Source organism: Simochromis diagramma, unplaced genomic scaffold (assembly GCF_900408965.1).
Source record: "Simochromis diagramma unplaced genomic scaffold, fSimDia1.1 OVJJ01000680.1, whole genome shotgun sequence".
Lineage (NCBI taxonomy): Eukaryota > Metazoa > Chordata > Actinopteri > Cichliformes > Cichlidae > Simochromis > Simochromis diagramma.
In genome coordinates this window covers 242,531-364,426 of record NW_024387470.1, presented here as the reverse complement: position 1 = coordinate 364,426, position 121,896 = coordinate 242,531, and the positions used below count along the sequence as shown (strand labels likewise).

Below are 121,896 nucleotides of genomic sequence, written 5' to 3'. Positions count from 1 at the left end.
CTTCACTGCTCTAAATGCTAAAAAACTGTTGTGCTAAAACAGTTCAGCTAACAAGTTTAGGGGTTTATCTTGGATGTTTATCTTGGATCCATCTTGGATGACTCTGAGCAGTCATTTTACTCATCCAAGTGGTTTGAAAGTCTTCTTTTGAACAGCATGCCCCTTGTTTTCTTCTGTTTCGTGATGGGATTCTTTCCAGAGTCTCTGAGGATGAGCAGGAATGCTGACCTCTGCTCTTCTTCATTTGGGTTTCCTCCTCCCTTGCTTTCCAATGAGTTTCCAGTAAAAACACAGGCTTTTTAATCCTCGCTGAATTTGGAGAGCTTCAAGCAGTAGAGATTTTAATCTGTCATGCTCCATATACTGTTATTGCAGCTGAGGGAGTAACATCAGCCACGGAGAAATAAACTGGAGCAATGTAACCAAGAGAACAAAGACACCAAAATGATTGCGATAGTGTCTTTGACCTTCAGTTCTTGGGATAATACGAGGGTTTTCAGTGCTATTTATCATTCTCTTCAGTGGAAGCTCACTATCAAAGGACATACAATATGGACATTTAGACCATCAGAGCAAGGCCTCAGGTCAGACCTCCTGTCTGACAGGGAGCCACGCCAAATTAGACGTCTCTGAAACAAAACGAATGTAAATGTTTGGAGAAGATAAAAAGGTTACTTCTCCATTTTTAGACTTTATTACAATGATTTACAGGGTTCCACTTACCTTTCCTGCTTCTTCAAACTTTTAAAGGGCTGATTTGATTTCGAGCAAACCAGCACTTTAATGAAGTGGTCCCTTAGGAACAATAACGGAGATGTCAGATAAAACAAAGGGCCTGAGAGGCTCATAAAAGTAAGTCACTCATCAGTAAAGGTTTAGGCTGAAATGTTTCTCATACAGTGTTTTCAGCAAACACTGTTCACCACTATAATACTATAATACTCTACAGAAACTATGACTCTATTTAACATTTAAGCAAAACTACAAAATTTCCATAACCTTAACTAGGCTTCCAATGTTCCTGCTGACTGAGTCTAACCAAACAGTGGCCATCAAAGTGTTGCTTTAATTAAAAAGAGCTGTTATTGAATCCCCAGCTGGCAGATGGCCCCGCCCCTCCCTGAGCCTGGTTCTGCCAGAGGTTTCTTCCTGTTAAAAGGAAGTTTTTCCTTCCCACTGTCGCCAAAGTGCTTGCTCATACGGGGTCATATGACTCTTACAAAATAAAGCACCTTGAGGCGACTGTTGTTGTGATTTGGTGCTTATAAATAAAATTGAATTAAATTGAATATAATCCACTTAGCAGTTGAGAAGTAATAATAAATATCTGGAATAGTACTGAAATATCAGAGGACATTAAAATTTAGGAATAACAGTATAACAACATTGCTAACACCACCTTACATCTTGGTTCAGCTGCAGGACATAGTACAGAAACACAGGAGCAGATTTTCGGCAGGACACAATAGCTTATTAATGTGTATTCTTTCACATAAACAAAGACATTACCACCATAAATCGATACAGAAAAAATAGAAAAATAGTGCATAAAAATTCACCAGAATGCTGAAAACAAAAATGCTTATGAATTTCACTGTGCTACATCTCACTCTATGCTCCATGCTCAACAAAAATAGTGCTCAAGTTTAGAATAACAGTGTTCTTTCACAGCAGGCTATATAAACATACATAAGTTCTCTTAATCGCTTATTGGAGCTTGCAGGGGTTGCACAGGGTGAAAGGCAGGCTAAACCCTGGACAGGATGATAGTAGTCTATAAATATACTGGTTGAATATAAACTTACATTTAGTCATCACAATGTTAGCTTTGGTTATCTAATACATATTTTTTGAGCAAGCAAATGATTTTTTGTTGGTCTCCACAAAACACTGTTTAAGGACTGACTGAAATTATGCTGCAAAATAAAGGCACAAAGGAAGCAAAAAAAAGCAGCCTCCCTGTATACGTGGGAGCAGTAAAAGTTCACTTAACAGATCTTGGACCGCATCCCTCTCCCACACATTCTTAAATCACTATGCTGTTTGGGACGATGACCCCACAGTGATTTCTGTAACACAAGGACATGACATGGACATGCATAAGTAAAGACAACATGCATGTACTCACGCTGTGGGTCTCCCTCAGTGCATTGACATGCCAATGTGATGACAACTTGGTTTATGAAGGGAGTAAAGATCCCAGAATTAGTCAAAGGTAGACAGTCCCAGGGCTTTGTAAGTGGCCTAAAAGGATTTGGAATTGGCTAATTGAGTGACGTGGGAAAAACTTTAAACTCTGAATACAGGTGTGATATGGTGGTCTCGCCAGTGGATCCTTGGGTGTGAAATAAGTGCAATGTCACAACTGTGTCTCAGCTCTGCGTCAAATCAAAACTGAGAAACCTGTAAGATACAGGGCCAAAATGTAATTAGGCTGGATGAGCTGAATGTCTCAGAGAGCAGGAGAGTCAGTATATCAACAGCGAAACTCTCAAGTCATTGCTTCAGTAGCTGAAGTGCAAGTGACCTCAGCACACTTTGGGGTTGAACTGTTGTCCCACTGAAGAGAAGTTGAGTAATTTCCGAAAAGCATTGCCATTAATCCATGCTTGACGTTCAGGCCGCGCTGTCTTTGATTGGCTTTGTTTGTAAGTTCTGCAAAAGATCCAGGAAGTCTGCGTAGAGTCAGCCTTTGACTGCTGATGTCTCCTAGGATCACTTTACAGACGTCACTTCAAATCTTGATTTGTTTAAAGGACTGAAAAAATCAGCCTTTAAAAATATTGTTGGCTATATTTGTATAATTTTTGGGAAGAAGTTTTTGGGGTTTTTTTTGCTATATTTTCATTGATGGAAAGGGAGAGAAAACATCTTCATCATCATTTAAAAACCCCAAATATGATTTAAACAGCTAAAGAAAATAGAGCTGGAATACTCACCAGTACTACAGAGCCTTTGTAGTGACACTGAGAGCGAAGTGAGGACAGATAGCTGTATTTTATTGGGGAATATCACCTATCTCGCAGAACAGTTGCATGGTGGTTAGCAGTGTTGCCTCACAGCAATAATATCCCGCAAGGTTAGCTTCCCACAGCAAGAAGCTAATACATGTGCATATGAATTTAAACAACAAATTTATAAATACTTGTATTATTATTATAATTAGTATAATTGTTTTGTTTTTTATATAAATACTATTTATATGACTACTTTTATTTCAGGTGTCTATAATATCTAAGGCAGCTCATAAAAATGTCAAGAATTATGGCTAACATGGAGCTAACAGCTGGAATCTTGGGGCTTTCAATTCATTGTAATTACTTTTTCTACCCTAGCAAACAGGATACACAGCACTTGGTTAACGTATAGACTGAGATATGTAGACTATGTAGATTGAGCTAGCTACTCAATACAGTAGCTGCATCACCTGTTGCATGCACAAGTTTTACTGATTATAAACGGTCATGTGCAGTAGAGGAGCTTTGCAGGTGACTGTGCTGTCTCCATTTCTGTTCATCGTGTAAATCTCACTTTCAGTCATTACCTACACTAATACCCTAATGATTCTGCAGTGCTTTGATGTATCAATGATGGGCAACAGGAAGAGTACAGAGCACTAATGATGATGTTGCGGGGTGTTCTGGAAGGACTCACCAACTCCTGAATGTGAATAATATCAGAGCGATAGTGCTTAACTTGAGAAGGAAGAGGAAAGCTGCGTGACCCATGTTTATCCTGGAACAGGATGTTGATGTGATGGAGGAGAAGTACCTGATTGTCCACATCATCAACAGGCTTAAGTGGAAGACCAGCACAGAGACTATATACAGAAAGGATGAGTGTGCTCTATTTCCTTTGGAAAATGAGATCCTTCAATGTGGAAAGCAAAATGTCAGAGATTTTCTATCAGTTGTGAAGGTCACTAAACAAACTGTTATCAATCACAGATAATGCTGACCACCCTCTACGTCTACGTTCTCTAATATTCAGCTCCACTGCCCAAGGACAGATACAGTCAATATTTCACACCTTGTATAATAAGGAGCTTGGAAAGAAAAGCATCTGGACCTCTTTAAGTTAAGAGTGACGTGGACCCCCTATTGATCCTCTACCTTGGCTGATTGTGACCTACACCCATTTTCACACCTTGGCTTGTGTGATTAGGTAGAGGATCAATAGGGGGTCCATGTCCCTCTTGGGGGACACTCCCATAGGGCTTAAATCTGGGACTCCACCATTTGACCTTTGTTCTGAAGAAGCTTCTCGGATGAGAGGTGAAACGTCTTCAAGCAACTTAAAGAAGTCCAGATGCTTTTCCTACCAAGCTCCTTAGACTACATCTGTTCTCCCATTAACAAATATTTCAAACCTGCACTCAGTAATTAACAAACACTAAGACATTTTATTGAACTGTCCTCTTCCCACTGTTATACTGGCCCACTTTAATTTGTCTGTATGTGTCGGCCCTGTGATGGACTGGTAACCAATGTGTACCTTGACTCACAGCCTATGACAGCTGGGACTGGTTCCAAGCCTCTGCAATCTAAGGTTGGATAAGCATGGATAAATTTAAACCTAATGTAACTCTCAACTATTAATTGTCTCAAAATTCCATCAGACTGGATCTCCTAATCAAATAAAACAGCTCCCAGATTCCCCTGGAGTTGAACTTGGGATGTGTTACCAATTCTAGGCATGCCTGAGCACTTGCTGAAAGGCAACAAAAAAAATACTGCTCATGGATGGCGATGTTTTTCTTCTCTGGTCGAGACAAAGAATAGGGGGGGGGATCAAATATTCTGTATTAGGGTGTTCCTTCTGAAAATCTTTGTGAAAAGCTTTAGAGAGCAGCTGCCAGCCAGACTTTCTTCTCTGTGCAACTGACAAACACTTCTTTTGCTTCCCTGTTCTGAACTCAAACACACACACGCGCGCGCACACGCACACACACATACACATAATAGAACTTTTGTCAGCTAATCCAGTGGGTGCTAAAAGGTGTTGTATTGTGTGGCTGCCAAGTGCTGGAGAAAGCAGAGCATTTCTTTGAGTTGGAGCACGGATGATATTTTACCTCTTAACCAATTCATGCATTTTTGTATTTCCTGACAGTATTCGGCACATTGTTACCATAGATCAGTGGTTCCCAAACTTTTTTTGCTGGGCCCCCCTTTGTTTTACAAGAAAAATGTTCGCGCCCTCCGCGTGCACGCGCACGCACGCGCACGCACACATCCTCCAACCACACACACCCATATTTTGCTCCATTGCGGTTTATTTCACACCTCAAACATTTAGTAAACAATTAAGCAAATACAAGTAATCTGCAATAAATTACAGGTAGTAAGAAAATAAACTACTAACTCTTTTACGTGTGGACGAGGAATACAGAGTTCGTCACGCAACGTCAAATTTATGTGCCTTTTTTCACGTCACGCTGTGCACCACGTTATTGTTTACATGAGATGAATTGCAGAATGGCAGATAGAGACGAAATACTGTTACTGTTAATCTGACTATCTTCAGGTTTTACACGCTTACATATACACATGCAGTTACTGTCCCTCCATTTACAAAGACAGAGGCATCACGATGTGATTATTTTACGTGTAGTTGTTTTTTTTCCTGTGTAATAATATTCAACATTGCTATCAATACATTTTTCAAAAAATGCCTCTCTGTGCAAAATGGGTTTAAAAACATAAACAGCTGTGGGATACTGTTTGTCCGGGATTTGAACAGGGGGAACAAATCGTGGTAGGATCAGCCTGATATTATTTGTATCCCGCTGTAACTTTACTGTATAAAGTATAGTATAGTATGTATATTTCCAAAATGTCAGGAGTAGTTAGTCATTACAAGAAGTGTTTGTGAGGGAAAACCAATCCTGCAGGGGAGACCTACCTCGGTACTTGTGCAGGTGAAGCCAAAGGGAAGATATGCTTCACCATATTTTCTAGCCTTTGGCTTAGAATGAAGTTGGTTTGGAAACATATTCAGCGATGCTTCATCTCCTGCTTTGCGTTTCTGTAGGCGGCCGTGCTAGCAGTGTCCAAGCGTTTTGGGTTTTTTTTCCCCCTTTTCATCCCGCGCCCCCCCCCTGCCATGGCTCTGCGCCCCCCTCCCCTCCCCCCCACCCCCCACCCCCCAGGGGGCAGGCCCCACACTTTGGGAAGGTCTGCCATAGATCATCTACCCCTTGTCTAAAACTGAACATTGGATGAGTTTGACTCTGAGTACCCGGAGAACGTAAACTCCACACAGATGGGCACCAGACTGGATTTAAGGGAACTTCTTGCTGTGAGCTGACTGCACAATCATGCTGCCCAGTCAGCAGGCTATCCAGTAATAAATAGGGATGGCAGCCAGCATTATTGAGCCCTCTGATATAACCGAGACATGTGAAAACCAGATGAAACAGAACCATTTCAAGTCTTATTTTCCTGAGGGCAGGTCATTTTTTATGGCTGCATCAGCTGATAGATGTTTGGAGATTGTGTTTCTGTACTTGTAATCCCCTTTTTGCCATCAACACAAGGGTTGCATAAGAAAGGGCATCAAGCCTAAAAGTCTGCCAACTCAAACATGGGGCTCCATCTGCTGAGGTGATCCCGTATGAAAAAGAAGCTTCCTCTACTTTGTACGGAAATCTGCGTCCACAAGTATTTACCCTTATTGAATCATTAATACCAACATTATATTCATCTTTGAATTCCCCATTCATCATTATATATCAATGCCAATACAAAAAGTGTGGTGGGCTATTAGATTTATAATATTTAAAATCATTTGGTCAGAGAAGCGAATCATTAACACCACAAATGGACATTTTGGCCAACAAGTGGAGGATTTATTTTATCCATTTAACCATTAAGACAAATATCATTATGATATAAATCACAATTGTATCTATTGACATTTTCTGTCAGCTGTTTGAAATTAAAGTCTTAAACCTGTATTTCGTTTTGAAAACATGAAGCATGAAGCACCGCATGAGTGATTATCTGCAGCTGAATTCCTGAAAGGAAACCTCCCAGAAAGGTCTGCTTTGAAAAACTGCAGTGCACATTACAAATTTGTTTCGGCCCCAGAACTCTTTAACCATGTTACAGAGATGCTATCACAACTCAAAATAACAACTGTTAAACTAATGTACTACAAAATGTGAAAAATGACCACCCACACTGTATTTGTAACATTACAGGAATAAAAATGCATCAAGTTCTGGAAAGGTGAGAGAGGACTTATGCAAAGCTGAGTTACCGTCTGCCGTATTGTCTCTATTTCTTTGTTTTTCTCTCTATTACTCACCAGACGCTCACACAAAAACACCAGATTTCCTCCTCTTCTCCTCTAAGGCCAGTTACTGTGTTTCTCTTCCCAGAATTGTGTGACACACTCAATAAAAGCTCTTAGATATCTCTCTCTCTCTCTTTCACACACACACACACACACACACACACACACAATCATATTCATGAGACTAGAGGGGCAGGCACAATCAGATTATGAATGGTGTCAATCACAACAGGTCATCAAAACAATTTAATATTGAAATTTAGAATCTGTGAATTTGTGTTTTTCTTAATTTATTTCATACCTTCTCAGGTAATCACTTCCTTGGTAATTATTGATGGATTAAAAAAAAAAAAAAACTAAAAGTTGAATCTAGTAAGGTCTGGTACACTCTTTGTTTTTAATCTTTTAACAAATACTAGTGGTCAAAATAAGCATGAGTATGTGAGTATGAGGTAAAGGATAAATATCTCACATCAAACCTTCTTGGTCAATGACTGCCATGGTAAAAACTGTCATTATTAACAACAACAAAAAATCACTAAAACTTAAATTAAACCTGGTGGTGCTACAGGAACACTTTTACTTAACTAGAAAGGCTTTTTTTTAAATCACAGAAAGCATATTTATAGATCATGTTTCTTTCAACTTAGTTTATTTTTATATAGTTAATTTTTAAAAACTTACAAAATAAGAGCATGGACTGATGTATTATAAAATATATGGTGAATCCACAACTATTTCAGAAGCGCACCTTACTGTAGTTAAACATATTCCCCATTGCTGTGTAAGCTATTGTTGTTAATCTAAATGACATTAAGCAATGCCCGCACGGACTGCAGGGGCCTGGCTAGCTACATGGTTATTTTCAATGGTGTGGAGCTGAGACTCCTGTCACAGTCTGGCTGAAGATGACTGTGTGGAGGGAGCAGGAGGACCCAAGTGCAGACACTCAAAACAAAACTTTGATTTAAATAAGGATGAGCCATTTATTTAAGGCTGACTCCATTAAAGCAAGTACCGAGCAGGCTGCCACAGGGAATGTGAAATTCACAGAGAAACCCAGACACTGACATGACCGCTGCGGCACCAGGCAAACATCCACCTGCTCCACTCCTGCTACACAGGTGAAGATAGATTTAAGAGCGACAGGACTTAGTGCCGCTGAATCTTTGATTTTATTTGTTTGTTTCGTTTTACTTGCATCTATTTGAAAGAGTGAATGTAAACACAAAACATTATTTTATTTTAAATGCTGGAATATGCAGAAAATATGTATAAATGTTAAAGAATTTCTTCAAGTCAAAGACTGTTCTATATAATTTAATTTTTGCTTGATGCAATGTGCATAAAGTTAAAAGATTAAGAGACTTTTTCATTTGATTCAATTTTATATGATGGATTATGCAATAGAACTGGGCTGAAATATCTATTCCTTTATTACCCATTCAGGTTGTGTATCATGTTTTTAAAAAGTAACTAACTAACCAAGTAACTAGGTAACTAATTACTTTTGAAAATAAGTAATCAGTAAAGTAACTGGATTACTTTTTTGGAGAAGTAATTAATTACTAATTACTTTTTTCAAGTAACTTGACCAACACTGGTGACAAACTTAGCCGAAAAGCGTTGGTGAGACAGTTGTTGCTGCCATGCTGCTGGTGCAATTAGGAGCTAAGCTAGGCTAATAGTCACATTAAAGTAGCATGTCACTTTAGACCCCGTGAGTGAATACTATAAACAGCAGAAAGTGTGATTCTAATAAAGCACTTATAGGTTACACCAACAGAATAAATAATACTGCAGAAGTTAGTCATTAATTGCTACACAAATTAAGCAGGAATGAAAATATGACAGGTATGACAGTACTACAGTGAGAGCTAGTATAAATACATACAGCTGGCTTTGACTATCAGATATTATACTGAACATTTAATATGCAAACTCCAAGAATGTGACTTACGAGAAATACCACAACAGGAGCCTCTATCATTCTTACTTGAAGTCATTCAGTCTTCTGGTCTGTCAGCATTTTCTCTAATGCCATCTAAAGACAGTAATTTACTCTCAGGGCTTATGAAAAAATCGATACGTACTTACCATGCTTTTACTGCTCAGCTGAAGCTGTGGCTTTTTGTGAAGACCACTGTTTTTGTACAGTGTTGTCACAAGTTTCGATACACTGGTAGGCATAAAATTCTATGTGTTATCTCTATGTGATTGGGAGCTATTTAGGTGAATATGGTTATTTTATTGAGAGGCTGCTTTTTTAAAGAATTGGTGTCATGTTCTGCTCATCCACAAGCTTTGTTCCTCTCAAAAGAATCATCCATTCAATTAAAGGTTGTGGGGAAGCTGGAGCCTGTTATGGTGAAGTACACCTATGGCCAATTTAGAATCACATAGCGTTTCTTTAGACAAAAGCTGGAGTACTCAGATAGAACCCACACAGACACAGGGAGAACATGCCAATTCCACACAGAAAGGCATCAGGCTAAATTTGAACCCTTCTAACTGTGAAGTGATAGTGCTGACCACTGCGCCACCATATACCACCCCACCATATACCACCCCACCATATATAAAATTCAATTAAACAAACATCTTAATTACCACCAATCACATTACTTTCTCTATTTTACATAGATCGACACACTCTGTTTTCCATGCACGTCCCAGGCATCAGCTGGTCTAGTGGTCTCTGTCCAGCTTGTTTTTGATGGTATGGCATTAACCACAAAGTAAACCACTAATTAGGCCATTTCCATGCACATAATCTTCATTAGAAAAAACTCTTGCATGAGCGTATCCATGGTCATAATGTAGCAGCCAAATCTATCTTCACATTCTCTCTATTGCACACACACATACAAGCGTAAAAGTAATTGCAGATAACAATAATTAATAACATCAATAGCATCATTCTAGATTTCTATCTGCATTATGACTAATGCAGTCGACGGCAGGGTTAATGGACACATTTATCTAAGCTAATGCTACAAACTCACATCATCGTCTTCAAATATGCTACCAGCTTGCTGCAGTCTACATGGAGGTTTTCACCTTTCCACACTCATTCCTGGCTGAAGAATTGTAAAAGAACCATAAAATATCATTACTTGGGAAAGTGCCCAAAAATAAGTGTGTCAAGCTTGTTGCAAAATACTCACACTGAAAAGTGCTTCAGCAAAATACTGAGCAAAGGCTGTTGATACTTATGTATATATTATATTTTTGTTGTTGTTTTTTTAATTTAATTTAAACATTTTTACTTTGTCATTATGAGGTATTGGTGTAGAGTTTTGAAACTATGTAAAAGAAAAAAAAAGGGGGGGGGGTCAATTACAATAAATTAAAAACAAAAAAATCTGTCATGTTCTGGGTATTTGACCGAGCTTCTTGAGTTTCTTGTGTTTTTTATGATTGTTATGTATTATGATTATGATTTTGATTTGATAAAGACGTGAACACCATGTCTTTATCCTGTTTCATGTCTTTATCATGTCTTCCTTCTCTCACCCCAACCGGTCACAGCAGATGGCCCCGCCCCTCCCTGAGCCTGGTTCTGCCGGAGGTTTCTTCCTGTTAAAAGGGAGTTTTTCCTTCCCACTGTTGCCAAAGTGCTTGCTCATAGGGGATCATATGATTGTTGGGTTTTTCTCTGTATGTATTATTGTAGGATCTACCTTACAATATAAAGCTCCTTGAGGCGACTATTGTTGTGATTTGGCAATATATAAATAAAATTGAATTGAATTGATTGGGGCAGCACGGTGGTATGGTGGTTAGCACTGTTGCCACACAGCAAGAAGGTCCTGAGTTTAATTCCACCATCAGGCTGGGGTCTTTCTGTGTGGGGTTTGCATGTTCTCCCCGTGTGGGTTCCCTCTACCTACTCCGGCTTCCTCCCACCGTCCAAAGACATGCCGTTTGTGGGGATAGGTTAACTGATTAATCCAAACTGCCCATAAGTGTGAATGCGGGATTGAATAATAATAATAATAATGAATTGCATTTATATAGCACTTTTTGGGGCATTCACACAAATGCAAATGGATTTCTGTCTCTGTGTGTTAGCCCTGCGACAGACTGGCGACCTGTCCAGGGTGTACCCCGCCTCTCGCCCTATGACAGCTGGGATAGTCTCCAGTGACACCCCCCCAACCCTGATAAGCGAATGGATGGATGAATTGAATTGAATTTAAGGTTCTCCTTGTGTCTTGGTCTCTCCTCTGTGTTGCTGGTATGTGTCTGTCATGTCATCTGTGTTTGTGTCTCTTGTGTCCTGGTCATGTCTGTGTGTCTTGTCTCCCGTAACTGTTTCCGTGTTCCCTTCTTTGTATCTTCTCCCGTTGTCTCCCCAGTCCGTCTAGTTTCCCTGAGTGTCCCTTCTCCCAGCTCACGTGTCAAGCTGTGTGAGTTGGTCTGCATTTTTATGTTTCCTGTTTTACTTTGACAGTCCTGTGTCCAGTGTCTTCAGTTTTACTTCCCCATATGACTACATTTATTGGTTCCAGCTTTTTCCCCATGTGTTTCCACTCTCCGTAATCACACCTCGTCAGGTCTCACGTTTCCATCTTTCCTGTGTGTTAGTTTGAGGTTTAGTCTGCTCAGTTTATTTTATTTAGTCAATTCTCATTTTGCATTTTGTTTTGTGCCTTTAATAAATGGCTCACCTTTTGTTTAATATTACTTTTTTCTGCAAGTGTCTGCTTTTGGGTCCATTCTACACTCTACACGGTCTGCCAGCTCAGACTGTGACAAAATCAGTTGAATGAAAAGACGTGAGTAGTGTGTGGCACGGTTAACTGTCAAAATCTACAGGGGAGATTCAAAATATTATTGAAAAATGAAAGTGGAGTGTTGCCAGAGCAGATGGTTAAAGTTAATACATTCAGGTATTCTAGTGAGCTCTCATGCTAATCTCAGATGCTAATCTGAAAGTTCTTCTGAGCTTGCATTTGGTCAACCTTTATAGAAAAAGTCAGAGTTGCTGTCCCCTCTCTATCATTGTCAGTGCTTTCATTGATCATGTATTAACAACTTTTTTTTACCCTCTGACTTCTTCTTCTACTGACTTCTCTACAAGGTGGTCAGTGTTGGGGAGTAACGGAATACATGTACCACCGTTACGTATTTAAAATACAAAATATGAGTAACTGTATTCCGTTACAGTTACAGTTTAAAAAGGTGGTATTTAGAATACAGTTACTTTGTTGAAATAAATGGATTACACGGCGGTATTTTCCTGTTTCATATTGTCGCGGGTCAGGCGGTTGCCATGGTTACATGGTGACGCTCTCTCTGCGTGTTTACTGGGTGAGAGACCGCCTTTTTGTTGTTGTTGTGCTAAACTAATAGACAGAATGCTACAGGTATAGCTCTAAAGAATGTAGCATAGGCAGTGTAGTCCGTGCTGCAGGGAGAATGGACTGCCATACCCGTTATGTGTCTGTGAGCGAGGGAGGGAGAAAAAGGAAAAGTACGAGCTGTCATCGAGCAAAAACGGGAGCTGGAAGCATGTAAATATAATAATAACCACTGCAGCCAAGAAGAGTGCCTGACGAGCCCAGTTGTAAGTAAGCTATTAAGACTCGACTGTACACTGTGTTCGTGTTTTCCTCCGAAAACAATAAGTTTCGTTGGAGCAGCCTTTCAACGCCTCTCTCTGTCTCTCGCAAGCAAAGTTGACCCAGACAACAAAGTAAAGCTATTTTTCGGCTACGAGCCGACAGGGACCCCGCCGTATTAGTCAGAGGTCCCTTTACTACAGTTCGGAGTCGTGGACCTTCAGTAACAGTAATAAATCACAGCAATAGTACATTCACGTAGTTGTAAACAGCATGATAATATATTAAGTAATCCAAAGTATTCAGAATACGTTACTGTCATTGAGTAACGTAACGGAATACGTTACAGAATACATTTTGGGGCATGTATTCTGTATTCTGTAATGGAATACATTTTAAAAGTAACCTTCCCAACACTGAAGGTGGTTAGCAAGAGGAAACTCCTCTGTTACTATGATAAATCCCTAAAGCCTGTTTACTTGCTAAGCTTGCATGTGGTGGTTCCACAGAAAGAGCAGATCGTAACTGATCTCACAGCAGTTAAAGCAAAGCCAGCAGCAGCTTGCCTTGCATGCTGGTCTCACATCAATTTAGAGTCAGTGACTAGATGTCAATCCACAATGTGCATGCATTAACCGCCCGAAGAAAGCTGCTGGCCTCTCAGCTTACCCAGCTCAAGTCACTGTTCATGGGAGACAGACACATCCATAAAAAGCCACTACAGACACCACTACACTTTCCTATGAGAATGAAATGAGTGTAGCTTTCAGCAACAACAGCCAACTGGAGCTGGCAGCAACGTAAAAATTGTAAACAAGCACTGCCTGCCTTGCTTGTCCTCAATGAGACACCACTTGCTCAAATCCAGATTCCTAGCAGTATACTAATTATGCTCTCTTCACCACCTTTTTTCTTTGCTTTGCTTGCTAAAGATAATTTAAAATGCTGCTGAACCGACTAACCAGTTTTAGAAAATTGTTGCATAGTTGATGCCGTCAGGTTTCCGGGCATTTTGGACAAATCAGAAACCAAGGTCAGGAAGTACAAGTAATTTATTTCACTGAATGGCCCACTGCCATAAAAACTGTTCAGAAAAGCTTCCTATTTTAGTCAATAGAGTATAAAATGACTGTGTAAATATTTGCAGACCTAAATTATTTGTTAAGATGAATGATCTGTTTTATTATGAGAGCTAAGCCAAGGAGCTTAGTGGTGGGAAAGTCTGTTCTTTTATAGGACAAAAATAGAATTTTACTTCAAAAGAATAAAAATAGTGCTTAACATGCACTATTAAATTATATTCTCAACAAAGCTTCTCTGAGTTGTCTACAGAGTTAGTCTGCAGAGACAGAAAGAGAACTCACACCTTTATTCAACAGTCATGACTGCGTCAGTGTAATAGACAAAATAAATAACTCAACTCATTATGTCATTAGTCCGAATTTACTAAAATTGACTCAACAGGGTTACCACGCCATTCTGTCAGTCTTTTTATGCCTTGGCTTAAAGATTGGAAATGGTGGTAGGTGTTTTCCAGGGTGACATGTGTCACCAGTGACATTGCAACAAATCTTAGTAATGTTCAATGGAGTTTAAAATAGAAAAGAACACATACAACACTGATGCATACCTTTGTCATTCCCCAAGAGAGAAAAAAGAATTTCCTTGGAAAACTCATGATAAACATACTAAGTCACATTATTTGGAATTTCAGTTTATGGTGTGTAATAAAATCGTTCTCAACAGTCAATTTTATAGGTCTGCACAAAAAGATAGATTACAGAATGAAAATACAAATTTAAATCACAGCCATTCAATAGCCGCACCCTGAAGCAGGGGAACCATAGGACAATTTAAACCCAAGAAAACAGTTCTGCTAAGCAGCTGTAACAAAAATACACCCTGGCTCGTTCCTTCGCCCCTGAGGACCCAGGATCTGGCAGATATTCCTGTATTTATTGGAAACAAATCCAAAACAGAACAGAGGAAAAATACGTGTATGCCAAAGAAAAGTTGCCTTGTAACATCTTTCAGTCTGACCTGACTGTAAGACAAACCATCACTGCATTAAATATGATAATACGTGAGATTAGCACGTGTTAAATGGGTCATGAGGATGACTTTAGGGGGTTGCAACATGAACAATGAACCAGGAAGGAGACACATTTTCTTAAGGCTTTGGGGTATGGTATGCCAACATAAAAATGTCTTTCACCTCCCTTGGATGCGTCTTTGTGGACAACAACCAGACCGCATATAAAGCTCTGCTTGCCCTGGTTCCAGTTGAAAACTGTAGTTTGACTCCATTTAATGGATGTGTATGAGTACTTGGACCTCTGAGTCCTTGATTGGAGTCTTCTCATCTCCCTTGGTCCCAGGACCAGTTTTCTTCATAGCAAAGATAAAACTTGGAGCCTTGCAATTGTGGCCACAAGTAAGCAATGCACACTAATCATGCCATAGATATATAGCAGTAAAGAAATTTGAAGTGCATTTTTAAAAGGTAAGCTGTTTTTCTTTAAAAACAAAACAAAACAAGAATGTATGTCATCAGCACACATGAGTCAAACTCACCTCTTTAGTAAAACATGTCGGCATATTCATGAATAAATTAGTAGATTTTTGATAGGCTAACTGATGCCTGGTGATGCTAGCAAACACATAATGAGAACCAGGAAAAAATAATTAATTGTAAATTATTTTATCTTGTGCTTTTTCATCCAACAACATTTTGGTTGGTTGACTGAGTGAAATTTCAAATAAAATATAACATTATGGCATGTGGTTTTGTGGTCTATTTAAACAGGTTTATTTGCTTAACCAATACATCTGTGAAATATGGCTATAAATAAGGCAGAGAGCACATTTAAGAAGTCTTGTAAATAGTTTTTCCAGGCTTTGCTGTCCTTTTGACCGTGACTGTCTGACGAGGTGGAAAACTCAAATGAGACTGAAAATACTGAAAATAGACATTTAAAATAAGCCACCAGTTGAAAAAAAGTAATTGTGTAAGGCTAACTAGCCAATTATACCAAATAAAGTAAACTAAATAAATGACCACACCTCATCTCCTATTGCATTTACCTGCCCAAGACTACGGGTTTTTTTTTTCCTCCTTTCTGTCTCAGCCTGAGGACTTTCTGCACTGAGACAGCTCCCTGACACTACCAAGCTTTACCTGCTACTTATTTTCAATAAACTAAGTGCTACACTTCCCAATGGACTGATTTTTGAAAGAAAAAAAATTATATGATATGTTTACATTTTTTATTTGTTATAGTTTTAATCCATATCTAAGATTAATTTTTTTTAAATTAAGCTATTTTTCACTTCATGGTGTCAGTTGGATGACTGTACAGCCATGCTTTTAGCTCTGAGTGACTGGAGCATCCCCATGCAGCACTGCACACAGTGGAGACTGCAACAACAACCCTGGGGCAAGGACACACAATAATTGTGTCACATGCTGTTCATTTTTCTTAGTTTATTATAGATTTGCATAATGAATTGTGCTAAAAATAAATAAGCATACATATCTGAACACATGATGGAAATAATATGTGTTTTAATGCAACCTGAAATCTGTGTCCTAATTGAATAGCAGATTATGTAGAACAGAGAAATTCCTGCCTCTGCCAGCAATAAGGGGACAATTGCATTTCTTAAACAAATACATGTGTCCTAAGTCTGACAGAGAACAATTATTTTTTTACTATTTCATCAAAATATTTAAAAAATAATAATTTTTGGTAATACAGTAGATATTTATTTAACTGCATAAGTAATAATATATTACAGTTTTTCACACAGGAAAGAGTACAGCAAGCTGCAGGAGGCTGTCGTGTATTTAAAAGAATAAAAGACAGGCAGTACAGAACAGTATGTTTTAATGTGGTACAAGTTGTGTCTGTGTTTGCCTTTCTGTAAAACCGCATGCCACAGAAAGAAGCTGTCTTTGGTTCCAGTTCAGTCCCTTATTTGTGATAAAGGCTTTAATGTCATCCAGTGATAACGTTGCAGTAATAAAGATTTACTGATTATCACGACTGAGCTTGGGGAGGGGTGATGCGCGTCATCTTGTAGATATGCAGTGTGGTTTTGGCAATGGGATCTTTGTCTGTGAGAACACAGATTATCTGACCTCCCGTAGGAGTTTTTTGTGCAATTATGGTTGAGATTTAGATACACACAAACTTGGGAGTATATATTCCCAGCCAGATAAACTTTACTCACACACACACAGGAAAATATACAATCACAGATAACACATCCTATTTCCAACAGACAAGATTAAGCTTATAAAAAGCATCCTCCTCTCTCTTCTTCTGTATTTCTCCGTCTCTATCATTGGATTTTTTCTTTGGCTTTTTACATGCTTACATCTGTCTGTCACTATGCCATAGACTACACATAGCATGTCCTGCACTTGTAAACAAGCGCAAATAGCTGGAACCACAGGCTGTGGTCGATGTTATGCAAACCAGAAAAATACTTTGAAGCAACAGCACATGAAATTAGCCATTTTTTCCTTTACAACTATGGCCTGCTTTTACTCAAAGTACTGTATGGTGATGTGAGCATAAAAAAAACATGACTTCTTTTAAGTACTACCAAGAGAACAAACAAACACGCAGGCAACATAGAAATGTGGTCTGTGTGTGTGTTTTTAATTTCCACAAATGTAATGATACACACAGTCTGGGGACGCTAATGTCATCACTCGCGTGTGACACGGGGCTGTGTGATTAGACCATAATCTAGTTATATACCTGAAATATGCACGGCCATTTCCTTTTTGAGTGATTATGCTGAGTCACTGTGCCATACAAAGCTCAAATGTAATTCAGGGAAGTGATACAGACTTCAGATTGGTTTCAAACCTGGTCATCACTGAGTGCTCTACAAAATGAAACCGTCCTCTAACATTTAAAACTCTCGTACATGTCCCTCCTGATTAAATATGAAAGAGGCAGAGGATTTTTTTTAAATGTTCTAAAGCTAACATTATTCAGGCATGTGTGTGTCTGTTGTTTCTTTCTTTTATTTGTTTCTTCAGCATGCGGCCTCTACATATTCACAAAGTATGAATCTTAAGTATGAGCGCACAACTAATGATTTGGAACAACTAAAAGGGAAAAAAGGGGAGGAGATCTAGTAGATCTAGTAGGTCGACGTTTTTCATTGTGAGATGTTGTTTTGTTTTTATTTTAAGTCTTTCTTTTTGGTCGTTTTCCAAGAAATCATAATCTTGAATGATTAACAGTTCATTTATTTTTTTAGTGTTCTTAGAAAAGAACAGGCACCTTTAGATAAAATGACCTGCTGATGCTTTAAACACAACATCAGCATGGGGAAGAAAAGTGATTTAAGTGAACATAGCATAGTTGTTGGTGTCAAATGGGCTGCTCTCGGTATTTCAGAAACGACAGATCTCCTGGGATTTTCCTGCAAAAACATCTCAAGGTTTTACAGGGAATTGTCCAAAAAAGAGAAAATATCTGGTGAGCCTCATTTAAACACCACAGCCTAGCTAAATATTGTTGCTAACCATGTCCATCCCTTTATCACCGCAGTGTACACATATTCTGATGGCTGTCTCCAGCAGGTTAATGTGCTCAAATGACCTCCACAATCACCAGATCATAATCAAATAGAGCATCTTTGGGATGTGATGGAACAAGAGATTTGCATCATAGATGTGTAGCCAACAAATCATTAACTACGTGATGCTTTCGTGTCAGTATGGACCAAAATCTGATGTTGAATCTGTTGAATCGATGCCATGAAGAATTAAGGCAATGCTGAAGGCCAAAGAAGGTCAAATCTAAATAACTTTTTTCTCTCACTGATTGATCTTTAATTTCTTTTTTGTACTTGTTGAATGGGCGGCTGTAGCTCAGGAGGTAGAGTAGGTCATCTACTGAGCCGAAGGTTAGTAGATGCCTGGCTCCTCCAGTCTGCATCCCAAGTATCCTTAGCATAGCTGTCTTACTAACTCAGTAACCTTCCCAAAGGAGTGTGAATGTTAGCTAGGAAGCACCGCGCATAGAAGAAAGTGCTTGTGTCAATGGGTGAATGTGGCATGTTGTACAAAGCACTTTGAGTGCTCCGGGAGAGTAGAAAAATGCTAAGAATCAGTCTGATGTCTTTCTAGTACATTTGTGAACTGTGAAACTGAAGGCTGAATAAAATAACAACAAATCCAAATTGTACTGATTTTAAATATCTTGGCCAATACTAATATTGTCTTTTCAACTAACAATTCAGCTGTGTTCATTTGTTTATCATGCCAAAGTTGAACAAGCACACGATCACTCATACAAATATGTGGAACTGGATCCATATGTAAGGATGGAAAAAAAAAAAAAACTCAAAGGAAATGAAAGAATTAACTCACTTTTGAACAGCAAGCATTTTCCTGGATTACATTCTGTGACAATAGGAAAAACATAGAAAAAAATCTAAAACCACAGAACACTGGAAACCGTCACAAATTTGTTTTCTCTATCATTTGCACGATATGCATCACATATTTGTACTGTCACGTTCCTGTTTAAATACTCTCCAAATTCTGTACAGTAAAAAGGAAACAAAGAGATATAAAACAAAGCGCCTCATCAGTCCCGTCAGCAGCTTTTAACACTAGCAGGGATTTTTCTGATGGTGCAATTCTCCTTGAATTATATATGACACATTTCAATCCAGGTCACTCTCTCACCATCATAAATAACACATAAATAACGCAAGTGTTAATGTTTTCATTTAACTCGAGTCAGAGGGGAGAATGTGTCATTGATTGGACTTTTAATCCCAATTTCCATGGAAGCATTTCCACAGCAGGAATCAGACCCTTAACCCATCTTATCATACATCATCTTTTCCCTCACAGTACCACTAAAAAAGACAGGCGCCCACATTTCAAGATTCCACAAACACTCAAAGGGAGAGTCGAACTTGACCTATGGAGCAATATCTGTATTGATTGTTTCCATGCCAGGTTGGAGCATTGCTCCGACCTGGCATGACCTCTGTATTGGAAAAGCAGTAACGAAACCACATGTGAAGCCCATTACCAGAGACATACTATAAACACGCTATACTGGCTTCTATAAACATCCAATAATTTATAGCGATTTATTTTCAAGTGATTAAAATCAAGCTGGACTTAATTATTCAGTCATTATTCCTGATTGGATATATGTATACATATATATGTATGTACGTATACATATATATGTATACATACATACAGACGGACAGACAAAAAGACAGACAGACAGATCCAGACATCCTACCAGTAGCTGGACAAAGCTGGACTGAAAGACAGCACAGAGGCACTAATCACAGCAGCACAGGAACAAGCTCCATAGAGGCTGGGGTCTAACACAGCAGGCAAGACCCCAGGTGCAGGCTGTGTAAAGATGCCCCTGATCCAGCACATAACAGCAGGGTGCAAGATGCTAGCAGACAGGGCATACATGGAAGGCCATAAACAAGTGGCCAACAGAGTATACAGAAACATATGTGGCCTGGAAGTCCCGAGGTCAAAATGGGAGACACCCTCTAGGGTGGTTGAGAATGACCGAGCTAAGATCCTGTGGGACTTTCAGATACAGACAGACAAAATGGTGGTGGCTAACCAACCGGACATAGATGTGGTAGACAAGCGGAAGAAGACGGCCATAGTGATAGACGTAGCAATACCGAATGGCTTGAACATCAGGAAGAAGGAACACGAGAAGCTCGAGAAATACCAAGGGCTCGGAGAAGAGCTCCAGGGGCTCCAGCAGATCCCAGGAACAACATCTGAGATCTTTGTGCAGAAGAACGCACTCCTAGGAACAGCTAAGATGCTACGCAGGACCCTCAAGCTCCCAGGCCTCTGGTAGAGGACCCGAGCTTGAAGGATAGACCACCTCTGAAGTGCTGGGTCGAATCCTGGGGGGTGGAGAAGCAAGACACTGGGAAAGGCAGTGATTGGCTGAAAGGGGATGGCATTGCCCGGTTGAACGGCACAGAGATCGATCCATTCGCCGCAGTCAACCACACTCATCTCAACTTCGGTGAAGTCTGACTCTTAATGTCAGTGAGAGCAAATCATCTGATGATAAGTAACACTTGATTACGCTGTAACATATACGTTACACTGTGACTCAGCTGGTCAGTTCTTTGCTTTCTTTCTGAAAAATAAATTTGTCAGAATGACACATGCAGTAGTTTTCTGTGCTCATCTGTTGCTTTAATTAACATGTCTCAATTTAAATTTTAACAGTTTGCTAAAATAAAAGGAAGAGCTATCTTAAGCAATAAACACAGCATCCCCTACTTTATGCCCCTCAAGTTTTTCACAATTGCTAAGCAAACCTTTCGAGCAGAAGCAGAAGAGCACCACTGTAAGGCTGCTCTGTGCTACTGCACCGTGAAAGTTGTCAGACGTCAGTTGGGTAACTGAGCATCAAATTAATCTAGCGGTCATCTATGAATCTAATTCACTGATCATATCCGTGTTCTGCTATAGAAAATGATCCTTATTAGCACTAACTATTCGAGAGACGTAAAAATCTGCAGTATAAAGAGCATAAAAATATACCAGTCAAAGGCAACATTGTTAAAAAGAGCACAAGAGACGAATCATTCAGTTTGTCACAGATCAAATCGGTGTTATCTGCATTTCCATCAGCGTAAAAGACTCAGCATCTGATTAGAATCAAGTATAATAACATTTATACATTTAATAAATCACTAAATTAATACATGCATGTTCCCATGACAATAGTACTACACTGTTTGCTCTTCATTCACTGATGAGTACAGCAAGCTTTGCACATATATTCCCAGACCATATCATCACTTAAAAGATGCTATAAATAAAAGACTGAATGAAAACTGGACTCATGTGGACTTTCCAAGGACAAACTGGTAACTGTGCACAGCTATGCTGAAGTAAAAATGCTATTACTAAAACACACATACTGTATTATGTTAGAAGGTGGTTCCCTTCTTACCTGCTGACCTATTGGTTTTCCTCTCATGGTTTGTTTTAATACTGGTTTTGAGTTGATTTGCAGTCAGTTGTTAAGAGTGATGGGAATAACGCCGTTACAAGTAACGGAGTTACTGACGCTGTTACTTTTTTCAATAATGAGTAATCTAACTAATTACTATTCCTATCGTTACAACGCCGTTACCGTTACTAAGAAGAAAATGTGGTGTAGTCGTGTTACTATTTATCAACAAACAGACGGTTGAAGCTGTGTTCAGCTTAACGCATCTTATATCAGTTGCACAGAAGTAGCTGTAAGTAATCTGGGCGTTACAGCTTAAAGCAGCTGCGCGCGCTCCCGCGGGCGGCAATCACTTCCTGCCGGACGATTACTTTTTGGCACAACAGCTGGAGCTAGGGGGGGCAAAACAATCGCATGAGTGCTGCTGTTTGGCTGAGGAACAATAAAGTAGTGGTAAGCCAATCACATGACCATTTCAAAATGACAAAGCAACAAGGTGATATATACCACTTTTTAAATTGTGTTGATGGGCCACGTAAAACCAGAGTCATGATAAACAATATATCCAAGTGTTTTTTCCTCAATAGTTTCTTCACATTTACTTTCTAAAACAAAAAAAAGCCCGTTGGTGTTGGTGGAAGAATGCACCATGTCGACCAATCAAAAAATGATATGGCAACATGACATTTGGTTGTTTAGGAAGAGGGGGAAGTTTTAGGAGTGACAACGAGAAAGCGAGAGAGAGAAAGAAAGACAGCAGAAAAAGAGAGAGAGCGAGTTTTGAGATGTGAGAGATTTGTGACGTTTAACGTGTTTGTAGTTAATGTGTTGTCTTATGTAGTTAGTGTGTAGTTGAGGATAGTTTTGTGTTGTGTGTCAGAACAATGAGGCGACTGCTGTCTCCAGGTAGAAACAGGAGTGATGCACCTGCTGCTGTCAGACCTGCAGGTATCAGGCTGTGATGTTCTCCTTTATACTGGACAGAAATTTTTGGAGTGGCACAAATAATTTGTGTGGCATCTTATTGAAAAAGGGGTGAAAGGTAAATGGCTGCAAAAAACTTTGTGGTTTGCAAAACTCGTGCATATGATTTTAAAATTGACCATTTATATTTGCATTTAAAGTTATGAAACATGATTCATTAAACATGTTTGTGGTTGAAACAGTAAAAAATATAACATTTTCTAATCGGATTTAATGTTTTTTTGTCTGATTTTAGATTAATACAGTGTGTCAAAATGAAAACATAACTGTACATAACATAACCAGAGGGTTAAACTTTTTTTTTTTTAAAGTAAGGCAATAGTTATTTTTCAAGTAATTAATTACTTTTAGAATCTTGTAACTCAGTTACTAACTTAGTTACTTTTTTGAAGAAGTAACTAGTAAATATAATTAATTACTTTTTCAAGGTAACTTGCCCAGCACTGGTTGTTAAGCTGTAATCAGCTTCACTGATTACTTCATTGGAGTGCTCTGGGATCTGTATGAGCCAATCCCAGGGACCGTGCACTGAAGTTTTAGGTAAAATAAACTAAGCCAAAACCATTAAATGTCTAACCAGCCAGTTCCAGGGATATGTGTCAGCTGATCCCTGCGACCGAGCACTGAAGTTCACATCAAATAAACTAAGCCGAAACCATTAAATACCTAACCAGCCTGTGCCAGGGATCTGTGTCAGCTGATCACTAGGACCATGCACTGAAGTTTTAGATAAAATAAACTAAGCTGAAACCATTAAATACCTAGCCAATATGTAAGCTTTAAATCTGCAGTTTATCAGGCATCACTGAGTAATCCTTTAAATCTAACCTCTCTTGTTCCTGTCCTGTCTTTTCTTACATCTCTGAGTGAAGTTCTCACACTCTGTTCTGTCCCTGGGAAATACAGCAGCTGAAGCTTTAGCTAGTAGAAACAGTGTGACAAACTGCACACAGAGTTTGTGTGTTTGCTGGTGTTTGTTGAGCTGATAGAAATGCTGAATTTGAAATTAGCTGCAACTAAATAAACATCACTGTCTTCACGCTTCCTCCTCGAGCTAGATTCTGACACCTGCACTCCTTCAGGCCCACTTTAATTCCTCAGTATAAACACTACAAATTAAACTGCTGAACCTAATGTAACGAGTCTGTTTTGAAAACGTATGTTGTCGAAAGTACAGATATTTGTTTCACCAAGTAGACGATATGACACGATGATAACACATAAGACTGGTTTTTGAGTTAATGAATGGAATGAACACATTTTTATGAATGCGTTCATAAAAATAGTTAAACACACTTTTTGTTTTCCAAAGGTTTATGAGTTACAACGAAATTAAGGGACAGTTTACTGACTGACACATAATTAGTTCAGTTAACTGGCACATGAGCAGCTTTAAAAACAAAACCAAACAAAAACAGCCAATCAGATGCATCTACAAAGTTAAAAGAGTCACAAAATCACAGCAGTAAGAAATCAGACAATGAAACAGTCTCAATAAAATAAATCCAAAAATAACATCCAGGAACAACTGAAAGGTTTAATAGGCAGCATGTCACATTAAAACACAATGGCAAAAATATTATTATTACTATTATTACATTATTATAATAATCTCTCATTAAATACTCAGTAACCCAACATTTAAGCTGTATATTATTAATAGAAAAGAAAACTTAAACAAAGAAACAGACAAATCAGATCAGCAGTGTTCTTTCCATCTGATGTTCAGAGTTCAGAGTGAGCGTGACGATTGTCACCTGTCATGTCCTCTACCACTACATGTTCTTTCACATTAACCTCTTCCTCCTCCTCCTTAGGAGTTTGCTGCTGGGCAGAGTCAGGTTCCTGCATGTCCATAATTTTCAAGAAGTCATAGAACTCAAAAGCAGGTGGCCAGCTATCCTCATCCAGCAAACCTACAGAACAAAAATATTTAATTATAATGTGAAGTTTCATACAGAATTAAAATGAATCATATTGTTAAAAGCATATTTGTCTTAAGATTAGAAAGTAAAACACAGGAATTTTCACAGGAATGTTGATACCTGGTGTCAGAGTGCTGTAACATCAATTTCGTTTGTGTCTTCTTTACTCATCAGTCATTTTAAATGCCAATAACAATATATCAGCAAATAGCTAATATTGGCCGATATATCAGTCGGGCTTATCTTCTCCAGTCTTCTTGAGTTTATTCTATATAGCCCAGGTTGTCCTGTTTTAGCTCCTTGGTTATTAGGTTTCCCTTGTGTCTTTGTCCTCTGTGTCCCTCTCTGTGTGTCTCTGTTTATGTGTGTGTCCTTGTGTCTTCTTTCCCTTTTCTCTTCCCATGTTCTCCTCCTTATGTCTCATTTCATCCCTCCCCTGCCTGTCATTTTTATCCCATGTTTCCCCAGACCGTCATGTCTCTCCTCTCGCTCTCTCACTCTCTGTGTCTCGTCTCCATTATCTGTTCCTGCGTCCCCCTCGTTATCTCCTCCGTTATCTCCCTAATCCATCTTGTTTCCTTGTGTGTCCTTTCCTCTCAGTTCCCGTGTCATGCTATGAGTTAGTCTGTGTCTTAGTGTTTCCTGGTTTATTTTGATAGTCTTGCGTTCCATGGTCAGTGTGTTTAGTTTTGCTTCTATTTAATTTCTATAAATAAATTAAATCAAATTTTATTTATTTATAGACCATTTTTGTTCCTGAAGTTCAATTTATAATCGTCACAACAACTTTTTTCACTTTTATAAAATGACTTCAAATAATAATTTTAGGACTCACTCATATATGACAACCATCGCTACCTGTAAACTAAATGCGAGTCTGCAAACATAATACAGGTTTAACAGCATTTCCAAATCGATGAATAGTAAAAATGAATACATTGCAATCCAGCAGAAGAGTTTTGGTTAAAACTAGATTACAGCAAGTCAAAAACAGAACCTTAAGTCCTGCTGCATTAGTAAAAAGGTTGTTAGTCTGCAGTTTGTGTGCAGAGAATCAATTAAACGTTGTGCATTTCAGTGATGGAGACCAGCATCTTATCTCGGCTCTTGCCTTTATACACTCCAGAGCTAAAAGAGGACTCCAGATAGTTCGGGTTTCATATCTGAACTACGTTCAACAGTTATATTAACAGTTCTCTCACTGATAGAGAAGACTGCTGAATGTGTAGTCAGTCTTTATGGTGGGAATGTGCTGACCACAGGTATTATTTCCATTTAGAAATATCACCAGTACAAGTAATTTCTCAGACTAACTGTTGTATGTAGAAAGGCAAATGTAAATAGACAGAAGGACAGCCTCTTGATCGCAAAGGTCAGTCAACAATCACACACAATGTCTGCTTTTTTCGTTGCATCCAGTCTCATTTGATGACTTTGTGCGAGATTTTCAAAATGTGCTTGTAACTCAAATAAATTCCAGGTGACTAGAATCTACAAACTGCTAAAGGTAAATCTGAGGCATAGTTGAATTGTTTCTTATTGATTTTTTATTGACTGGAAATTCCATCCAGACTAAGGTGACCTGAACATTACCTTAACGATTTCAATCTTTAAGGTAATCTTGCACATTTCTACTCTCAATTCTGCTTTTAAGAGTGACCGGTTCATTAACTGTCTGTAATAAGGCAGAATTATAGCTGTATAGCATAGCTGTCTTGGAATTTATGGGATTGTAAACTCAGCTTTAAGCTTTCTGTTCTCTCCTCCTTACCTGTTGGTGACTCAGTACCATCCTCGACCCTTTGCAGCCAGTGAAGGACTGAGGAGGCCACTATGGGGGTGTTGGGTGGGTACTGGTATATTTGGTCCCCAGAGGGCAAGTGTGTGAGGACTAGTGCAGGAAGAGGGGGCATAGAGCCTACGTATGACCCCAGGACGGACATACCAGCTGGAGTGCGTCCACTGAAACAAAATATATATTAAAAAAAAAAAAGTATAAATAAAAAAGTGGGGATTTTGGATTGTGTACATGATGGAAAAATAGAGCAGCAAATAAGCAGAAACAGAAACGTACAGATGGATCCAGCAGGCCAAATATCGCTCCATCGTTTCCCCTTCCGACTCTACTGCTGTTCTCATCTCCTTCACCAGCGCCTGGTTCTGCCTCCGCCCAATCTTGTCCTCATCCTCTCCCACAAACAGAAGGAGTAGGGCTTTGCCCAGCAAGAGGAAGGATGGCAGATTTTCTACAGTCAGCTCAGGCTGGGGATAGAAATCATGAAAAGAGGACGAAGAAGTGCCAAATAACACAAAGACTTCAAATATCTGCATTTTCACAAACTCAGTCATCACACTACAAACCAGATAAAACACAGGCCAGTGAAATGAACAACATCCCAAATGAAAAAGAGAAGGTTTGACTTTGACACAATCAGCACAAATCTTGAGTTTCGGCTAATTACCCAAAGTTTACACATCACTGGTTTTTGCTGCACCTGCAACATCCTGCAGAAAACCTGCTTACAAAGGTCAGCACCAAGCATGTTAGAAGCAGCTGTTTACTTCCTGTGAAGAAAACTGCAGGTGGAATTTTAAGAGGGTCTGTCAATTAAATAGTGAGATGGCTGAGCCAATATTAAGTGATAAAGATTTACTAAGCAGAGCACGAGTACAAGGCTGCGACTGCAAAATAAACGTATCCATGAGAGTGGACGGTACTGCGAGTCATCTGCTGACAATGCACAAATCTGATTTAATGCTGACCTGTACAATCTACTATAACTGACACAAATTACTGTCACATTTCTGTTTAAATACTCTCCAAATTCTGTACAGTTAAAAGGAAACAAAGAGATATAAAACAAAGCGCCTCATCAGTCCCGTCAGCAGTTTTTAACACTAGCAGGGATTTTTCTGAGGGTGCAATTCTCCTTGAATTATATATGACACATTTCAGTCCAGGTCACTCTCTCACCATCATAAATAACACAGAAGCAAGTGTTAATGTCTCCATTTAACTCGTTTTATCGAGTCATATTCTGTGATTGATTGGTGTGAGGTCATCAGCACAGCCAGAGGGGAGAATGTGTCATTGACTGGACTTTTGATCCCAAGCTCCATGGAAGCATTTCCACAGCAGGAATCAGACCCTTAACCCATCTTATCATCCATCAAGGATTACCGAAGCATTACTCTGACCTGGCATGACCTCTGTATTTGGAAAGCCATAACTAAACCACATGTGAAGCCCATTACCTGAGACTATGATACTATGAACACGCCATAGTGGCTTTTATAAACATCCAAGAATTGTATATTGTATTGTAATGTATTTTCAAGTGGGATTAAGGAGGTCCTCAAAGGCCAAGAAAAGGGTGGAGTGCTCACTCTGGGTCAGGGACGAGTTCCTGCCCCAAGTGGAGGAGTTTAAGCATCTCGGGTACTTGCTCACGAGTGATGGGAGAAGGGAGCGGGAGATCGACAGACGGATTGGTGCGGCTGCAGTGATGCGGACACTGTACTGATTTGTCGTGGTGAAGAGAGAGCTGAGTGTAAAAGCAAAGCTCTCACTTTACTGGCCGATCGACGTCCCTACCCTCACCTATGGTCACGAGCTGTGGGTAGTGATCGAAAGAACGAGATCGCGGATAGAAGCAGTGGAAATGAGCTTCCTCCGAAGGGTGGCTGGCTTCTCCCTTAGAGATGGGGTGAGAAGTTCAGCCACCCAGAAGGGCCCCAGAGTAGAGCCGCTGCTCCTCCATGAGCAACATGAGCGCTTCCTGGGTGAGGTGTTTTGGGCATCTCCCATTGGGACGAGGCCCCGGGGCAGACCCAGGACACACTGGAGAGATTATATCTCTCGGAAGGCCCCAGGCCAAGCTGGAAGAGGTGGCCGTGGAGAGGGAGGTCTGGGCTTCTCTGCTTAAGTTGCTGTCCCCACGACCCGGCCCCAGATAAGAGGAAGAAGACGGACGGATTATAGTGATTAAAATCAAGCTGGACTTAGTTATTCACTCACTATTCCTGACTGGATGATTGCATTGAAACAAGTCATCCAACTTGAATTTGTGACTAATTTTGCAAAAAATGATAAAGACAAGTGTACATACACACACACACACACACACACACACACACACACACACACACACACACACACAGTATGGTTTACCATTGGGTGGAGCAGCGCAGTGTTAATGTGTGTGAGCAGCTCTTCAGCAGACGAGGAGGCAGGCAGTGTGAAAGGATGAGTGTGTGTCCTCCAAGATGGAAACACTAACACTGCGGGAAGGTCTACAGTGTGGTCTGCAGCCCTGCATAGTCACCATGCACGCACGCACGCACGCACGCACAATATAAGTAAAACTAATAAACAATATTTTAAATGGTTAAAGTTCAAATATTAAACATTAGAATCACAGCTAAGTTTTTAATGACAGGTATGTCTAAGCCTTTACAAAATGTAACTACAACATTGATTAAAGTGTCTTTCCAAAGCCAGGTTGGATTATAGTAGGTACGTGTAGGATTTCCACCCCTCAAAAACAAACTGCTTAACTGTCCATCTCCTAAAGCCTTTAAAAGCAATTGGAAATCCTACATTTCAAAGTTAAGAAAAACAGACAACTCATGGAAATATATTGTGCTTTTCAAACTTCAGCTACAGTGTGTTCTTCAAAACTTCCAGTAATTTAGGACTTTAAACTCGAAGAAGCAGTTTACTATTTCAAGGTTGAGGCAATTTGGCAGAGCTCGTACCATTTCTCTGCCAGTTCATCTGTCAGCAGTCCAGTCAGTGCTTCTCCTCTCAGGGACTTTGCTGCTTCGGTAAACGCTGCTAAACAAGGCAATAAAGAAAAATTTGGAAAGAAAGAGTAAGTAATACAGGATACTGGAAACACACCGTCTATTTAAAATAACAAAGAGGAAAAGACTAAAATCAACAATGAGCAGAATCTGAAGTGATTCGTTTGTGTTGTCCAGAACTGAATGAAAGCACAACAACGAGCTGCATTGTTAGATTAGGTGATATATTTCCACGTTACCATGAACACTCACACTGCAATTTATTTTGACCGATCGCTCAACTGTCGCAGTGGATGCACCAAGCAAGCAGCCTCAGTGATATCAATGTGAAAATCCTGGGCGACTTCCTGCTGGAAGATTATCTTGTTAATAATTTTACCTCCTCGTTACGTACGACTCTCAATACTGTAGCTCCTATGAAAAAGAGAGCTTCCCTTCATTGGTTCCAGTATCTAGTATATTTTCTCTGTATCTATTATTGTAGGGTCTACCTTACAATATAAAGCACCGTGAGATGACTGATGTTGTGATTTGGTGCTATATAAATGAAATTGAATTTATTGTGACAAAGCAGACAGACAGCTACTTTCCCATTCGATTGTTTACCACTCCCATTCATATAGTGATCATGTGTAGTGACCCTTATTTATCACCCCCACTTTCCAAACACCAAGATAGCAATAGTAAAAACACTCATCTCATCGCTTTAAAACAAGAGTTCACAAACCAACAGAGGTCACAGTAGCTAAATGTATCTTTTATATATTAGCCAGAGTAAGTATTAGCTGATTACACCTACTCTGTTACTGTAAACACAATGCTAACATTGAGATAGCTTTGAATGTGAATGAGTACAGACAAAAGTGTTAATTAACAGCTACAAAACACCTCCAAGTATTTCTCCCCCACTCCCTTAAAAGTTCTTGTTTTGATTGCAGCTACTGGGAGATCTTCCTAAGTAGTATAACCATAACTAATAGAAGTTTAGCATTTGCACTGAGGCTTCCCTTGCAACAACAATGCACAATAACAACATCTTACCTGTTTGTGTCTGGGCCTCAAACAATCCCACAACTCTGTCAAGCTGGTACCCTGCTAGCTCAGGATGAGGCACTTCCAGAAGGAATGATTGCGCTTCCTCTAGAGTGGACAGACGAACAGGAGAAGCTACATGGCTTCTGGTTAAAAAAATCAAGTCCACACAAACACACGTGTACATGTAAGTAGACTGACATTAAAAAGACAGCGCTACAAAACTAAACACACCTCCATTTCTATTTCAGGTTAAAGGGAAAGGATTGTACAAGTACACTAACTGCTATTTCACCAGTCCTTGATTTGGACCCAATTGAGGTTAAAGGCTTATATATGACTTCAAAGTTATATTCATGTTTTCTCACATCATGATGAAGCGATGTAGTGACTCACTACCCAGCATTCCTCTGAAGTGCTGGGCCGGATGCTGGGGGTGAAGAAACAAGACACTGGGAAAGGCAGTGATTGGCTGGAAGGGGACAGCACTGCCTGGCTGAGCGGCGCAGAGGTCAGTCCATTCGCTGCAGTCGACCACACTCATCTGAACTTCGTTGACCTCTGAGTCTTACGGTCAGTGAGAGCAAATCATGTGTTGATGAGTGAATTTTCTATCCATTGTTGCTATTAATCAAGTTTTGAAATGTGCAAATGAGGCCTGAATATTACATCTGCCTAGATAACAATCCTTTGTGGTTAAGGCAAAAGGGCAATTCATTCAGTACATGGATTTAGACGACTGTATGTTGGTTCACAAGGGGGTTTCATCTTTTGTAAATTTAGACAAACTGTAAAGCACAATAATAGGAGTCATAACTGACGTGGTACTGCCATCCAAACACTCTTCTGTTCAAATACAGATCTCTGTTTTGACGTCTGCTAAAATAAACAGTGGAAACATAGCCCCCCCCCCAAAAAACTGCTTGTTTACCTGCAAGTCTCTCTGCAACTTCAATGAAAGAGCTGAGAAAAGCCATTGAAACAGCATCCCCTGGTGGGAGAAAACAGAAACTGCAATTTACTTGCATTTCATGTTCAAGAGGAAAACTTTTTTTTTTTTAAACATAAAGTATGCCTGGTTCATATAAGAGACATTATATGAAAGAGATGAATTCCAAAACAGTAAATATGGTGGTAGAAGTATAACTTCCATGGGGAGGAAAAAGGCTTCATAAAGACTGTTAGAAGTACCGTAATTGTCGAGCTATAAGCCGCTACTTTTTGCACAAGCTTTGAACCCTGCGGCTTTTAGTCAGGTGCGGCTTTTCTACGGATTGTCCATGATTTTTGTGATATCGTAAGAGGATTTGTTTTGTTTGTTCCGCTGTTGTACGGCACTACGTTGCCTGGCGGAAGGGCATGTGATCAGACACACAGTATCGGGGTTCAAGAGTGGTATGTTGGTCACATGTCCATCCGCCAGGCAACATAGTGCCGTACAAGTAGCGCGAAAAACAAACTTCAAAGTAGTGCTACGCGTTCAGCAGGAAGCGTGGATGACGAGCGGCAATAAACTTGCGAAAAGCAAGTTATGCTCAACTCCACCGGTGGAATCTGACAGCGTGGAAAAGTGTGAAAACATCCAGGATCACCAACGGATTTCGAAGGGCTGGACTGCTGCATGATGGAGGGGAGGACACCGCCACGGCCCTTCAAAGGGTGTTCGACTCCGACACTGACAACGAGGATTTGTTTGGTTTTGAAAGTGACAACGAAGGAAAGAAGCTGAGAGTGGATGACGTAGCCATCCTGAGCCTGTTCGTATCCGACACTGGAGAAGAGGACTTTGGTGGTTTTAGAGCGCAGGAAGAAGAGAAAGATGGTGGTGAATGACTGACTTTTCTTCTTGTTAAAGCCGTTTCGCTGCACCTGAGCCTAAAAGGTAGTCCGAATCTATTTTTCTGGTGTGCTGTAGGTTATTGTTATGTACTACATTTGTTACTCATGAAGAGAGTTACTTATGAAGCACAGTACATGTTTCGTACTTGTAATTACCGCTACTTGTACATATACCTAAAAAGTTATGCAAATATGTACCCATAACTTGTTTTTCAAAATATTAATAAAAGTGATGTGTCTCCAAACAGCCATCTCTTTCCTGACAATTCCCTTTGTGCATATTCTCTTACATATGATAAGTCAACATTGAAACACCTGCGGCTTTTAGTCAGGTGCAGCTAATGTATGTACAAAACAGGATTTTCCCCTGATTTTAGCTTGTGCGGCTAATATTCAGGTGCGCTTTGTAGTCCGGGAAATACGGTAAATGAGCAACATTGTTAGAGTTTTATATCAGATTTGTCTGATGATTCTATACATGTAGTTTCTCTTTCCTGGTAAATACTGAATTTGTTGTATTAACTGCCTAAAGTGCCAAGACGCCTCTAAAGCAGCGACTCTGTCTTACATTTGAGGTAGAAGAGCACCACTGTGAGGCCACTCTGTGCTACTGCACTGTGAAAGTTGTCAGACGTCAGTTGGGTAACTGAATCCATGTCCGATAAGGTGCCTCTGTTTTCAAAAACTGCCGCTGCGATTTCATCGTCCAGCTTGCCTGGAGACAGATGCAGACACAAAAAAGTTAAACTCCTGTTCTCATTCTTCCTTTTCTTCACACTTCTTTCACTCTTGAGTCCCTTTACCAAAATGTGAATCTTCCTCATCGTCATCCACACCTTCATTGTCTTCTTCATCATCCTCCTCCTCCTCCTCCTCTTCATCTTTTTCTTGATCTGCGAACAGCACCAACACCTCATCGAGGCTGTTTAAGGTCAAATACTTTACTTCTAAACTCTGGAGGTGCACACACACAAACAAAAACGTGGGTAAGAATAACAAGTACTCTCATTCTGTGTATTATCTCGTGCCATGTTAGTGTCACACCTTCTCAGGCAGCCTGTAAGCAGCATTGTACTCATCAGGGGTTTTCACTGCAGGGCTCTGCCTGGAAACACACAAACCCATAAAAGAAATGATCTTAATGTCTTCATATCCATGCTCGTACACGTAGCTGGAGCTGTTGCACACCTGTGTACAAGCAGCAGCAGGGCGAGGCCTCGCAGCCTCCAGGCCAGCGTGGTGGCCGTATCGAGGTCCAGGTGCTCGGTTGCGGGATGAGAGAAGAGGAAGACCTGGGGAGTCTGCTGGTAGGGGAACTGGGGGGGCTGGACTGAGGAGGGGTCGTCGTACACCTCGGTCTGGTAAGGAAGAGACACAAAGTGTTAAAGAGATTCTACTCCTGGTGGTAGGGTGGCTCTTTTGTGCACAACATGATCATGGTTACTTTTTTTTTGTAAATTTGGTAAGTTGTACGTTGCTTTTTTCTAAAGGTCTACTTACAAAACACAGCTGCAATGACAGCACAATAACCACATGATCTAATATGCTGTGTTCCTGTTAAAAGGGTGTTTTTTCTTCCCGCTGACGCCAAGTGCTTGCTCATAGGTGGTGATCTGATCGTTGGGGTTTTCTCAGTATTACTGGAGGATCTTTAGCTTACAATATAAAGCATTTGTTATGATTTGACACTATAAAACTAAATAAAACTAAATTGACTTGACTTGTGAACTGTGAAGAAGCTTGTGTAGTGAGTCTTATATTGTTATTAAAGCTGCTTTTACAGGAAGCATCGAGTAAGTCTAACTTTTATTCACACCTCAGAAACGTTAGCCTAAAGGTAACTGAAAGAAACGTCACGATATGTGACTACTATACACAAAGAGAACAGGAGGCTGTGTTCTCCTTTTTCTCAGCAACATCTCCACTTAGAGACACATCAGTAGTTTTGTCTCTTGCATTATTTCATACACTCTTGTTGCTTCTTAATGACTGAACTCCTGAATTTCTTTTTGATCTTGCTCTTTTGTTTTGGACCGCTGAGTTTAACAGGTTAAGAAGCTAAAATAAGGTCAAAGTTTAGTTGTCAGTGTCATGAAGGTTGGTCTATTTTACCCTTGCTAAATCACTGTGGTAACTTATGCTGAAGCCCAGCTTCTCACCGAATCTTTCACTTAAAATATATTTTAGAGCAGGGATGCCTACTGTGAGGCCCGGGGGCTAGAAATGACCTGCCAAAGTGTCCAATCCGGTCAACTGGAAAATGTACTATGGTGGGGACATCCCTGCTTTAGAGCTATAAAGATTCAGTGCTGAAGAAATACACTTTATACATGAAAGTTGTTAAGCCGTACCTTACTAATGCCACTGATTGAAGCCCAGCCAAAGAGTTACAGCAGCTGGAATTGCACCTAACAGAGATCAGATTAGAAAAGTGATCAGTTACATCTGTTGGCCACTTCTTGCCAATAATCTTCATTTATTAAAATAAATTTCACTTTGACCTGGCAACAAAATAAAGCGTTCTCAATTTTTCCTCTATGAGCTTGTGGGAGAGTGAACACACTGACTAAATATTTTAATGTATCTGAGGTGTCAGAGCGCTGATGTGCAGCTGTCACATCAGTAACAAACAGCAGGAATGAGAGGGCACTGAGAAATAAAACACTTAAACAACTCAAGACAGTATTCTGTTTTTTTTGGAATGTTTGTGAAGATCAGAAATTGAGAAGATTAACAACCAACTGCAGCACCGCTGTCTTGTCTTATTTGCGTAGATCTGTATCACCAAATGAGCACAGACACTGAGCCTAAAGCAGAAAGAACACTGATGACAACCCTTATCTCTGACTGGGGTTTTGTCAAGTCAGCTAACGCAAAGAAAACTGAACCATGAACTTCACTCTGTTCGCACAACGCCAACAGCTCGATGACATTTTATACGCCAAATAACCTGATAAATTTTGCATGAATTTACAAAGTAATCCTGTACCAGCTTACAACTAGTGGAGCCTCCATGAGCTGCAGGAAGGAGTGGAGGCTTAAGGTGGATAGGGGTTTCCTCATGCGGGTCAAAGGGCAGCGCTCAGAGGTCATTGGGGTCATGAACCCACTGTGAACTCTGCAGTGGAGGAACCACACTCGAGACGAAGGAGACGATTCGTTTACACTGAAAGACACACAGAGACAACTTCCTGAAAACACAGACTAACATCAAACACATTCATACTGCCGGGTCTTTAGTTTATAACATGAGAAATTACATGAATCCTTTTCTTTGTATCCACACTTGTGTGTTTGTCTATGCATTTCCAGCAGGATGTCAGACTTTTCATATTTTCTCCTAAGTATTTGGAGTCAGACCAGAAAAGCAAAAATTATCCTGGGTATGTTAAAAGCCTGTTTCGAATGACAGTCCCTTTGGTTTTCACAGCCATGTGAGTTTAAGGTTTTGAGCATGTATCTCTGAGGTCACAAGGCCACAGCAGACACATCAGCTGTCATCTTAAACTTTCAGTAAATATCACACGAACTGCTGTAGCTGGAACTACATTTGCTGCACAGCTGTAGGACACTTTGCAAAGAGCCTCAATCTCAGCTTCTTCTTTTCTATGTTGTGTCTTACGTAATACTCAAAGCGCTTCACTTGTTCCACATTTTGTCATGTTACAGCCTTATCCCCAGCTGGATTCAATTCATTTATCACCTGAAAAATTCTACTCACAATACCCGATAATGACAAGGTGAAAAACATTTGATTTATATTTTTGCAAATGCATTAAAAATTAAAAGCAAAACTAAATGTACACAATTTTTCACAGCCTTTGCTCAATACTTTGCTGAAGCACCTTTGGCAAAATTACAGCCTCAAGTACTTTTGAGTATGATGCAACAAGAAACACTTTTTGGGGGGAGTTTCTCCTCTCAGGCAGGATGGGGAGCATTGGTGCACAGCCATCGGGTTAATCGGGTTAAGTCTGAGCTCTGGCCGGCCCCTCAAAGGTATTCACAGAGAGGTCCTGAAGCCACTTCTTTGTTATCTTGACTGTGTGTTTAGGTTGTTGTCCTGTTGGATGATAACTCAGCAGGTTATCATTAAGGATGTCTCTGTACATAGCTGGTCCCCCAGTTCGTGCTCCAAAAAACCATTCCCACAGCATGATACTGCCACCACCATGCTTCACCGTAGGGATGGTATTGGCGTGGTGACGAGTGGTGCCTGGTTTCCTTCAGACACGGCCCACAGCATTCAGGCCAAACCAAAGTTAGTCCTTGTTTCATCAGACCAGAGAATTTTGTTTCAGGTGCCTTTTGGCAAACTACACATAAGCTGTCATGTGTCTCTTACTGAGCAGTGGCTTACATCTTGCCACTTTACCACACGGGCCTGATTACTGAAGTGCTGCATAAGTGGTTGTCCTTCTGGAAGGTTCTCCTGGAGCTCTGTCAGAGCAACTATTGTGTTCTTTGTTACGTCCCTGACTAAGGCTACGTCCACACTAGCCCGGATAGATTTGAAAACAGTGTTTTCGTCTGAAAAACGCTCCGCGTCCACACTAGTGTTTTCAGTCGTTTTCACAGAGTTCTGCGTCCACATTGAAACGTCCGAAAACGCTTATGTTCCAGTCCTGTGCATGCGGGAAAAGCAAGACGATTCGACCTGCCTCTTTTTTGTCTGCCGTTTATTTACTTTCCAGCTCTTTGAAACGTCGCAAATGTTGAGGAAAAGCACTGAGTTTTTGAAATGGACTAACAATGAGGTGGAGTTGTTGCTGTGAGTAACACAAAAGTACAAAGTTGCAAAAGCGAGTGAGAATTAAAGATGCGTTTTCAAAGCGCATTAGTGTGGACATAGCCTAAGGCCCTTCTACCCTGAACCCTCTGTGCTCATTGGGACTTTCCCCAGATCTGTGCCTTTATACAATCCTGCACCAGAGGTCTACAGACAGTTCCTTGAACTTTGCGGCTTGGTTTGTGCTTGGTGTGTCTTCTAAATGACATCCAAATGAATTTACTACAGGTGGACTCCAATCAAGTTGTAAAAATACTTATGTACATGTTATATTTGTGTGTGTTTTTAAAATACATTTACAAGAAATTCAAGCGAACTAATGTCACTTTGTCATTATGGGGTATTGTGTGTAGAATGTTTTAGTTGAAAACTGAATTTAATCTAACTTGAAAGAAGGCTGTATCATGACAAGATGCTGAACAAGTGAAGCGCTGTGAATACTTCCCAGGTACAAGTGTTGTCATTGACGCCTGCTCTGTACACAAAGAAAGGCCAAAAAGAACATACCCTAGGTGCTTCAACACGGGTCCTCCTGTTATGAGAATAAACTGATATTTGGATCCATACACATAGGCCGTCTCCATAATCGATCTGTGCTCTTAAGAAAAAAACAAACAAAGATGATACATTTAATCAATCAATGGGACAATGTGTGTCTTACAAAGTACGATCAAACCTATGAGTAGCTACTAAAAAGTTTACCATCTTTAATTTAGGACTTGGTGATATGACCTCAAATTAACATCATGATTTTGAATTTTGATCGATGAATGATTATGCATACACATACACAGGCTGGTGACCTGTCGCAGGGCTAACACAGAGAGACGGACAACACTCGCACCTGTGGGCAATGTAGAATCACCATCTGCTGGAGTTTTACAGTCGGCTCACTATTCGAATTACGCTCTGAGTCATGTGACAACACAAACGGTATGTTTTATAGTTTATATAAGTACTAACAGAAATGAAAAACAAAGAAACAAAAATAACAGACACGGGCAAGATTGTGATTGTCAGTTTTGATTCCTTTTGAATTAACTGCCCAGCCTTACATTAATTACTATCCTTCCTGTCCTTCTTCCCATACCTTGTGTTCCCAGACTGCAAACATAACCAAGCACAATGTCTTTCTTCCCTCTGGCTGCCTTTTCCATTGCGAGGAGGTCAGCGTCTGTGTGGACATACTTTATCTCATCACGTAGAATGGCGCTGGAAGAGAAAAGCCGTCTTCAGTTAAATGCCAGACGTACACGTTTGGCGCCCTTCTTTCATTTTTTTCCCCAACAAAGCTCACCAAAAGACAAAAAATAATGTGTGACTTTGGTTCTGGTTCAATCTCAGTGGATCATCTGAATGTATGTGATCCTAAAGGGTTCAAAAGTTAAAGTTTCACAAAGGTCTCTACAACACAGAGCATAAGCCTTACTTACAACAAGACTTCGGAGACTATCGAGTTGACGTCAAAGATAGTGTCCAAATCAAAACTCAAGAACTCCTTACCGCCTCTAGCAACAGAAAGACAAGGGCAGATTCAACGAGATTGCAACCATGCAGACACAAAAACCCTCATGAAGGTTATAATGTTCAGTTTTTATTCTCACTGCTGTTGAAAGTCATTGATGAAACTTTATGGACACTGAATGTTTTTTTACAGTTACAAATTCTAGTTTTAAAGGGAAGCTGTTAAGAAGTTTACTGCATTACATTTCAGTTTCCATAATACTTTGTCCACTTCATTACTATATATTAGGGGAGTAGGTAAAAAGGTTGATACAGTAGCATTAATAGTGTATCTCAGTGATGATAGCCGGGATAATACCTTTTGTGTTGACTGTTAGAAATACAATGAGAGTAAAGTTTTCATTAATATGAGCAGTAGCCCTTCCAACATGTAGTTAGAACTTCCTCTGGACTCTGATGCAGAGCATTTAGGGTGGATGCCAACAGGTGGCAGCAGATATTTTCATACTGAGGAGCAACAGAAATTGAAGTGGGGGAGAGACCAGTTAGATATAGTTTGGTGGAATAACTTTGCCTGTTTAACACAGCCAACAGAGTTGGGATCTGATTGCTCATGGAGTCAGGAATCGGGTTGAAGGGAAGCTACGTCTTTTCTTTCTTGATGAGTCAGAGATCAAATTCAAACACAGAGCTAAATTACACCAATTTTTACATTAAATGTGAACATCACTTCCCAGTGTGAACAAATGGCAGTGAATTAAGTTGGAAATCACAGAGAAAGAGACAATCAGCAGATTTATTATCCTTATTTACAGACTTGAATTGTTATTCTTCCATTCTGTTACTGTAGCTTAGCATGATTCACACTTTAAAATAACAGTCACTTATTGTGCTTTGGCTGCTGTAGGTCCCACTTCACCCATGCTCAGAAACAAGCTATTTTAGTTCACTTTGCCCATCCTTTAAAACATCTTTCTTCTGATTGGCTGCCCCTCCATGTTCTGGTCATTTTAGAATGAACACATACTGAGACTTTACAACCCACCTGAACAAAAAAGCAGTGTGCAGCAGCTGTTCCTCTGCGCAGTACGTGTAAACCAGCTCTTTGTTACAGTTCACCTAAAAAGCAACGGCAAAAAAGTGATTCAACATCAACTTCAATGACTGATGAAGCGCAGTGCTCACAGGGGTCTACACTTACCTTACCAACTAGTACTCCATAATCCTGAAGAGCTTCAGCAGACTTCTCCAACTCCACCAGGAACAGAGAGATGGTCGGAGAGACTGGAAACAGAGGAGGTGACAAAGAGAAATGCCTTTCAGACACGGACTGCTTTCCATTAATCTGAATCCACACGTTTTAATGTATGATGAATTTTCTCTTACTCATCTTATGCTACACATTCACATGTATTAAAGATTTAATTTTTTTTATTAAACTGAACTTTTAAAAAACTAAACCTTAAAAAAAATGTTGTTTGACATCATTTAATGACTGAATCTCAATCTGTGAACACATTTCAACATTAAATGTGTTTGGATTACAATCAGACTGTCTGTAGCTGCTTTGAAAACGTCACTCTAAATACATTTGATTCAGTTTAGAGTCTTAAAGTCATTTCAGCTTCAGTTTCACTCAAATGTACACATCATTTGCAAGATCCAGCTGTGACAGACAGTTTTCCATTAGTTTGACCAATTACAGCACGACTAATAATTGATCATTGATCAGTGTGTAACATACAGTAAATGTTTGCAGTACTGTCCACACACACAGTGTTAGAGTTGTGGACTCTACAGAATTGATTGTGAGCTGGTTATGAATAAACGTGATCGCTGTCTCTGTCCTTATATATTGATGACTCAATAACTGGGAAAGTGTTCGTGTTAAGTACACAAAACAGCAAACTCCCGTAAAACTGGTATTTCCGTGTCTGTAAAAACATAACATGAGCTTTGACAGCAACTTTATTACCTTGGAATGGAATCAAAGCGTCAGTCACCTGGTTCAGGAGGGGAGGAGTCAGAGAGAAACTGTCTCTGTGAACTAAGCCTGCCAGCAGGTCTAGTTCACAGAGTCTGTTACCCTGGCAACTGACTCAGAATTTAATTTAATCGTCTTTCTGGAACAGAAAGCGAGAGTTTCCCTTATTTATGGTGAAAGCAAACCCAGAGATGTTAGCTAATCCTGCTTCCTGGAATAGGGCCCTAGCAGACAGAATGTCACTCACTATTTATGCACAGCCAGAAACAACACATTGATGTTCTGGTAGTCATTTTGGTCTTTTTAACCCTCCAACATCATCTAGAATCTCTGAAAAGCTCTTCTTCATCTCTTCATGTAGAAGAGATGGCTCTCCTGCAAAAATGCCGCACAGCTCCTTATTTCAGTAAACTGACGTCACGTCAGCATGGCTGCTAATTTCATTAGCATGTTGAACTCATCAAAATACACTTGTTCAGCACGCTTGCATGTTTCACATCACAAGCCTGATAATGAGGAGTGTGGGACCTATGACAAATATACAGCAGCACAGCTGAGATAGCATGAGCAGTGAGCGGCCTACCTTGATGCTCAAAATAGATGAACATCATCTTCCCAGAATGCAATTTCTCATAAAAGTCCGCAGCTGTGTATTCAATCAGGTCTGAAGTGTTGGCCTTGTCTGTGCACCGTCCCGACCTCATCCACAGCAGGAAGACAGTAACACACATCCACATCATGGCTGAGGTGTGTTCTTTGGAAGAAACAATACTGTTAAAGGAGCACAGTTTTATATATATATATATATATATATATATAGTTTGTAATAATCTCAGCTTCTGAAATTTCCAAACTGCGCAGGGGAGCTGTCATATTTGAGTCCTAAACAAGAAAAGGGGACGATTAAGGCTCGTTATTGTTTTATGTGACCCATACCATCTGCTATAACTGGTTAATATTTCTTGTTCGGCTCAATCAAATGAACAGCAGCACACAAGAAGTGACAAAAAAGCATGCTATCTGTTACCTGAAGAAGCAGACTGCAGGAAAACCTTAAGGCTTAACTTGTTTCTTTCCAAGAGGTAAAAACCACAGCTAAAGCATTGTTGGAGGGAGAAACATTACAACGATAATTATGAGCAAAAAACTATCTTACAAATATAAAACGTCCAAAAAGTCCAAAAACACCGCTTTAAGATTTTCTTAAAAGCTAATTCTTTAGCTAGGCTTGTTAGCTGCCTATTGATGGATATTCGTGCTAAGGGCTTTAAATAGCTAACAATTAGCTGATATTAGTTTTAAATTTAGAATATGCATGTCGCTATATGTCCGCGGGGAATCTAGGCCCAAACCAAAACTGTTTCCAATGTTATTTTTCGCCTTGATACACAATGAAATCTAAGAAAATAGTTCAAGATGTGACTCTCCAATCTTAGCAAAACACTGTTAAATGCTCAGAGTTACGACGGCACTTCCGGGAAGCGTTTCAAAAATAAAACCACAATAATATTTTTTTTTAATTTATTTATACGTGCAAGCAAACATGAAAATATAGCATATAAGCCAAAAACAAGGACTGTACAGTTATAAAGAGCTTGAAAGTCAATATCATGTATCACCAGCTATATTCTTCATCACAGCCTCTATTTCTTCTAATTTTTTAAGCAGTCCTCAGGAATGGTTCCCCAAGCTTCTCGAATGACATTTTAAGCTCTTTCTTGGGATGTTGGCTGTCTTTTGTTCTGCTTTCTGTCAATATTATCCAGCACTGCTTCAATAATATCGAGGCTCAGACTCTGGAGACGAAAACAATCAATGACTGTTTAGGTTTTTCTATCCAGGTATACTTTTATTGCCTTGGCAGTGTGTTTGGGCTCAGTGTGATGATGGAAAATTAAGCTGCTGCCAATCAGATGCGTTCCTGTTTGTATTGCATGGCGGACCAGAATCTAACGGTACTTTTCTGCGTTTATAATTCAATCAATTTTGATAAGATACCCAACACCACTGGTTGAAATGCACCCCTAAACCTTGGCTGTTGTACCGCTCTTCTAATGACCTCTGTACAAATTGGTGATATTGATTAATATTCCTCTGGAAATGGTCAGGGACAAGGACAGGAGTGAAAATAAATGATAATTCAATTTATTTATAAAGCGCTAAATCACAACACAGTCGCCTGAATGCACTTTATAAAAGAAAAGAAAAGAAAAGGAGCTGTGACTTCTTGAAAACAAAATAGAAAAACAATTACAGGCTGCTCTCTCTTTTTTTTATAGTTAACGTAAAGCTAGCATGTGCGTTTATATTGAAACCACAGACGTTTTGGTGCCTCTGACTTTTTCCTTTACCCAACTTTCAGCCAACAGTATCTATCTGTTATCTATCTATCTGCTTGCGAGAGACACCCACTGGCATCCCTGAACCAAACACATTGTGGAAGGGTTTTGACTTGAGCAAATCACCAATCACACGCGCGCAGGGGGCGGAAACTTCCGCAGCTGACATCATCGTCACTCAATGAAGAAAGGAAGTTCTGGAGGTTGGGCGGCCTGATGAGCCAATGAAGCGGTGTTCTGATAAGGTGGGCGTGCCACTGACGTTCACTTATGGGTGTTCGGAAACCAGCTACAACCTCCGGCTCAGGAGTCAGATGTTTTCCAATAAAACGAGGCTGGTGAGGAGCCAAGATGGCGGCCTGCGAAGAGCCAGTTTCTCTGTTAATTGGGACCGAGGGGGCGGGTCTATATAACTGCATCACAGCTGATCTGGAGGTTTCCCCCCCCCCTCAAGTTGTTTTTTTGCAGAGAGCAGCTTTGCAGAGAATCACAAGGGGACCTCTCTCTTGTTTTCTTTCTCCTCTGTCTTGTTATTTTAACCTGGCGCTTTAAAAAAACTAAATCCAGCCTTTTTTTTCGTTTTCAGACCCGTAGCGAATTTAAAGCACAGCGCAGTTCCACAATGCCACTTCTTTTCAGAATAAACTGCTTTTCTCGCAATTTTTCACCCGCACCCCCTCGTCTTTTTTGTCACCCACAGTGAATTTAGCCCAGGTCTGACCCACTTTGAAGTGTGTTCGCCTTCACTGCACCTCATGTGTTAGTGCGAGCCGCCGGCGGAGATGTTTTCGGCAGGAGAGGAGGTTCATTCCCAGTTGTTTACCTCACTGAAGGAGTCCTCCGGAGCTGCAGTCTCCCCAGCACTGGAGCTCAGTCTAACTGCCGTCTACACCGTCCTCTACTCCCTCCTGTTTGTTTTCGTCTACCTGCAGCTCTGGCTCATTTTGCACTACGGACACAAGCGTTTCAGCTATCAGAGCGTGTTTCTGTTTCTGTGCCTGCTGTGGGCAGCGCTGCGGACGACGCTCTTCTCTTTCTACTTTAAAAATGTGGTGCAGGCCAACCAGCTGCAGCCTCTGGCCTACTGGCTGCTCTACTGCTGCCCCGTCTGCCTGCAGTTCTTCACCCTCTGCCTGCTCAACCTTTACTTCACACAGGTAAGTGTGTGTGTGTGTGTGTGTGTGTGTGTGTGTGTGTGTGTGTGTGTGTGTGTGAGATGTACAGGGTTTGTATGAGATACCAGATTTCATAAAACTGCTGACACTGCAGTTTTCCCTTCTTTTGGCCCTAAATGCAAGCATAAGCACTTACAGTTGGTCAGGGATGCCTTTATCCACCTGTCTAGTGCAAATGTCAGTCACAGGGGACTGGAAAAACACATCATCAGTGAAGGATCCAGTGCTCTTAAGGTCTTGTGCTGCCAGTTTGAAAAGTTTTAATGACAGACTATATGGATGTTGCCACTATGATGTCACTAAATCCTGTCTTTGAAGGCTTGAGCTGAAGGACATTGGCATGCTAACTTTTTAAACCACATGTTACAAACACAGGGTGTATATGACAGAGACACTGAGAGGAACTGGACAGTCAAACGGTAGGTAGGCCCAACCTAAAGAGAGCCTTCTGGACTCTAAAGAGGAGCAAAATACATAAAATGAGCATTATGTTGGATTTTCTAAACTAGATATTAACGCCGCATACTCATCCAGAAAAGCCTATTAGGAGTAGCTTGAAGTTCTTTTCTGAACTGAGCGGTTGCTGTTATATTTTAGGCCTGCATATAGAACAAAATGACTGTTTGCACCAGAAATTAGTGAGGGTGGTCTCTACGCTTGGAAAAACCCAGAAACCATTCAAATGGTCATCAAAACAAGTCTTTATTGATATATTCTGAAGTGTCGAAACTGGTCATTGAGAGTACAGTGGAGGTCGTCAAATGTCGTCTCTATGGGGGGAAAGAGGTATAACTGTGCTGCAGGTTTAATAGGGTGATTGGACAGCCTAGAAAGAGATTGGGTTTGCCTAAAGACGGAGAGACTTACCAGGTGAACCAGAAAGCACAGATCACAAGACACACCTGTAGAAAGTAAGAGCTACATAGAGGGACAGGCACAAGGTTAATGGTATATCAAAGGTTTTACAGATAATACATCTTCTGTGTGTCATGAATTCAGAGCTGCATGATAGTTTATCAGATTCAGTAGCTCAGTGTTTGCTTTGTATTTCAATAAACAAGTATCACGTGTTTCACATAGACATACTTGTACATTTTGAATACTTTTTAGCGGACCATGCATCAAAGGTGTAGGCAGCATTAATTCACCTTCAGAGATTCATTGAATGCACGATAAAACGTGCTGGACTCTTGATGTTTTATATTGCACTCATCTGCCACTTTATTAGGTGCACCTTACTAGTTCCAGTTTGAATCTTCTTTTGACATTCAGAACTGCCTTAATTCTTTGTGGCGTAGACTCAGCAAAGTGCTGAAAACATTTCTCAGATTGGCATGATTGCATCACAAAGTTGCTGAAGATTTTGTCTGCTGCAAAGTCATGAGATTCTCTTGTTCTACCGCATCTGAATGGTGCTCCATTGCACTGAGATCTGGTGACGAAGACACAAGTTTAAGAGTATTTCAGCTTTGTCACATAGTTGTCCTATTACAAAGCTTAAATCGTTGTTATTCTGGTGGAAGCAGACATCAGAAGATGCGGACGGTGTGGTCATAAAGGAATGGACATGGTCAGCAACAATACCCAAGTTGGTTGTAGCATTTTTAACAACGCTCCATTGGTATTATGGGGACTAAAGAGTGCCAAGAAAATATCCCCACATCATTAAAACCCCATCACCAGCATGAATAAGGTAGGATTGAGCCATGTTTTCATGTTGTCTACATCAAATTCAGACCCTGTTATCTTAAAGTTGGGGTAAAGACTGGAGTGGCACTCGGTGTTTGTGCTGGAAAGTCCCAGCAGATCAGCAGCTTCTGAAATATTCAGACCAGCCTATATGGAAACCAAGAATCATGCAGCATTTAAAGTCACTTTCTTTCCCATTCTTGGATACATCCTCACGTTTACACTTTAGTACAAGGGTGGAGAACTCCAGACCTCAAGGGCCGGTGTCCTGCAGGTTTTAGATATCACCCTGGATCAACACACCTGAATCAAACGACTAGTTCATTACCAGGTCTCTGGAGAACTTCAAGACATGTTCAGGAGGTCGTTTCGCTATTTAGATCAGCTGTTTGGATCAAGGACACATCTAAAACCTGCAGGACACCGGCCCTTGAGGCCTGGAGTTGGACACCCCTGCTTTAGTAGGTCGTCTCGATCGTCATGCACGCCTGTATGTAGTGAGCTGTTGCCATGTGACTGGCGGATGAGAGCAGGTATTCTTATTAAAGTGGCTAATTAGTGTAAGTGGTCATTCTCAGATGTAAGAACATTTCTGATTGCCGAAACCTTACATGCGGAAAATACATGTTCTTGTATATTTGGTTTATTAAGTTTTCTAAATTGTTTTTGTTACTTTTGGAGAACCTAAGCCTTGCAGTTTTAGTTGTTATGCTAATAAGCCTAAACACACTTTATGCTGAGCTAAGCTAATCAGCTGCTAATTGTAATGTCATACTTGGCCAATACTATTACTGCTACTACTAAAAATAGTAATAGTGGTATTCCATCAATACTTAATGGATGGATATAAAAGTGTCTTCAATCTTATTATTGAAATATTTGTCATAAAGTGACAGTATCAAAGCTATCACTTTGATATAGCCAGTTTTTCATTACGCGGTGTCTAAATTAGCAGGGGTTCCCTCTAAAAATGTATGCGCAGCTAAATAAATATGGCCAGTGTTATCACCATTGGCCTAAATGTTCTGGGCGGACTGGTTTGAAGCAGTTTGGGTTGGTTTTGAAAGCTTTGCAAATAGACTCTGTTCATGTCCTGGGGTGAGAGAAGGTGGATTGCATTTGCTTCTAACCTCCATTAGTGTTTCCTGTGCAGTAAGTGGATTGGACTCAAGAAAATGTCCCTGTTTGCTGTCACGGACGCAGTTGTTTAACACCTGCCCGTGCCAAATGCATCTACGCATGTTGGGATTGTCACATGACTGGCCAGCCCAGTGAACAAACATTTCCAGCTTGTGGTTTGACGTCTGGTCAGAAGCACCTCCACACTCTCTGCTGGTTCACTAATGTCTCATTTACATACAGGGAGAGTAAAAAGGAAGCCCATCCAACTGGCTAAGTGGAGGTTTGGTAATGAAACCAATGACTGCTGATTAGTCATTGTTGCTTATGTGTAAATGCACACAAACTATGCTCCTTTTTAATATGAATAAAATTAGCTTTACATTTCCTTGTGTTGAAATAACAAAAATGAATCATGTCACATATAGTTTTGTTTTACTTTGTTGTTACTATAGATTTAAATCTAAATTTAAATATACCCATGTTGGACTATCATGTGACAGGCCAGCCCAGTGAATGAACATTTCCATGTCTGGCCAGATTTGAGTAATATATCTGAATCATATGTTCTTATAGTGTATACAGCTCAAACTGAAAGCTCTCTCTGCAGTAAACTATTGCAGGCTCAGTAATAGCAGAAAACACTTTTTGCTCACTTCTTCTGTTTGACCATCATTGTTATCTCTACGCCAGCGGTGGCTCAGCTGGCCTGCATGTAAGCAAAGTTACTCACAGCAATGAAGCATCAAAGAACTCAACTGTGCTTTGTAAAGAATTGAATAATTTTACAAACTTTCAGCTTTATTTGTCACCTTGCTTGTTACAAAAAATAAAACTGTTAGCTGGTAAGAATTGGAATTTGTGGGTTGCGATTGCTTATTGCTTGTTTTCTGCATTAAACTACCTTGTGACAATTTGCATGAATGGATATCAGAAATATGGCTTTGGTTAATATTAACTCCCAGACAAATATTGTCTTGTGTAAATGGGACAAAAGCCAAAAATGCTGGAAATCAATGGCAGACACTTACTGACACTTACTCAGGGTTAACTGGAAGCGTCTTCACTAACCATGTGATAGTGACTCATAAAGGGTCATTTTGCTGACTATCAAAACCCACAAAACTATATCGTTTACTGTAAAAACTGTTAAGAAAACTCCATACTTAAAAACATGAAACAAAATCTTATTGTTATTGAAAAATGACCAAACTGATAAATGTCTTGTCAAAAATAATGAAATTTATTATTCTTTGAGTCCAGGTATGGACCTCTTAGGGTTGTGACAAATGCCCTAGGGCTACTGTAACATTTGTAATTGAAATATTTAGCATTTTATAGATTTTAAAACTTAAACCTGCTAATATATAATATTCTTATGAAATTATGTAGCATAATAGGAGGAATTCAGATCATCTCGCCATTAAAATAAGGTCCAAATTAAGAATTCTGATCCAGTGATATGTTTATATCCCAGCATAGTGAATATTTTAACTTTAGGTATTTTAATTATGTTTTGATGCTAATACTTGTGTATTTCTACTTTTGCAGAGTCATTGCTTTTATTTAATAGTCTAAATACTACTTCTCCATCTTGCAAAGCTGTTCTTAAACATAAAGCAGTATTTAAAAATGTATGTTGTGTCGCTTTTCATGTTAGAACTCCTGTACGAGAGCACAGAGCTGCACGCGAGCCTAAAAACTGTACCCAGTATTTTCTATGCCGATAGACTGGCATTCATTTCTCAGCAAATACTCTGACTTAACTTGACTTCGTTTCTGAAAATGCATTAAAAAGAGCTTCATAGTATCATCACAGACCTTTAGATCTGCAGGGCTTTGCTATTGAAACACATGACCGATTCTTTCAAACAGTATTCAATGATTTTTTTTTTTTTTTTCCACCTCACTGTTTAATGTTCACTTGCCTCTTTAGCTGAGGTCTGATATATTATCATGCAACTGCTGTGTGACATGCATGTGTGGAAATAGTGTCTTTCTGATGAGTTAGCTGTGACTCCTGGCATGTGATGTACTTCCCATTATTATACATATTTTTTTCTGCTTCCTACAAAAAGTATAATGTAGTGATGAGTTTCCTATGCTGAGAGAAAACACAGTAACAAATTGAACTAATCTCATTGTCTACTTATTAATAAAGACAAAGTATTGATAAGTGGACATTTTATATAGATAGTTTTTTATTTTTTAATTCCATAACATACATGCAGAAACATAGTGCACATAAAGTACACACCCTGGTAGTCATCTGTTGCCTTGATGCTTCATTTCTAGGTTACCAATTACCTCCTCCTGGCCTACATTCTCACACAAAAGGCTCACTGATAATGTGTGTACGTGTCCATGTGTGTGTTTAAACTCATCGTTGACTGGGTCAGTGTCCTGTGTGTCCAGTGCAAATGTAACATATAGTAATGTCAGAAATGGATGATGATTTCATTTAACGTTGCTCAAAGGCAAATGTTGGCGTTTCCCTGTTTGTACCTCATAATCGCTGAATAAAGACTGTTTTGCTAAATATCTATGAAAAGGGACTCATTCCAAGGAGCGAGTGAACTTGATCAGTGGATGTCGGTGTTCCAGCTTTTGTACCTTTAAGCTGGACTTGGGCACAGGTTAATGTTTTTTAGGCAGCTACTGATAAGATGTTGGCAACAAGGCGGCTGAGAGTCAATAGCTTGTGTAGTGCAGGTCTCAGCAGTTTATTAGCTCGTTTTTGTGCTGTGTGCAGCAGTTAGCATAGTATAGCATAGCATTGCATAGCAGCTAACATTATTTTATTTCATTTTTAGCTGTTTTACTGTTTAAAGAATATTCCAAATTTTTATGATGTTACAAAAATATGATTGTCACAGGTGATGAAGTATTTTAACGGGTTCCTATGTTTAAAAATTATTTAAAATTAGCTTATAAAATTAGCCAGAGCTGTAAAAGTCAAAGACATGTAGGGGTGGGGGGGGCTCTTTAACTTTCTGTTGTTGTAGAGAGTAATCGATTAAAGTTAAGCTGGGGCTGGGTCATACTGTCATGCAGTACCAATTTGAACCATAAGAGTTAAACAGGCTAATAATTGGGAGCACATTATGTGCACTGGTGGCACATAAATGTAAGTAGAGAACTATGAAATATTAAAAGTTAGAAGAAAAACAGCACACATCACCCTTAGTGGTGAAAATGTTATTAACCCGTGCACACGGTAACTGAAAAAAATACCTTTAAAGACCAACCTGAAGAACTTGTCTATGTTTCGTGTTGCTACTCTCTAAATTATATGATCAGTGTGTTCTGTTGTGTCAATGAAAGAGAAAAAAAAAAAAAAAAAAAAGATAGCTATAGACATATTTTTCATTTACTCATCTGCGTACAGCAGAGCAGTTAGTTGTTGTTATTAGCATTTAGTTTCTGGCTAACATCTAGTTCGCCTTTACAATATGAATGTTGCAATTTGATAATATTTAAAGCAACATGACAGTCTTGCCAACCAGTAGAGGTTTTGCAAGTGCAGCTGTAATGGCTCTGCTTGTGTCAGAGAACAGTTTTATTGCTCCATAGGGACAGTCTGTGATAATCAGTGAGTCATAAAATGCCCAAACATACAGAAATGTAATTTCTAAAATCAACAATATATAAAAGAAAAGCACACAATGTGATCCTGTCTAACCTTCAGCTAGAAAGTCCAAATTATGTCTTACTAGAAAAGCTAACAGTGCATGGATTAAAAGACTTGCCATATGTCCATATATCTGTTAGTGGTTTCTGTGGAAGTAACATCTTTGCCCCTATGATGTTTTTCTTTATCTTTGGCTCAGCCAAAAGGTGTCACTATAACTGCTCTAAACTCTGTTTTAGACAGATTACTTTTTTCTTGGCTCTATATAATATAATTGACAGTGGGTATCCCTAATATGGCTGGGTCAGGCATAGATGTCTAGCTGTGAACACCGAAGCCCCACCTACCTGTTGTTTAAATCATTTATTTGCGATCATTGGGGCAGCCAATGAGAAGAAAGTCAGCTTGAGGGGCTAAACTGAGACATTGGCTGAACTGAGGGGGCTACAGCATGCAAAGCTATTATACTAAATGTCAATGATAACAGTATGGACTGGAAGTACACTGTTAATGTACAGTATCTGCCCTATAATTGTAATAAAAGTGATATCATTGTCTCTTTCTCAGGTGATGTTTAAAGCTAAAGCAAAGTATTCACCAGAGCTCACAAAGTACAAGTAAGTCTCTTTTTAATCTGTAATATTTCTGTTTTTAAGTAAACTGCATTTAGTTATGCAGTATTCCCTTTAACCTTGATTATTTAAGACAGAATTCAGAATAAGTCATAAGATCCTTCTTCTGCTTATGGCTAGAGTCTCTCTTTTGTCTTTCTTATTCTTTATACACACACACACACACACACACACACACACACACACACACACACACACACACACACGTGTGCGCGCGCGCAGATGGATTGCAGCTTCAACACTATGAATATTAATAAGTTGTGTGTGAATAACGTCACATTTTTGGCCATCCTTTTACTGCCTGTCTGTATTTGTCTGTTTCCCTCTCCAGGGTTCCCCTACGTTTGTTCTTCCTGTGTCTCAGTATATTTTTCCTGGTGGTGAATTTGACTTGTGCACTGTTAGTGCAAGGAGCTCTTGAACACTCTGAATCCCCGAGGTACACAAAAACCTTTAATCAAAACAAAACAGTCAATTGAATGTTTTCTACTTACTTGAAAATAACGGAGAAAACATTCATTCATAGCACAGTTTTAATTCTGAATTTTATCCCAGTATTTAAAGACATTAGCATAACCTCTGTGTTTCCAGTGATGGGAGTGTCAGACATGCAGTCTTGGCCCGGGTCCTGATCAACGACAGTCTGTTTGTGCTGTGTGCCATATCTCTGGCTGTGTGCATCTTCAAGATCGCCAAGATGTCATCTGCCAACGTTTATCTCGAGTCCAAGGTAGAAGGAAAAGAAAAGAAAAAAGCATGAATTGTTCAGCTGCTTTTTCTTTAGATACACTGATATTACTTTCTTCTAATCAATAAATACAGTTAATACTCAACAATGTGAGATATTAGGAATTAATAATTTTGATGCTGATCATTCAGTGTCTTCAGATCATCCACTTTCCAACAGCACTGTTTGGGAAGTGAAGAAAACTGTAACCTGCATATTTTCGTCCCATCTGCAGGAGTCTACCATTGTTTTTATGATATAAACTGTCTTTATAACGTAAAAAAACAATTTATCAGGGAAAAAAAAAAAGATCAGCTATTCTGCAACCAGCCTCATGGGGGCGATTGAGATATTTTATCCTCCTTTCCCAAAAGTCCCAAAATTTGAAATGATTTTACACTACCAAAGTATAAAAACTATAAAGTAACCTTTACACAGGGAATAGTGAATGAATGAACAAGGTGCTTCTCTGGACACAACCTTAGAAACCCAATGAGAAAATATCATATCTCTCCTATAGTTCAATCTTTGGCTGTAGTCAGACATTTCTGTCACGCTAAAGCATCTGTTGTACTGGTGGATCACATCGGTGGCCCACATCTGACAATACATTACAGGAAAGCTGGCCGGCTGATGCGTGAGCTTGTAATAAGCACAGAAATTCTTCCTTTAGGGTACATCCGTGTGCCAAGCGACAGCCATCGGTGCCATGGTGATTCTCCTCTTCATGTCCAGAGCCTGTTATAATCTGGTGGTGGTGGCCCTGACCCCACAGGACCGATTCAGTCCCTTTAATTATGGCTGGTACAGTGTTTCTGATCAGGTACTGTATCATGTGTGTTAAGTTATAGATATATCGTGTGTGTGTGTGTGTGGGGGGGGGGGACAGTCCATCTAAGGAGATTTGGTAAGATGATACTTAATGGGGTAAAGGGCTTTGTTTGCTATAAATAACTATGTGTCTGTGTGAACTGACCTACATCTGAGTTCAGGCTTTGAGATGGACAGAGCTTTTTAAATCATTCCATTGTGGGCAGGTACTGCACACAACAAACAGTAACAGATCTCTAACAGGAGTGTAATCTGATATTATTTCCTTAATCTGGCAGTCTGATATTCTTCTATCCCTTTGTGTAGCGTCTGAGCACTTTCAGTTTACATCACGAGAAGATATACGCATACACATAACAGACAACAATTGTGTGAATGTTATTATTATTATTATTATTATTATTATTAATGATAATAATATGTATTATTTGGTATTTCTGTCTATGAAGATTATTTGCCACTAAATTACTAGGCAAACTATTCAATAAGTGTGTACTAAGTATAGCCCACCTGATATAAACCAATCCAGTACTTGTTTCAGCTATTGTTTTCTCATTAGTTTTAAACATGTGCATTGCTGTCAATGATGATCAAGGTTGCCCTCTGGTGGATACAGCATGGAACATCAACAGTCAAAACATGGTTGAAGGGTTTTGGTTTGGATTGGGGTTTTTCTTGTGGGGTGGTGGTGGTTCACCTCCTTTTCTTTTGTCTGTGAAGGTTCTCAGTCATCCAGGTCATCGTAGTCAAAGGAGCTTGCAAAGAAAAGCGTCTGGACTTCTTTAAGTTGCTTGAAGACGTTTCACCTCTCATCCGAGAAGCTTCTTCAGTTCTAAGGTTAAATGGTTGAGAGTCCCAGATATAAACCTAGTGGGAGTAACCCCCCCACAGAGGGACAAAAGGACCCCCTGATGATCCTCTAATCGCCTGAGCCAAGGTGTGAAACTGGGTGTGGGTCCCACAGGACAAGACTCAGCAGTCCATCTGCATCTTAAGGATAAAGGACACTCTTTCGAGGATGCCAATGTTCACATTTTGGACAGGGAGGACAGATGGTTTGAAAGAGGAGTGAAAGAAGCCATCTATGTCCACTGTGAGCGACCATCTTTGAACAGAGGTGGTGGTTTACGACACCAACTCTCTGCCATCTATAATCCAGTTTTGAGATCCCTTCCCAGACGCCTTAACGCCCACTCACATCCTGGGCCATCTGATCTCAGGAATTTGCATGATAAGGTGGGGCCAGGTTTCACAATGAACTCACCCGAAACTCTGGCTGACTGGGACCCACACCCAGTTTCACACCTTGGCTCAGGCGATTAGAGGATCATCAGGGGGTCCTTTTGTCCCTCTGTGGGGGGTTACACCCACTAAGTTTATATCTGGGACTCTCCACCATTTAACCTTAGAACTGAAGAAGCTTCTCGGATGACGGGTGAAACGTCTTCAAGCAACTTAAAGAAGTCCTTTTCTTTCCCCCCCCCCCCCCCCCCTTTTTTTTTTTTTTTTTTTTTTTTTTTTTTCTTTTAATATTATAAATGCTGATAATGATAGATTAGCATGCACCTAATCTTGGCCGACAATATCATTCCATATTGGGTGCTAGAGGCTTTGCATGATTCATGAGTGATATTTGTCTGATAGAAATATGCTGTTTTAACCTCTCTCTTTAAGTTCCATGAGACCCCACCCATCTGTTCTAATATTACGTAAACAAGGAATTTTTTTTTTTTTTAAACGTATGTTTATGAGATAATTAATAAAATTAAAACCTATTATTTTAGCTTGAGCTAGGAATTGATTAGCTTAGCATACAAACTGAAAGGAATAGAAACTTGGTAAATATTTTTAACTGTTTCTTTTGTTTTGTTTTTTTTGTCTACAAAAAAGGTACATGTGTAAATTTGTAGGTAGTTGGAAGCCATATTTTTAAATATATAAAGGCTAGCAGTTTCTCCGTGCTCCCAGTATTTAGGCTAAGCTGCGATAATTGCTACATGGCGCTAGCTACAAACTGGAACTTTGATATCAGAGTGGTATCCATCGCTTCTCAGCCTTCTTTATTATTTCGATATTTTAAGGTTTTTTTTTTTTTTTTTTTTTTTTTTAATTATTATTATTTTTAATTTTTTTTCCAGTTATTTACTGCCTTCAATATGTTATAGGTCAAAGAAAATATCTGTAATACAGCGTGTTCTTGTTAAAGGCTGACGTACAGGAGATCAGCGGTGAAGCCTACATTGTGTTTGGGATCATTCTGTTCTTCTGGGAGTTGCTGCCTACCAGCTTAGTGGTGGTTTTCTTTAGAGTCCAGAGACCCAACCAAAACCTGGTAAACTAAGAAGTTAAAAATACTGTCTCATGTGAACTTTTTCAAAAGTTGTACATTTGAGACAAAACTTAAATATGTCTGCATCTCTCAGGCTCCAGGAGGCATGATCAACAGCCATAGTTTCAGCTCCAGGGCTTATTTCTTTGACAATCCCCGGCGGTACGACAGCGATGACGACCTGTCCAGAAGCATCAATAACAGGACTGATCGGGCCAGGTGGGTATGAACATTTGAAGTTAAAAATCACCATTTTTAAATCATGTTAAGCTCGTCGTTTAAAAAAGATGTGTTCTCTCCCATCCTCAGTCTCCTGTCCACCACACCCCAACCAGGAGCATCTAGTTGGTATGGCTCCATCCAATGTAATGCGCCTTTAGCAGCAGGGGTGTCATCTGCCCAGCAGCCACCATCTTCCACTGCGCCGCTCCTTTTTGCCTATGGAAACATCCAGAGTCACCATCACCACCATCACAACTACTACTCCACCCCCCAGAACAACTACCACCATCACCATCACAGTAACTATTATTCTACGCCACAGAATTATCACTGCGGATCACAAACATATTTCACCACCCCACAGAATTAAGCTGGAGTGGTCATAAAGATTAAAAAAAGAAAAGGGGGGTGGAAAAGAAAGAAGAGGGACTAATTACTTAAAATGTTGTTTTGTTTTTGTTTTTTCCTTGTCTGCATTCTGCTTAACAAACAGTGTCATAGCTTGTACTTGTACAAATTTTTTTCTCTGGACCAAATTGTGCATCATAATTGGTTTGCCAAATAATTTTGGAGAAATGTGGGGGTATAAGATTGGCACACCATGACTACTTGCTTTTTGAAAGCCATCTTTAAACAGGAACCATGGAACAATTTGCAGCACTAGTGGCTAATATGCCTACAAATGAAGATGCTTTTTTGCTGTTTAATATTTTGGTCAATAACTTCTTGAGATTGGTTCCAATCATCGACTGGGAAAAATCATCACCCTTTCCTGGTAAATTCCACTCAGACACTATTCATTTTGGCATAGGTACGATAATCAAGCAGGTATGTAAGCTAAAGTGGCTAATCATGAATCTGCAACAGTATGACAGTGACGAGTTCGGGACGTCTTGTCAAATTGTTTGGATCATGTGACGGTTTTTGCAATAGAATCGTAAAAATGCAATTATTTTAATTGGCAGTAGGCTAAGTTGGGAAAGGGCACAGCACTGCAGGTGGGCTTTTTCAAAAGAAGAACCAATTCAGTATTCAGTTATTGCACATTAACACCTCTTTGCACTTTTCTGAAAGTGAAATATTTCTTAAGCGTTATTAAATAAATGGCTACGCAAACACAACAAGAGTCATCAGCTGTAGCCATAGCTAAAACCTTTTGACAAGCTAGCTGCAGGAGGGAACGGTGTGGCTAGCAGCTAACAAGGAAAAAAATATTTTGTGTGCCTGCCACTGTGTACTGATGTAGTTACATTTAAAAAAGAAAAGGGGAAAAAAGAAAGAAAGATGAAGCTAATAAAAAGTTTAATTATCATTCCTTGTTTTATTTGCCACGCAGATGGTTCACCTGAATGCAAAAACAGCCTAATCAAATTAAACTGGCCAGTGCTATTTGGCTAATGGACTATGAACAGAAACCAGAAATCTTGTAAGCCTACACATTCCTACATATGCATATGCATACTTTGTTTAAAACAAAAAAAAAAAAAAAAAAAAAAGAGATTTGTTCCCACAATTGAGATCTGGGAATGGTTTTTCACAATCCTCTTATGCTATAGAGAATGTTCTTGGGGAAAGTTCAAACCTTTGTCATAATACCATTATAAGCTAGGCCATTAAAATCTAACCCTTTAGACATAGGAGTATCTCTTCACTATGAAAACTAAATTATGTACTTTTGCAAAAGACATTTCAAGATGTTTATCACTCTTAAGATCTAGTTTTGACAGGAATTAGAGTTTGCTAATTTGCCAGTGACTGTTGATTCAGCGAGTGCTAGGTCATACAGAGTGCAGACACTTTTGTTAATCTGTTTAGCAAGAAAATTAGCAGAGACCAAGAAAATGCAGGAAGCTAATGATTCCATAGCTTCGTGTGTTTTCATAACCAAGTCCTTCACCAAACAGATTGGTAGGAATCTGTTTTTAAAGGCAAATTTATTACTTTTGTTAAAATGTTTCCGTTAAATTGTACCACACAAACAGAAAGGTGTACAAAAACTATCAAAAACCTTGCTACTTTAAGCTGCTGAACCACTTCTTTACTGGCACGTAATGTTGGTTGGGTCAAATAAATTTACAGTTTTCAAAACTTGCAAAATACTGTTACATTTAAAGGTACTTTTTGTCATTACCCTCAGAAAAGTTAAATCAGCACTTTCACCACCAAGAGGCAGCATTTTAACAACAGGTGTACTGAATTAGGTTCACATTTCTGTTTAGCCACACCCTTGTGTCCTCAGGAGGCATCTAGATTACCATTAAAACGAATGCATACTTAATGACTTGCCTGATTGACTCAGAGCGCCCTCTTGTGTTTGACATTGGTATTACAAAATATGGGCTAGTTCAACTTGGCTGATATTACTTCAACACAAGTCACATATGTTGTGGACATGAAGTCATAGATTGATTCTTTAACTTGTAATAGGCACTTTTTTTTTTTTTTTAAAGAGTTATATGTCCAGGAAAAAACCCCCAAAACAGTCAGATTTATATGTAGCACCTGTATGGGTATCAATCTCAACAGAATCAGCCCGGTTGAGGAAGACTGTTTAACAGATTATTGCCCGAGCCAGACTTCAACAAAATCTGCTTGGCTTCTAGAGAATGCAGATGTTGATGAAACTGCTGATGTTGGATACAAATATTTAACAGCTACATCCAGGCAACCTTGGACAAAATCATACAATGAAAATTTGTGAAAATGTAAGACTGGAGCAAAAATTCTATCACATATTCTTATGTGAGAAGAAGAATTAAAATATATCATAGCTTCATCTCAATCACAACCTCACATCATACATAGGAGATTATATCATCAATATGTGGCCTACATCCAATATTGGACTATAACTTGGCCCTTACTGTTCGTTTGGAAGGGAAAGGTTCGGTGAAACGTGACCAAAAACTTTTATGGTACCTAATTCTTTGCGAGCTGTGAGGCGACGATTTGCACTTAGAAAAGAAGTTCACCTTCAATTTAAAAAAAAAAAAAAAAAAAAAAAAGCTTTTCAGGGCCTGAATGTAGGTTTTTCTTCTCAAACCTTGTATTTTCTTCAGTAATCATCTTTATTCTGTATTTTACCATTTATCCTTTTGGAAAGGAAAACATCAATGTGCCATCACGTCATCATATCTAATAGTTTCATTCCTTAAGGAAAATATTTTTGCACAAAAGAAAAGGTTGAATGATGTTGTTAATTGTGTCTGGCTATGTAATTTCTAATTGGTGTGTGAAGTAATTTGAGTCTGTGTGTTATGCTTTTCTACATTACTGTTTATTCTACATTAATTTTTACTGTCTAACAGATTATGCAGTTAATTTTTTTTTTTGCCCCATTGTTCTTCATAATGTTTCAAATGTTCCAAATCTCATAACAGACTGCAGCCTGTAAGCTTCACTTTTAATGGAACCTTTTTGCTTTATGACCCAGGTCACAAATCAGAATCCCTCAATCTCTTCTGACTGAAAGAAAAAATGTTTCCACATGGTTTTGGAACACTTCAACAGACTTGTAAATGACCATGCAAACTTCATACCACCAAAAGGGGGGGTGGAAGCAAGAAAGTGTCTATGTTTGGTTCACTTTTGTGGAACAAATTAGCAATAAAATCATTTCAATTGCATTTCATGCTTTCCATCAGCAGGTTATACTGGATATTCTGAAACACAGTGAAAGAAATGAAGTTCTCATTTTTCTTTTTGGCCCAGCTGTTCATCTGCAGTGGAGAATGCATGTTTCTGAAACGGTGCACAACAACTCAGTTTCCTATTTTCGTTTGAAGCTAGTAATACTTGTGTAAAAATGGTGTTTGCTCTTCCTGCTACAAAAAAGCAGTGATAACTGTTTCATGTTATGAATTGTTTCATCTGTGGCCATAATGAATGTAACCTACTGTGCAAGAGATCACTAATGATGTATGCAAGAAAAACACTACCATGTTTGAATAAAGGCCTACTGCACTGTTTTTAAGATGGAAATCGTTCATGTATAGAAGGTCCTCATTATGTTTGCTAACATGGATCTGACCAGTTCTGACTTCGCCTACGAGTACACACAGCAGAATTGACCAGCTAACAAGATTATGGAAATGATCCGAACTGAAGGTGAGATGTTAGCTATTCCTCAGAGAGCTGCAAGATGTAGCACCAGAAAACATATTTATTCAGCAGTTGGAAAAAGTGTTTTTAAACTGATTTGCGATGATAATTGCAAAATGCAAGTTCAAAGTACACATCCTCGTGGCTCAGACTTAAATTTGGTTCCTGAATTTACTTATGCAAAACAGACTGCAATATAACATGGACATAGCCAGTGTTACATCACCTATTGGTTACTGAAGTCTCGTTGTTTAACCCAGTGTATTTTCACTCAGCTGCCTTAACCTCCTAAGACCTGAACTCTTCCACAGTATGCATTTTTAATTTCTCTTTGATATTTGGGCATATTGGGGCCCAATGAATGTAAAAACAAAGAATTACCAGATTTTTTTTTTATTACCTTATTTTTGTTTTTAAGAAAAATAAGAGCCACACATGAGGATATTCGTTTAAAATTTTGATAGAACAGTAGCAGTATAATGTCCTCGTAAGTGGATATCAGGCCCTTGTAGAGCAAAATTGAGTATTTTGGTCTAAATAACCCAAAATGTGATGTCCACATATGTGGACGCCAAGTCCTTGGAGGTTAAAACTGTTTCTTTCAAATACTTTACTATGAATAACGTTTTTTAAATGAACTTAAACTTGTTTTTCAACCTGAAAAAAACAATTTAACCTATTTTAGCCAATCCATCCATCCATCCATCTTCATCCGCTTATCCGAGGTCGGGTCGCGGGGGTAGCAGCCTAAGCAAAGAGGTCCAGACCTCCCTCTCCCCAGCCACCTCCTCCAGCTTGTCCGGGGGAATACCAAGGCGTTCCCAGGCCAGCCGAGAGATATAATCTCTCCAGCGTGTCCTGGGTCTGCCCCGGGGCCTCCTCCCGGTGGGACATGCCTGGAACACCTCGCCCAGGAGGCGCCCAGGGGGCATCCTTGCCAGATGCCCGAACCACCTCAGCTGGCTCCTTTCGATGTGGAGCAGCAGCTGCTCTACTCTGAGCCCCTCCCGGATGGCCGAACTTCTCACCCTATCTCTAAGGGAGAGGCCAGCCACCCTTCGGAGGAAGCTCATTTCTGCCGCTTGTATCCGCGATCTCGTTCTTTCGGTCACTACCCACAGCTCGTGGCCATAGGTGAGGGTAGGGACGTAGATCGACCGGTAAATTGAGAGCTTCGCTTTTACACTCAGCTCCCTCTTCACCACGACTGACCGGAGCAGCGTCCGCATTACTGCAGCCGCAGCCCCAATCCGTCTGTCGATCTCCGGCTCCCTTCTCCCGTCACTCGCGAACAAGACCCCGAGATACTTGAACTCCTCCACTTGGGGCAGGAACTCATCCCCGACCCGGAGTGGGCACTCCACCCTTTTCCGGCTGAGAACCATGGCCTCAGATTTGGAGGTGCTGATCCTCATTCCCGCTGCGTCACACTCTGCTGCGAACCGCTCCAGTGCGAGCTGGAGGCCCTCACCCGATGAAGCCAACAGAACCACATCATCCGCAAAAATCAGAGATGAGATTCTGAGGCCACCAAAGCGAAAGCCCTCCGCCACTTGGCTGCGCCTAGAAATCCTGTCCATAAAAATTATGAACAGAACCGGAGACAAAGGGCAGCCCTGGCGGAGCCCATCACCCACCGGGAACGAGTCCGACTTATTGCCGGCAATGCGAACCAAGCTCTTGCAACGGTTGTATAGGGATTGAATGGCCCGTAGCAATGGGCCAGACACCCCATACTCCCGCAACACCTCCCACAGGACACCCCGAGGGACACGGTCGAATGCCTTCTCCAGGTCCACAAAACACATGTAGACTGGTTGGGCAAACTCCCATGCACCCTCAAGTATCCTGGAGAGAATAAAGAGCTGGTCCAGTGTTCCGCGACCAGGACGAAAACCGCTTTGTTCCTCCTGTATCCGAGGTTCGACTAGCGGACGAACTCTCCTCTCCAGCACCCTGGCATAGACTTTCCCAGGGAGGCTGAGGAGTGTGATCCCCCTGTAGTTGGAACACACCCTCCGGTCCCCCTTCTTAAAGATGGGGACCACCACCCCGGTCTGCCAGTCCACAGGCACTGCCCCTGATCTCCACGCAACATTGCAGAGACGTGTCAACCAAGACAGCCCTACAACGTCCAGCGCCTTCAGGAACTCGGGGCGGACCTCATCAACACCAGGGGCTCTGCCACCAAGGAGTTGTTTAACTGCCTCAGTGACCTCGCCCCCGGAAATTGGCGGGTCATACCCCTCATCCCCAGACTCTGCTTCCTCCTCGGAAGATGTGTCAGTGGGATTAAGGAGGTCCTCGAAGTATTCCTTCCACCGCCCGACAATTTTCTCAGTCGACGTCAACAGCGCTCCGCCAGCACTATACACAGCGCAGGTAGAGCACCGCTTTCCCCTCCTGAGACGCCTGACGGTTTGCCAGAATCTCTTCGAGGCAGTCCGAAAGTCTTTTTCCATGGCCTCTCCGAACTCCTCCCACACCCGAGTTTTTGCTTCAGCCACTGCCCGAGCCGCATTCCGCTTGGCCTGTCGATACCTGTCGGCTGCCTCCGGAGTCCCACAGGCTAACCAAGCCCGATAGGCCTCCTTCTTCAGCCTGGTGGCTCCCTTCACCTCTGGTGTCCACCATTTGGTTCGGGGATTACCACCACGGCAGGCACCAACCACCTTGCGGCCGCAGCTCAATGCAGCAGCTTCGGCAATGGAGACGCTGAACATGGTCCATTCGGACTCAATGTCCCCAGTCTCCCTCGGAATGCTGTTGAAGCTCTGCCGGAGGTGTGCGTTGAAGATCTCGCGGACTGGGGCCTCTGCTAGACGTTCCCAGCACACCCTCACTACGCGTTTAGGTGCACCAGGTCTGTCCAGCGTCCTCCCCCGCCACCTGATCCAACTCACCACCAGGTGGTGATCAGTTGACAGCTCAGCCCCTCTCTTTACCCGAGTGTCCAGAACATATGGTCGCAGGTCTGGTGATACGATTACAAAATCGATCATCGACCTAGGGCCTAGAGCATCCTGGTGCCACGTGCACTTATGAACACTCTTATGTTCGAACAGGGTGTTCGTTATGGCCAAACTGTGATTAGCACAGAAGTCCAATAACAAAGCACCGCTCGGGTTCAGATCAGGGAGGCCGTTCCTCCCAATCACGCCCCTCCAGGTCTCGCTGTCGTTACCCACGTGAGCATTGAAGTCTCCCAGCAGGACAACAGAGTCTCCAGGTGGAGCACCTTCCAGCACCCCCCCCAGGGACTCTAAGAAGGCTGGGTACTCCGAACTGCCACCCGGCGCATAAGCGCAGATGACAGTCAGGACCCGTTCCCCGACCCTAAGGCGCAGGGAGCAAACCCTCTCGTCCACCGGGAAAAACCCCAACGTACCGGCAGCAAGCCGAGGGGATATAAGAATACCCACCCCAGCCCGCCGCCTCTCACCAGGGGCAACTCCAGACTGAGACAGAGTCCAGCCCCTCTCCAGGAGACTGGTTCCAGAGCCCAGACAATGCGTAGAGGTGAGCCCAACTATATCTAGCCGGTACCTCTCAACCTCACGCACCAACTCAGGCTCCTTCCCCACCAGAGAGGTGACATTCCATGTCCCTATTGCCAGTCTTGGCAGCCGGGGGTCGGTCCGCCAGGGCCTCCGCTCCTGGCCGCCACCCGGCTCACAATGCACCCGACCCCTATGGCGCCTCCTGCGGGTGGTGGGGCCCATGTCTCCTCTTCGGGCTGTGCCCGGCCGGGCCCCATGGACTAAGGCCCGGCCACCAGACGCTCGCCCTCGGGCACCCTCCCCGGGTCTGGCTCCAGGGCGGGGCCCCGGTAACCCTATCCCGGGCAGGGTAAACTGTTCCCTCGATATTCTCTTCATGGGGGTCTTTTAGCCAATTTAACAGAAAAACATTTTTACTCATTGATTAGTGTGTAATTATGTCTCCCAACAAACTAATGCATTCTCATAAATTTAGGATTAATCAATTAAAAAGACACAGGAGTGAGCACAGATTTATCGAAGTTGCCATGCTGCCCCACCATCTGGAATAAAGGAACCAACATGGACATCGCCGTTCCACCTGACTGCGTTTTAAGTATGTCACAGCCATATATGTAGTGCACCTTGTAAGTTATTAATTTAAAGATCACAAATTGTAGGGTCTACCTTACCATATAAAGCACCTTGAGGCGACTGTTATTGTGATTTGTCGCTGTATATAATTAAAATTGAATTGAATTATAAACTAAGATTATGCCAGCAACCAGTTCAAAACTAGGATTATGCAACTGAACTGGGAGGGGCAAGAAAACAGAATTTAGTTGACTGCTGTCTACTGACATCTAGTGGTGAGATTTTACACACTGTATTTCTAAAGGCACTTTTCCATTAGTACCTACTCCGATGGACTTGCCACGACTCAACTGGTTTTCCATTACAACCCAGTGTGCATGCTTGTTGTTGTAGAAATGCGTCTGGGTGTCCATAATGTAATTAATACGTAACATGAATGCTATAACAAAGGTGGGTGGGGTGGAAGCTCTGGCCATCTTTTATATGCAGTCTGAAAATCTCATCCAAAACTGGGTGTTTTCTTTCTGTAAAACATTGTGAGATACCATTAATGGGTTTTAATGACTTAAAGTATTAAAAAAATAAGGCAGAGAGTCAAAGATGCATTTCCAGTGTTCCCAAGTTCCCAGATTTTCATAAATGGATCGATTAAAAACGAAGCTGGGGGGGCAAAAAAAAACCCCACTCAGATTACACCTTTAACAAAAAAAACAAAAAAACAAAAAAAAAAAACCCAAAACCCTAATGATTCTTCTTGGTAATTCCAAGAATACTATTTTGGTTTCTTGCTGCAAAGAGATTAAACATTGGGCTTAAGCCAAGCTGCCAATGTGCTTGGCAGCATTCAGTGACAGACCTCCCTTTATTAAATCAAACACAGATGGAAGATTTGAAATTACAAACAGCATAAAAAACACCATATTATTAAAAACATACAAGGCATCTTGATCATTAGGTGCTGGAGTCAAAACAGATCCAAAGCTAAAATGAATCAACATTACCCCCAGTGTGCAAAAGCAACACATACACACACACTGAGAGGCAGATGTATGAAAGCATTGGTACAAACACACAGGTTTGCAGTTAGAAATATCCAGGAGAATGCAATGATATAATTACAAGAAGACATATGCTGGATTAAACCTCTTTAGTAAATGAATAGAACCAAATGCTGCAGCTTTTACCCCATCCAGTGTTAACAGATCTGCAAAGCACCATGCAAATGCCACAGCAAACAGATAAGTGCACCTCCACACCTCAACAGTCATCAAGTTGTCACGTTTAACACAGAGAAACAGGTTGTTAAGTAAGACTTGCACTAATATTGTGCAAGATTAATTACTTCCCATCAGGATATATTTTTGATTTATTCAGCGGCACATACTTGCAGTACTGCTCAGATTCACAATTGTGAAGCATGATGCTGTGAATGGGCTGTATTGCTGCCACCTTTGAGAACTGTAATCATTATGCAGCATGTTGCTTGACTAAGTTTAACAAAGGCTAATAAACTCTTTGTGAACTGGCTGAAGGGCTAATGGAGACCAAATGTATGGCTACATGAAATGACTGTGTAAGGCATATATTTTCCCAGTGTGGCACTTGGTGAATCTGAACGTACTCTAAACAAGCAAGTGGGGTTATGTAACATGTGATGTGCTGGAGAGGAGCTGACAAGACATGGTTAGCTTACCTAGCAGTTAGTCATGATGCTACAGTGCATAAACTGCCCATTATGGTTGCTGTATTGGTAGCATTATGCGCAAACTGTGGCGCGACCACAGCCCTGTCACTGTGTATACTAGATGGGTGTGCACTGCTGTTTGTGAGGGCAACTATGGTAGGTGTGATGGGTCCTTACCATTGACCATGTAATGCCACGTCACCGCGGGGTTATTAAGTGAGTGAGCAGCAGCATCTGTAAATGACTCATTTGGCAAATGCCCAGAATGAGGCCGCGCACTGACTGACCTATTAAGGAAAAAAAAACATTTTTCACAGCACAGCACAGCTGTTGTCTTTTTAACTGCTATTATAAAAATCTGGATTCTTAAAATGCAACACCCAACCCCATCCTCCACACGTTTCATTAAAATCTACTCATTTACGTTCAATTAAAAAAAATCTATATTTTCAGTCTTTAGCAATAAAGATGCAAATTAAAAAAATGTTTTTTTCAAGGAATGTTAAAACCAAGGATGTTCTCCGCTTTCATCTCGGGATCTAAAGTCTTGCTGAGTTGTTCTCTGGGTTGAGTTTGAAATTTTCTGCGAGCGGGTGGGTTAGAGTTCAAAGTTCATCGTCATCGCTGGTCTCCCAAGATGCAAGATTTGGAGATCTCCGAGGAAGGAGTTTGTGCTTCTGTCAGGAATCCTCTCCGCCTTCCTGGTTGATCACATGCTGGTATCCCCGGCTGTTTATTGGATCCTTGTGCCGACAAAGAACGCCGAGGAGGATGACAATGAGGACGAGGAGCACACATCCGGTCACAGCCAGGCTGGTGATGACCACTGCAAATATGAAGAAGAATGCAAAAATGGTGCAAAACTGTTTTAGTCTATTTTTTTTTTTTTTATGTTTACAGTCAAGTGTGTCATGTTTTATTGTGTGTGAAGTGCTCACGTTTATCTGTGTGTTTTGAAGGGAGCTGACACTCTTTGTCTCTGTCGTCTGAGATGAAGACCTTTGTAATTGCTACAAACTCATCCAGGGGGCAGTCAAGGGAGCAGCCCGGTAACTGAAGCGGGTACGGGTGTACGTTGGTGCTGTTCCGGTAAAACATGGACACTGAAGCAGAGCTGCGTGGACACGAGACAAAGACTTTTACAATTTTACAAGTCCCATCATCCCACTTAAATATACTGTTATCAACTCAATGGAGTCTGTTTTACTGTGATGCTTGCGTGTGTTTACCCGTCGTCTTCCCTGTAGAGCTCAATCATGAGACAGGAGGCATATGGCGGCTGTATTCCATTAAATACGCTCAAGCTGGCCAGCAGAGCGGCTACAGTGGTGTCATGCTGTGAGGCACACAGACACACACATATAAAGAATAGTATAGGACAGCTTAAGCTAGCTTACTTAGCTTAGCAAAAACCAGAAACAGGGAGACTGCTAACATGGCTCAGTCAAAAAACAAAACAATCTTTTACCAACAATTCAAAAAGTTACTAATAAGTCTTCAAACTAGCTCACCGCTGAGAGCATCATCATTTTCAGCTGCTGTTTTGGGTCTGGAACGGCCATCTTAGAAAGATTCTTCACGATTTCACCCAGCAGCATCCCTGAAAGACAGACAGTAGATACTATTATCCCTTTAATCCTGTAGCCATGAATGACAGCTCGAATCATTTTAATACTGTTAATAAATCTCCTGAAAAAACAAACCAGCATTTGCAATTATTGCTCCTTCTAGTGAGTGCTGTGTGCATTTCTTCTTCAGTCACCTCTCTCACTCACTATGTGATAATAGACTCTCTGCATTGAATCATATCTTTTATTAATCTGTCTCTCTTCCACAGCATGTCTTTATCCTGTCTTCCTTCTCTCACCCCAACCGGTCGCAGCAGATGGCCGCCCCTCCCTGAGTCTGGTTCTGCCGGAGGTTTCTTCCTGTTAAAAGGGAGTTTTTCCTTCCCACTGTGGCCAAATCGCTTGCTCACAGGGGGTCATATGATTGTTGGGTTTTCTTTGTATGTATTATTGTAGGGTCTACCTTACAATATAAAGCGCCTTGAGGTGACTGTTATTTTGACTTGGTGCTGTATAAATAAATTGAACAGAAAAAAAGACTTTGTGTAACACAGATCCATTGTTATTCAAAAAATGATTAAAAAAGGACAACATGCGCCTTCAGACATGAACACACTGCAGATCATCATCAAGCCGTCACAAATACTCCCTTTAGCGTTGGTTTTTTTCACCTACTCTTAACATATTTTTACATATATAAAAACCATGAGAAAATCAACAGCACCGCTGTTTTTAATTTATCGCATTCATGATGCTACTCTAACCTACTGCCAGATTAACCCTAGAACACCAACGTCAGGTGACTTATCCCACAAATTAAATTCTAAAAAACACAGAACTAGGCTGTAAACAACCACAGGCTGACTCTGTATGAAAGCAGAAATCTTCATTATATCTAATCTAAAAGTGTGCTCGACAGTCCTGTCTCTATAACTCAGTGCTACATGTTTGTTACCAGAGAGTAAGAGCAGATTACGTACTGTTTTTGTAGCATGCTCTTATCTTAATCACATTTCCGTTTTTGAATTTTACAGAAACTGCACGTTTCACATATGCAAAAGTAATACAGAAGACCCTTGCCAAGTCACGGTGCAGAGTTCACAGATTTCTCCTTAGAAATGAACTATTTACTGTTCTTAGAAACAGAATTCACAAATATACTCCAAAATTTGTTTAATGGCTTTCTTTGTGTCAATATATCATTTTTCATGTGTATTAATGCTAAATTATTAATACTATATTTATATTTTAGTACTGTAGAGCGAACACAAAGCAACTGTAATACCACTGTACTCAGAGGCGGGAGTTTTAAAAGTATCCAATCCAAGAGTGCTATTTATCTGTACTTACTGCAGATGGAGTCAAGTATTCCTGCATCATAACCAGTGTTGGGTGTAATGTGTTACTAAGTAACGCGTTACTGTAATTAAATTACTTTTCCACTGAAAAAGTAGAGTAACTAATTACTGTTCATTTTTAGGTATTTTAATTACAGTTACTTACAATGTACTTGTGTTACATTGTAAAATAATTAAACTCGCTGAATATTATTGTTTAATTTCAATAATTTGTCTTCTAAACGTAGAAGTAAACTCTGCTGCTTTAACATCGTTGCAGTGCAGGTGCACGTCATTTTGCGCCAGTTTGCTGCACAGTCGTATTCTAAAGCGGAAGATGTCGGACTTGGCTGAAGCGAGTGGCTGTTTTTTGAAATGGACATATTCCCGACTCTTCACTTTTCTGAAACAAGCAGACAAGAATATTACAGTAATATGTAAGCTATGTCCTGGGGAGAAAAAAAACTATCGGCCGCTGTTAATAGCACGAGTAATCTACTGAAGCGCCTGACACGAGAGCATAGACGAACACTTCTGAGTGATCTTTGTTCATCATCCATGGATAACACCGCGGCAACTCCTGCTAAGCAAGCAAAACCTGATTTTACTTCAGCAGCACAGAAAGCGTCTGAAGGTGAGCTTAAAAAAATGATTGCAGGCTACATTGTGGAAGAGATGCTACCACTTCGTACTGTAGAGTCTCCGTCTTTAAAAAAATGTATTTATTACTTAAAGAGTTTAATTTCTATTGTTTGCCCACTCAAGGTGTATAGGGATTTTAAGAAGTATTTAGTTAAATTACTTATTTAGTAATTAAGTTACTTTTCTGACACAGTAATTAGATAAGTATTTTAAATACAATATTGACTGAGTAATTAGTAATTAATTACTTTTTTAAAGTAACTTACCCAACACTCATCATAACAAGTGTTCTCATGTTTTTCATTTCGTTCTTCTAAAAACTCTAACAAGACACCCAAACACATACTTGGGTTATTGTTTTTTTTTTTTTTTTTTTTTTTTTTTTAAAACCACATCTTCTTGTCAGGCTGACGCTGAAACATAACAAATTTAGTTTTGGTAGCCACACACACACAGACACACACCTCCCTGCAGCCGACTCTTCTCCTGCTGTTCGTGCACCGCAAATATGACCTGCAAACATGTCACATTAGATAATATTAGTAAATATCAGTACTGAGATCAGAAACTTTAAATGAAAGCTGAGATGGAACCACAGCTTTTACCTGAAATCCAAAGTCTTTGAGCTTTCGGAGCTTCTTCATAACGTCAGGAGAGACCCAATCAGGAGCCGTCATGTTGTGCTGAGACTGGGGGGGGGGCAACACAGACAGACATAAAGACGAGCTTTTTCACACTTTCCTACTTAGTTACTCAGCGGCTGCACTCTGTGTCCCAGCTGTACTCTGCTCAAATGAAAATTAACACCATTTGGTGTATAAATGGCACCTTTTACTTTATTCTCACTAAAAGTAAAAGTGTGAACAGTGTAACAGTGGCACGCCACTGCTCATGCGGTCCACCTAAAGTCAGGCTGAAATGCAGGAAGTGAGACAAGAAAAATGTGAAACTGCTGTGAGCAGCACTTTGCTGTTCCTCAAACATTGTGTTACCAAAACTGTTCATCGTTTCCTCAAAATGGTCAGTTGAGTTATTAGAATAAAACTCATGTGACATATGAGATTTGTCCTGACTAGCACGGTGCTGTTATTTTGAAACTAAAGCAACGTGACAGCCTCTTTTAGCTGCATATCTGACAGCAGTAGAAAACATTGGATCATTTAAAACTGGGTCTATTCTGCTCTGACATGTTGTTGCTGTAAATAAAAACTCAAACCGGCTGACAAAGAATTTGGTTTTCCCTTGGTGTTTTTAGTGTGTGTGTGTGTGTGTGTGTGTGTGTGTGTGTGTGTGTGTGTGTGTGTGTGTGTGTGTGTGTGTGTGTGTGTGTTCTTACCTCACAGAAGAGAGTGTCATACACACTCCAGACAGTTTCCACAGTGGTGTCCTTCAGCCCCGTTTTGTTCCTCACCAACTCTATAATATCCTGAAGAGAAGAACAAAGCAGACTCGTGAACAGTGTACCTCCAACTCTTACTCTTTATTCTCCAATGATAAAAAGTCATTTACAGTCATGTGAAAAAGAACATTTTCACAGGATTGTATGCATTCTTTGAAAAACCAAGTACACCCATGATTCAGTAGCTTTTAGACTGGAAGTAATCATTTTCTGTACGACTTTGTCTCTCTTTGGGTCGCCGTTCTTTACAACATTGCTTCAGTTCATTTTGTTTGTGGATATTTGTTTACGCAAAGCTCTCTTAAAGCCCTTTGAGGTCTTATTTCAGCCAGTTTGAGGTCTGGACTTTGACTACGACTTTATCAACGCATTGATTCTTTTGTTTGTCAGGATTGTTAGTGTGCCTGGGATAACTGTACTGTAACAAGACCTGTTTCAGCCAAGCTCTGGAGTACTTTGGTACACAAAGAAGTTCTTGGTCCCAGGTCCTCTGGCTGGAAAACAAGCCCAAATCATCACCCCTCCACCACCATGCTTAACAGTTGATGAGGTATTTCTGCTGATATACTGTGTTTGGTTTTTGTCAAACATGGTGCTGTGCATTATGGCCAAACATCTTCATTTAGTACTTTGGTCAAAGCTTTGTGATGTATTTAAACACAGTGTTGCAAACCTAAGTCATGCTGCCATGTCAGGAGGTTTTCTTCTAGCAACCTTTCCAAATAAGCCGTACTTGTTCAGTCATTTTTATGACCATTTTTCTACCATCCTGAACTTTAACATTTAACATGCTAACTGAATTTGTTAGCAAATTTGCTGGGAAGATTCCAGCATTTTGTTAAAATAGCTAAAATGCTCCAGATCAGTCAACTGCCAAAACCTCTGCTTTTATAGGGGTGATCACACTTGATTAATTCATTAGCAGCACCGAGCTGCTGCTAATCCTCTCAATTTCCATGAAAGCCATAAGAATGCACTTGAGTTTTTCACAAGTCTGCTCTGTGAAAATTTTCTTTATACAACGTTTGGGACAATGGCACAATTTCCACTTTTGTATCCCACCATAAAGGATTTGAATGAAAACAAAGCAATCACAGCATGACTGAAAAGCAGGCTTTCACTTTTTCTCTAACAAAACTAAAATATAAATCATTTAGGAAAACTACACTTAAAAAAAACAAACAAACAAACATATACAGTCGATTTTTATGCTTAAAGGTGATTGGCCAATGGTATGTTTTAAGGCCAGGTGTGGCTCATTTTCACAGCATTTGATGAGAGAAAACGTCTAAAGTTAATTCCATTTGTTTAATTTCCTTATATTTATAATTAGCTATCATTATATAAGCATAAAAACATGAAACTGAGTGCATTTCTAAACAGTTAATACATTACTATTTATATTAAATCTCTTGAATTAAAGCTGAGTCTATACGTCTGACCCAACAGTAATGGATAGATATACTACAGAAGAGAAGCGGTACCTGGTATGTTGCAGTAACGTTTAAAAATTCCTCCGTGTGTTCGGTTTCATTCATCAGCTGCTGGTAACGAGGACAGTCTTTCAAAGGAAATGAGAGAAGCTAAAAAACAAAAAAGACATATTTCAGACACCGACTAACTTTTCGCAAACATAAACAACTTCAAACAGCAGTGACTTCATACACTAACCCTCTCTTCACTTTGCGGCACAGTGTGGACAGGTATCGGCTGCCACTTCAGGTTAGGGTTGAAGACCTGCTGGCCGCTGGGAGGATAGAGACCTGGATGAGGGGGGAAAAAAAAAAAATATGGCACGCCAAATGAGAAGAGTACCAGAAGCAGCAGTATGAATATTAGAAAGAAGAGGTCTTCGGACCTGCGAGGTTGGCCTCGGCACTCATAAGGGTGCGATCGTAGTCTGTACTGCGAACTAAGATCTGAAGACAAAAGGCATTAAGCATGTTAAGATGTATTATAGTTGAAATTTAGGATATCAACAGTCAAAAGTTAAATATTAAGAAACAAACTGCACAAAAACAGAGGCACTCTTCCGTCATATTACAGGAATTTGTGCGCTGGTGCGAACTCTGAAGAGGCCTCTTCTGTCAAATATTAACAAGAGTCACAGTTTGACTATAAAAGCTTCATGACGACTTGTCATGTGGACTAAAAGTGAAAAGGAGGCTCCATCTCACCTCGTGCCGGTTGTAGGATGCATTGAGGAATTTTTCGTATCGAGTCCTCAGAAACTGGCCCAGCTCAAAGTGCTGCTGCATCCCTATCTACAACGACAAATATGAAATAAGTTACCCTCTGGCTAAAGTAGCAGAACTGTAAAATCATGTAGTATGTTAAAAATCAGAGTAGTATGGGCCAGCTGGTTGGTGTTGCTCAGGAGCCTGGCTGCAACATTTTGCATGACCTGTATTTATCTCATTTATCTTTTATTTTTTGTACAAACTTGGAAAACAGTAATCTAGCTTGTACCCTGAACACATTTTTCTGTATCAGCTTTAGCTGTGTGACAGCTCTACTACACACAATACTGCCTGCTGTAGTAAATGTAGATTTAACGGTTTACATTAGAATAAAAAGAAGTCTTGGTTATACCTGTGACAGCTGACCAAAGCCCTGCGACCAGTCGCTCTCTTGGTGGGGGTCGGTGGGATAGGCTTTGACTGGTGATCTGTCGCCATGCCGAAACAACTGGAGAGGACAGAAGTTAAAGAAAGAGTGTCATGAAAAACTGGCATTTAAAACAGTTTAATTTAATATTTTCAAATATTCAAAACTGCACAAAGTGTGCTCTGTGTATCATTTATACGCACACTGAAAGCCTGACAAACCATGAAATATTATTTTCCATCTTCATAAACATATTTTTAAAGTCTACCAAAGGTGCTTTGCATGAATTAAAACGAAACAAGCTCTTACTCCTGGTGGTTCTGAAACTGTAAATCAGTAAACAGGTCAAAAATATGTGTGTTTGGATTTTCTTTTTAGGAAAAATATTTGCCCGACAGTGCACAACACTGTTTGCAACATCTGCAGCTTATCTTGCATATACTGACGACAAAACCTTTGTTCTACTTTTAACAGTATCACTGGTGGACATAACACCCAGTCAGCAGACACCTGAAACTGCTTAGCAAACACTATAATGTCAAACCATTAGGACAAATGGCTTTAACACCAGTCCCCTAAAAACAGCACGGATAACGACTAAATGCAGTTTGTGTCATATTTAATAATAAGAAGGCTACAGTGAAACCTGTATTTATGAAGCAGGTCTTTTATGAACCCTAACATTGGTATGAGGGTTGATTACGATCAGTTTCAAGTGAAAGAGATCCTATTACAAGCAGTTCCACCCAAACATCCTACAGTACACATCAAATGGTTTTAAACTTCAGCTTTCAAACCACTCTAGAGAAATGCTGCTTTCTAGTTTACACAAGTCTATTTGAAGAGTGGATTATCCCTTTCTAATCGTATCTGTTCTACAATACAGTCTTGGCTCTCCATGTAAGTTTCTAAGAATGAGTCCAGGTATATCCTGATCTCCTATTTCACACTATGGCAACATTTTTGTTGCAAATGCCTGTTAAAACACATTGGGAACATGTGACCTGGAGCTCTCCCCAATACACAAAGTGTTAAAAAACAGGCAACTTTCCCTTTTCAGTTGGTAGTCTTAGACATGCAAAAAAAAGATCCTAATGTGCACCACCCATAGAGCAAGCAAAACACATATGGACTGGAAGACAACAGAAAACAGTACATCTTGCAGTGTATAGCTCATTGTTGCCTCTTGAAGACAATAACTTCCTTATTCTAAAACACTTTGTTTTTCTTTAATGAGGCATGCTGGTGTTCCCGATCATCTGTAAATATTGGCTCTTTTGTAGTTTGTGCATCTGTTCTTTAACTATTGGGCTCATTCTACACCATCATCACTGTGACCTACATTTACACATTTATTGTTCGGGTTTTTTTTTTTTTTTTAAGTGTTTGTGTGTATCGACAGAGCTCATTCCAACTTCATTAAGTTCGCTAAGTTGTCACGTCAGAAAGGTAAGGCCTGTCATGCAACTCCTGACGCCAGCAGTGACATTAACATTACAGCCCACAACACCTCAGGTTTCTTACTAAAGTAATGATAGACACTTGCTAACAGAGTTAGCATGTAGTGAGGATTCCTGTCGTGGTTTCGTCTGAAGTCAGTGCACACCGTGCCATTTGACAATTTCTAATACTTTGACGTTGACATATTCCTTCAGTGTGCAGTCTTAGAACGGGTTAGCATTGCAGCCTTCTAGTTCAATACGACACTAGCTATTGGTGAGAGGCAAAACACTTAACCTACCTACTAATTTCCTAATGATAATTATTCGTGAATGTATTATTTATATGCCGATGTTTCTAAAAGACTCCAAAGACTTCTGCCAGATGTCATTCCTGGACAGGAAACTATACATGTTGACAAGTAACCGATGGTTACAGAAAACCTCCTAAATTATAAATGTAGTTCCGCAACCGTCTACACACTGTGGAATTCCGCACAGCTTTCGCGGCGTTTCAACACCTTCAACGTTACTCACCACAGTCGTATACACTAGTTTTCTTTCTGCCGCGGCTCGTCCACACACACAGGTCAGTGTGAAAACAAAGAGCACTGCAGCTGGCACCATGTTTCTGTCTGTGTCAGCAGAGCGCTAACCTGTCTTGGCTTCAGCTGCTAACTGGCTCGATTTCCTCTCTTGTGCGCGCTGGGTCAAGTCAGCAGCAGACTCGAATTACATCGGAAGTCGTAAAATAAACTGGCAATATTTTTAAAGGAAATTAAATTTAAAAAGAGGAACCATTGAGGTGGGCGTATTTCTGCTATTTTCATATGTATTCATAAAACCGACGATGATATTTTTCATCCACATTTGCTCCATAATTACTGGGTCAGATTTTATTTCGAAACGATAAACGGAAGTGACAGAGCAGCAATTTTAAATTGTTATTGATCCCTTTATCCCTAGTCTTAAAGTGTATATTTATTTTCTTGCTCTTCTTATAATTATTGTTTGTTTACTTGCACTGCTGTAACTGGAGCCTCGTCGTCTCGTCTGTCTATATACTGGACTGTAGCGGAGATGACAATAAAGTTTACTTTGACTTCAGCAGCGAGGAAGCGCACCGAGGGCTCTCGCGCTCACTTTTCGCATACAGAATTTCGAAAAAAACATGCAAATTATAAGTCTGTATCATAATGTCGGGTGTTTTCGTGTTTGTTGGTTTGTTTTTATTTTGTTTTATTTTGCGAGTTGGTTATTAGATGCTGCTCCAGCCAGCCAGAGAATCCCCCGCCGCCCTGCCCTCTCCCCCCTGTGCCGCAAGCAGCAGGCACCTCGCAAACGGAGTGTGCCCTTACTCCCAGCAAATGGGCGATAGAAAACCGATCGGTGCCTATGCCATCCCCAGTATGCGCTGGCATGACGTCGGGGCAGCATGAGTACGAGCAATTATTTATTTATTTATTTTTTTGCCGATGCCCGTGATGCCGCCCCCCACCACTATGCCGCCCCGGGCAACCGCCCGTGTCGCCCGTATCAAAAACCGCTACTGGATAAAGTACAGTATCATCGCAAATATGGTGACATTTCTTAGGTATATTTAGATTTAGTATACATAATGAGTTTCAGTGACATAAATAGATTATATGATTTTTATACAATTTATATATTAGATTATTTTACATTATACAGTTTGCTGTACGTTGTGTTTTTTCGACAACAGAAAGGAATTTATAGCTTTACATAAATAGAACTGAGCGCAGGGATTTATATGAACTTGGAAATGCAACGTGGAAGCCAAATGCAGGAGTTACATTAATATTTGTTTGTTTGTTTATTTGTTCATTATTAGATTTTGTGTGTAACAGGAGTTTTTTGTCTTTTCCTAAGATTGTTATTCAGTTGCGCCATTCTCGTTTTCATGCTGGCATGAAACGCATGATTGACTATTTTAGTCCCTTTCACTTAGTTTGAAAACGAAAATAAGAAAACAATCATGCTAATTTTGGCTCAAAATTTCACAATGTTCATGATTTCAAGTTTGTGTTTGATAGAAATTACTTAAAAATTGTAACATAATAAATTAGATGAATTCAATTTTTAAAAAAAGTTGAGACTTTACATTTTCCAGTCACTGAGTTTCATGTTGGGTTGCAGTTTTCCTTCTCAGGCACTAGAGGTCACTGTTGAGCTAGTTGTAAACCGTCCGACACGTTACTCTGACAGGAGACTTCCGGCTCTGCAGAATTACATAAGCTGTAAGGTGTAAAGGTTATTTCAAAATATTGTTGATATAAAAAGCTGCCTTATTTTTATTTTATTACACACATACTTTATGTAATGTACTAAGGCATTTGTTTCATCCTTTTGAGGAGTGTGTTAATTAAAAGGTAATAAAGTTGAAAATGAATCAATTAACATTTAAAGGATAATATGTTGAGTTATTTCATTTATTGAAACATTTATAAAATAAGGATGCAAATCATGTCTTTGTTCATAATTTACTAATTATTTACTTTCCATCTGTCTTACAGGTAGCCCAGGGCAATAGGTCACTGTTATTTTACGTAAGCATCAGTCAGGAAAGTGTGGAAGATTTTAAACGGCTTTATATGCAGGAAACCAGTAAACATTGGAAACCTTTGATTTGAAGTTGAGCCTTCTGCCTGAGCCCGACTGTGAAAAGCAGCTTTGTTGGCAGCAAGAAGTGCAAAGCTCAAAGATGTTTACACCACAGCTACCGATCCTCAGGAGGGCTCAAAGAGCTGGAGGGCTTTCTTTATCTTTTGTCATCATACAATAGTAAAGTAAAATGAGGTCCTTAAAATTGTGCAAATTAACAGGTATTTATCTGTTGGTTTAGTTGTCTATAAAATACTTGTAGGAAGCTGTACCAGTACAAACATGACAGTACAACAGAAGAGTAGGAAGAAACTCGTAACATAAACAACAATTATGCATTACACTTCATGTTCAAGATTGTTACAAATTGCTTCGTGGATTTGCTTCTGAAGAACTCCTATGTTGGCACAGCAGTTGAGGAGGAGGGAAGGAGTCCATAGAGCACACGGTTGTAGTAAACCAGCTGATAAGAGAGACTCAGGGGAGCAGAGGGGATGTGTCAGTACTGTAGCTGGATCTTTCCAATGCCCATGGATTGATCCCATACAAATTAATGGAAAGATCCCTGTCCAGCTGTTATACTTTTAAGAAGGTCCAAAGTCTCATCCTTTACTATTACAACAATTTTTGTCTGAGGGCATCTTCAAGGACAGTAACATCATGGCACTGGTTGGAAAGGCATCATAACTGCCTGTAGTTCTCAATTCACCTGTTTGTGTGGGCCACAAACTTAATCGTCAAGTTGGCTGAGGTGGCACCAAAAGGCCAGTGTCCAAGTAAGATTAATTTATGACCTGATTGCCACAATGAAGAAGATAACAGATAACAGAGAAAAACTTCCTTAAACATCAGCGCTTTCAGAAATACATCTACTGTAATGAAATTTGTTGGCTACTGTTGTGTAGTCTGTTATTGTAAATTTAAATGTTTAATAAATTTGGAAATTAACTTCTACAAATCAGAGCTGCACCTTCTAATGTGGGATGGATGCAAAGTCTTCTAACAAAACCAGGTTTTCCCCCAAAAGTCTTCCGATTATTTAAGTCTTATTTTGAAAATTTGTAAGCTTTTTTTGTAAATAACTAATGGAACAAGTCATACAGCTACAAGAGAAATACAGGGAGTGCAGAATTATTAAGCAAGTTGTATTTTTGAGGAATAATTTTATTATTGAACAACAACCATGTTCTCAATGAACCCAAAAAACTCATTAATATCAAAGCTGAATGTTTTTGGAAGTAGTTTGTAGTTTGTTTTTAGTTTTAGCTATTTTAGGGGGATATCTGTGTGTGCAGGTGACTATTACTGTGCATAATTATTAGGCAACTCAACAAAAAACAAATATATACCCATTTCAATGATTTATTTTTTACCAGTGAAACCAATATAACATCTCCACATTCACAAATATACATTTCTGACATTCAAAAACAAAACAAAAACCAATCAGCGACCAATATAGCCACCTTTCTTTGCAAGGACACTCAAAAGCCTGCCATCCATGGATTCTGTCAGTGTTTTGATCTGTTCACCATCAACATTGTGTGCAGCAGCAACCACAGCCTCCCAGACACTGTTCAGAGAGGTGTACTGTTTTCCCTCCTTGTAAATCTCACATTTGATGATGGACCACAGGTTCTCAATGGGGTCCAGATCAGGTGAACAAGGTGGCCATGTCATTAGTTTTTCTTCTTTTATACCCTTTCTTGCCAGCCACGCTGTGGAGTACTTGGACGCGTGTGATGGAGCATTGTCCTGCATGGAAATCATGTTTTTCTTGAAGGATGCAGACTTCTTCCTGTACCACTGCTTGAAGAAGGTGTCTTCCAGAAACTGGCAGTAGGACTGGGAGTTGAGCTTGACTCCATCCTCAACCCGAAAAGGCCCCACAAGCTCATCTTTGATGATACCAGCCCAAACCAGTACTCCACCTCCACCTTGCTGGCGTCTGAGTCTGACTGGAGCTCTCTGCCCTTTACCAATCCAGCCACGGGCCCATCCATCTGTCCCATCAAGACTCACTCTCATTTCATCAGTCCATAAAACCTTAGAAAAATCAGTCTTGAGATATTTCTTGGCCCAGACTTGACGTTTCAGCTTGTGTGTCTTGTTCAGTGGTGGTCGTCTTTCAGCCTTTCTTACCTTGGCCATGTCTCTGAGTATTGCACACCTTGTGCTTTTGGGCACTCCAGTGATGTTGCAGCTCTGAAATATGGCCAAACTGGTGGCAAGTGGCATCTTGGCAGCTGCACGCTTGACTTTTCTCAGTTCATGGGCAGTTATTTTGCGCCTTGGTTTTTCCACACGCTTCTTGCGACCCTGTTGACTATTTTGAATGAAACGCTTGATTGGTCGATGATCACGCTTCAGAAGCTTTGCAATTTTGAGACTGCTGCATCCCTCTGCAAGATATCTCACTATTTTTGACTTTTCTGAGCCTGTCAAGTCCTTCTTTTGACCCATTTTGCCAAAGGAAAGGACGTTGCCTAATAATTATGCACACCTGATATAGGGTGTTGATGTTATTAGACCACACCCCTTCTCATTACAGAGATGCACATCACCTAATATGCTTAATTGGTAGTAGGCTTTCGAGCCTATACAGCTTGGAGTAAGACAACATGCATGAAGAGGATGATGTGGACAAAATACTCATTTGCCTAATAATTCTGCACTCCCTGTATGTGCATCTTTTTTTAGCCCTGCTAGCTGCATGTCTTCATGATTAAAAAGCTCCTCTGATAACCCAGGCCTTTTCCTTTTCACAGGGAGTTCTTTCTTCCCACTGTCACCAAGTGCTTGTTCATAAGCGATCACCAGATTGTTTGGGTTCCCTCTCTAATATTTCAAGGTCTATACCTAACAATATAAAGCACCATTAGGTTGCTGTTATTGTGATGGTGCTATATAACTAAAATTTATTTGAACTGCACTGTGTCAAAATGGAGCAACCATTAGCAAACAGACGAGCGTCTGGGGTTTAACATTATAATAGATGGCTTTTCTTTTAAAGACCACCTTTGCCAATATGCGTGACGTATTGAAGACGAGGTGCAGTGTGAAAAACTTCTTATCACTCCTTTAGTACATTAGCAAAGAAAGTCTCCTAATGACGAAGAGAAGATGTCAAATCCAGTTTAATAAAACAGGCAAACTAAACAGGTTCAGGATAACAGCTATGAGAAATCACTCTGTTGAATGAATGTTGGAAGTTTAACCTTTCTGGTGCATGCTACATTCATTTTTCAGTCCTTTTTAATCACGCTGCAGAAATTGACAGTTAACCATCTCACGCAGAGATTTTATTTTTTATTTTTCGTTATTAATAAATATTTAATGCATTTCTATTTAAATCAAGGTGTAGGGGTATTTTCCCAAGAGCATTAAAATGTGTTTTTTAGCCAATACAAACATAAGACTTTATAGAATATGATGCATCACTGTAGATTAAACAGTATGAAAGTATGAAATGTTTGACATCAGTTTTAACACCTTCAGCAGTCATTTCAATCCCTGTCACACTGATATAAGACATTTATTCTGCTGAAGAGTTATTTGAAGTTTTGATCATTTACGTACAACTTGCCAGTAATGCAGTTTTACATGTTGCTTCTTTTGCTTTAAAAATGGTTTTTAAGAAATTCCTCCACCAGTCTCCACTGCGAGCTAATGATAAATATTTTGGGTGAATATATTTGATATTTATGTAACTACACAAGTCTTTGCAATTCTTCAGCCAGAAAGGTGAAAATGTCCATTCGTACAGCAAGCTGGAGAGATGATAAAGGAAAGGCAGCACATTATGTTTGAGGTCTGATTTGTCCTGTTTAACAGTGGAAAAATATGTTTTTGTATGTTTGTGTCAGTGTGGCAGTGGTGGGGGCACAGTCTCTGCTTGCCTTTCAGTAAAGTCACCACATGGTACTGATTAAAAGGGCTAAATATAAAAGCTTTGTACTGATCATGGTATCACACTCCCTTCAATCTTCCATTCGCCACCGTTTTACTTTACTAATAGTGCAACTATGACTATTAACACTGGATTTTACTGGTTTAAAAAAATGTAAAAATAAACACATTTATTTTAAGAAACTTTATTTTGATCTAATGTAAAAAAAAAAATCATATTTTCACCCAAAGAATTCAGAATAATTAATATTATCACAATAGCTACAGAAAACATGAGGGACAATAACTTTAGTATCAATTAAACTTTGTTTCTGATGTGTTTGGCAAATAAATTACAATCAGAATTTGAGTATAGGGATGTGTAGGCTGTGGATGTTTACTAAAAAGACACTCTGTTTTATCCCTAATGTTGTCAATACTGGCAGTTGAAAACCCTATAATTACTAAGTAAGGGGTCTTTGAGTTGTATCGGGACCATTTAAAGTCTTTTTTTGGTCTAGAATAAAGTTCACTGAGCCAGAAAGAATCCTCAAACATCCTACGTTAATGACATTATTACTTTATTGTTATCATACTCTGCTTTCATGACAAAACAGGCAGCTTGTTTTTAACATGAAGTGAAAGTTACTGAGCTGAGACGTAAACAACGTGCCAAAGGTGTGGTTTACAGTTTTAACTCGCTTGCTCCTATTTCGCTTTCAGTTTATATGTATAGTATTCACTCAGTCAGTATCATTAAGGTTTTTATTCCTCATTAGAACATTATTTTGAAACACAACTAATGATGGGCTGTAAAATCATTTAGATAAAAGTGAAACCTATCAAATATTTATCCAGAACACGCTTTCTGAAGTTGTCTACAGTGAGTTATGAGAAAACGTAAATTAGGGGCATAAATCATTCTTCATGTTTCTTTATGTCATAATCGCATTACACTGAATATAGTTTTGCTATTCAAACTATGATATATCCATTAGTACTGAGGCCTAAAAGGTGCGTCAGACAAAATTAATAAAATCAAAATTTAGGCTTTGGATTATGATACTTGGAGAAGGTGTAAAATTGGTGTTATTGCATTTTTAACTGAGCTTACACTAAAGATGGAAGAGCCCACGAGTCGTACAGAGGTTTAAAAAAGCATCCAAATGAGTGCTTAAATAAACCCTGTACGTGTCATTCCCATCAACAGCAAAACAACCGTATTCGGCACCCTGCCCTTCATGTTGTCGCCAAGGCTGCCAGTCAAATGTCAACAACAGTCCCATTTGTTGCTGTGGTCCAACGTCAAAGTCCTGGTGGAGGTGTTTATGTTTTTGCTCTTATCTCAGATTATAGGTGGTAGCTAATGCTGAAAACACATGCAGAAAAATAAGGAAATCACACATCAACAAGAGCAATAATAATAATGTGAACAATGGTGATTAGAGGAGGATTAGCCTTAATCTTAAACATCTTTGTGTTTGCTTATAGCGGGCAGATATGCTCATTAAGAGGAGGGGTACCCTCCAGTCACACTGACACCTCAGAGATGGACGTGTAATCTGCTTGTTGGCAGATTATAAATTAAAAAAAAAAAAAAAAAAAAAAACAATCCCAGGGTATTGTTTCAGTGGGAACGACGCCCCCTCGTTGATCTCACTAATGATCATTAAGATCACAGGAAGAATTACTGACAAAATTACCGAGATTATCTGATGAACAGATGCCTGTGAGCTTCCTGCTGCCATCTGAGGGGCCCTTCGCATCTGTAACCGGAAGGTCGCTGGTTCGATCCCTGGGCTCTCTGTCCTGGTCGTTGTGTCCTTGGGCAAAGACACTTTACCCTACTTGCCTACTGGTGTTGGCCAGAGGGGCCGATGGCGCGATATGGCAGCCTCGCTTCTGTCAGTCTGCCCCAGGGCAGCTGTGGCTACAACTGTAGCTGCCTCCACCAGTGTGTGAATGTGAGAGTGAATGAATAGTGGTATTGTAAAGCGCTTTGGGTGCCTTGAAAAGCGCTATATAAATCCAATCCATTATTATTATTATTATTAGTATTCACAGCCGAATGTTGTGTGCAGGTTTGCTCCTGTTCGTACACTTTATAAATATGATCCAGGGAAAGTTTTGCTTTGTTTTCCCCGAATCACACGCTATGCAGTGAGCCCAAGAAAACAGACGATGGCAGCATTTCCGCAGGATTTGCTCGCACATAAGCCTCTGAGGTGTTTACTTCAGCCTTTCCTACTATTCTCTGTGAGATAGCTGTTTTTCATTCAGTGTGAACATTTTGGAAATAAAGTACAACATACGCATAAGGGAATACCGAACCCAAGACTAAAAAAAAAAAAAAAAAAGAATTCCCCACCATTCTCTGCTTTTTCATTCCCCATCATTTAAAAAAAGTTAGTTTTTAAAGAGCTAATCACCCTAATTATCACCGAATATAGTCGGGCAGTTGGATGTGAGCATAAATGGAGATGCCCTCAGATAGGAAACACGAGGTTCCAGTTGGATAGGAATACCCACAGGTATAAAAATAGGCCACAACACTCCTTATATAATAAGTGGGACGTCAGGCTTGTTTACAGCGTCCCCGCTTGAGAAATAAAGGGTTACAATCCAGCATTATGCTGCACATTTCAAATCCCCCATTAATCCAAACGGGCTCAATTGGCCTGCCAATCACATCGACAAACATGGATATATTTTGAAGTGAGGTGTCGGTGTTTTAAAAGAAAAACAGAAAAAAAAGAAAGAAAACACCCCGGAGGGGGCGGGATGAGGTAGTGGGGGTGCATGACGCTTTCGTTTTACAGTGGGAAATAGGAATTCACGTTCCTCAATGGACTCGCTGGTATTTTCGTTTTCTACGTGAGAGAGGTTGCTGTTGGAGAAGCAGGGAGGGAGGCGGGGTTTGCTTGTTTCAAGTGAGTAAAACAGCCAATAGTCGGCGACGCTTTGGCGTGACGGACAGGCACGGCCCCTGCAGGACGCCCCGCCCCCTTATGACTCTGTGTTTTATTCTGTTTTTAGAGCAGCAGCGTCACATGTTGTTTTTCTCCTGGATCGGATCAGTCTGGTCCCCACTGCACTGTTGCTTCTGCCGTGGCGGACATATCCTGCAATGGATTAGAGATTTTTTTTTTTTAGCGGTTTGTATTATATATTTATAAATAATTTCTTTATTTTGCGTTTTGCTGTGAGTTTCGAACAAAAAAAGCAAGAGGAATTTGCCGATCTGGACTTGAAAAGAAAAGCGGAGGGAAAATGGCAAGTCCTCCGGCGACGGGAGGACACCTGTTATCTAATGGGACGAATGGGGTGAAGAAGTGCGGATACCTGAGGAAGCAGAAGCACGGACACAGGCGATTTTTTGTGCTCCGGGAGCCGATCGAGCGCTGTCCGGCCCGCCTGGAGTATTATGAGAGCGAGAAGAAATGGAGAAACAAGTCCGCCGCGAAACGGGTTATAACTTTGGACTCCTGTCTGTGCGTAAACAAACGCGCCGACGCCAAACACAAGCACCTCATCGCCCTCTACACCAAGGACGAATACTTCGCCGTAGCTGCAGACAACGAGCAGGAGCAGGAGAGCTGGTACAGGGTTTTGACAGATTTAATAGCTGAGGGGAAAGTGTATGACAGTCCTGCTTCCACCTCCTCTCTAGTTGGCTTTGAGGAGGCCAGTTATGGACTCCTCACTCCGGCAACACCTACCTACAAGGAGGTATGGCAGGTCAACTTGAAATCCAAAGGTTTAGGTCAGGTGAAGAACCTCACTGGAGTGTACAGGCTGTGTTTGTCCAGCAGGACCATCAGCTTTGTGAAACTGAACTCTGAAACAGCTGCTGTCAGTTTACAGCTCATGAATATCAGGAGATGTGGCCACTCAGACAGCTTCTTTTTCATAGAGGTTGGCCGCTCTGCGGTCACGGGGCCCGGGGAGTTCTGGATGCAGGCGGAGGACTCGGTGGTGGCACAGAACATCCACGAAACGATCCTGGATGCCATGAAGGCCATGAAGGAGCTGTCTGAGTTCAGGCCGAGGAGCAAAAGCCAGTCTGCTAGCACCAACCCCATCTCTGTGCCCACGCGGCGCAACCTGAACAATCCCCCCCCAAGTCAGACGGGCCTGGTGAGGAGATCCAGAACCGACAGCATGGCAGCCACATCCCCAGGAAGGAAGGTCACGCCCTGTCGAATAAGAACGTCCAGCGAGGGAGACGGAAGTGTGACCCGGCCTGTGTCAATGTCCATATCTGTAAACGGGAGTCCCACCAGTCCAAACTCTGGGAATCCCCTGAACAGATCCCACACCCTCAGCAATGGGCGCACCTGCAGGATGCTGGAGTCCACATACAACCTCCATCACAGCCGCTCGATGCCAGTGTCCAACTCCCCTCCCGCTGTCTCCAGCCCCATTAGCATGTCTCCACGAGGGGGGGGGCAGGATCTCTACTCCTGACAAAGCTAGGCGCCCCTTCAGCTGCAGTGCCTCCATTTCAGGCTCTCTCAGCGATACTGGCTTCATGCTGTGTGATGATTACAGTTCCAGTCCAGGTGAACTCCGGTTCCTCCCCCTTACTCGCAGTGACACCCCCGATTCCCTGTCTAGCACTCCTCCTTCCCGTGACACTAGTGATCCCTGTGGCTACATGATAATGGAGGGAGTAAATGGGAGCAGGTGCAACAGGGGTGAGAGTCTGGCTTACAGGAAAAGAACACACTCCCTCACCACACCGCGTCAACAGAGGGTGGTGGCGCCGTTGTCCTCAGCCTCTCTGGATGAGTACACGCTTATGAAGATGACCCACGGACAGAACTCCCACTCTGCCTCACCCAAAGTGTGCTACCCGGAGGATTATGGTGATATTGAAATCGGTTCATCCAGAAGCTCCAGCAGCAACCTTGGTGACGATGGCTATATGCCCATGACACCAGGTATAGCACCTCAGTCTGGCAAGGCAGACAACTACGTGCCTATGAGCCCCATGTGCGTCTCTGCACCGAAGCAGATTGTGAACCCTAGGGTGCATCCTCAGGCAGCTGCCAGTGGCAGCTACAAGACCAACTCCCCTTCCTCCAGTTCCCTAGAAGACAACGGATACATGAGAATGTGGTGTGGCGCTAAATCCTCCATCGAAAGCCCAGATCGGCATGGTGAATACATGAACATGTCCCCTGGAAACCCACCTCCTCTCCAGACTCCACCAGATTACTGCTTGGGCCTGCTGGCTGCTGAACCCACATCAGTTAGATCAGCATATCAGACCGGCTCCCTCACACTACCTGCTAAACTGCAGGCCTCCAAGAATGAAGATAACAGCCAGTATGTGCTGATGAGTCCCCAGAGTTTGAGGCAGAGACCTGGGGAGTCTGACTATTATTCAGTGATGCAACCCAGTGCAGCTCACTCCTCACCGCTGTGCCCCTCAGCACCCTCCCCAATCAGACACAGCCGGGCTGAGAACCTCTCCTACAGGGGGAGGCTGGGCAGGCCTAACAGGCTGTCTCTGGACACACTCAGAACCCTGCCCAGCATGAATGAACATCCCCTCCCAGGGGAGCCCAGGAGCCCTGGGGAGTACATTAACATAGACTTCAGTGGTGCCAGATTCTCTCCGCCCTCTGTCGTATCCACAGAGAGCCAGTCTTCATCATTGGGCTCCAGCGGTGGGGGTCCTGGGAGGTCATCTCTAGCAGACTACATAAACCTGGAGCTGGGATCACACTCGCCCAAGGATGCTGACACTCCTGCTGAGCGCTTGGACACACTCCCAGAGCTAACCTTGTGCCCCTGCTCGGAGGAGGATGGCGTATACCATGTGGATAGTGAGAAAGACTCCCAGGGCCTCAGTGATGAGGTGAAAAATGATTACACTGAGATGACATTTGGGATGACCAGTTTGCCCCCACAGCTCGTACCTCTGAACGCAGCAAGGTGTGTGTCTGTTTGTTGTGTTTTATCACTAATTATTATTTATTTAAAGTATTTGGTTGTGTGTTTTGGTAAAAATCCTGGTTCACTGCAGGTGGCAACAAAACGTCATTTAAATTTAATTCATATTTAGTTTTAGTCACATTTTTAGTTATTTTTATCTTAATTTCTCTGCTTCTGTTTTCCAGTAGTCAGGGCAGCAGAGAGAAGATGCGCTCCATGGAAGACCAGGGTATTCCAGAGCACATTGGGGTCTTCCTGCTCGGTCCAAACTCCTCCTCCACAGTGGACCCTGACTGCTCTGCCAAGGTAATCAGGGCAAATCCACAGGGACGCCGGCGCCACAGCTCTGAAACGTTCTCATCTACTGCCACTGTGACCCCGGTCTTCGCATCCTTTGCTCGTGGCGACGCCGTGAAGAGGCACAGCTCAGTGGAGAACATCTCGTCACGGAGCAGCGAAGGTTCTGACGAGGAGTACGGCAGCCCTGAGAACCGGCAGAGCTCAGAGGGTTACCCCAATGGACTCAACTATATTGCCTTGAACCTAGAGAAGTGTGAGGACCTGGTCGGCTTCAAACCCGCCAGCAGCTGCAAAGGGGGCATCAATGGATTGCACAGCTCACCATATGTCTGCCTGGGATTCAAGGAGGCTGCAACCACTGCCAAAGGTGGGTCAGGTTTATGTCAGATACTGCTGAATAAAATATCCAAACAGTCAGATTTTAGCACAGGGAATGAAGGGTTTCAGGAATGTGGGAGGCATCTCTTTAATTAAAAAGAAAGCGGTACTGCACAGATGAAAAATTTGGGAGGAAAAAAAATATGAGAGACTTGAATTTCCTCTAGATTCAAATTCAAACTGGCCCTCAGCAGCTGATGCTGCCTTCAAGTGCTCATTTTAAGCTTCTACTTTTGAGTTCTTCTGTGAGTAGTTAATCCCCTTGTGCTTAAATGTTAGGGTGCTACTGGGAATTGGGAGTGCCCACATAAAGCGAGGAAAGCAGCAGCAATTTTAAAGATACTCTTAACTGCTTTTAAGATCACTAACAGAGAATTTGCAGTATTTCCCACAACATGTGAACACACCATGTGACTGCTATGAAACGTGACCAGGCTGAGGGCTGTGAAGTAAACAAGCACCGTGACAGAGCAGGATGCTGCCTCGCTGTTGCTGTCGTGGGCTGATGATACCGAAAATACAAGCTCAGAGTTCCACCGACGCTTATAAAGAGTCGAAGTTTGTTGCAAAAATGGGCAGAAATTCCAAATTAGAGATTCATTTTAAACCTCATGCAAAAAAATTCCAGAGCAACTAATAAGTCATTAAATATTTATCTGTGAAGTGTATGTAACTGGTTTTCTGTGGATGGTTATTAGCAGGCATAACCCAGTTGTCGATGTCACGGGAATCCTAGTGGAGGCTTCCTGTCAGCCGTAATGTCTCTCTGAGCCGCAGGCATTTCCGGCTGTTGTTTTTCAGTTGGGTAGGCATTAGGATGTGTTGCACATCAATGTGACCTCTACAGACCCCTTATTCCCACCATCCTGTGATCAATACTGCGTCCCAGAATATCCCAGTGAGCAAAACAAAAGCCCCAGTGTGGGGCAGTAGACGAAAGGATCATGGGGGAAGCAAACAAAAAGTGCTGTGGAGTGGGGGGCAGCACAGTTTTGACTTTAAAGCTAAGTGTGACTCTTTGACCCCCTTGCCATCCAACTGAGACATGCAGCTCACATGTGCTTGCAAGTAGTAGAGGTCGGAGGGGGTGGAGGGATGTTGTACCCCCCAATGTGAGGCCCAGTGTAAGTGGATATATGTGCATGTCCTTGTGAGCAATGACTAGGGGAAAACAACAAAGCAGGGCCATCAGGTAACTGGATGTCATGGTCTGCATTCCTGGCTGAGCTGGTTAGAAAAAGTTGCTGTGAGAGGGGGTTTGTTTTTCTCTGGCTCCAGGCCGATTGAACAGACGGTGGCTTTTATTTTACCACAAGCCCCCCCTCATGTGAGGAGGTTTGATTTTTAGGATGTAGAAATGGGTAGGTGGGGGAGTTTCTGTTAAGTTATTAGTATTTGGAGAGTCAGTGGCGCTCTGGTAAATAAAGCGGAATGTAACAATACCGAGACAGAGACATGTTTGTTTTTGTCTCTGCAGGCTTGCACGTGTCCCCAACTCATGTTTTTGACAAGTGCTAATATTTTTATGACACTAATAAAGCTTTTGAATTGACCATGGAGAGGAAGGGGACAGGGGGAGGGAACATACATGTGGACTCTAGCACGTACACATAGGGTGTTTTTTTTTTTTTTTTTCCTCTCTGTTTCTTCTTTCTTTTTTTTCCAGCGGTGGAGCCTGTATCCTTGAATGCTTGGCAAAGATGTGCACAGAGAGAGAGAGAGTGTGTAGGCTGTGTTGTTTTCCAGTGCTGCCTGCCTGTTTGCGGGAGAGCGAGTAAATGCGTGCATAATGGGGCAGGATGGCACGTGCACTCCGCTGCCCTTCTGCCTCATTAGTCTGTTCACTTAGAAGAAGTAAGCAGAGAGAGAGAGGAGGAGGCGGGGGCAGCAGAGTGCTCAGTAGAAAGGGGAGGGGAGGCTTTCTGGCTTTTTAAAGGAACAAATAAACTCATCTGTGAGGCCCCTCTTCCACTGAGGTACATTCTGGGAGAGCGGGAGCCCTTGTTTACCCGGTTTCTCTGCTGCGCGGTGAAGCAGGGTGAAGGAGGTCAGAGCATTCTGCAAGGGAGGATTTTGGCACCTGGCCCCGCTGGCGGAGGGCTTTGATCCCGTGTTTATAGGGACGGCACACTGGGCTCCTGGACCGTGTGCCACTCTGACCCAAAAGTCTGCAGGTTTTCAATACAGCCAAACACCCCTGCTGATTAATTTTATACTCGCAGGTAAATGCAGTTTGGCCCAGTGGGTAACTTTCACTCTAAAGTGAGGATTAAAGCAACTAAACACCCAAATTGCTCCTCCTTCCATGTGACAGCCTTGCATTTTGAAAAAAAACGTGACGTGCAGCTTCCTGGTTTGTTGTTTTTTTGTTTGTTTTTCTCTATGCTCCACCTCCAGCTTAAACGCCTGGCATAAGTGTCAGGAGTTTGTTTACCTCCTGTTTTGTCAGGGAGCCAGGCCATGTGACTCAGAGGTGGTGTTTACTGCCGCGCTTACCAGAGTAGGCTGTCTCCACTTGCGGCCCTGGCTAGCCGCAGCTCAGCCAGGTGGATGTTCTGTACCAGACTCAGATTAGCCAAGTCAGCCGTCTCTGTTTCCACCACCTCTGACTAATACCTTTATCTGACGGCACCAATCAGCTCCTGCTTCCTGTGATGATTGAAGAGATCATTCCTAATGCTGTATTGATATGATTGTCCTTCACTAGACTTACGGCTGTACGTTTTGTTTAAGCATTGAGGGGAACACATTAGGCAGTGGGTTTGGACCTGATCTGTTTGACTGTCAGACACTTTCCTAAAAATTAGGTGAATTTCACATCTTGTTTGCAGAAAGTTGTGATGCAAGCATCTTTATGTAAAAAAAACAAGCATCAGGAATGGATGAAGTGCATTCTGTATCACTTTTTGGGGAAATAACCTGCTTAAATGCTCATGGTGCAGATGTGTTTGTGTTCACGTTGGACACTTTGCATGCATTCAAAACAAGAGATCCATATTTTGGGCTGATGCAAAACAACTGCAGTGATCACAAAAGCATAATTTCCAAAATGTTGTTAAAGGTGAAGTTTGCCCTTCTTGCAGCTGCTAACCAAGCCATGCACTGTTGCCTCTGAAACCTCAGCTTCTTGTTGCTATTTCCAGTCTGGAAAGCGCAGAATCAGAATCTGCTTTATTGAGTACACGTGCATACAAGGAACTGGGCATTCAGAATTCTTTCTCTGCTGTTAATATACTTATCAGAATAGACATAACAGTCATCTGTACAGTTGTATCAAATTACAACATAGCAGCTCACCATTCTGATGAGTTTCTGACATGCACAATTTAACTTTCAAACCCAAAAGCAGCATCCATCTCTGTATACTTTATTATCAGCTTGGACTGTGACATAACAATCTTGAGCTCCCTTGAGCTTAAAAAAAAGCTAGTGTTTAGCAAGAGATTTCTGAAATGTATCCAAAACAGAACTGCAATAGCCAGATCAAGGGAAGCTATATAATAATGGCGTATGAAATGATGTCATCTTGTCTTAAGATACACGGTACAGTTTTGGGTTGCACAAGTGATATTGTGTGTGTGTGTGTGTGTGTGTGTGTGTGTGTACTGGATGAATTAAAGAGGTCCAGGAATGGAGCTCTGTGGAACACTTTTAATAATAGCAAGGTAATTTGGTCTGAAACCTTTGGAACACTACTGCTAGAAAGACACTTATTGAAAACAGAAATAGTTAGCAAACTAGTGAAACTTTCCAAAAACTGGAAACATGCACGTGTTATAAATCTATACCTAGAATAGCGGTGTTTATCTGTGGGCTTCAATTTTAACTAAACATTAGCAGAAGGTGGGAAATAGACTGAGGCCTAAGGGGGCTGCAAGTCCAAAAGGAGCCCTGCTGTGTCACTTCAAGTCCCTCCTGAGTGCTAGTGGCAGATGGCCATTTTCCAGAGTGCGCATGGGTTTGTTAAGGGGGGGGGGGGGGGGGGGTTAAACACCTGCCATCCTGTTCTTTCTTTACACACTGTCATTACACTGATTTCCCTTACACATGCATACAAACTACCTGGTAAACGTACATATATCCTGCTATATTTCTCTCTGCAGTGCACACCCAAACTCCAAACCGGTTAACCCCCCCACCCCCAACCCAGACCATCTGCTGCGCCCACAGGCTACAGAGTGTATCAGTTCTGTGTGTGTGTGTGTGTAATTTGTCGGCCAGATTAGAGACATCCACGTCCATCTCCTCAAATCCCACTTCCCCCCTGACGTCATTCGGTTTGTTGTATTGTGAGTGATGTCATTGCAAAGTGCATGCAGTGGGTAAATGCACCCACTGCATGCACTGTGTATCTGTTACACAAATTTCCACTGATTCGTGTCCTTGATGTCAGAGGGGGAAGCAAGAAAAAGCGGTCTAAGTTGCCCAGCCATGCATTACTAAGTTACTCAGAGCATGCCCAGTAGACCAGGTTGTTATTCAGTTCCCAAAATAAGGGCTGAGATTTGTGTTATGCGTCACAAGATAAATGGTAGGGGGGAAAAGTATCTTGTTTTGCTTTTTTGCTAAAAATGGGTTTTTGTACAGGAAATTCAAACTCCATTCGAAATATTAAAACTTGATGGCACAATTACTAGCAGATAAATTGTGCATTTGATGGTTGCATTGGAACTATTGCATCCTCTTTAAATGTTTACCCCAACAAAGAGCTCTGTTTGGATTTTACAGCCACATTTTAATTTTTTTTTTTTGCAATTTGTGGATTTACTCCTAAAGATGACACCTGATTGTACCCATTAGCCTGATTGCACAATCCATTCTTGCTATACCCTGACCCTTGAACACATACGCATGCCGGCTGTTAAATAGTTTATTTACACCTGCGTCAGAGGAAAATTGAAGTTGGGATCTTACTAAAATAACAAAGAACGGCAAACAACCAAACCAGGAACTCCAGAAATGCCATGTTACATGATATATGGAGAACAAACACGTAATGCCAAAGGCTCCTATGTCAGAGTTTCCAATGGTGTGTGTGTGTGTGTGTTTGTGTCACGGCTCAGTGAGAAGGAGGGGGGCTAAAGTAGGCCGGGATGTTCCAGACAGAAGCGCTAGCTGCTAGATAACTGCGTGGCCAGCGTTCCCCACATTTAGCCAGCCACGGCTCCAGATGAGATTATAGCCTCTGCGGGCAAGATTAGACGGCCAAGGGTAGATCAGCAAGAGCCGGTGGATGCTCCATGGAGAGGAGCTGGGGAATGCGTAATGTAAGGTGTGGGCATTTAGGATGTTTTGTCCGAATTTGAACATGTTTATAAAGCTGAATTCAACAGAAATCTGACCCTGACTGTAAAATGATCTCGTCATTATAGTCAATCTCTGAAAAATCATATAAGATCGAGGGACTTATCTTTGGATTTAGTGATTAACATCTCTAACATCCTCCTCAGCTACACTATCATCTTATGGGGCCTAAAATATCTTCAAAAGATCTAAATGTGTGGTTCTGTGAAAGAGAACTGGGCTGCTTGTTTATAAGAGCGCTGAATGTCAGATCCAAAAATGGCAGCTTTTCAGGAACTAACACAAACAGCCTGATTGCTGCGCATATTTGAGGTCGTTCAGCTGGCTTTTTTTTTTCTTCCCCAGGGTTTCATCAGCCTTACAGTGCTAAAGTTTTCTTAGCTCAAACTGTTTAAGGACATTGATGCTCCCTGTCTTTTTCAGCTCCTACCGCAGCTGCATTTCCACAGAAAGAAAACACAAAATGTTCCATTCTTATCGTCTATTGCAGCATAAATGCAGCCACAGTTTCTTTCCGTTTGTTTAATATTAGAGATGCTGCTGTACTGCTTGTAGCTGCGCTAAGCGTGTGTCCAGAGCAGCATGACAGGAACACCCACCCCCTCCTCATCTTTCTGCATCCTAGATTATGTAATTATGCTTGCTGTGGATGAGCCCCTTTGCCCCACCACACACAAACTGTCCTTCAAGTCTTTCCTGGGCTAAACAGCTGGTGTGTTAAGATCAGAACATTACTATCCAATAAGGCCCAGCATACACACAAACACACTTTTAACACCTTCAGCTGCAGGATACTTTTTATTGGACAAAAGATCTTCATATTTAGTCAGTAGCAGCTCTAGAAATGTGAGGTCAAAATGACCCAACATTAGCTCTGTGGATAAGAGGCATAGCTTCAAATACCAAAGTGCCTTTAAATCAATAACCAGGCTAGAGTCAGATTATAAAACATGTGTGATATTGATGTAAAAAAAACAAATGTGTTGTTGTTGTTGTGGATGTGTAAAACTATATGTTCAGAACTGTCCCGTGTGTGTGGCACCCACTTGATATTTAAGCTGTTTTTCCCTGTGCCTCCTTGTTATTGTGACACACAAAACCCTAATCTGAGCCTGTGAATGAGTTCACTCTGTACAGTACATGTGTACCTTACAGAGTGAACACTGTTCTCTCAGAGGCCCTCATGTCTGTTGCCTCAAGAGAGCTGCTTAATTGGCACCAGTGTTGTTTGTGGGGAAACTATCAGACTACTAACACGGGTCATTTCCTTTTAGGATGACTGTTACAGTTTTCTAGTTAAAGAACTTGTGTTTTGGATTGTCGAAGAACCAGATTTGTCAAGTCATTGGATGTTTTGCAGCATTAAAGGTGCAGTGTGGGTCTTTTTGGCCACTAGTGGTGCTATAGAGCAGCGTTTGGCCAGCTGACCTTACAGGTGCTTTATGAAAAAACAGTTCTTAGACCTTGGATGATATTCGCACAAGATTTAGTCATTTTGTTTCCAAACAAAGAAAATTGAGGCTTTAAGTCTCCATTCATTAAACTGCTTAAAGTGAGGCTTATTTGCGTGGATTTACATGCCAAGAATTTGAGTGTGCTTTGCTTGACAGTTGGATGCAAATGACCAAATATGCATATGATTGTTAGAGGGTGCAAGTTGAGGTGTACTAGTTTATTTGGCTTAGCCACTGTAAGAATGAAAATGTTAAATATTTTTATTAACTGTTGTTTTCTCTCTCTTGTAATCTCTTCCAGACTGAAGGACTTGATCTGTCCTCTGACTTGGCATCTTGACTGACCTGCTGCTCAAAAGGAAGAGAGAAAAAACAAACAGAAAAAAACAACAAAAAACCCCAAACTTTGCCCTTTTACAGGGCTCTGCAGCCCAAAAAGACTGTGTGGACCCTCGGCATCACAAACACACACTTGGGACACAAGCAGATCACCATCTATGCATGTCATGGATTTGCTGATGGCAGGGCAGGTGTGTTTGTGTGGATGGGTGTGTTAATGTGTTGTGAATCGGTGTGTCTCCTGCACTTTTAGAGGCCATTTCTCCTGTGACCCAGTTTTTGGCACAAGCACAGAAGCAAAGATAGTCAGACAATAACAGAAGTCTAATGGTACCCAAATACTATTTATTTACTTGAGGGTAGTTTTATGACTGCCTGCATGTGTGTGCGTGTTTCTGACAGTATGACCAACAGTTATGCCAGTGAACAATGAAACCTAGAAATGGCCAAGGGAGAGAGGATACTAAGGTACACTGAGTATACTTAGATTAGATACTTTATTTATTTTTGGATGATGAATGTCTGAAAAGACCTACACAATGCCTTAATGTCTATACTGTCCTTATGTTTTCTATGAAATGAGTGATAAATATTCTATTATTGTATGTTTGTTTGGACCTACATCTCTATATTGTTATTCTCTTGTGGAAAGTAAAATGCCTAGTTTACCATTAAATCTATATATTATTTAAGAAATGTACAGTACTGTGGGGCTGCTTGAGAGCTGATTTATTGTATTGATATTAAAGTATTTTCTTAATTAATAATTTCTTATTAATTGTACCTTAGTTTATTTTTTGTCCAATCAGAAGTGCTGGACTAAAAGAAATATATTTCTAAATGTCTTCAAGAGTTATGCATGTCTATATAACTCAGCTCAGACCCCCACAACACCAGGCATCTGAATGCACTGTACCTCCCACAGCTCCTCAGTCACTTGAGCCTGAAAACCTCACACACTCCTACCTTCAAACCTACGGCCTGCTGTTTAGCTCGATGCAGGTCGCCCTGCTGTGATATCGTTTGACTGTACAATTGTCTAGGCGAGGTGATAACGGAGAGGTGGAGCCAACGATAGCTGTTGAGTTTGGGGAGCGCAGTTGAGCCGATATCTGGTCGGCAAGGGAGAGCTGAAGAAAAGGGGAACGGGGCACCGAGGGGGAGGAGGGCTGGGCAGCAAAGAAAATGTAGCACAAGAGAGGCCCACAGCCACATGTGACACCCCCACGGAGGCTCACGGAAGAGTCAGCTGTCTGGAAAATATGATTACATGGCAGACAGTATAACAAAATTAGAGCTAGCTGAAGAAAATTATATAAGGTTACGAATTAAAGCAAGCCGTTGTAATTGAATTATTATGTAATAATTATTTCGTGACAGTACAATGTATTAGCCCAAGCAAAGAAGAGTAGAAGTCAGCAATAGTAATAAATATAATGATAACTAAATGGACATAACAAAGATGTATCACACAAATGTGTCTATTTAACGTTTGCTACTATTAGTTACCATTAGCCTGTGGCTAACTGTGACCCCCCATTAGCAACTGTTTATTCCAGACCAAATTATGTCTGAACTCCTAAGAGAACAATCTGTATGTGTATGTTTTTCTGTTTCTGAACATGCTAACATACTGTGTAAAGCTAATAAGTCTAAAGAAATTTCAGAAGTAAGCAAACTGGCTAATGTTATCAAAAGCTAGGTAATGCTAGGACTGTTAGCAAATGTTGCTAATGTTAACTCGTAGACACAAAACCTTTAACTTTACTGTTTGCAATATTCACAGTTTAATTTGCTAGCGGAAAAATGTGTTATTTCCTCTTTAGAAAAACTGGCTTGTTTTAATTTGATGAATCCAGTTGGGAGGAAATTATTAAAAGAAAAAACAAACCTGAATCAAGACTCTTTCTGTGAACCTCCAAAATGGCCGCTAGGGTATTTGTTTTCAAGGTAAATTTAAAGCACTCTATCGGTATCCTAACTGTGGTCTTTGTGCCGTCTGCTGTGGCAACTCCAACTGGCTCTCTACCCCTTTAGTGTACAGTAGATTGTAAAATTTTATGTCTGAATGTATCGTTGAGCTGGTGGAAACACCTCAGAAACAATGTGCAAATGGTTTTGACAAGAGTGAAATAATATTGGAGCTTTACCACAGTAAGTCGTGGTATCTATTTATCTTCATAATCTTGAATGTGTATATTATGTATATAGAGTTTAACTAAAGAAAAAAAATCTATTGGATATACATAGAGTACTTAGATTTAAAATATGTTGCGATGATATTCCTCTGTAAAGACTTTGGCTACCGATTTTTAAAGAGGGGGTGGGGGCGTTTTGGGAAATACAGTTTATTTTATTCTTTTCTCCCTCACAGTGACTATATAGGAAAAAAAATTCTCTTTGTCTATTTTACTATAGAAATCTCTTTGCCTTGTTGACACACTTTACCTAATGGCATATGCAATAGTGACATGAATAAAATCTAGTTTACAACTGTGGAACCAAATGTAATGTTGCATTGATTTCTTTTTCTTTATTGTGATGAGCAGGAGCTGCTTAGCTCCTTGTACATTTCTCTTTCTGCCAAGTGTTTTTGTTTTTCCATGGCTGGGAACTCTGTTCGCGACATGTCTAAATGCGCTTTCCCCATTTCTGTGTCCATAGACAGATTTTTCTTTATCCACTCATCTTTGATTCACTCAGTTTGAATGTGTTGTCTTCCAGTGTACATAATTCAATATACCGTTTATTGTGATGCACACAAGAGATGATTATAATGATTTATAAATTTTGGTAGTCGAGTATTGCTTTTGTCTGTATTAATTATGAATAGCAAACCTAAGGAAATAAATGAATTTATTTAAAGAGCTACTGTTTTTGTCCTTATTTTTTCATTACCATAAGTTATATTTCTTGCAAACTACATCATAACAATAATTACTAATTTCTTTCTTTGTTTCATATGTTTAATACATAATACATAACATGCATCATTATGAAGCCAAACTGCACGGCAATATCTGTTTACATCTACAGTTTGCTAGCTAACAAGCTAGCAATATTTGTTTACATCTACAGTTTGCTAGCTAACAAGCTGATAATAAAACCAAGACAGGCTGCAGCAGCAAAATCTAGAACTGATCCAGAAAGAAGTGTCTGTTTGATTGCTTATGATTTGTAAGAACAACATTACACCCACACTCACAACAGTACTTTTTAAGGCACGGTATTCTCAATTTAATTTAGAAAATATCCCTGTCTATATGAAAACACAAACATCAAGTCCTGTCAAAGGCATGCCAAAGAAACAAGTTGTGATATAACCCCAACCATATAGAAATACTGGCCAATAAGATGACACACAATCTGACTAAAAACCGAATAAAAGTACACAGCTTTGATGCTGCAAGACAAAATCTTATTTTCCTTTTCCACAAGTAAAAACACAAACCGAGTTTCCAAAAAAGCAGTTTTTAAAAGCTCTACTTCCAGCGACCTAAAATGCTGTTTACATGTGGATGAAAGGCCAAAATGGAGAGTAAAAATAACTATGTAGGTATGGACAATGCCAAAGAATGTTTTTGCTGCTATTTTACACAGTGCATTATTTATCTAAGTTAAGTTCAAATGTGCAAAACTATGTTAAATATACCTGCAAATAAGTGTCATTAAAGTGACCGAACTCATATAATAACTATGCTTTTATTAGATATTTTATTTTAAGGGAAAAGGAAGGTTTATAGATCCTAAGAAATATCTTTAACAGCTCTAAATGAAAGCATAACTTTAAATGAAGAAATTAATGAGATAAAAGAAGAAGAAAGAAACACTGGGGATATCATTGTATATTTGGCACTTTGTCAAACAGCTCCCTGACTGTGTGTGAAGAGAGGAGGATATCCTTTCTCTGTCCTGTGGAGAGTGAAGAGTCTCCAGCCAGAACTTTCTCTGTGTTTTTATTTCAGGCTGAGGCAGAAGCAGGAAGCTCATACTGAGCCAATGACTTCCTGCCAAGCCAACTGGATCCAGAAAAGACTGTGTAGTCAGAGCTGGAAGGTCAGGAGATTCAACACGAGAGTGGTGTCAATTTGCATTCTTGCTCTCCACATGATAAGAAATAATTTCCTGAAATGTCTATTCTTTCAAACTTGAATCCATTCATTTTTAAAGATTTCATTCAAAAGAAATTGCCCCAGTGGAGTTGCTACACTAAAATATATTAGCAATAGTGTATTTGTATAGCTTTCCTGTAGCCACAACAATACATTTAGTGGGTGTGCTGAGGGTGATCTCATTAGTCCACCACTGAAAATGCCTTTCATTAAAACTGATTACATCTGGACTACACTGATATTCCAATAAGAATCTAGTTTCAGACAGGCACCTTAGGTCTCACAGTGTAATTAAAATGCATCTGTGACCCTTTAATAATCAATCAGCATTGCTTTCTAAGTTTCCAAGTCTCCCATGTAGACACAAAAATGAGCACACACACAAGCAGCCACTGAGGACTCACCTCTAGCTGGTGTGTATTAATTAGCAGTATGACACTGTCATCGGGGGCTCTGCACTGCTGCCAGAAAGAAACCAGCCTTACATAAGACCCCTCTAGCAAGCCACCAGCAGGAACACAGTGTTCCTCACCCCTCTCCACACTGACTGTCTGAAACTGAATTTTTTTTTTTTTTTTTAAATCAGCATCATTCCTTTCCCTTTTCTTTAAAAATCTTTCTATGGGCATTTCTGATCCAAAGGCAAACCACAGGAGAAGGAAAGAAAAGCAGCAGGTTTTTGCTCTGCAGCGCTTCTGTCATTGTGCTCCTCAACAAAGGGGACTAAACAGTTTCCTAAACAGAGTCTGTGCTACAACAGCTAAGGCTTCCTAAATACAGTTTACAAGATGCTGCTCTCAAAAAGTGTGTGTGTGTGTGTCACACACACACACGCGCACACACACACACACGCGCACACACACACACACCGTGTTTTCATATCTTTGTAGGGACATCTAATTGACATAAGGCTTTCCCTAGCCGCGTACCCTAACCATCAAAAATGAATGTGTAATCCCAACTCTTAATCTAAACCTAACCTGACACTAAAACCACATTTTGAGTCTGACCTATAAGGTTGTTGGTCCCCACAAAGATATGTAAACACACACACGCGCGCACACACACACGGACAAGCAGCAAAGAATTCAGCCTGGCTGTTGAAGCTGAACATCATTTTTCTCTTTGATTTAGTAGCCTGGCAACCTCAACTGTGTGTAGATATCTTTGAATATGGTAGAAGAGGAAGAAGCTACTTTCAGCTGCCCCCTTTTTCACAAAGGGTTGCCCCAGTGGCTAGCTCCACATGTTCAATTTTGCAGATTCTTTTGAATATGGCAAAAATTCTGACTTCAACAGACATGGCTGACATTACTTTCCAAAAGGAGTCATGTAGAGACAGCAGCATGTTAGCTGAATTAGCAACAGAAAGTACTGTACAAACATGTACATGTGACATGATCCTTTGTGATGTATTGTATTTATAGACAAGCTACTGATTATCAGTTTTGGGATTTTTGACTGTAGAATATTGCAACAAAAATGATAATTAATTTTCAACCTATAAATAGTACTATAAGTTTAAGGGGCATGTATGTCCACCTCCATCTGGGATCTACAGGAAACTGGAAGGAAAGCATGAGTGAAATAAAACTCATATCTGAGGCCTGACTAGTAAGTGCCTTGATGTGCAGAATGCAGCCAAATAGGACGTAATCATATCAGGTAGTACTTTCAAAGGCATTTCTGCTTAATTACAGTATAGACCTGCTGCACTATAAATCAAAACGGCCTCTGTGGCATACACTGTAGATTACAAACATGTGAGAGGGTCTTAGTGAGCCAGTAGCTGCTCCTTTGAAAACCTCCTCCACCCTGTGCTCCACTGGGCCTCCCTGCCAGCTTGCTGCCGTGCTTTGCCATGGCTCTTGAGGGGATTGGGAGTCGTTGGCCCCATTATTTCTCCCTGAATCAGCCTAAGGAGGGTTTCAGCCGGGCTCACTGAGCTCCACCGCACAGCAGCAGCAGGGTGGAGCTGTGACCCACTTACAGTGGCCAGCCCTGGCTCTTCACAGAGGAGGCAATAAAGGCACATAGCACTGCTGATACGCATGAAAACATAACATACTGACATATATTTTAGAAATACCACACGAAAAAACAACTCTTTTTGCATTAAAACACACAAGAAATGTTTTGAAAATTAAAAACATATAGAAAGCTTGTTGAAGATTTAAAAAAAAAAAGTCCATATTGTTTATTTTATTATTTTGAAGCCAGTGAATACTGTTTATTAGTGCTAATCATATAAACAGTAGATGACTCATTGAAAAATGCCACCACCACCACCACAAACAGGGAAGAAAAGGGGCACTCTATCCATAGAAGCCCAAACATTTTTTTGCACCTGGCACTAAATGTTTTTACATAACTGTCTAAAACGAATTTTAATATGCTGACTCACTTTTGGGACAAGACTCAAGTGGCCATTAGAGAAGCTGCAATTTTTTTTTCATACTTCTGTGTTAGCTTAATTTTTAGTCCTGGTCTTTTAATGTTTCACTCTGCCCAAAACAATTTCTTCTTGCTCTCATTTTGGACTGAGTGCAAACTGGACACTGGGGTGGCCATCTCTATCAGGTCTTTAAGTCTGATGTCATTAGCTGTTTCTAGGTCCAAACTCTGCTTCAGGTCCCAAAGTCAAACAAACACTGTGGCATCACTGAGAGTTACAAACTGTCTAAATTCTTTCATCTTTAATAAAATGATCAGTGTGGCTGCTCTACCAGGTGTAACAATTGAGTTTAACATCCAGGCATCCATGAAAACAGCATTTATGAAGTTTAACGGAGTTAGAAGTTAGCAGGAAGTTAGTTCACTAGTTTCCATCTAAACTTTGGTTGTAAGCTTCAGACTGAAAGATTTCTGAAAAATTAAAACGTACAGCTCTGCTATCACTTCCAACATAAATGAAGACAGAAAACTAGACAGTAGTGACGTTTGTAGGGTTACTGAAGTTGGGCTATTTTGATTTCCAAAAAAGAGGACACTTAGCTCAGTCTTGAAGAACTTGCTTAAAGAAACATATTTAACATATTTAAACGATGCCTTCTCTGTGTGGTTAATTAATTGTGAAATAAAATATGTCATATAGGCTTTTACAAGTCAACAAGTGCAAAAAAATAACTTAAAAACCTCTGAAATTAAATAATGGTACAGAAATAATGCCTCATCTGCATAAAAAAAAAATACCAGTACTGGGTTGGTATGAGGGCTGGACTGGAACAAAAAATTGACCAGGGAATTTTGACTAGAGACCGGCCCACCAGGTATTATAGGAAAAGCCATAAAGCCTTTGAATGAAAACAAACGCTGTGGTGACAGTGATGTACAGTCTTGTTGGTATATGTTTGATTTCTGTACATTTTACATCAGATAAAAACTTTGGTTGTAAGCTTCAGATAATTATTTAATAACAGCCAGACATTTTAAATGAGAATAAGGAAGTATTTATTTTTGCCCCCCTTTCCCTGTTAATGCCCTACCTGGCCCCTCTGGCAAAACTTTGCTAGATCTGCCCCACAGTTACCAGCTGTCAGCTACACCGAAAGGGATCCTGGTGTTATTTGTCTCTCAGAAACAGTTCATAACTTCCCTTTAACTCATTCATGTCACCTAAAAGGTAAACCTGTTTCTCCATCACCTGATCAGCTCTGATGATTCAGTAAGGACATCTCCTGGTTTCATCTTTGTGATGGCTGCACTTACAGCCACACAGTGGTAATACCCACCATGTTAGTGTAGAGGCTTATAAGTAACATTGCATTCACATTTCTTTCTTTAAATATAGGAATTAATTTACAGGACAATAAATAACTGGTTTTGGTTTAGAGTTAATTCACATATCCACATAACACTGCATTCTAAAATAAGTGCGCACATTTTAGTTTACACTGTTATGTATGATTAATTTTTTGTTTTCTGAGTTACCTTAGTTGCAGCTGTTCCAGTCCCTTGATTAAGGAGCCAAGAGGTGGAAAAGGGGCGGAGCGAGCTTTAAAGGAAGACTACAAATTGGTTCACGCCATAACTCAGGACTATGGGGGGGGGGGAATTGGAGTTCATTATGTTTGGTTTAGTTAGGTTTTGTGTGTTTTACCCCTTCTCCTGTTTTTGTGGGCTGATCAGCCACTATTTAAGTTTCCCCTTTGTCTTGTTAAGTTAGGTCAGTTTGTTTGAGTTATCAGTTGTGTTGTCAACTTTGAGTAGAGTTTTGTTATTTTGACCTCTTTTATGGGCCCAAGATTTTGATTCTTTATTTAACCCAATTATGTTTTTTGGGTTAAATAAAAAATCATTTTTTGGACTTTAACCTGTGCCTAAGTTTCCTTCACTGCTTGGTCCATCACAATCTTCATGTTTCCCTCTCACCAGATATCCAAACCGATATCATATCACTATCAGTAACATCATAGCATCCGCCCAGCTGTATATAAACTCCGTCATGCTAGCTATGCAGTACAAGTTATTGTAACTGACTGTAAAATGTCAGCACAACGAAAATACACTACACCTAAACTTGGGTTATATCTGACCCAGATAGACTGCAGGTCATAACTTCTTACCTGAAGTTCAGTTCACCTGACACTCATCCACCTGCTGGCCTCTGTGGAAGCTCCGCCACAGACACCACCAAATAACTGAGTTATTTTTACACACCGGCCAGCATCTGGCCAATCCACCACCTTTCATTGTTTATACCATTACAAAACAACAACAACAAAACCATTGGCCGTAAAAACGAAAAATCACCGTCGGCCCACTGGGCAGATGCCCGGTATGCCCGATGGCCAATCCAGCTATGGTTGGTACAAGGGAAATTTCTTTTGCAGTTTGTCTGAAAAGATGCACTTGCGCTTTGGGATCTTTTAAACATCATTAGGCGCGTTGCTGCACGCTGTCTGTCCCGTCTGTGAGCGCAGAACAAGCGCTCACAAAGCAGCAGTTCGGGGATGACTTCACACACATGGGTCCTCTGTCAGAATATAGGAAAACCCGGACATTTTTATCAATCTTGAAAATCCCCCCAGACGCCCCGGACAGAACGTGAAAAGTGGACATGTCCGGGGAAAAGAGGACGGTTGGTCACCCTAGGCTATTTGGTATATAATGATGTGCTGCATGGTGGCTAGCGAAACAGCTATGATAGCATAATATAAACAGTGAAGCTGGAGGATGAACGCTAACTTTTTTCCACTCGATAAAAGTTAACGTGAAGGTTCCCGATGGTTAGGGACAAATGCAATTCCATGGCAGGATGCTGTAAATGGACCAAACGTCAATCAGGAGAACAACTGAGATAATCAAGGTCAGTCATTAATATAGTGCTGCATGGGCTGGGCTGTAGTTACATCGTAAGGTTTTAAAAACTGAGCTTTAAAATGAATAGTGGTAATAAAAACCAAGAGAGTTCCACAGTGGTCACTGACTTTTTTAGGGCCATGTTCAGATTAAATAGAACAATAGAACTATCATGTTTTGGCAAAAAGCCGACCCGAGGAGCAGACTCAAAGAACAGTTGGAAAGTTTACTGTGTTTATTGTCAGAGGGCAACTAATTTTCTAATAGTGGGGTTGGAGGGGGACAGCATATAATCAGTAGATGATTCATTGAAACATTGGACAGCACTACCTGTTCACAGTAGGGCAGGTTTCCTGTTTAAAGGGGTTTTTTCCTTCTCACTGTCGCCAAATGCTTGCTCATAGGAGGTCGTCTGGTTGTTAGGGGTTTCTCTGTATTATTGTAGGGCCTCTACCTTAGAATATAAAGCACCTTAAGGTGATGGTTGTGATTTGGCGCTATATAAATAAAACTAAATACTGTTTGCAGGATGAAACATGATAATTTGAGACAATGTTACTTGCGTTGTCAAGAAATGGAGACTCGGTGGGAGTATATAAACAGCTGGCAGTAATTCAAGAACTGGAAAAGGTGACAAGTGGAGAGTGGGCAGGCAGATAAGCAGAAAAGTCCTGACATGTTGCAGAGAGTGGGTAACAGAGTAGGTGAGTTAGTAAGGTTTCAACAGGAGCATCAAGCTGACAACTAGGAGAGGTGAGGAGAGGCTGGATTAATGCAGGCAAACAAAGATAAGCAATGGGTAAGAGAGGGAGCTGAAGGTTCGCCATAATGGCAATGATGCTCTGGCAGAGAAACGTTCCAACACCAAACACTTGATTACCAGATGCACAGCAGGTGTAAGAAAGCACCAACGGAGAAACTCCTGAGACTAAAACCAAGAAGGGTTAGAGAAACAGGAAAATAAGGATTTTGAGCCCAGCCAGCCGCGCCATGACAACAGCTTTCACCATTATTGTTTATCCGACACAAAGCACAATAAAGAGGAGTGGCTGTTGGGAATAAATCATATTGGACATATGTGGACATCATCCACTGAACAAACTGAGATCTTCGTTTGGTAATCGCACTGAATGAAAAGCTGGAGAAGCAAAAACTGGATGCAGTAGGTATTAAATTGTTAAAGGCTGATTCACGGAAAAAAGTGGTTAGAGGTCATGTGGTCAGGTCATCTGAGTCTGTTTTTAGCTAGTCTTGTGATCTCAATAGGAGGTCAGCAGGTCAGTTGGCTTTATTTATCTCTTAATAGTTCATTCCCAGGTAGGAAACTCTGGATTCTGTGCTTAGTCATTTATGTCTAAAATCTTTGGATTTCTCTTAGAATTTATAAGCGTAAGACATCTCTGTCTTACTCTTATAAATAGGAGCACATGTCTGTGAAGAAGCCTGTGCATACATGTGTTTGTGTGTGTGCGTGTGGGTGGAGGGAGGGAGGGATGGTCCACAGCTCTGTGTTTCCTGGTCCACGGCATTCAGAATCCACGTGTTTGAACAGCATGTGGAGTCCAGGTCCTGCCCACTGCTCACAAACACTCCCGCTGGTGTTTGCCATGCTGGCAGCAGAGTGGAAGACTCCAGGCTGCTTGTCCACATGCTGTCTTATCAGCCGACACACTCTCACAGCTTGTAAACATGTTTTGCAGAGGGAATTCTCAGGGAAAACAGTTGTAAAAAAGCCAAACATAACTAGGCTTATATATTTTTATATCTCTGATGACCTTCAGTGGCTGACATGCTGAATGGGAGCGATATGTCTGCAGCATTACGGTGTTACTAATTTTGGATTCAGCTAAAACAGAATATATTGTGGTTGACCTTGCTAGCCTCCAGGCTGGTTTTCTTCCCCTCTTGTCTTGCAGCACATAACCTGTACCCAGTTACCTCATGCTTGAAACTTGTTTAAGGCTAGAATGTTAGTCTCACAGAAGCAAAACAGATGTGTATGAAGTGTTAGTCCCGTTTGGGAAAAGGGAATTCAGCTGACAAGGAAGTGAAGACAAATTTCTGGCAAGCTGAAAGATTTGCTGATAAAGCCTTGATCAGCTAACATGCAACCCAGAAGATCAACAACCAACATCATTCTGCTGTGAATACGAGCTATAAAATATTAAAAAGTGACAAGGTTACACTCCTCATTTCAGTTTGAATGAATGTTTCCTAATTCTATCTGTTAGAGAAAGTCGAAGAAATAATTTTGTAAATGTATTTAAAGCAATGAGACTTCAAGACATGTTAATCACCCTTTTTCCTCCATATCATCATGTATTGTTACATGTATGTCATTAACCTCTATAGTTAAACTATAAGGAATATAAATATGCAAACATAATGAAAGCTGAGTTATGAAATCCTCTTTTTTTCTATAAGAGAATTAAAAAACATCTTAACTGAGGAAGATCTTGTGTACTAGTATTTTATTATAGACTTCAGGAGTGTCAACAGTGTCTGGCTGGTGAGTGTAGGGCTGAGAAAGCACAGCCAATGCAGTCCCATAATTTTACATAAATGTATTTTGCAAAGGGCAGCACAGTGGTTAGAACTGTTGCCTCACTGAGTACAACTGGACAATCAGGCCGTGTTTCTCTGTGTGGAATTTGAACGTTCTCTCCGTGTTTGCGTGAGTTCTCTGTCGAGGTCCAGTGCGTACCCTGCCTCTTGCCCTAAGAGAGGATAGGCTCCAGCACCCCGCACAACCCTGAAAAGGATAAGCGGAAGAGAATGGATGGATGGCATTTTGCTGTATAAAAACAAACAACGAGTCCCATATTTATCTTCTAGTTATTTATATAAACAACATCCATTATTTTGACTGTTCTGAGTGTGGTTAAGTTCATCATTTTGCCAACAGCATGAACAGACATAATAATATTATTATAAGAAAATTAGAAATAGTCATATTTCTAACTTGTGAACATTAGCCAATGTTAACTATGATTGGATCACAGCAGCACCTACATCAGTGGAAATGTTGCAGACAAACAGTAAGTTTAGAAAAGTTAGAAATTTTGGTTTTTATTCTTTTCACTGAACATTTTTTGGAGGGTTTTTTTTTGGAGTTCAAGAGGAGGGCAACTGCAGATGTGCTAGGCAAGTTCTCAGTTAAATACATATAAGTCTCTTCAGTCAAAAAAAAATCTTCTGCCCAAAACACCAATTATTGTGCTAACAGCATTTAACAGAAAGTAACAAGCATCTTTACAATTCTGTAGCAGCACTGTTAGCACCGCACATGTACTGAAGCTGAAATTGAATGGCAACACACATTCCCATTATGTTGTATAAATATCTCTAAGTCAGTTTTCTGTTTGCCTGTTTATATATGTATTAAATATACATTTTATACTTCTGGAATTTTAAACCTCAGATCCTAAAAAAAGAAAAAGAAGGCCATTGGAAAGAGTTTACCTGAAATTTGACCTCAGTCAAGTTCACGTCTTTGCAAGTTCTTCATATGGGAAAAACAAGCCTGGAAAAGCTTGGAATTCTCTGACTGACGCACGTGGGCCTGCATGAGTCACTGCAGGCCTTAGGCTGAACAGGTGAACACGTATTGATCTTGCAAATTCTTGCTAATAGGTAATATGCAAATAACAAAAGTGTCATCTTTACTCAAGCTGTTTAAAAATAGTTAATGGCTTTTTGTTTTGGAGATCTTTAGTTACAGTCTGTACTTTCTCAGTTTTTCCAGCTGTTGCATCGTGATTCAGTGTGATTGGAGACGAAATGAACACATGTTTGAGATATTCTTTTCAATTTTTAAATAATTAAACAAAAGCACAAACGTTATTATTCAGAATGAATATATTTATATATATAAGTAATTACACTTCTCATTATAGCATTTTAAACTCTCAGTGGGACCTTGAACCTTCTTTGCTTTTTGGATACTGAATGTGTGTGTGTGTGTGTGTGTGTTGCAGTGACTATTTACATCAGCCTTAGTGTGAAGTTCAGTACTTCCACTCTCATTTCAGGTATTATCTTCAACCATTATTCATTCATTTCACTTCTGTTTTAATCAGTTTAAGAGATCAACACCATCTGATCAGGGTTAGATAACAGTTATGTTTTCTATTAATGCTCCATTTCAAGACTTCCAGAGTGGCAATGTTGTTACCAGTGACAACATTTAATATGTTTTCAGGTTCCTTTTTGGAATTTTGTAATGTTTCTGACTGTGCCAATTTAAGTGTATACAGCAACAGTAGGGGATCTTTGAAACTGTGTGCAAGAACACCAACATGCAAGCGTAGTAATGCTAGGATGTAGATGTTTAGCCATGAACTATATAGCCTGTAAAACATAGACAAAGGCACCACAGTGTTACTCATTAGTCATGTCTCAGTTTGAAGCCTCAAGCTGAACACTTTTGCCATAGTCATTTTAATTCATATATTTTGAAACCAGACTAAGTGAAGGCAGAAAACAGCATAAGCTCATTGGCTTGAGCAAGTGAACATAGAATGGTTTAGCCTCCTATTTTGCAATTAGCAAAATGGTACAATACATACCTGGATCATCAAGTTACAGACCCCTGCATACAGATGTTTGGTGTGCCCATCATTTATTTTGATTATCTTTTTTTGAGCAGATATAGAGAAATGTGTACATATATGGAATCGCAAGTTGGAAACAGAGAGCACTGTACCTTACTGAAGAAAATGAAAACTAACAATCACAATACAGCATCACTAAAAGCTCTAAAGTGCCGTATATATTATTGAAAGATTAAGCAGCAAGTGCTTTTTCATGTTTCATATAATGATAATACTGTCACGGCGAGTGAAATGAGCCGTGTGGAAATAATAAAGGAGGATCCAATCGCAGGAAGTGGTGAAGGTGGTTTATTGAACACAAAAATAAGAATAGACAAACGGCAAACGGAGAACTAAACTATACTGGGACAACTAAACTACTGAGCCTGAACAAGAACACGAACCTGAACACGAACCTGAACACGAACCTGAACACGAACCTGAACACGAACCTGAACACGAACCTGAACACGAACCTGAACACGAAGGAAGACAGAAGATGGTACATGACAGTGACAGCAGGGAGAACACACGAAAGGAACATGGTAGATAGACAGACAGACCAGCAACTACAAAGACAGAAGACACGACTTAAATACACACAGAGAAACACAGGGAGATTACACACAGGTGGGGGACACAGCTGGGAGTAATTAACGAGACGAGACAAGAGGTAAAACTGAACACACTCACATGAGACGCAGACCTTCACAATAAAACAGGAACAAGAAATCATCACACAAAGACGCAGACTCAACACTGAGAGACAGACAGAAAATGACACACGGAACTAGACCTATACAAAGCAGACACGACCGAAGAACAAATCCTTAAACAAGAACAAACAGACACAAAGAATTCTAATAACAATAATAATAATAGCACCCGAAAACACAACAATCATTCAAAAATAAACCAAAACATCAGAACTCAAGCTACTGGGTCGAACCGACCCAGAACCGTGACAAATACAGTCCAGCTGCAGTTTCAGGTCATATATTCACTGCAACAGTGAGCTGCCACTAGAGCTAACCTCTGGATTAGATAGCATGTCTGACTGTTAACAATTTTAAAGTTAGCCACAATGTTTTCATCCTTATATATTATTAAAAAATAAAGCAGCAAGTGCTTTTTCATGTTTCATATAATGATAATATAGTCCAGCTAAAGTTTCAGGTCATAAATTCCCTGCAATAGTGAGCTGCTGCTGCAGCTAACCTCTGGATTAGCTTAAGATAAGATAAGATAAGATAACCTTTATTAGTCTTATTGTCATCTTAATGAATGTCAACAATTTTAAAGTTAGCATCAATGTTTTCATCCTGAATTGGTTGGAAAAAAGTATTTGCGCTATTAAAGTCAAGGCCAAAAAATGTCAACGTGGTGGCATGACAATTCAAATCTGATCACACACGAAAGTCATCAGAAGTCATCTTCAGTACAATGAATAAATATATGTCCAAAATACAATTGCACTCTATCAGAGATGATTTGAGATCCATGTATTTGAGTCTAGGCTGACAGAAGTCACTGTAGCATCCCTAGAGTAATGTCACTAGCTAAGCTAAAAAGGTCAAAGACTACATTTGTTTTATCCCATTTAATCCTTTATTTATCATGAAAGCAAGCTTCTTCTTCCTTCTTCCTTCACTGTAATTATGCAATTGTCTTTAAAGTCATGGAACACAACATAGAGTAAAAGCACAGCTTCCACGCACAGTTTACTTAATCCACTCATGTCAGGAAACACAGAGTGTGCATGACATGAGTGGATTTTTAAGTGTGGAGTTCTCTGCCGATATCAGAAACCATAACACACAAGGCGAGATTAGGAGAAATGGTGACTTTGGTGCACACATACAGTCGGGCACATAAATCCTGTCGGCTTATCCACGTTTTCCATCTGTGTTTCCGACCTTTACTGGCCCAAGGGCAAACAACTTTAAAGTCCCATGCTGCTGTACGCAGAGCATCATAAAGAGTTTTCTCTATCACTATTACTGAAGATGCCTAATCTGTTGGTCTTTTTTATCGCTGCTTAATCCTTTAGCTATGGCGTCTTTGCAGAATGTTTCACTACCAAGCTATAGTGTTCAAGTGGGAAGTCATTTGGTGGCATATGTTTTCATGCACATGAGGTAAATGCTCAGGAATTTGAACACACCTAAGGAGCTTTATAATGTGGAGAATGCCGTAGAGGTTTGTCCATGTGTGATACTGTTCTTTCTTTATTGCTAATGCACTCTGCATCTTTGTCCCGCTTCTTTAGCCTCGTATGTTTCTGTAATGGAGGACAATGCAATTCAAGTTAGTTTGTTGTCTTTACTACATATAGCTACTTTTACATGAAGCCCACTTCTTGTGGATTGAATAGTTGATTACTTTCTGGGTGCAGTTTTTTGTTTTGAACACACTCTTCGTCTTGGCATCAATGTGTTGATACATTTCTTGTCTTCCCAAAAATGCATTTTTAATTTTTTTAAAATATAATTGTAAACAACAGTCCGCAATAACTACTGGACTGCAATGATTGCGAACTTTTAGGAAGCTGATCAAAGAAAGATAAGCAGGAGACAAATGCACGCAAACATTAGAAACATCATAATCACTTTCCATGTAAAATTTGACCTGAAATTTTCAATCAAAAAATGTGTGCATGTAACCCATCCACTGAGACGCTGTTGCTAATGAGCATTAGCTTAAGCCTATAATGCAGAGCATGGCAGTTTAACATTGAGGGCAGCCTTAGCACACAACCAATCTGACTCGCTGGATTTGGGATGATACTGTTGGTGACCTAAAATCGGCAAACACGCATGTACAACACAACACAGGCTCTCGCTGTTTACCTCAAGCATTACTTGGACCATTTTCTTTGTTTTTTAGCTGCACTTATTTACATTAGAAAATAATAAAAGACATTAAATGTAAGCAAATAAATCTTGGAAATAGTAAAGTGACCTTCCTGACAGATTGCACTTGTGTGTGGTTGTGCGCCATTTGACTCAAACTGATAACATGAGGGTAAGGGGGTTTACACATTTATGCAACAACTTTGGTTGGTGGACTGAATTTATTATGTGGTATTTAACAAAGGACGTTCAGCTATTCAGCTTCTGTCTTTTATTGAAGTGGATCGTTCTCTTTACAATGCAGTCTAAGGCTCATGACAAAAAGTGAAGACTGTTTAATTGCTACCTTAATGGTTTTAGTTACCTATCAAAAAAGGTTCTATACATTAAACTTAAATGACAGCACCGAGTTGTCCATGGTAATCCTGCAGTGCTTAAAGTTCTTGAACTGGTGCCCAATGAATGTTGCCAGAAATTTAAGAAGCCAAGAAGGTCAGAAAGTCAGATTTATGTTGAATTTGTTCATTTGTCGAGCCGTCAGTTTAATTCCTGGATTGCGGCTTCTGAGGTAAAGACCATGGATGATTTTTGGGAGCTGGGTATTCTACAACAACTTAAGTAAATGATAAATGGACTGGTTCTTATATAGCGCTTCTCTACTCATCTGAGCACTCAAAGCGCTTTACACAACGTGTGCATTCACCCATTCGCACAAGCACATCTTTCTAAGTGCTTCATAGCTAACATTCACACACATTCATACTCTGATGGATGCATCGGAGAGCAATTTGGGGTTAGTATCTTGCCGAAGGATATTTGGCATGTAGACTAGGGGAAGCCAGAAATCGAACCACCAACCTTCCGATCAGTGGATGACCTGCTCTACCACCTGAGCTACAGCCACCCCTAAGGACAATTTCTCCAAACAGCTTGAAAAATAACTGTATAGTGAGCATTGAAAATTACCCATCAAGCCTGTGAGTTTCCTAAGGTGAGAGTAAAATATCTGAGTAGTCTGAGGAGTCAGGTACATCTGGTAAGGATCAGAGTAGAGGCTATTGCCAAAAAGTGTCCATGAGCTAATTAAATTTCAGTGCTACTATACCACTGGGATACTTTATTTTGTGCTCATATGCACAGATAAACACCAATCACACAATGTTTATTTAAGCATTGTATAAATGGTCATAAAAGCTCTACACGCAGACATATATACAGCTAACACTGGGACAATAAACGTACATCACAGAACAACCATTTATAAATGAATTTATATATTTAGAAGATTGGACTTGAATGTTTTGGTCAGCGATGCAAATTCAGTTGTCAATTCCAATGCAAATGCAGTTTGATCCTGTTACAAATCATGTTAAAACCTCCCTCCCTGCAAATACTTTCCTCTAATTCCATCTCCGTGAATCTATTAGCGAGGCTCGTGCATGTGAATCCAGGGTCATGCCTGCCTCTTAGCCTTGTGCATTAAAGTCGTCCACACGTAAGCATAATGTGTACATGTGGATGTCTCCGTAAAGACCATTAAATAAATGTAAACAGATGGTTGTCTTGTAATAAATGTGTCCAGTTATTGTATGTTTAAGCCTAATTTGATGGAAATCACTTTATGTGCATTGCTGAAAAAGAAAGCCCCCTTGTTGATATTTAACCCTCTGTTTCCTGTTTTCAGGGGAATAAACTTTAATAGCAAGGTTTTTTTGAATATTTTTTTACATTTCTACCCACACTTGTGGTCATGGACTTATCAAGATCTCAGTAAAGAGCAATGGAATGAGCTCACAGATACAAGTTTCCTCTGAAGGATGGCTGGGCTCTCCTATAGATATAGGTTGAGGAGGGCCCCTGTTCCTTCAAATCAAAACGAGCCAGTTAGTGTGGTTCGAGCATCTGATTAGGATGCCTCCTGGATGCCTCGGAGGTGTGGTGTTTCAGGCATGTTGTATCCTTTTGGGAGGCACCCCTGGGGCAAACCCAAGACTCACTGGAGAGATTCTATCTCTCGGTTAGCTTGGGAAAGACTGTGTCCTCTCTGATGAGCTGGAAGAAGTGGCCAGGGTCAGGGAAGTCTGGGATTCTCTGCTCAGAGTGCTGCAGTCACTACCCAAACCTGGAGAAGATTAGATAACCTAAAGTGAAGACACACAGCAAAGAGTCTCATGTGAAAAGTGTCCCTGGGCAAGATGCTGAACCCTGATGCATTCACTGATATTTCAGTGATAGACTAAAAGTGCTGAAGTATGAATGTGTGTGTAGGTGAAGTGTAAAATGTGCTTTCTACTCAAGAAAAGTAGAAGCACAGTTTATAAACTTCAGTCTACCTGCATGTTTTCAGTCATTATGCTAAGCTAACTGCTCTCCGGGTTCCAGTTTTATAAATAAAGAGACATGTGAGCGGTGTCAGCCCTTTCATGTGACTTTTGGCTAACAAGTTAGTTTAGGATCATCACCAATCGTGACTTAGACCTCACAGGGTTAGTTCAATTGTGATCTCACTTTTCTTGCACGTAGACTCTGTTAAATTCGAAGCCAAGATTTACTAACTATGAATTTCTTCTATAGCAACTCTCTTTCTATCTATTCCCAATGTAACAAGTTGCCGTACGTTTCCTAGCTTGAGTGTGTCAGTGTAAATAAAGGCTTTTTCTGTATGTCCAAACATTCTTCCAAGCACTCCTCGACCTCTGCTGGAGACTGTCACTGCACTACAGTGGCAATTAAGTGACTACGCAAATGGATGCTTACAGTTCCTGTTGATTACTGAGCTTTCTAAGCCATACAGATTTTAATGACAGCTTGGGTTTGTGAGCATGTGGGTCACTGAGGCTGGGATGTGCTTCAGGCTCCAGCGTCTGGCTCCACAGTTGAGCTGGTACCTCACTGTTTTTGACCTTAGTCCTGGTGCTTGTTTACCTGCTGAGTGGAATGCGGAGTTATGTAAGGCTTAATCTATCAGAAAGTACACTTTCCCCTGTTACCTGGCTCACAGGGCAGCACACACAGACACTGACCCACACACAAACAAACAGCTTTAATGATATGGCCTTTCTGGTGTCACGCACAGCATATCTAAACAGTGATCAAATAAAGAAACCCTGTGTACACACTGCTAAGCTTTCCAACGCACACACATACTGCACACACTGGTGCTGAGGCCTTACACTCTGTCTGCGCACAGTGTCCTGACGCGTGCGCTTTTATGACCAATAACCGGGCTTTTAAGGTCACACAACAAAGATAAAGGCCCACTTAGCTTACGCATTCTGAACACACACACACAGTGGAAACACATGCACCTCGGGCAGTTGTTGACCAGTTCCAGTGTGTGTGTTGCCATTATACTCTGACCAATCTATGGAAATTTCCTCTCATGTTTGCTGAAAACACTCCACTGACGTGTTTGTTATATGTTAGGGAGCTATTGATGAGCACAGCAAGTCGATATTTCTTTCCAAAGGCTCTTGGATGCCCCCACCCCCCTGCAAAGAATTTAGTATTGGGTCAGATTGAACAGAAAACCCTTTTAAATGTCACTTTTAGAATCAATGCACTGTACTTCATGAGGTTTACAGATGAAAATAAATGCATAAATAGCGCAGAACCCATGTATATGTATATATATAGGACTCTGTTCTTCTGGATGAAGATCTCGGTTGTTGTCCTGGGATTCACAGCACCAAGTTCTTTATACAGCCTGCACCTGGGGTCTTGCCTGGTGTGATAGACCTCAGCCTCTATGGATCTTGTACTTAGAGCTTGTTCCTGTGCTGTCATAACTAGTGTCTCTGTGCTGTCTTTCAGTCCAGCTTTGTCCAGCTGGTAGGATTCAGCCACGTCTTCTCTCTGCCGGTGGTACACACCCTGCAGAGGCCTGTCCTTCTATGATGGTTCTTCTTCTTGCTCCTCTTCTTTCTTGGGTTTCTGTTGCCTGAAGTATTCACTAAGCACACGGTCAGTTGTGTCCAAGTCTTCAAACTGGAGACTCATTCTTGCATATCTGCCACTGTGAAGATTACTGGCCCCTGTTCAGAGAGGTTACTATGGTCTGCTCTTAGCTTTACTAGCCACTGAGCATTGCTGTTATGTGTTGCGTCCTTTTCCCAGATGCTCTCCCAGTCTTAGTGGGGCTTCACCGTGATGCTATCTTTCAGGTCAGCTCTTGCACTCAACGCTCCTTCTGTTGCACTTGGGGCTTGGTGCCTAATCTCTGGTGGGGGTGATGATATCTACCCCCTGACCTGACATCCTGGCTTCCTTTTGCCTTAGCATTTGTGTTGTACCTCATTTGTGATAGCAGTTACTTCTTCCAAATGTTGGAACACTGAGCTACTAGTTGTTTCACCATTAATGTCCATACAGTAGCTACAAACATGAACATACATATATATATATAAAACCTGAAATATGAGTTCTCTATATACAGATATGTTTATATGTGTAAGAGAACTCTGTGGTGAAAGTGCTTCCCATATTCCCCATATGACCTTTCTACACATGGCTGTCTGCCACAATTTGAAACAATCCCATTACTCTGAATGGGTTAGTGCCTATAGAAAGCCTAGTCAGTGACACGACAACACCCAACCGAGGTAACACCGGGGGCATGTTTGCCTGCATGGCAGCCAAGTAAATCATCTGTCAAACATCCCAGCCACACGGCTAAAGCTTACAGAGACAGGGCCGAGTAAGACGGAGACACACATTCAGAGGGGCTTAATGGAGGTCGGCAGCACGCAAAGAAGCTGCACACGCAACCTGCTGATCAAATCCAGTAAACAACTCTATGCCCCATAGCTCTGACATCACCAGCAGGTGCGAAACAGTTGAAGCCAGCTTGTAGAAACAACATACAGTAGGGTGGAGGTGGGGTGGAATCTGTGGTAAGCTTCAACAAGGAGTTCAACGAACATCATAAACGTGACAATTTTTGTATTAATGTAAGCTGGTTGTAAACAGAGCATGACCTTTTATTTCCTGTCATAATGCTTACTAAATAAGACACGCCTGCAGGTGTGAGTGGGGCTGTAAGCGGGCTATTGTGCTTCCAGTTATGTTATTTTCTACCTAAACATGGACCTGACTCTTAAAAGGCTTTTCACACTGTTGCAATGCTCTGAAGCTGAAGATGGTCATAGGTCAAAACTTCATGAAGTTTTACAAAACAACTTAATGACTAAATAATTATTTTACTCATGACAATAGGGTGAATAGGACTGACTTTTGTCACATCAAAATTTTTATTTTTCATGACCTCACATATAAGTTTGCATTCATAAAATACTTAAATGCCTGAAATATTTAAAATAAAACACTATTAAGGAAACAAATGCAGAAATGGAACGGAAAGCACTCCCCCCTCTTACCTAATTATGGAAACTTCTGGCTCTCCATAAGGAATTTTGAGTATAAGCCATAATCTTGTAGCCATCCAAAGCAGATTTAGTGGGAGGTGTGACATTGTGAAATGATGATCTGTGCTCCCGTAGAAACACAAGTCTGCATGATAGCAACCTTGTTTTAACAAAAGAGCGTTCGATTCACTTTTTCATGAAAAAGAGCTACAGCAGAGTTGAAACAGTGATGTCTCTGACTGGTGGAGGTCACTGTTACCATGGAAATGTCCAAACCCGTGAACAGCAGTTTTCTTAGTGAATCAGGAAGTCAGAATTTACGCACTGTGCTGTGATCGATAACTGGGTTGTTTTCTTACAACACATGCAACACAAACTATGAAAATATTTTCAGAACTATACATTAAGAAAAAGAAAAATGATTTAACTCAAGAATGCTGGACCCTGTTCACCTCCAAATCTGGGATTTGCTGCATTGTTGGAGTATTTCCCTCATTGTAATAAATAAATATATATAAACAGTCTTTGCGTTTTTCCCCGTTTTCCTTTACATGTTTGAATCAAATCAATCTTTGTACAGTCAAAAATACCCTAATGGGTTGTTGTTTATCAGTTTCAGTGGAAAAAAGGAATGAGAAATCATTTCAGGAAGTGGACTTACTGTGTTTCAAAATGCTACATTAACAGCATACTTAGGCAGATGCTGTTAAGGTAAGAAGTTAAGTAAGTTTCAATTAATATGGAGGAGAAACAACAATGGGTTTTTATAGATAAGTCTACAAAGCATTAGTAATTGATAGAAAACACTTCATTAAACACAAACTACAAATCATTTAGCAGGTAATGTCGCATAGGATCTGTGAATCTGACTTGCTCTTAATGGGCTGTTTGAGGGTTTGCTCACATGTTAATATGATTAAAGTCTTTAACTCTATAATATTGCTTGACTTTAACAGTATCGAAGACCTGGACATGCATAGTCTGGCATTTTCAAAATACAAATGAGTGTAAACACTGAGACAGTGCTGCTCTGGGCCACCCAGACAGGCTGCAAGCAAATGTTTGTTTACAAATGACCAGATTGTAGTCGCTCCAATTGCTCATTGGATTACAGCCACTGCCAAGTGTCCCAGACTGGTATCACACACGCAGGGCCAGAGTGCCGGCCTGAGGAAAACAAAAACATGTCAATAACACAGAGCGACGTATATGCAATTTATATATAATTATTATATAAATTAATCCTGAGCTGATCGTAACATTTCACAGGAGCGTAAATATCTAGGTTCATGTTTTTATGATGGAACTGTAGTTTAAGCACAATAAATTGTTATAAAAGTAAACAACACAGCAGTGAAGTAGCCAACAGTATGTTAGTAAGTTCAAAGTGTACAGCCTACTGTCTTGGAACAACCCCCTGCGTTCGCATCAGAGCTTTTCCCCCTCACCAAACAAGATGCCTTGTCCCTCAGAAATGTCATTAATTTGAATGTTACATAAGGACTTGTTTGTGCAGAGCTTCGTACTTTAGAGAAGGACCAGTGATAGTATAAGGTTACATAAGATGTATTAAAGGGTAATGTCTTGACTTCTTTGTGCTGGCTGATACTGTGCGTATTATCAGCGAGTGAAGGTTAGCGCGTCATGTTTAGGCTGAAGGTCAGGATGGGAGCAGCTCTTCCTGACAAAGCTCTCTAAGTCACTGAGTTCATAGAAAACACTCAGATAGTAAGACTGCAGCAGATAACAATTACAGCAGCGTCAGTGAGATCAACAACATCACCTTATGGGAGGAGAAGCCTTGAATTATAAATGACAACAGTGCAAATGTATGTTACAGAGAGGCTTGGTTGAGAATACAGGGAACTCCGTACAGTGTTGCTTTTACATTAGAAATGGACAGAATAACAATGCAAATACTAGAGGTGGGACCCACCAGACACCCCATGATACAACATTGTCACAACACTTCACTCGCAATACAATATCATTGTGATTTTTACATTTTTCTGATATTCTTGGTTTTGCAGGAAGATATATCACAATCTATAATAACATTTTGAATATGTCCTCAAAGTTCAACTTTGTCAGTATCTGTTTTATACAATAAGATAAAGTTATCTCACTGTAGTTATTCATTTTGCTGCAAAATGAGATTATTAACCTGCCATAAATATTACCATAAGAAATAGTCTGTCTGCAGTTGAATGGGGTCATGCTGAAAAGTACATGCAATCTGTTACTGATAATGCAGCAATTAACTATGATAAATCACTGAAAATCAAACATTTGTTCCTCTCTACATAGACAGAAACACTTAACTATCAGATTTGTGCTAAGCAACGTTCATGTTCTATAGGAAAATATTCAGAATACAACCAGCTGGCAGCCAGCTGAGTTGAGTCCCCTCGTGAAAGAAATGTGATGAAGGGCATACATTTTTGGAGTTTTAACTGTGTTTTTGTTAGTTTTACAACTTTTACTATTGACAAAGACTTCCTTCATGGTCATTTACTGAAATAGTAAAAAAAATAAATGCAAGGTTGTAAACAGTGAGGGCCCAGGCTGAAAACAAATAGGATACAAACATAACATACACAAACATAATAGGCCCCAGAATCGAGCCCTGAAGCACATTCAAGTGATGCTTTTGGGCTGAAAGGTAACACGGTTGTAACAAAAGCTCACTTGAGTCTAAAAGAAGTCTAAAAGGTTTAAAACAGTACTTTTTCCAGAGTCGGCAGTTAAAAACACATCTTTGAGCACCTTCAATACTCAGTTCTACGGAAGTCTCTGAAACTAGACTGATATACAGCGCGGTACAAAAAAATGGTTTGGGCTTTTATAATTAGTTTCCCCTTTATGACAACCTCTGAGAACCATAATATGGTTTGCTCTGTGGAATAAACTTTACAGGAAGTTTGTACTTTTGTTTTCATGAAAAAAATTAATTTCCATTCATTCAAAGTTGATGTGTTTTGTGTGCTTTTGCAGTATTTTCTTTTGGGGGTGGGATTTGTTGGTATTTTCTTAAGTTGCAATGCGTTTGACCTTTCAGGGCCACTGTACTATAGACACACCACTTCTCGCTTGAAGACTAGTTCCATAGTTCCACACCACTAGCTGGAAAACAAAAACTTAACATAATATTTTGAAAGTTAGCAAAACAGAATCTCCCTGTCCTCGTCTTTCCTGACAATGTTGCTCTGAATGCGATCGTAACTCGAAGCACTGATGAGTCAATATCAGCTTTGGCGTGGGCGTGTGGTTATGTTTTTCTCATTTTGTTTATAAACACTCGGGACTGCAAATTTCCGGTAGAACAGACAGAGGAGAGCAGCTATCTAATTTAGATCCTGACGTGTGAAATCTGGAATTTTATTAATAAATTCGGATAATGTATTTGGCGGCACCAAAAGCAGCAGCACAATGAGAAAGCACTAGTCTGAATGGGCTTAAGTTTAAGGCATAAAAGGCATCAGTGAGAGTTTTGCATTAACCCGTCACCTCCCTTTAATGTACTCACACAAGTCTACTGTGCTGATAGTGGACCTGACGAGTGTTTTATGAATGACTTCTATGACTTAATTAGCTCCTAAAAACAACTGAGCCTTCAGAAAGTTTATTTAATTCATTGTTGTCATTTGGTAAAATAGCTCAATAGGAGATACTCATACTAATGCTTGCAAATTACACAGTACTCTTACATTAGTCTCACATTCTAATAATCTAACCCTGGCTACCAGGGGTGCATCTGCTTTGTTTTATGGCTGAACTAGCTGTTGTCTCTTGGTTTGTGCTGCTGTGTTGACCCCTTGAACCCTCTGCTATTATGCTACATGACATAATCACAGGTTACAGGTTAGCCTGCTGTCCAGTCAGGGATTTCACAGGAATGGCATTTCATAACAACTGAGAGAGGGAGAGGGGAGGTGCTGTTATGACACAGCATGTTATGAAGGAGAGTAAACAGGGAAGACAGACAGATATCAAAGAGTTCCAGAATCACAGTGATGTCTAATGTATCCTAATATCTCTTGGTTCTGTCTGGCTCGCCTTGCCAGCTGAAAAAAGAGAGAGAGAAAAAAGGCCTCGCACAAAATTCTGTGCTCTGCAATTTTGACAAACAGGATCGCACTGTCCTCATCTCTCCTGACATTTATGTAAGATTATGTGGTGAGGAGTTCATTTGTGTCTCGAGGCGGCGGCACAACATCAAACGTGGCTTTGGCAAGCGTGGATTATTTTTTGCTCACTCTGTATAGACAGCCACTGCTGGGAACACAAATTAGGCACTTGTACGTGTTGGTACATACTGTACGGAAAAACACGTACGTTTGTAAGCCCTGTGATGTATATCAGACCGAGCCCTTGGGCTGCTGCTTGCAGCGGGTGCACTAGACGCGGGGGTTTCAAGAACATGCTTCATTTAACAGTGCAAACAACAGTGTAAACAACAGTGAATTTGAGGAATTTCAGGTGATGCAGCAGCACCAAAAACATGAAGTAAGCACAGATAATGGACTAGAACGTGACTTTTGGATATCTATTCCTGCTGTATATAAAATATAACAGCACAGAAATTCGTAAGAATTTTGAGGTAAAACTAAAGAGTAACAATCTATCAGCCTTTGGAAACCTACCCACTTTATCTTATTTTCACTTTTATCTTTGAAACTGAGCTTGTGCAACCACATTACTGTGGCTGTAATAGAAAAAAAAAGAGCAGTCAGGTAAAGGCGTTGTGGTTAAGCTGCAATGAAGTCACATGCTTAAATGTAATTAATTACAGGAGAATGTTTGTGGAATGTTTCCCCTGAGCACTCGAGATGGATCAACAGTAAGGTTTGACAATGTAGGTTTAAAAGACACCTATTATGCTCATTTCCTGGACTCTACTATAGTAGCTTTGCCTGATTCGCAATTCAAAATAAGCCTAGTTTATGTTATATTGGGTATTTTGACTGCTTTTACACTGGCTATGTTTAGTACACTATCAGTACCAGGATAGTATGCTGAAAACTACCAAAAAGTGTGTGGAACTTATACTTGTACACTTGTTACCCTCAGGGGTTGGCATCTAGTGGAAGAAGGGAAGGAACCATCAGGACGAGAATACTCTTCAGATCTATAATGAGCATTTCTGTTTAATATGTTCGGTCAGGACCACTACAGCCAAAAAGGAGACTGTTATATCCATAGGCAATATA

At 40.6% G+C, this 121,896-nt stretch overlaps 4 protein-coding genes and 1 long non-coding RNA gene across 8 annotated transcripts; 3 read left to right on the top strand and 2 right to left on the bottom strand.

Annotated features, from left to right (window-relative positions):
* The first annotated feature begins 12,464 nt into the window (after positions 1–12,464).
* On the top strand, positions 12,465–31,938 carry LOC120723478. Its single transcript, XR_005693759.1, has 3 exons — positions 12,465–12,476; positions 22,493–22,495; positions 31,804–31,938. It is a non-coding gene; the product is annotated as an uncharacterized LOC120723478 (long non-coding RNA).
* txndc16 (thioredoxin domain containing 16) lies at positions 24,152–42,169 on the bottom strand. 4 transcript variants are annotated; one of them, XM_040014924.1, is made up of 20 exons: positions 41,722–42,169; positions 41,278–41,448; positions 39,912–39,994; positions 39,756–39,829; positions 38,680–38,754; positions 38,337–38,458; positions 37,754–37,844; positions 35,455–35,623; positions 33,646–33,815; positions 33,502–33,562; positions 33,261–33,411; positions 33,026–33,172; positions 31,550–31,609; positions 30,987–31,185; positions 30,628–30,764; positions 29,539–29,617; positions 28,952–29,093; positions 26,855–27,042; positions 26,552–26,742; positions 24,152–24,771 (listed from the first exon to the last, which is right to left on the bottom strand). In XM_040014924.1, the coding sequence occupies exons 2-20, from the start codon at positions 41,432–41,434 to the stop codon at positions 24,581–24,583; spliced, it is 2,487 nt and encodes an 828-aa protein (XP_039870858.1). In that variant the 5' UTR covers positions 41,435–41,448; positions 41,722–42,169; the 3' UTR covers positions 24,152–24,580. The 4 variants fall into 4 exon arrangements, with proteins under 4 accessions (XP_039870858.1, XP_039870859.1, XP_039870860.1 ...); XM_040014925.1 differs by having other exon boundaries at positions 33,294–33,411; XM_040014926.1 differs by lacking the exon at positions 41,722–42,169 and having other exon boundaries at positions 39,917–39,994; positions 41,278–41,300.
* gpr137c (G protein-coupled receptor 137c) lies at positions 41,335–59,356 on the top strand. Its single transcript, XM_040014929.1, has 9 exons — positions 41,335–41,441; positions 43,734–44,190; positions 51,215–51,264; positions 51,611–51,718; positions 51,871–52,009; positions 52,680–52,829; positions 55,044–55,169; positions 55,261–55,385; positions 55,476–59,356. Exons 2-9 carry the CDS (start codon positions 43,816–43,818, stop codon positions 55,756–55,758), a joined length of 1,356 nt encoding a protein of 451 aa, XP_039870863.1. The 5' UTR covers positions 41,335–41,441; positions 43,734–43,815; the 3' UTR covers positions 55,759–59,356.
* A 4,731-nt stretch (positions 59,357–64,087) lies between these two features.
* On the bottom strand, positions 64,088–74,956 carry acp2 (acid phosphatase 2, lysosomal). The gene is made up of 13 exons (XM_040014985.1): positions 74,776–74,956; positions 72,785–72,880; positions 72,370–72,456; positions 72,051–72,111; positions 71,864–71,955; positions 71,677–71,775; positions 70,130–70,219; positions 69,399–69,482; positions 69,258–69,306; positions 66,758–66,846; positions 66,476–66,582; positions 66,185–66,360; positions 64,088–66,072 (listed from the first exon to the last, which is right to left on the bottom strand). Exons 1-13 carry the CDS (start codon positions 74,863–74,865, stop codon positions 65,927–65,929), a joined length of 1,266 nt encoding a protein of 421 aa, XP_039870919.1. The 5' UTR covers positions 74,866–74,956; the 3' UTR covers positions 64,088–65,926.
* An 8,834-nt stretch (positions 74,957–83,790) lies between these two features.
* LOC120723466 (insulin receptor substrate 2-like) lies at positions 83,791–97,331 on the top strand. Its single transcript, XM_040014897.1, is given in 4 exon segments — positions 83,791–85,190; positions 85,192–86,691; positions 86,877–87,358; positions 94,429–97,331. Coding segments are annotated over 4 exon segments (3,159 nt in total). The 5' UTR covers positions 83,791–84,018; the 3' UTR covers positions 94,434–97,331.
* Positions 97,332–121,896: the final 24,565 nt, after the last annotated feature.

Bases quoted from the DNA above. Each gene is read 5' to 3' on its own strand.
- txndc16 (XM_040014924.1), bottom strand. From the start codon at position 41,434: ATGATGTGGATGTGTGTTACTGTCTTCCTGCTGTGGATGAGGTCGGGA. The intron at 39,830-39,911 runs GTAAGTGTAGAC...GTTGCTTTTTAG, and splicing joins ATGGAGTACTAGTTGGTAAG to GTGAACTGTAACAAAGAGCT. The intron at 33,412-33,501 runs GTGTGACACTAA...GTGCACCTCCAG, and splicing joins CTTACAGGCTGCCTGAGAAG to AGTTTAGAAGTAAAGTATTT.
- gpr137c (XM_040014929.1), top strand. From the start codon at position 43,816: ATGTTTTCGGCAGGAGAGGAGGTTCATTCCCAGTTGTTTACCTCACTG. The intron at 51,265-51,610 runs GTAAGTCTCTTT...TTCCCTCTCCAG, and splicing joins CCAGAGCTCACAAAGTACAA to GGTTCCCCTACGTTTGTTCT. The intron at 55,170-55,260 runs GTAAACTAAGAA...TGCATCTCTCAG, and splicing joins AGAGACCCAACCAAAACCTG to GCTCCAGGAGGCATGATCAA.
- acp2 (XM_040014985.1), bottom strand. From the start codon at position 74,865: ATGGTGCCAGCTGCAGTGCTCTTTGTTTTCACACTGACCTGTGTGTGT. The intron at 72,457-72,784 runs GTATAACCAAGA...TTGTCGTTGTAG, and splicing joins GCTTTGGTCAGCTGTCACAG to ATAGGGATGCAGCAGCACTT. The intron at 70,220-71,676 runs GTACCGCTTCTC...TCTTCTCTTCAG, and splicing joins ACGTTACTGCAACATACCAG to GATATTATAGAGTTGGTGAG.